The 133,089-nt window shown below is 42.7% G+C and overlaps 1 protein-coding gene across 1 annotated transcript; it reads right to left on the bottom strand.

Moving 5' to 3' along the window:
- Nucleotides 1–17,865: 17,865 nt before the first annotated feature.
- LOC149119998 (uncharacterized) lies at nt 17,866–61,486 on the bottom strand. Its single transcript, XM_089323202.1, has 4 exons — nt 61,095–61,486; nt 29,224–29,350; nt 28,887–28,979; nt 17,866–25,464 (listed from the first exon to the last, which is right to left on the bottom strand). The coding sequence occupies exons 2-4, from the start codon at nt 29,345–29,347 to the stop codon at nt 22,970–22,972; spliced, it is 2,712 nt and encodes a 903-aa protein (XP_089179328.1). The 5' UTR covers nt 29,348–29,350; nt 61,095–61,486; the 3' UTR covers nt 17,866–22,969.
- Between the last annotated feature and the right edge of the window lie 71,603 nt (nt 61,487–133,089).

A 133,089-nucleotide genomic window follows, 5' to 3' on the forward strand; every position in this document is an offset into this window, starting at 1 on the left:
ACTGCCATGGATTGGCCCTCCAGTCCTAGTGTAAAATTTGTAGCAGGAGGAAAGCAAACAAAATGCTGAAAATGTATCATTTGAAACATACTAAGTGGAAAAATCAAATATAGAAGGCAGATCAAATGAATTTTATTGTCTACAGATAAAAAAAATGAGCTGAATGCCAACAGTGGCTGTGCTCTATGATGAAAGATAATATCTGAGTAGTACTTGTGAAAATAAACTGCACCCTCTCAGGGAGGCCGGGAAAAGTGATGCTCACAGTCAAGCACGTAGATGTAATGGCTAAAACACTCCACAGAAAAAGAAAACCTTGAATTTGATCCCAAGTCCGGCTCTAAATAACTCTTTTTTTTTTTTTTTTTTTGACAGGCAGAGTGGATAGTGAGAGAGAGAGAGAGACAGAGAGAGAGAGAGAGACAGAGAGAAAGGTCTTCCTTTTGCCGTTGGTTCACCCTCCAATGGCCGCTGTGGCTGGCGCACTGTGGCCAGCACACCACGCTGATCCAATGGCAGGAGCCAGGTGCTTCTCCTGGTCTCCCATGGGGTGTAGGGCCCAAGCACTTGGGCCATCCTCCACTGCATTCCGGGCCACAGCAGAGAGCTGGACTGGAAGAGGGGCAACTGGTACAGAATTCGGCACCCCGACTGGGACTAGAATCTGGTGTGCCAGCACTGCAAGGTGGAGGATTAGCCTAGTGAGCCACAGCGCCAGCCCTAAATAACTCTTCAAACCACAAAAGAGAAAACAGGCATTTTGCATTTTTCCCCATCAGAATAGCGGCAAAATATGCAGTCATGGGAGCAGAGAGGAAGGGGAGGACTGAGAAACAATGAGCAAACCTAAATCTGTTTGTGATTTAATGGTGCTGTGACTTTGCACCTGTTCTCAAAACTGCCCATTTTAAAATAACTTTATCTTTTTATCTTCTTGTGGTGCATTGGCTTTGGGAAGTGGGTTGGCATGGGGACACAGGAAGTCACCTGGACCATTGGCCACCTTGTGGGCTGCCTTAGATGCTGGAACTGAAGGCATCAAGATCAGCAATGGGGTCCAGCTCTGAGATTAGACCCAAGAACTCTAGGGCTGGCCAAGGTATCTCAGCTTCCCAGCAGGTCCTGGAGGCTGGGGTGCCTCAGCTTGCCAGGCTCTGCCAGATTTCCCCAGGTGCCAAAGTCTGTGCTGCAGGACAGGGTGCTGATGTGTCCCTGCCCCCACTCCTGGCTTGCTCCCACCACTTGCCTCATAGCAAGCAGCCCTGGTTTCTTGAATGGATTCAATATTGTGTACATGGCAGTTTAATTTTCTGACTTTGTGTTGACTCTGAAACCAGATGCTATGGAATTATAGAGATTTACTGTATTTACCCAGAGTAACTGAAATGCTGTTTGTAAAAATTCACCTGAGTATTTATTTTAAATACGTAATTCAAGGTTTAGATGGTTTCATTTTTAGATGCTTAATTTTGGTAGCAACCACAATATTTTGACAAAACTATTTGTACAGAGTTCTTTCAACCATGAATTCATATAATATAAATTGGGTGTTGTGACTGATGTTATCATTTGCTGCTGACACTGTAAGCTCATGAAAACCGAGGAACTCAAAAGCAAAACCTGCCCAGTTCAGTAAGAGGTGGAGCTCGCTGTGCTTTTCATTCCTTTCCAGCAGATGTCTCCCAGACTTGTTTCCATTACAGAAAAGATCCCTTTTTTGCAACATTTTATGTTTTCAGGTGGGAATGCTGCTTTCATTTTATAACCACAATGCTCTTCACAAGTGCCAGTAGTGGAGGATTGAATAAATGCTGAGATCCCTTTCAATGCCAGCTCAGTAAAGTAGAATGAACAGGAAATCAGATGTCATTTAAGGAATTTTTCCCAAATGTACAAGGTTTTATATATATAATGTATTTTATTATATTTATATAATTATATTATATTTATTATATTATTAATATGTTTTGTAATATTTATTTTATTATATATATAATAAAAGAACAAGCACTTGCCAAAAACAAATACAGTGCCAATCTTAAGTGATTTGGAGTGCTAGTTTATTGTGTTTTATATCTCAGCATATCAATTATATTCTTTTGTATGCATCAAATATTACATAAGAATGTAAAATAGTCTTTACAAAAGAGAAGTAAATATAAGAAAAGTAAATATTACTAATATGCAGCAGTACATATTTATTATTTGCAAATGGTTCAAAGATTACAAGGCCCATTATTAGTAACAACACATGTGAATCATGACTTAGCAACACAGGGTGTAAAGGAAGTTACATATTTATATGAAAATACACATGCAAATGTATTCCAGTCTCTCTCAAGCACTCAGCATACACTGCTTCAGAAGCAGGAGGCATGAAGCTGTAGCAGTTTGAATATACACAGCATACTGAAATCTCTCAAGCATAAAAACTGCACCTAATTTGCCATAATAGTTTCTTTCTTCAAGTATTTGCATCTCAACTCAAGCAAAGAAAATAATGAACACCAATGATTTTCATACTATGAAAATAGAAACAGGTTAACAGTTGTAAAAATCTTGAAAAATATGGAGCTTATGAGAATGAGAAATGCATTTCATAAAGAAGGCCATAGTGGATCTATTTCATTGGGGCTGTATTTGTTTTTTTAATTTAAGATCTCTGTCTCTTTTTCTTCCCCCTTCCTCTTTGTAACTCTGCCTTTCAATTAAGTAAGTAAACCAATCTTTAAAAAAAGATGGACAGATATGGCTGCACATACCCAAAGGAATAGATACACAAAGGGAGAATGTTGGATACATGTAGTCTCCAAGTGCAGGATTTGACTGGTACTGAACAATCCGTGGTAGCATGACAGCTGCACTGCAGTTATTTTCAGATCAGTGGCAACCCTCAATTCCACAATCCAACTTGAAAAAGTTAGAATTTAAAACTCTCTTTTCCCACTCAGGGATTACCTGAGCCACATGTACTGAAAAGGAACTAAGAGGGAGGATCTTCAAGCACATATAGTCATCATTCAATTTCAAAGTCAGAGCTTTAAATGCTAAGGTTAGTCTGAAAGATATCAGGCCCTTTTAGCTTCTTAGGGAACACACACTATATCTTTATTTTTTAAGAAAGCTTTTATTTAAGAAATATAAATTTCATAGGTACAACTTTTGGAATATAGCAGTTCTTCCCCCCATACCCACCCTCCCAACCCTAGGTCATCCCACCTCCTACTGCTTCTCCCATCCCATTCATCATTAAGATTAATTTTTAATTATCTTTATATACAGAAGATCAACTTCATACTAAGTAAAGATTTTACCAGTTTGCACCCACACAGACACACAAAGTACAAAGTAATGTTTGAAGACAAGTTTTACTATTAATTCTCATAGTACAATTCATTAAGGACAGAGGTTCTACATGTGGAGCAAGTGCACAGTGACTCCTGTTGTTGATTGAACAATTGACACTCTTATTTATGATGTCAGTGATCACCTGAGGCTCTTGTCATGCGCTGCCAAGGCTACGGAAGCATTTTGAGTCCACAAACCCCGTCAGTATTTAGACAAGGTCATAAGCAAAGTGGAAGTTCTCTCCTCCCTTAAGAGAAAAGTACATCCTTCTTCGATGGCCCCTTCTTTCTACTGGGATCTCACTCACAGAGATTCTTCATGTAGATCATTTTTTGCCACAGTGTCTTTGCTTTCCATGCCTGAAATGCTCTCATTGGGTGTTCAGCAGCTCTATGTTTTTAAGAATTATAATTCTTGGGCCAGCGCTGTGGTGCAGTGGGTTAATTCCCTGGCCTGAAGCGCCGGCAGCCCATATGGGTGCCGATTCAGGTCTCGGCTGCTCCACTTCCTATCCAGCTCTCTGCTGTGGCCTGGGAAAGCAGTAGAAGATGGCCCAAGTCCTTGGGTTCCCGCACCCATTGGCAGACCAGAGGAAGCTCCTGGCTCCTGGCTTCAGATCGGCACAGCTCCAGCTGCAGTGGCCATCTAGGGGGTGAACCAGTGGATGGAAGACCTTTCTTCTCTGTTTCTCCTTCTCACTGTCTGTAACTCTAACTCTCAAATAAATAAATAAAATTTTTAAAAAATGAATTATAATTCTCTATACAAAGCTGCAAGTAAAGCTAGAACAAGCCTGTGACAACATCTGAGAACATTTGTACTATGAGGTTCCTGAGTTAAAGGGATTTAAGTAAATAGATGTGGTTGATTTCCAATGAATCTTTATTCACAAAAAGAGGTGAATCTTGTTTTTTTCAGAATATCTTGCATGCATGTTATTACCCATTTTACGGATACCAATGTGTACCACACCACATTTTTCAAGTGAAACTTCAAATAAAACTTTCAAATCTTTAATTACAAAATAAGGTTTCTTTCTGCTTTTTTCTATCATTTTTAAGTAATTCAAAATTTAAATATGATTAAGAAATTTTATATTTGACTAGGGTAGAATTACCAAGTCTTTAAGATTTTCAAACATTTTATGGTATCTACAAATCTAAGCAAGATGATAAATAGTATACATAATACATATTTGGGAATTTTGAAGAAGTCATTTTATTCTTTCACTTTAGATGTGTATCATTTAGTACCTTGATCTGCTTGTTACTCATAATTTAAAAGCTTTGAAGTATTGCCAATATAATTTGTAACTGTTATTTAAGGATTAGAAAACTCAGATAAAGTAAAATTAGATTGTGTATGATTACATCACTCAGCAATGAAGACTGTGAAAGGACTGCCTTTACGCATTGTCTCAAATATCCTTTTCCTTTACTCCTTAACTCATTCCAGTAATTTCCACTCCCCTGACCATTCAAAATTTGTTCTCTCCAGGTTGACAGTTATTTTTATAAAATTAGAGGTCATTTCTTCAATGTCATTTAATATAACCTGTCAGTAGTATTGTTCTCAACAGAAAACTCTTCTCCAAAATAGCTTCCTCATTTGTCTTCCAAAATATTTGCATCTAGGGAGTGATTTTAGCTCATTTGTCAAATGTTAGTTGGTTGTCAATGTGTGTGTTCATTTCTGGGGTTTCTATTCTGTCCCATTTGTTTACATGTCTATTTTTGTTCCAGTCCTAGGCTGGTTTGATTACAGCAGACCTCCATTATGTCTTGGAATCTGGTATTCTGATGCCTCCAGCTTCGTTTCTGCTTAAAATTGAGTAATTGGGGTCTTATTTTTTTCCATATGAACTTTAAAATCAGTTTTTTCCATAATTGTGAAGAATGTCCTTGGTATTTTGATTAGGATTGCTTTGACTCAATCAATTACTTGGGGTAGTATGAACATTTTGATGATATTACTTTTTCCGTTCTATGACCATGAGAGATTTTTCCCATTTTTATGTCTTTTGTTTCTTTAATTAAGGTTTTATAATTTTCATTGTAGAGATCTTTCACATTCTTGATTAAATTTATCCCAAGGATCTTTTTTTTTTCTACTGTGAGTGGGCCTAATCTTACAGTTCTTTCTCAGGCAGAGACTTGTTCATGTATAAGAATGACACTGGTTTTTTGTGTGTTGATCTACATCCTGAAAATTTTCTTAATTCTATCATGAGTTCTAATAGTCTCTTAGTGGAGTCTTTTGGTTCCTGTATATAAAGGATTGTATTATCTGCAAACAGGGATAATTGGAATTCCTCCTTTCCAAATTGTATCATTTTTTTTCTTAATGCCTGACTAAAACTTTCAGAAGTCTACTGAAAAAATAATAATGAAAATGGTCATCTTTGGTTCCAGACTTAGTGAAATTCCTCACAGCTTTTCCTCATTCAATATGATGCTGCCTGTGGTTTCGTCATATATTGCTTTGTGTCAATGTATGCTTCTTCTATCCCGAATTTTAAGAGTTTTTATTATGAAAGGATGTCATTTTATCAAATGGTTCTCTGCATCTATCGAGAAAATCAAATGACTTTATCTTTCATTTTATTGATTTTAAATAACATATTTATTTATTTGCATATGTTGAACTACCCCTGAATCACTTGAATAAATTCTACTTGGGGTCTTATTGATGTATTATTGATGATTTTATTTGAATCTATGTCCATTATGGATATTGGTATGTAGTTCTTATTTATTGCATCTCTGTGCTTTTGTAATTGAGCAAATTCTTGTCTCAAAGAATAGATTTGGATTGATTTTATCCCTTTCAATTGTTTTGAATAATTTAAGAATGGGGATCAGTTCTTCCTTCAAAGTTTGATAAAATTCAGCTGCTTCTGGGCTGGCTCTGGGGCATAGAATGTCAAGCGTCCACCTGCAGTTTCTGCATCCCATCTGGGTGCTGGTTCAAGCCTCAGATGCTCCATTTCCAATCCACCTTTGTTCTAATGCACCTTGGGTCCCTGCGCCCATGTGAGAGACCCAGAAGGAGTTCTGTGCTTCTGGATTTTACCTGGCCCAGCCCTGACCATTGCACCCATTTGGGGAGAGAAACAGCAGACTGAAAATCACTTTCTCTGTCTCTCTATCTCTCCCCCACCCTGTATCTCTGTCTTTTAAATAAATAAATAAATAAATATTTTAGAAATGAATTCTGTCTCTTCCATAAATGATGTTTGGAAAGTTGGATTTCCACTGCTGTAGTTCAAAATCAAACCTATGTCTTACTCCCTATACAAGAATCACAATGGATCAAGGATCTAAACCCAGTACCTGAAACCATCACATTACTGATGAACAACATAGGGGAAAGGCTATTGGCCTAAGCAGTGAATTCTTGAATAAGATAGCAGAAGCACAAGTAATAAAACAAACACCAATAGACTAATGTGATTACATCAATCTAAGAAATTGTTTCACAAAAAAGAAAATAATTAACAAAGTGAAGAGGTAATCAAAACAATGAGAGAAAATATTTGAAAACTATGCATCCAATAAAGGATTAATATCTAGAATATATAAGGAGTTCCAGAAACTCAACAACAACAAAATAATCCAGTTAAAAATGTGCCAAGGCAGGAACCAGCATTTTCAAAGGATGAAATAAAAAGGGCCAACATAGGGCCAGTACTGTGGCATAGCAGGTAAAGCCACCTCCTGCAATACCTGTATTCCATATGAGTGCTGGTTCAAGTCCTGGCTGCTCCACTTCTGATCTGGCTCTCTGCTATGGCCCAGGAAAGCAGTAGAAGATGTCCCAAGTCCTTGGGCCCCTGCACCCACATGGGAGACCCAGAAGAAGCTCCTCGCTCCTGGCTCCGGACTGGTTCAGCTCTGGCTATTGCAGCCATTTGGGGAGCAAACCAGTGGTTGGAAGCCCCCCCTTCTCTCTGTGTGTAACTCTGACTTTGAAATAAATAAATAAATCTTAAAAAAAAAAGGCCAATAGACAGATGAAAAAACTCCAGGATCACTGCCATCAGGGAAATGCAAATACAAATTACAGTGTGAGTCCCCTCACCCCAGTTAGAACAGCTGTCATTCAAAAATCAAAAATGAAAAATGCTGTCATTATCACTCATAAACATTCTGAAATAAGCATTAAAACTATCACTCACCTAGTTTTCCTATTGCTTTTCTAGTGTATCCATAATGGCCTGTTTCTTTTGATTTTTTTCTCATCTCCTCCTTTTTAAACAGAAGTGCTGTAGAGCTCAATCTTTGATATTCTTTCTAATGACTTTTACATCCTTGTTTGTACTAATGGTTTCCAAATTTGTATCTCCAGCCCAGGAACCCCTCCTTAATTTCAGATCGGTATATCACACTGCCTACTTGAGACCTCTCTTTGATTATCTATTGTGTATTTAAATCCCAACAGGTCCAAAATATTATTAATGTTATTCTTTCTCATACCTGTCCCTTAGGTAGTTTTCCCTATGTGAGTTAATGGCAACTTCTGCAGTTGCTGTGCTGAGATCCACAGTGCAATTATTTATTTATTTATTTATTTGCCAGGCAGAGTAGACAGAGAAAGAGAGACAGAGAGAGAGAGTTATAGACAGTGTGAGAGAGAGACAGAGAGAAAGGTCTCCCTTCCATTGGTTCACCCCCCAAATGGCCACTACAGCTGGCATGCAGCACTGATCCGAAGCCAGGAGCCAGGTGCTTCCTCCTGGTCTCCCATGCGGATGCAGGGCCCAAGCACTTGGGCCATCCTCCACTGCACTCCTGGGCCACAGCGAAGAGCTGGACTGGAAAAGGAGCAACCGGGACAGAATCCAGTGCCCCAACTGGGACTAGAACCTGGGCTGCCTGCGCTGCAGGCAGAGGATTAGCCTAGTGAGCCACAGCACTGGCTCACAGTGCAATTCTTGATTAATCTCTCTTTCACAACCCCTCTCTTATCTGTAAACAAATCCTATCAAGTTTACCTCAAAAATGTTTCCAGAGGCGAGAAATATCTACCTTTAGTTCACCAACAGATGCAGTCTATATTAGTAGGCTAATTGCTTTTCTTCATTGTTTTTTTAAATGAAATACTCAGTTAATTGATTTTAATACAGGAGTCTGCTACAAGTGAATGATGAAAACTGTTTATGTGATCAGGATTAAAAAAAGGTAAACTAAATTTGTCATTTTCTTTTGCAAAAATGTTAGCAGTGACAACTTTTCTGGAAATAAAATGGGACTGTATCTTCCCTGGGTCATAGCAAGAAAATATTTCACTATATCAATGACCTTGAATGCTTTACAGGTAGCTGATAATTGAATTTGTTAAGGAACCATTTCAACAGATGGTTGCTATAGAATTTTGACTGACATGGTTAAGTTCAGAGAACTTAAAACAGTTTTACTAAGAAAGGCAATAGAAAAGTTGGTGATAGTTGAGGAATGTGGAATTCTAAGAAGTTTTCTTTTAAAAATTAATCAATTACAATATGTTTTTACAGTGCTTTAAGTGATCTGGTAGAGAAGGCTGTGTTTATTCTATATACTTTTGTTTGCATGTGTAGGAGTACAAATCTTGAAACATATTTTATAAATTTACTGTGACAAAATATACATATGTTAGCAAAATTGAGACTTTAAAATGTGCATATTGTTTACTGCCCTTGTCTATACTCTTGAAGAACAGTGGTTTTCTTACTTGATATCTATTGAATTCTTTACTTAGTGGAGTTTTAAAAGCATGTCATTGTAAAAATTAAAAGAAAAATTAAGAAGAGAAGGAAGAGGGAAGATGGGAGCAAGGGCAAGAGTGAGAGTTGGTGGGAAGTATTACTATGCTCCTAAATCTGTACATATGAAATGCATGGGATTTGTTCACCTTATAAAAAATTGAAAAAGAATTCTGTTTATAACTTCAATTGCTTTATAGTTCATGGTTAGATGTGATTCTTTATTAAATGGCTCAGAAATAGAATTACTGTCATTTTTTAAATTTGGAAGGCATAGAGACAAAGAGATAGGAATGTAATGAAAGAGCTAAACTCTTCATGTCCACTCCATGAGTGCCTAAACACTTGGGGTTAGGTCAGCAGAAAAGGCACTCAATCAAGGTCTCCTAGGTGGGTAGCAAGAGCAGTTATCTGTCTCCCAGGGTCTGGATTATCAGGAAGCTTGAGCCAGGTTCTAGAGCCAGAAATGAAACCCAGGGACTCTGACATGGGATGCAGGCATCTTAACTGCTAGGTACATACCTGCTCCACAAATGAAATATTCTAGCACAACTGAACACTGAAATGCTGAACTGAAAGTTGACCTATCATAAATTTATGTGATAATAAACAGAAACACTAAGGACATTCTGAATATAATTTAGCCATTTCTTTCCCTCCCTAGGACTCCTGGAAAAGATGACATGAGGCAGCTGTGGGAATCTCTTTGGTCTAGACACTTGAAAATTAAGTTTTTTTTTTTTTTATTGGAAAGATAATACTGGGTTATGCTGCAAATTTGGGCTTTAGGTTTTGTAATTCACTTTCATGAAATTAATTTTATTTTCCATTTAGAGTTCTGATGGTTTCTTGTAGTAATAATTATTCCTTTTTATGCAGAAGTGTAAGTTTACCTACTTAGAGCTTTCAATGTAATAAATAATCCAAAGGAGATAGCTGCTGTTGAGAGCACTGCATTTCTAGTAATAATGTCTATTACTGTATGAGTGTCTCTAGAGTAGTTGCCACAGACTTGGTGTTCTTTTCCTTTTGAGAATTACCCTAACAGTTGCCTTGGAAACCCCAGGAGGCCAATGAAGTGATCCTAACCACCCCCAAACTTAGAGAAAGCAAATGAGGACATTGATTTCATCCTGGAAGGTCTTTATTGTGGTGAAGAAATAAGCATAACTCATCATACATTTTGGTTATTAACATCAGTTTTGTTTAGATAATTCTGATTTCCTAAGCTGGGAATTTGTACAACTGTTGCATGTGCATGTATATTTTGCTGCATCAAAGTGGCTGCTATATGTTATTTAGATTTGATTTTTTTATATTCTCAGAGTTATATTGTAGGATTTGTGTCTAGTAAAATCTAATTCTTGCCTACGTGCATTTGGGATTGTCTTTTTTTTTTTTTTTTTGACAGGAAGAGTGGACAGTGAGAGAGACAGAGAGAAAGCTCTTCCTTTGCCATTGGTTCACCCTCCAATGGCCACTGCTCTTAATAAAGAAATAAGAATTTTAATTACTGTTTTCTGAAGGCCAACTTCATATGTATTTAAATTTCATAGTAGCTCTGCAAAGTCGGTGTTTTATCTCTGCAGATGAGGAGACAGATGCTGAGGAGCAAGATAATTGGCTCTAAGTCTTGTGACAGACTAACATGTTGTAGGACCTGGATTGGAACCAAGACTGGTGAGTTAAGTACATGTTGTCTCTACTACTCAAATCTGAATTACACACTTCTCCATATTTCTTTTTATTGTGCCTTGTCTTCACTCAAGTTTAGCTTACCAGTCTCTCTGGTCCATCCAGCTACAGAAGCTGGGGATGTTGAAGTAGGGCTTGGGGATAGGGTATAGGCTTCAGTGCTGCTGACCAGGGTAGGGGCCAGCCAATGAATGATGATGGCTACAGTTCAGCTGGCATCTGTTTGATGGCCGACATTACCAAGAAGGCACCAGACCCTGGACAGATGCTTCATGAGGTGGAGAACATACTTCCAGCATCAAGTTGAAAAATGTGTTTCTCTTCTTGTCTCATTGGAGTCAGCCTAACTGGATTCTTTAGCTGTCTTTTCTTCCTGGGGCATCTCAGTTTCTGGGAAGCTTGTTTCTGAATTTTGGAAAGCAAGAATTTTTGGTGTGGACCATCACTCTTTCAGCTAGGGTTGGCTTTTGCTGGTTCAGAGCTTGCACTCTTGTCCAAACTCTTTTCTTCCTCAAACTGCCAGCTGCCTCCATGAAAAAAGGGAAAAAATAGCAGCACCCTAAGTTCATTTTCTTATTCATTCCATGATGCTATGTTATCTCTTTGTACTAACATAGTAAGTAGCTGAACTAATAATCTAACAAATTTTAATTGGCTAACACAAATGTGTTAGAGGAAGACCTGACCTTTTTTTTTAACTTTTATTTAATGAATATAAATTTCCAAAGTACAGCTTATGGATTATAATGGCTTCCCCCCCATAACATCCCTCCCACCTGCAACCCTCCCATCTCCCACTCCCTCTCCCCTTCCATTCACATCAAGATTCATTTTTGATTCTCTTTATATACAGAAGATCAGTTTAGCATACATTAAGTAAAGATTTCAACAGTTTGCTCCCACACAGAAACATAAAGTGAAAAATACTGTTTGAGTACGAGTTATATCATTAAATCACAATGTACAGCACACTTAGGAAAGAGATCCTACATGAGGAGTAAGTGCACAGTGACTCCTGTTGTTGACTTAACAAATTGACACTCTTGTTTATGGCCTCATTAATCACCCTAGGCTCTTGTCATGAGCTGCCAAGGCTATGGAAGCCCCCTGAGTTCACTGACTCTGATCATATTTAGACAAGGCCATGGTCAAAGTGGAAGTTCTCTCCTCCCTTCAGAGAAAGGTACCTCCTTCTTTGATGATCCGTTCTTTCCACTGGGATATCACTTGCGGAGATCTTTCATTTAGGTTTTTTTTTTCCCCCCAGAGTGTCTTGGCTTTCCATGCCTGAAATACTCTCATGGGCTTTTCAGCTGGATCTGTGTGCCTTAAGGGCTGATTCTGAGGCCAGAGCTGAATCATAAGTTGAGTAACTGGTACACAAACTGGTGCATATATGGGACGCTTGTACTCTAGGCAGAAGCTTTACCCACTATGCCACAGAGCTGGTCTCATAGTATATTTTTCAAGGATTTTTTTTGCTTTGACTTTCATTCTTTAAACAACATTTAGAAAAGAAGTTTTTGGGGCCATGCTATGGCATAGTGGGTAAAGCTGCTGCCTGTAGTGCTGGCATTCCATATGGGTATGACTTTGAGTCCTGGCTGCTCCACTTCTGATCAAGCTCACTGCTATAGCCAGGGAAAGCAGTAGAAGATGGCCCAAGTGCTTGGGTTCCTGTACCCACATGGGAAATTCAGAAGAATCTATTGGCTCCTGACTTCAGATCAGCCCAGCTCTGGTCATTGTGGCCATCAGGGGAGTGAACCAGCAGATGGAAGATCTCTCTCTCTCTGCATCTGCCACTCTGTAATTCTGCCTTTCAAATAAATAAGTCTTGAAGAAAAGAAGTTTTAGACTTTGATTAAGTGCAAATTATCCCTGTACTCAATTATAGATTTTAATTTTTTCTTGTATCTAGGAAATCTTTGCCTAACTTAAAGTAAAAAAAAAAATTTCTTCTATGATTTTTTTTTTCTGGAAGTATTGTAGTTTTCAGAACTACAGTTAGATCTGTGGCATATTTTCAATTTTGTAAATAGAAGCTATTTTATTGGAAATTAGTATCTCATTGTGCTAACACCAAGTGTTGAAAATGCTATACTTTCTCCCCTGCACTGCAATAGTGCCTCTGTAGAAAACCTGTTCACTGTTTGTGTTTGGATCTTCTATGGAACCTCTTTTGTGTTCCAGTCATCTGGCTTTCTGTATGACAGCAGCACACTTTAGATTAGTATAAATTTATAACACTTAAAAATCATCCCTTTGATTTTATTATTTTTTCAGAGTTATTTTGGCTATCCTAGATTCTTTGCATTTTCATATGCACTTATATCAGCTTGTTACTTTAAAAATAACCAGGTTGCTAAATGAAAGATCTCTGTGAGTGAGATCCCAGCAGAAAGAATGGGCCATCAAAGGAGATACCATTCTCTGAAGGGAGGAGAGAACTTCCACTATGATTATGGCCTTATCTAAATAAGACCAGAATTTGTGAACTCAAGAGGATTCCATAGCCTTGGCAGCTTGAGATAAGAGCCTTGGGTGATTACTGACATCATAAATAAGACTGTCAATTGTTAAATCAACAATGGGAATCACTGTGCACCTGCTTCCCATGTAGGATCTCTGTCCTCAATGTGTTGTACTATGTGAATTAATGGTAAAACTACTACTCAGGCTGGTGCCATGGCTCACTGGGCTGATCCTCTGCCTGTGGCACCAGCACACTGGGTTCTAGTCTCAGGTGGGGTGCCGGTTCTGTCCCAGTTGCTCCTCTTCCAGTCCAGCTCTCTGCTGTGTCCCAGGAAGGCAGTGGAGGATGCCCAGGTGCTTGGGCCCTGCACCCGCATGGGAGACCAGGAGGAAGCACCTGGCTCCTGGCTTTGGATTGCAGCAGTGCACTGGCTGTAGTGGTCATTTGGGGGGTAAACCAATGGAAGGAAGTCCTTTCTCTCTGTCTCTCTCTTTCTCACTGTCTTACTCTGCCTGTCCAAAATCAGGCAGACTTTATCGTTTTTTTTTTTTTTTAAAGATTTTATTTATTTATTTGACAGGTAGAGTTACAGACAGAGAAAAAGAGAGACAGATAGAAAGATCTTCCATCTGCTGGTCACTCCCCAGATGGCCAGAACTGGGCCAATCCAAAGCCAGGAACTTCTTTCCGAGTCTCCCACCTGGGTGCAGGGGCCCAAGGACTTGGGCCATCTTCCACTGCTTTCCCAGGCCAAAGGAGAGAGCTGGATGAGAAGTGCAGCAGCAGGGACTCAAACTGGAGCCCACATGGGATTACAGCACTGTAGGCAGAGGCTTAGGCCACTACACCACAGTGCCAGGTCCCAGACTTTATCTTGAAACTTAACTTTACTCTGACTGAAGTTATCCCATCTCACAGATATTCATCTGCATGTTCAGGCTGTTGAAACAAGATGTCGTGTAAAATGCTAATGGACCACGTGATTTGTGAGCTCATTTCCTTTAGCAATAAAATTTTTGTATGATATGTTATGCCCACTTAGATTGTCCCCAAAGACCACCAAGGGGCCTATACCATTGTAAAACACATGAGTTTTATTGCAGGTCTGGGCTTGGGCGATCAACTATCACTGATGCCATGGGTCTGGTTGAAAGTCCCAACTTCAGTGAAGGGGGTTTTTATAGGGTTTTCAGAGACAATCTATACATTCTAGCACCATTCAGCAAATCATCTCATTCCACGGGAAATTCAAAGAACATCTCATAAAATTTATTAGTGCATCCAGCGGCAGGAATGGATCTATTAAAGATGGTGGGATGGCTTTTGGGGTTGATGCCTTTTAAAATGATTGGCTAAGTATAGGGTCTGAGCCACTAGGGTATATGTGCCAAACTGCAGGGTCTCAGGATGTTATCAATTACCTTAAGTGCCTGAAAAGACACCTGAAACTTTAGGTATCTCCCTGCTATCTGATGATTGGCTGTTGCTAGGCGGGGTTTATTGCAAGGGGAGTTCATTTATTTTTTCTTTCATGAGCTTCAGGGTTCAGGGCTCTGTCAGGCCTGAGTTACAAGATGGAGGCCTATTCTAAAATAGCTGCACCTTGATCCAGGCTCAGGTTTCTCAGAGATACAACACAGTTTACTCGTACATTCACCTATTGAAGAATATCCTGTTTCAAAATTTAGTTTGATTTTTATATTATTGCTCATGTGGAAATTTGATTTCTTCAATCATTGCAGTTGGATAATGTTTGCATTTTGGATTAGTCCAGATGTATTCTTCCTCTTAGTCTTTTGAAAACTGTGTAGAATTACATTGGTTTTTCCCACTTTTTCTCTAGTTTTATTGATGTCTTCATCCTGTCACAATGAAATTGATTATGAAAACAGGCTGGTGTTCAGACATCAGGACAGACAAGTGCTTTTGGGAGCTTGGCTCAGGGGCAGTGGTGTGGCTTCTTTATGTTGACACTATCCTTGCTGACAGAGGCCATGCCATGCACTGAGCAGTGCTGTGGGGCCTGCTTGGCCATGTCTGAGATTAATTTTAGGCAGCCAAGGCATGAGCCACGTTTTGCATGGAGCTAAGGCCTCACAGCCAGCATGATTCATGTAGTAACCAGTCCTGAAGTGAGCAATCCTTTGCCAGCAACAGGAAGTCCACCAGAGGCACACTCACTGTCCTCTGTGAGACATGGGGAACTCCTGGCCACACTGCCATGGGTCCTTGCCCCTTGTAGAGACTCCAGCTCCAGGCTCCACCTCTGTCACTGTGGGACTGTCCTTGTTCTCTGCAGTGATGCTGGCAACCCAGTTTCCTGTAACAGAGAATGGGGAGCCATGCCGGGGTCATGCTGAGGTCAAGGTGGTCAAAGTCAGAGGGGCCTCTGGGTCCATGCAGGAGGTGCTGCAGATCCTCAGGCTAAGTTTTACTGATTTTCAAGTACAAATGATCTATGACCTGACCAGAGTCACTCCATTTTGTCCCTGATTGTCCTGTATTTTTTTCTAACCAGTCCCACAACTGCTAGCTACTCAAAAACTAATCTTCTGAGAGGTTTTCTGTAAGTTTATTTACATTAAGTACTGGGAAACTTGTTAATATCCCCAAGATAAGCATAATGTTGCTTGCTCTAGCTCCTGTAACAAATGCTTGGCTTTGTAATTAACTTCAACAAGATATGTTTTTGGCCTTTAGAAGCTTAACCTTGAGCTCCTTCAGGGCAGTATGATTTGGAGAGCACACGCCCCTGTGCAGCCACTGGCTTTTAGAAATAAAATACTCCATAATTAGGCCCTGAGACTTCAGCACTTATTAATATTTCTGAAATTAATAATCTGTGTGGGTTCTTGCCATGAATTCAGAGACAAATTCTGAATACTGGCTCAAATAGACCAGATGATATGCTGAGTTTTTAAGCTTTTATTCAGTGAGAGAAACACATAGGAGAGTGAGGGCTCTATCTAAAGGAGAAAGGAAAGTCTGGAAATTAAGTAGGGGCCATACCAAGCAGGGAGCAGGCCAAGAGCTGTGGACTTGTCCTGTGAGGCCCACACCATTGGGGAGGGTGAGGCAATGGTGTTCTTCCACAGGAAGCACCAGGGACAGGCTTCAGTGAACATGTCCACCTTTATTAATGACCATGTACACTTTCAAAGGGCAGGCAGAAGGGGCATAACTAATTCAGGGCAACCCTAACTCTATAGGATAGAACCAACACTGGCACCAATATGCATCTCCAATTAGCTTGAAGGTCTCATAGTTAGGGCAGCTTTCCAGGTGGGCCTGGAGCACCCCCAGCAACAGTTTACCTAATTGGCAGAAGGTGGGGGTGGGAGAAAATGTGCCTGAGGCTCCCACCTCCCACCATCAGTCAGGCTAGCCACATGGGCTAGGCAGAAAGTCTCACAGGATCACCCACATCTCCCCCCTTTGTTTTAGGGCAAGTGTGACTGCTTAGTGTGGCACAGCAACAAGCTGCAGCCCACAATAAGCTTTAAATTAAATTGAAGAATGCCTAGCATGGGGATTAAGGGCAGGGAGTGTGGGGAGCAATCCGGACTAGACTAAGTTACTCGAATTAAGACTTATTCTATGCATCTGCTCTCCCACAATATGGCGCTGGGAGAGAAGTAAACAGCTTCCGCACAGCTGCCTCCAGTTCAACTAATAAATTGTAGGACTTGCTCCTGATTGGAGAGCAGCGTACTCGGCGTGTGGGCAGCCGAGTTAGGATTGGCGGAGGAGGACTATAAAGGAGGAGAGAGACGGCATGCACCAGGAACATCTAAGGGGAACATCTAGCTGAAGGAACACCTGTGCAGCCCCCGAGAAGAGCCGGCCGGCGGTGTGCCGCTCCCCTGCGGAAGTGGGGAATGTGGCCAGGGGGAACTGCCCTTCCACGGAGGTGGAAGGGATAGTAGCCAACCCGGGAAGAACCAGCAGTAAACCCGGGGAGGGCCGAGCAGACGAAAGAACAGCGCAGGGTCCTGTGTTGCTCCTCCACGAAGAGGGGGAGCGACAGGGAGGAAAAGAAGGGCAAAGGGAAAAAGGCCAGGCCCACCATGTTTCAGGCCTTTGTAATTGGCAGGCGGTGCACAGGTATGGGAAAGCAGGGGCATGAGATCACATGGGGGCTGGGTACAGTGTGATGAAGGCATAGCCTTCCAGTTCTCAAGTCTAATGATATATGACTGCCTGCATCATCCCCCCTTCAGAGACTCCATTCCCTTAATCCTAGGGATGTTGAAGGGTGTAGAATCATCACATCTTCTATAGCTGCTTCCTGTTTATGAGGGATGTAGTGCAGGCCCTGCCTGTCCTCAGTCTGGAAGTCTCTGCCTATCTCATCTAACAAATTCTCTTTGTGAGCTGGAGCAATCTTGGTCACCACCAATGTCTGTGTCCCCTGCATGGTCAGTGACTCCCAGAAGTTGTTGAGTTCTGCAACATATAAGTTTGTAAATACATATGAGCAAAACTGGAACATGACCAATTGTAACTGGAGTACCCCTTTAAGATGAAAAGACCACATCCTACAGACTCCCAGATAGTGGGTGGTGATACATTATAAACACATTTAGCTTGAGTATAGAGAATTATATTAGAAGAACACATTAGGAGTTTTATTGTTGATAACAGAGAGAATCAAAGAGGCAGGTACACCATGCCTGCCTTCAGGCACAGCACTCTTGATGTGAGGAAAGCAAAGGCTTTACTTTTCTTTTTGCTTAAGATCTCTGGCTTACAGGAATAATCAGGCATGTCTTTTGAGTACACCTGTGAGGACTTGAGAGGTAGACATTAATCCTAATTTTACTGAGGTAGTCATGTTCAGTAGCACCTGGTAAGGTCCCTTCCATTTAAGCTGTAGCCCATCTGAAGAGGATCTTTTTATGAATGGCTTGTTCAGGGAAAGGTGCTGAAGTTGGTTTGTAGAGGGTCAGCTTTCAGAGACTGGGTCCAGGGTTTGGCATTTCAGGTTGCTATCCACACAGGCTGCAGAGTGATCTCTGGAAAGCACAAGCAAAACCTTTGCCCATCATTATGAGAGGATCAGGCCCCTTCCATTGTTGGGTGGTTGGGTCCCTCCATCAAACCAGAGGCAATTGGGTTGCACCTGTGAAAGGTCTCCAGTGTCTCACTGCTGGTGGCTCTCCAGGGGGTGAGACCTGTAAGAACTTTACGGTGAAAGGAGCAAAGTTAATACACTCATAGTGGGGGTACCGTACTCTCCCCTCTGTTTTTTAAGCATAGTCTTATGGTCCTGCATGGGAAGTTAATGCACAGTGACTCCTATGGTTAATTTCACAATTCACACTCTTTTGTGTGCTGTCAGTGATCACCCAAGGCTCTTGACATGAACTGTCTAGGCTATGGAAGCCTTCTGAATCCACAAAATCCATCAATATTTAGAGAAGGCCATAAGCAAAGTGAAAGTTCTCCCTTTGAAGAGAGTACATCCTTCTTTGATGACCACTTCTTTCCACAGGAGTCTCACCCAGGGAGACTCTCCATGTAGGCACACCTTTTTGCACAAGTGTCCTGACTTTCCATGCCTGAAATGCTCTTGTGGGCTTTTTAGCCAGACCAGAATGCCTTTAGGGATGACTCTGAGGTCATTGAGCGTTACTTAGAGCAATTGCCATTCTATGAGTCTGCTGTATGGACTGCTTCCCATGTTCAAGCATTTACTACTCTTTAATTCTGTTGATATGATCACTTTAACAGTGCCTCCTACATGATCAACTTAAAACTTAATGCAATCAAATACAGTCACTTTTAAACTTAAACATATATATATATATATATAAATATGTTAAAACTTAAGATGTCACTTTCACCATCTAGCCCAAGGGTCAGATTTGATCAAATCATAACTCCTTTAAAACTCAGTTGTTTTAAAGAATTAGAACTTAAGAGGCATTAAGAGAACATAGTAGATTACTTTAAAATAACACAGAATCTGTCCCTTTGGTTGTTGAAAAGTCAGAAATAAAACCTTAAATTTAAGGCCTGGTGCATTGAATCAAATCCCATAATTTGGAACAGTTTTAAGAGTCAGAACTAGGGAAGAAAGAATAGCACCCGCATGGGAGACCAGGAGGAAGCACCTGGCTCCTGGTTTCAGATCAGCGCAGCATGCTGGCTGCAGTGCACCAGCCGTAGTGGCCATTTGGGGGGTGAACCAATGGAAGGAAGACTTTCTCTCTGTCTCTGTCTCTCTCTCTCTCACTGCCTAACTCTGCCTGTCAAAAAAAAAAAAATCAACAAATGACAAAACTGATGAGGATGTGGAAAAGTTACGCTGGTCCACTGCTGGTGGGAATGTAAACTGATGCAAGCCACTGTGAAAAACTGTATGGAGATATCTTACAATTCTGATTATAGGCCTACCATTTGATCTAGCCATCCCACTCCATGGAATTTACCTAAACGAAATTAGCATATGCAAGAGTTATCTATAACCCCATGTTCATTGCAGCACAATTCACAATAGCTGAGATCTGGGAACAATCCAGATATCAATTGTTGACTTGATAAGAAAATTATGGTATATACACACTATGGCGTACTATGCAGTTATTAAAAAAGAAAGAAAGAAAAAGAAACCCTGTCTTTTGCAACAAGATAGATGAAGCTGGAAACCATTATACTTAGTAAAATAAACAAGTCTCCAAAAGACAGATATCCTATATTTTCCCTGATCTGAGGTAGCTAATAGAGTACCTAAAATGTAATGTATTGGAGTTAGATACACATTTTGAGATTTGATGATTGTTTAGAGTCCTTGTCTCTTCCATTGAGTAACAGTGATTTTTTTAAATTCATTTTTTTTCTTCATACTATTTGCTGACTTGTTGAACTCTTACTTAGTGTAGGGTTAACTATACAATCATTAAGTAAACTGAAAACAGATTTTGTAAAAGTTAAGTGGGAATGTGAGAGGGAAGAGGAGAAAGGGTTGGACTGTGTGTGGGAGGGAGGGTATCAGGGGAAGTGTCACTTACATTCATTAGTCTGTATATATGAAATATATCAAACTTATCTTAAATAAAATTTTAAAAGGAAGTAAATATTTAAAATTCAAAATATTTATACCAGTAACAAGGAGAATTTTAAAGGTGTTTATATATATAATATATATGTGTGTGTGTTTACTTTATGACAATATAAATGTACATATATATAATTTGTAATATAAATATATAGAGCAACCTTTTGAAATTTTTATAATGTATTTATCATCAGAAAAGAATAGCTCAGCTTTCTGTAATAATCCAGTTTCTGATCATTACAAGAATGAAGAGTAAGCCACCAAGTTGTAGCTCATAATCTCTGTTTCTCTGTGTCTCCAAGTCTACCAACCTCTAAAATTAAATAAACATACCTAATTCAGGGATAAAAATCACATTAAGATCCCACTATTTTCCCGCATAATTTTCAGGAAATATACTAGTATCTAGACACACAGTGGCAAATTTATCTATGTATAAAATATATATATGTTATATATGTTACATATATTCATATATATATATATATATATTACATTGAGGAGAAAGAATTATTACTCTTGGCTAAAATGGCCCTGAGACACTGTGTACCTCATAGTTTCCAGGGCAACTTACAGAATGTTGGGGATGATGATGATCTTACAATAAAAGTGAAATCACCATGGCCATGGTACATGACTTTTCTATGCACATATGTTTTCTCATTTTGGAGTCTCTTCATGTGAATTGATTAATGGCAGAAAAATTTTTTCACATTCATTAAATTGACATTTTACTGTATGAATTCTCTGATGTTAGTTGATGTTTAATTTCTTGTTTTTTTTTTTTTAAATATTTTTATTTATTTGACAGGTAGAGTTACAGACAGTGAGAGGGACAGAGATAAAGGTCTTCCTTCTGTTGTTTCACTCCTCAAATGGCCGCAATGGCCAGACTGCACTGATCTGAAGCCAGGAGCCAGGTGCTTCTTCCTGGTCTTCCATGTGGGTGCAGAGGCCCAAGCACTTGGGCTGTCTTCTACTGCTTTCCCAGGCCACAGTAAAGAGCTGGATTGAAGACGGGCAGCTGGGACTAGAACTGGCACCTATATGGATGCCAGCATAGGTGGAGGATCAACCTATTGCTCCATGGTGCCAGCCTGATGTTTAATTTCTGGCTATGGTTTTTTGAGATCTGTTGCACTTGAAGGATATCACCTTTTTTGAGTTGCATATTTATGCAAGCCTGAATTCTATGAAAATATACTTCCACATTCATTACACTGCTAAGAAACCCCTTGGGTGAATTTTCTGATGTATAATGCCATTTCTGACAAATGGCTTTTTGTCACACTAATAATATTTCTGAACTTCTTTTTTTAACAATTTATTTTTTTTATTTGAAAGACAGAGTTAGAGAGAGACAGAGAAGCAGAAAGAGGTCTTCCATCTGCTACTTCACTCCCCAGATGGATGCAATGGCTGGAGCTGCAGCGATCCAAAGCCAGGAGTCAGGAGCTTCTTCTGGGTCTCCCATGTGGGTGCAGGGCCATCTTCTACTGCTTTCCCAGGCCATAGCAGAGAGCTGGATCAGAAGAGGAGCAACCGGGACTAGAACCAGTGCCCACATGGTATGCCAGCATTTCAGGCCAGGGCTTTAACCTACTGTGCCACAGCGCTGGCCCCAACCTTTCTTCCTTATGGGAGTGCCTATTGTATGGGATGTAATTTCCAGCAAAAGGCTCTGTCACATGGTTATGTTGATTTTACAAAAAGTCCTTCATATTTACTATATTCTTAAGTTCTCTCCCTTGTTTGATCTACATGTTATGAGGTATTCCTTCTGACAAAAGGCTTTCCCACATTTATTACAAGATTTCCACCATGTAATAAATTCTCTGATGTTATATTGTGTGATTTTGGCAGAGTTTTCCAACATTCATTCCATTCATAAGGTTTCTCCCCCATGTGAATTCTGATGTTTTATGAGGTGTTACTTATGGATAAAGGCTTTTCCATATGCATTACACCCAAAGTGTTTTCCCCCATATGAATTAGATGATGTGCAATGAGGGCTGAATTATGGGGAAAAGCTTTCCAAGTCATTATGTCCAAAAGGTTTCTCTTCATGTGCATTTTCTGATGCATTCTGAGATGTGACTTATTGCCAAGGGCTCTTCCACAGTCATTGCATTCATGAAGTTTCTCCCTGGTGTGAATTCTCTGGTGTGATATGAGCTATGATTAATAACATATAATTTATAAAGGCTTTTCCACACTTACTAGATTCATAAGGTTTCTGCCCTGTGTGAACTGTTTTGATATGAGTATAACTTATAGAAAAAGGCTTTTCTGCAGTCATTACATTTATAAGGTTATTTCCCTGTGTGAATCCTCTGAAGAATTTGGAGTTGGAGATTAAGTTTTTCCAGTCATTACACTCATGAAATTTCAATACTGTGTGCATTCTCTGGTGCATTCAGGTTTGACTTTTGTCCAAAGGCTTTTCCAGTCATTACATTCATAAGGTTTCTGCCCTGTATGAATTCTCTGATGCATGATGAAGGTTGACTTATGGCTAAATGCTTTCCACAGTTATTACAATCGAGTTTTCTACCCTGTGTGCATTCTCTGGTGCATTCAGGTTTGACTTTTGTCCAAAGGCTTTTCCACAGTCATTACATTCATGAAGTTTCTGCCCTGTGTGAATTCTCTAATGTAATATGAGGCATGACTTGTGTCCAAAGGCTGTTCTACAGTCATTACATTTATGAGGTTTCTCCCCTGTGTGAATTTGCTGGTGTATGAGGAGGTCTGACTTTTGTCCAAAGGCTTTTCCACAGTCATTACATTTATAAGGTTTCTCCCCTGTGTGAATTTGCTGATGCATGATGAGGTTTGACTTTTGTCCAAAGGCTTTTCCACAGTCATTACATTTATAAGGTTTCTCCCCTGTATGAATTCGCTGGTGCACGATGAGGTGTGTCTTTTGTCCAAAGGCTTTTCCACAGTCATTACATTTATGAGGTTTATGAGGTTTCTCTCCTGTGTGAATTCGCTGATGTTTCCTGAGGCCTGATTTGTGTCCAAAGGCTTTTCCACAGTCATTACATTTATAAGGTTTCTCCCCTGTGTGAATTTGCTGGTGTATGATGAGGTGTGACTTTCGTCCAAAAGCTTTTCCACAGTCATTACATTCATGAGGTTTCTCCCCTGTGTGAGTTCGCTGGTGTATGAGGAGCTTTGACTTTTGTCCAAAGGTTTTTCCACAGTCATTACATTTATGAGGTTTCTCCCCTGTGTGAATTCGCTGATGCTTGATGAGGTTTGACTTTTGTGTAAAGGCTTTTCCACAGTCACTACATTCATGAGGTTTCTCCCCTGTATGAATTCGCTGGTGTATGAGGAGCTCTGACTTTTGTCCAAAGGCTTTTCCACAGTCATTACATTTATGAGGTTTCTCCCCTGTGTGAATTCGCTGATGTTTCCTGAGGCCTGACTTGTGTCCAAAGGCTTTTCCACAGTCATTACATTTATAAGGCTTCTCCCCTGTGTGAATTTGCTGGTGTATGATGAGGTGTGACTTTTGTCCAAAAGCTTTTCCACAGTCATTACATTCATGAGGTTTCTCCCCTGTGTGAATTCGCTGGTGTATGATGAGGTTTGACTTTTCTCCAAAGGCTTTTCCACAGTCATTACATTTATGAAGTTTCTCTCCTGTGTGATTTCGCCGATGTATGAGGAGGTGTGTCTTTTGTCCAAAGGCTTTTCCACAGTCATTACATTTATGAGGTTTCTCCCCTGTGTGAATTCGCTGGTGTTTCATGAGGTCTGACTTTTGTCCAAAGGCTTTTCCACAGTCATTACATTTATGAGGTTTCTCTCCTGTGTGAATTCGCTGATGTTTCCTGAGGCCTGACTTTTGTCCAAAGGCTTTTCCACAGTCATTACATTTATGAGGTTTCTCTCCTGTGTGAATTCGCTGATGTTTCCTGAGGCCTGACTTGTGTCCAAAGGCTTTTCCACAGTCATTACATTTATAAGGTTTCTCCCCTGTGTGAATTTGCTGGTGTATGATGAGGATTGACTTTCGTCCAAAAGCTTTTCCACAGTCATTACATTCATGAGGTTTCTCCCCTGTGTGAATTCGCTGATGTATGAGGAGGGATGACTTTCGTGCAAAGGCTTTTCCACAGTCATTACATTTATGAGGTTTCTCCCCTGTGTGAATTCTCTGGTGTTCTATGAGGTCTGACTTCCACAGAAAGCCTTTTCCACATTCAAGGCATTTATAAAGTTTCTCTCCTGTGTGAATTCGCTGATGGTTTATGAGGTATGACTTTTGTGTAAAGGCTTTTCCACAGTCACTACATTCATGAGGTTTCTCCCCTGTGTGAATTTGCTGATGTTTCCTGAGGACTGACTTTTGTCTAAAGGCTTTTCCACAGTCACTACACTCATGAGGTTTCTCCCCTGTGTGAATTTGCTGATGTTTCCTGAGGACTGACTTTTGTCTAAAGGCTTTTCCACAGTCATTACATTCAGAAGGTGAATTAAAACTGAGTGATTTTCCACAAGGTTTACATGTGTAAAGTTTTTCCCTTGTATTTAGTCTCTGGTTTATTGCAAGATGTGACTGGTGAATGACAGGTTCAACATACATAATGTACTTATAAAATTTCTTTCTTGTGTGAGTTTGTTGATGCATATTGAGGCTAGAATTTTCATGGATAGCTTTTTCTATTTGCGTTGCTTTTCCAAAAGTGACAGTTGACTTATTACAGTTTTCTGCCATATGAACCCTCTCAGATTTACAGAACATCTTTCTTGTGAAGACTTTTGCTTGTCCAGTGGGTCCAAATGGCTGCTTCATGATGTGAATATTGTCAAGCTGGCTAAGAGGCTCACAGAACTGGAGAGATTTTCCAGGTATCTTAGTGTTATCAAATTTCTCTCCAGCCTGTAGTTGATCAGGCCCACTTGGGGGATACACAGTGTGACATTTATTGCATTCCTCAGGCTTCAATCCTGAATAGATTCCCTTTTTAATAATCAGTGTTGGAACATGGCTTGAATTTAAACTAAGTGTTTTTCTTAATTCAATTCCCTTGAGAGCTGATGTCTTGTTATTTTTCATAAAATCCTGATTCAGATTTTTGTCCTGACTTTCCTGGTTGATCCTAATCAGGTCATCCCTTTTCATGACCACTGAAATGAGAAAAAAGCAATCATGTCACTGAATCACATGTAACTGTTTCTCCTGACATACTCATGTAAAGGGAATGAAGTTACTTGTAATCCAAGTGTCATAAGATGTTCACAAAATCAGTATGAGGTACTTATTTGTGACCATTATATGGTTTTCCTCCTTAATACATTAATATACCATGAGGTTTCCCAATGTTCAAACATGATCCTTTTTACTATGGGAATTTGTCAAGGATGGTAGAATGACTTTTGTGCTATGATGTGTGGGATGCCTGCATCTCAAAACAGTGTCGGTTTGAGCCCTGGCTACTCTGCTTTCAGTACAGCTCTCTGCCTATGTAAACTGGAAGGAACCAGATAATGGTTCATGTGCCTGGGAACCTGTGAGAAACCAGGGAAGACTAGAGGGATTCTAGAGTTTTGGCTCCAGACTAGTTAGACCTAAGTGTTGCAGGCATCTGGGAAGTGAGCTAATAGAGGACCTCTTTCTCTCTCTCTCTTCTCTCACTATCACTCTGCCTTTCACAAAGATGAAATAGCTATAAAATATTTTAAAGAATGGGCAAATATTTAATAAAAATATTCACCCACTACCTAGCAACCATTTTTTCCCTGTGCTTTTTCTCCAGTTTATTTTTATAAAAATTGTGTGCTTTTTGCTTCTCTGATATCTCAACCATAAACATGAAAAGGTTGTACTGATCATTTACTTGCAGGTGGAGAAGAGTGAAATGTGCCTGTACTTTAAGCAGGACAACATTTAAGGAGTAGGATTTGAATCTATGAGTGTCTCATGCTCAGTCTTCCTAGGTAAACATCATTTGTGGGATTTTTCAAATGAAAAACGACTTTGTCTCTACTCTATGACAGCTTCCCCAAATTCCTAAGGACACCCAACACCTTCAGCTTCTCAGAAGTACAACAGGTACAGAAAATTCCCAATATACCACTTTAGTTAAACACTCCCAATCAATTTGAAGAATTTGTTTCTGCAAACCGGAATGTGCTCATCTTCTTTGAAAAGTGTTTTCTAACACATTCTGAAATCATCAGTACTGGTTACCTCCTTTAAATTCTTTCTAGAAATATTCCTGTGTGATAATTTGAATTTCTGGAGGCTTTTGATCAGTTGCCTCCTATTTTCACTGAAAGCTTCATTTCCTATGCTTTTCTTATCTTTTTATTGGCTTATTTTCAATGATACTGAAAATAAGAGAGAAATCATACTTCAAACTCCACCCTTAAAGAAATCTGGCTACTTGACCTTGGGTCTCAAAATCTCATTATTTTCTTGGTGAGTCCAGGATCACTTATTTTCATGTTTTATGTAAGTTAATGCTTAGTTTAGGATTTCTTTTTTTCAAAGATTTACTTTATTTGAAAGCTAGAATTATAGAGAGAGAGACAGAGAGAAGTCTTCCATCTGCTGGTTCACTACCCATATGGGCACAACAACCAATGCTGGGCCAAAATGAAGTTAGGAGCCAGAGTGTCTTTCTTGTCTCCCACATGGGTACAGGGGGCCAAAGACTTGGGCCAACCTCTGCTCTTTTCTCAGGTGCATTAGCAGAGAGCTGGATTAGAAGGGGGCCAGCTGGGACTTGAACTGGCACCCATATGCAATGCTAGTGTTGCAGGCTGGAGCTTTAACACACTGCACCACAGTGTCATTCCTAGCTTCATAATTTCTGATGTCACAGCACAGAGGCTTACTCATGACCATCTTTTATTTTTAAAGATTTATTTATTTATTTATTTATTTGAAAGTCAGAGTTACACAGAGAGAGGAGAGGCAAAGAGAGAGTAAGGTCTTCCAACCAATGGTTCACTCCCCAGTTGGCCACAATGGCCAGAACTGTGCTGATCTGGAGCCAGGAGCCAGGAGCTGCTTCTGGGTCTCCCTCAGGTGCAGGGGACCAAGGACTTGGACCATCTTCTACTGCTTTCCCAGGCCATAGCCAAGAGCTAGATCAGAAGTGGAGCAACTGGGTCCCAAACTGCTGCCCATATAGGATGCTGGTGCTTCATGCTGGGGTGTTAATTCACTGTGCCACAGCGCCAGACACATGACCATCTTTTAGCATTTACTTATTTACTTACTTGAGAGTCAGAGAGACAGAATGAGAGATAAAGACAGACTGAAACAGAGGTTTGCCAACTGTAGGCTCACTCTTCAAATGTTTCCAACAGACTATAAGTTTCTTATTTATTTGAGAGGCACAGAGGAAAAAAAAGAAAGAGACTAAGAAAGAGAGAGTTCACATTTATTGATTCAGTCCTGAGCAAGTTCGATGCCTGGGCAAAATCATGAGGGGGAACGCAATCTGAGCAATGAGTTAGAAATAAGTTTCTGGGGGCTGGCATTGTGGCATAGCAGGTAAAGCCACCACCTGCAGTGCCAACATCACTTATGGGCACCAGTTTAAGTCCTAGGTGCTCCACTTCTGATCCAGCACTCTGCTATGGCCTGGGAAAGCAGTAGAAGATGGCCCAAGTCCTTGGACACCTATACTCATATGGGAGACCTGGAAGAAGCTCCTGGCTCCTAGCTTCAGATCAGTACAGCTCCAGCCATGACAGCCAATTGGGAAGTGAACCAGTGGATGGAAGACCTCTCTTTCTCTCTCTGCCTCTCCTTCTTCTCTCTCTCTGACTTTCAAATAAATAAATAAATCTTAAAAAAAACCAGAAACAGGCTGGTGTGGCAGCTCAATAGGCTAATCCTCTGCCTGCGGCACCAGCACACCAGGTTCTAGTCTCGGTCGGGGTGCTGGATTTTGTCCCAGTTGCCCCTCTTCCAGGCCAGCTCTCTGCTGTGGCCCAGGAGTGCAGTGGAGGATGGCCCAGGTCCTTGGGCCCTGCATCCGCATGGGAGACCAGGAGAAGCACCTGGCTCCTGGCTTTGGATCAGCGTGGTGTGCCAGCCACAGCACACTGGCCATGGTGGCCATTGGAGGGTGAACCAATGGCAAAAGTAAGACCTTTCTCTCTGTCTCTTTCTTTCACTGTCCACTCTGCCTGTCAAAAAAAAAAAAAAAAAAAAAAAAACAGAAAAATTAATCTTAAAAAAAATTAGTTTCTGTATGTTACCTAATTAACAAGCACTGAAGGAACTAATAAGTGCATGAAGGGAAAGGTATGAAAGTGTAGAGAAGGACAAGTTAGAATTGGGGGAATGTATCAAACCTAGATAAAAGCCTTAGTAACATCAGAAAATGACTGGATTTTTTTTTTTTTAATCAAAGAACATCTTCACTAAGAACAAAAGTTAGGAAGATACTGGTATCTCTAAATGCCTGTGTCTGATGCACAAAAGCAGCTATCATCAGGAGTAAGGCTTGAGAAAAATTCATGGAAAGAACACCAGTCAACATCTGCACACTTTCTGCCTTGGCCTCCCTGTCTCTTATGTGCAGACTGACCAGAAAGGCTCTGATTCAAGCATTCATCCACCATCCATGGCTCTTCTCCTCGCTCCAACTTGAAGATCAAGTCAGGTTTGGTAATGCAGTGCCCTATTAATGGAAACAGAGTGAGACTTTGTAAAATCACTATCTTGGATTATTTAAAGGACTACAGCTTGGTTCAGGAGCTATGCAACAAATGTTCCAATCTGAATCTTTTGTTAGATGGTAGATATTCAGATTATTCATGGACTCAATTTCTAATCCTGCCCAATATTAAACATTATAAAGTGTTCCCTTATTTGTCAAATAGCAAGAAAATGTTATCACTGGGCATGTGATGGGTGTCACTCACCCAAGGAGAACAGGCTGCTGTAGGTCTCCAGCATCACATCTCTGTACAGGATTTTCTGAGCATTGTTCATTTTCTGCCATTCCTCCCATGTAAAGTACACAGCCAGGTCTTCAAATGCTGTCATCACCTATAATAATATACTTCCAGTCAACATGTTAACTCTGTCACAAAATAAACACTGACAGTTGTGTATGGATATGAAGGAAAAAAGGAAGGATATGGTTTCACATTAGACTTGTGGAGTGTTTAGAAAGCCACACGGAGCATTCAACAGAGTCAAACCCATGATCTACTGGCTGTGAGAAATGCCCATGCTGGAGGGAAACAGGAGGTTCAAATCACAAAGGCCACATCTGTCAAGGGGAATTGCACAGCAGGCTAGAAGGGGGGCAATACTGACTCTTGACTGGGCAATGTTAAGGAGAAGTATGTAGAAGCATTGAGAAAAAAGGCAAGAAACCATCAGTGAAACTACGATGGGAATGAACAGAAAACAATTTCCAGGAAAACACCATGCATATCATTTCCAATATGTCAGAGAAAAAATATATTAAAAGACAGGGCAGACATTTAGCTTAGTGTTATTTATGATGCCACCTCAGAGTGTCTGTGATTTCCAATGCCAGCTCTAGTTTCTAGCTCCCAGATAATGCAAACCTGGGGAAGCAATGGTGATGTCACCAATGAAGGAGGCCTAGATTCCATTCCTCAATCCTGGCTTCAGTCCTGCCCCACCTGTTTGGTATGGTTATCTAGGAAGTGAATTAACGTGTCAAAGCTCTCTATCTCTCAGTCCATCAACTTTTTTCTCTATCAAGCTAATAAATATTTTTAAGTAAGAGAGAAAATACAGGTAAGACAAAGAATACAAATTAGCTTTTGCCCTTGTCTATGATTATTCTACTGATAAACAATTGAAATAACATTATACCTAATTAAAGTGAAAGCAATGGAAATACTTGCCCAAAACATTCAAATGATAAACATTTGAAATGACATTATACATAATTAAGTGAAAGCAATGGAATTATTTGCCCAAAAAGAGAACCTGGGAATGTCTGCAGTACAATCTGCATTTGTGACTCACTGAGAAAAATGCTTAGAGATTTGTTTCAGAACCTGCAATAGTCACCAGAATTGTGATCCAGCAGGCTAAGCCTCCACCATCAATGCTGGCATCCCATGTAAACAGAGGACTTGAGTCCTTGCTATTCCACTTCCAATCTAGTTCCCTGCTAACCTGATTGAAAGAACAGTGAAAATGGCCTGAGTATTTGGACCCTTCCACCAATGTGGGAGACCCATGGAGTCCCAGGCTCCTGGCTTTGGCCTGGCCCAGTCCCAGCCATTGTGGGCATTTGGTGAATGAAACAGTAGATAGAATATATCTCCTTTTGTCTCCCTGTCTCTCCCAATCTCTGCAAGTCCACCTTTCAAATAAATAATCTTAAAAAAATAAATGAGCCTCCAGTAGATTCTTTTCTCCACACATTCCTTATCCTATTCCAGAATCCAATTCAGCTTCTCAAAGGTATTAAGAACTCCATTACTCTAACAATTTGAAAACAAACTTAACTGATTTGTGTTCCAGCACTAGGTAACTCTTCCTCTTGCAGAATGCTAAGTGTTTACTTCATAGGTAGCACTAAAACACTGTTCAGTACATCATCTATGTGTAGAATGTTTCAGACATGACCCCAAAAAGGTAGCATATTGTGCTTAGTTTCAACTCAATTCATGTAACAAATATATATTTTGCTATAGCAACAGAAAGACAAGAGACCAAACTGCATTATTATAGATGACAGTAATGTTTCATAATCATGCCAAATTCATAATTCATTTCTGTATATTCTGTGATAACAAATTTTATGTTTATTTTTCTATTTTAAAATTTTGTAAAGATTTATTTATTTATTTGAAAGCCAGAGATACACAGAGAGAGGAGAGGCAGAGAGAGAGAGAGAGGTCTTCCATCTGCTGGTTCAGTCCCCAGTTGGCTGCAATGGCTGGAACTGTACCAATCTGAAGCCAGGAACTAGGAGCTTCTTCTGGGTCTCCCACATGGGTGCAGGGGCCCAAGGACCTGGGCCATCTTCCACTGCTTTCCCAGGCCATAGTAGAGAGCTGGAGCAGAAGTGGAGCAGCCGGGTCTCAAACCGGTGCCTATATGGGAAGTTGATGCTTTAGACCAGGGCATTAACCCACTGAGCCACAGAGCCAGCCCCATATTTTCCATTTTAATTAACTAGTATACTGGGACTGGCACTGTGGCTAGCAGGTAAAGCCACTGCCTTCAGTGCTGGCATCCCATATTGGTGCCAGTTCAAGTCCCAGTGGCTTCACTTCCAATCCAGCTCTATGCTATGGCCTGGGGATTCAGTAGAAGATGGCCTAAGTCCTTGGGCCCCTGAACCTATGTGGGAGACCCAGAAGAAGCTCTTCACTTCTAGCTTTGGACCAGTGCAACTTCGGCCATTGTGGCAAACTGGGGAGTGCACCAGCAGATGGAAGACTCTCTCTCTCCCCCTCTGCCTCTCTGTAACTCTGACTTTCAAATAAATAAAAAAAATCTAAAAAAATAAATAAACTAGCATTAAACACCTAAAATGAGTACTGACAAGCTGGGGAATAATTAAAAAAAAAAAAACACTTACAGGTGATATATTAATTTTCTTTCCTCTTAGAAACATGTGGAGGACCCAGAATCATACCCGGGAGAGAAGGTGAATGGCAGGAGTTCAAAGAAAACTCGGGAGGCCAACGCTGTGGCATAATGGGTAAAGCTGCTGCCTTCAGTGCCAGCATTCCATATGGGTCCTGGTTCAAGTCCTGCCTGCTCAACATACAATCTAGCTTTCTGCTATGGCCTGAGAAAGCAGTGGAACATGGTCCAAGTCCCTGGGCCACTGCACCTGCATGGGAGACCCAGAAGCTCTTGGGTCTTGGCTTTGGATCGGCTGAGCTCCGGCCTTTGCAGTAATTTGGAGGGTGAGCCAGCAGATAGAAGACTTTCTCTCTCTGCAACTCTTTCAATAAATAAATGAAATCTTAAAAAAAAAAAAAAACCCTCTGGTTTCCTTCTGCACTGAACAGTGGGGAAAAAAGGATATAATAGAATGAATAAAGAATAATAAATACATTAACCAAGAAAACATCAGCTTCACTGTGGAGGAATAAACCTCTAAAAATAGAAATACATAGGAAAATGCACCCACCTATATTAAGTGGCAGAGATTAAACAGAAGTTATCATTGGTTTAACGAAAGCATTATCTACAAATTTTGTAAAATAATAATGTAAAAGTAAAAAGAAAAGTTGAGTGTTCAAATGAATAAGGTTATCAGAGATAAACATTATGTTGTTATTAAAGTTTATACTAAAGAAAGTTAACAAATACACATAATGTATATTTAATGCAGTGCACTTTACCAGTAATGATTCCAAGTAGCACCTTTCGCTGTATTCATCCCTTCACAAAACCCTGGATTGGGGCTGGCACTGTGGCCTAGTGGGTAAAACTGCCACCTGCAGACTGGCATCCCATATAGGCACTGGTTTGATTCCCAGCTGCCCCACTTCTGATCCAGCTTTCTGCTATGGCCTGGGAAAGCAGTAGAAGATGGCCCAAGTCCTTGGGCCCCTGTACCCATGTGGAAGACCCAGAAGAATCTCCTGGACCCTGGCTTTGGATTGGCACAACTCTGGCCATTGCAGCCAACTGGGGAGTGAACCAGCAGATGGAAGAGCTCTCTATCTCTCTCTGCCTCTCCCTCTCTCTGTGTGTAACTCTTTCAAATGAATAAATAAATCTTTTTGAAAAAGACCATGAATTTCACCATTTCAATTGATTTACCCCATGAGATACCAGTAAATGTGATAGAAATAGACAATTTGTTAAAATATTTATTTATATGAAAGAGTTACACAAAGAGAGAAGGAGAGGCAGAGAAAAGAGAGAGAGAGAGAGAGAGAGAGAGAGAGAGAGAGAAGGAGGAGTAAAGAGAGGTCTTCGAACTGCAGGTTCACTCCCCAGATGGCTGCAATGGCTGGAGCTGTGTAGATCCAAAGATATGAACCAGGAGCTTCTTTCAGGTCTCCCACAAGGGAGCAGGGGCCAAAGGACTTGGGCCATCTTCTACTGTTTTTCCTGGCTGTAGCAAGAGCTGGATCAGAAGTGGAGCAGCTGAGTCATGAACTGACACCCATATGAGATGCTGGCACTGCAGGCGGTGTCTTTACTTGCTATGTCACAGAACCAGCCCCAGAAATAGACAATTTGTAAAGTATTTGCCTTCTCAGCTTTTCTTTTTCTGACAGTTATCTTCTGAAAAACCCTGGGGCCTGCCTGTTGAAGAGATAGTATGTAGGCTGGCGCCGTGGCTCACTAGGTTAATCCTCCACCCGTGGCACTGGTATTCCAGGTGACAGTCCCAGTTGGGGTGCTGGTTCTGACCCAGTTGCTCCTATTCCACTCCAGTTCTCGGCTGTGGCCTGGGAAGGCAGTGGAGGATGGCCCAAGTGCTTGGGCCCTGCACCCACATGGGAGACCAGGAGGAAGTGCCTGTCTCCTAGCTTTGGATCAGCACAGCATACTGGCCATAGCAGCCATTTGGGGGGTGAACCAATGGAAGGAAGGCATTTCTCTCTGTCTCTCTCTCTCTCACTAACTCTGCCTGTCAAAAAAAGAAAAAAAGAGATAATATATAGCCAAGATTCACCACAACCCCAGACACTTAAGTGAAGCCTCAATCAGTTCCCCAGATGACTAAACTCTCATTTCTGCTCCTGGACTGATCATAGGAACTGCCCAGCTGAGTACAGCCCATAACTCAGAGTCAGAACTGCAAATCAAATGGCTATTTGTTAAGCCATTGTGTTTTCTGATTTGTCCTACATCAAATGCTGATATATATCAGTAAGTATGGCAGAAAGTTGAATTACATGCAAACTACAATGCATACAACTTCAAAATTTCATTTCGAAGTTCCCATAAAACAGGGCCAGCATTGTCACATAGCAAGTAAACCTGCCGTCTGCAAGACAAGCACCCCATATGAGCACTGGGTCATGTTCTGGCTGTTCTGCTTTTGATCTAGCTTCCTGCTGATGGCCTGAGAAAAGCAATGGAAGATGATCCAAATATTTGGGCAAATGCTACCAATGTGGGAGATCCAGGTGAAGATCTTGGTTCCTGACCTCATTCTTTCCTGGCACTGCTCAATGCAGCCATCTGTGATGTGAACAAGCAGAAGGGAGATCTCTCTGGGTCTCTCCTCTATATACAATACTTTCAAATAATTTTTTTTAAAAAACTTAGAAAAAAGCTCCTATAAACAGAATCTTTGCCTATCAATTAGACCTTAGAGGTTTCACCTCACCCTGGTTAGAATGGCTCACATACAGAAATCTACCAACAACAGATGCTGGCGAGGATGTGGGGAAAAAGGGACACTAACCCACTGTTGGTGGGAATGCAAACTGGTCAAGCCACTATGGAAGTCAGCCTGGAGATTCCTCAGAATCCTGAATATAACCCTACCATTCAACCCAGCCATCCCACTCCTTGGAATTTACTCAAAGGAAATTAAATTGGCAAATAATAAAGATGTCTGCACCATAATGTTTATTGCAGCTCAATTCACAATAGCTAAGACCTGGAATCAACCCAAATGCCCATCAACAGTAGACTGGATAAAGAAATTATGGGACATGTACTCTATAGAATACTACACAGCAGTCAAAAACAATGAAATCTGGTCATTTGCAACAAAATGGAGGAATCTGGAAAACATCATGCTGAGTGAATTAAGCCAGTCCCAAAGGGACAAATATCATATGTTCTCCCTGATCTGTGACAACTAACCAAGCACCTAAAAGGAAGCCTGTTGAAGTGAAACAGACACTTTGAGAAACAGTGACTTGATCACCCCTTTTCCTAACTATTGATGAACAACTTAATACTTTATCCCTTTTAGTACTTTTTTGTTCTACTTAATACTTTGGTTGAACTCTTTAATTAACACACAATTATTCTTAGGTGTTTAACTTTAACTGAAAAGTGGTCCTTGTTAAATATAAAAGTGTGAATAAGAGAGGGAGGAGATGTACAATCTGGGACATGCTCAATCAGACTTGCCCCAAATGGTAGAGTTAAAAACGTGCCAGGGGATTCCAATTCAATCCCATCAAGGTGGCATGTACCAATGCCATGTCACTAGTCAAAGTGATCAATTTCAGTTCACAATTGATCATAATGATAGGATTAAGTGTCAAAGGGATCACATAAGCAAGACTAGTATCTGCTAATATTAACTGATAGAATTAAAAAGGAGAGAACTATCCAACATGGGAAGCGGGATACACAGCAGGCTCATAGAATGGCAGATGTCCTAAACAGCACTCTAGCCTCAGAATCAGCCCTTCAGGCATTTGGATCTGGCTGAAGAGCCCATGAGAGTATTTTAGGCATGAAAAACCAAGACACACTGGAAAAAAAAATTAAAAAAATAAGAAATAAAAGCCTAAATAAAAGATCCCTGTGAGTGATATCTCAATGGATAGAACAGGCCTTCAAAGAAGGAGCTACCTTTCTCTGAAGGCAGGAGAGAACTTCCACTTTGACTATGACCTTGTCTAAGTAAGATCGGAGTCGGTGAACTCAAAAGGCTTCCACAGCCTTGGCAACACATGACAAGAGCCTAGGGTGATTACTGATGCCATAAACAAGACTGTCAATAGTTAAATCAACAACAGGAGTCACCGTGCACTTACTCACCATGTAGGATTTCTGTACTTAATATGTTGTTCAATGTGAATTAATGCTATAACTAGTACTCAAACAGTACTTTACACTTTGTGTTTCTGTGTGGGTGCAAACTGTTGAAATCTTTACTTAATATATGCTAAATTGATCTTCTGTATATAGAGATAATTGAAAATGAATCTTGATGTGAATGGAATGGGAGAAGGAGCCAGAGATGGGAGGGCTGCAGGTGGGAGGGAAGTTATGGGGGGGGAAGCCATTGTAATCCAAAAGCTGTACTTTGGAAATTTATATTTATTAAATAAAAGTTAAAGAGAAAAAGAATACAGTGCGCAGAAGCATAGCCCAGGTACCAAGTATATAACAGACTAGATTTTAAAATGATGCTTGATCTTACCTATTAAAATAATTTGTGGACCATCAATGGATTATATTTTACAGTAAAATAGTAATAATTTGGTGCATTAATATGGCTGGAAAACAGGGTGAATGCCTTGTAAAGTCTTTGTGAATATTTAAAACTGCACTATCTAGAAATTCTTTACCCAAAACATCCTGAATTCATCTATCCATCACATCCAGTTATCTGTATATTTTTAACAAAGCTATATTTAAAAAAAAAAAACTGCACTTAAGTAGTGGTTTCTGACACAAATTAGGCAAGAGACAAATATTAGGGTATCATGGAGCTCCTGCTTTTACTCCTCTTCTAGTCTAAATGAGAATTGCCATGAAATTATAGACAAACTCTTAAGGATTTGAGTGATGGTCTCATGGGCCATTGACTGTTGGCCCACAGCTACTGGTCATTTTTTCTATGTATAGTGTATGAATTGTGCCTTGCAAATGCCTGTATCAGCACTTATCTGGTAATTGCCTTTCAGTGACTTCATTCTGCAAATTGAAGGACCTCAGTCTTGAACTTCAGTCTTACATAACTTCACCTCAGACCCAGAATAAAATTATTACTTAGTTCCCAGCATCATACAATGTAAACAGAAAATGAAGTTGTAGGCATCAAACAAGAATAGTATCATGAAATAGTGAATTCCCTTGTCCTTTCTAAAAATTATTGCTCCCCACAGTGGTAGCCACACACTTCTGACAGCAGGAGTTGCTGATTTTAGAATTATGCTGGAAAATTCTGTGGGGATTCCTGAGAAGAAAGTGGGAAGGCAGCATGCAACACTCAATTGTTGTTGATTGATCTTTTACAATTCATTTTCTCTCACTGATTTTAAATACACCTTTGTTTTTATTTGACAGGTAGAGTTACAGACAGAGAGAGACAGAAAGGTCTTCCTTGTGTTGGTTCACTCCCCAAATGGCCGCTGTCACCAGTGCTGCATTGATCCAAAGCCAGGAGCCAGGTGCATCTTCCTGGTCTCTCATGGGGGTGCAGGGGTCCACGCACTTGGGCCATCCTCCACTGCCTTCCCTGGCCACAGCACAGAGCTGGACTGGAAGAGGAGTAACCAGGACTAGAACCTGGTGCCCATATGGGACGCCAGTGCCACAGGTGGAGGATTAACCAAGTGAGCCATGGCACCAAACCCTAAATACACCTTCTGACCAGCATTTATAATTTCAAGCACTTAGAAATAGGAGCTCTAACACTTGATTTTACTGAATCAATAATGAAAAATATAGTCCCTAAGATATAAAGAGAGTGAGGATCACAGACTGAAACTAATTCAGGATCCTACAAGGACTAAATTTGAGGTCAAGCTTGAGCTACTTATCACTAATAGAAGCAACCAGTGTTATCTGATCAAGTTTTACTAGATGGGAATGGTATCCCATAGTTGTGCCAGTTTGTGTCCCAGTCTCTCCACTCCTGATCCAGCTCCCTGCTATTGAACCTGGGAAAATAGCAGCAAAAGATGGCCCAAGTGTGTGGGCCTCTGCCCACACCAAGTGCCAGCCCTAAGAAGTCTTAAAAACCTAAAGAAAGAAAATGTATAATATAAAGTACATTTCATCCTTTTTGTCGTCTAAAACTTATTTGTAATTATATAATTTAAAAAAGATAAAAAGACATTGATTCTTATGTCTCTTCAACATAAGACATCAACTTTTCCAGGTTCTAGATGCACTTATTCACAGATTTTCATAGAAGTAATCAGTAATGTGGCTCAAATAACAGTCTTACCCAGGGAATCCCCCTAAATTTAAACAGGGTGCTCAATACCATTTTAGAAAAGTTCCAAAATATGTATCAGAAGAAAAAAATTATTTATTTGGTACATCTCATTTTAATTATAGTATTACCTAAATTTCCAATAGTCAGTTGTACTCAAAAATTCCCACAGGTGGGAGAGATGGCCTAACACAGCAAGTAATTATTAAAATACAAATGTTAAGCTACAACTTAACTAGGGAAAATAACACTCCACAGGTCCCAAACTAAAATAATTAAGATGACATAATAAAAGGAAACTCAATGTCTTCATGCATTAAAATGTATTACATTAAACTTAATAAACAAAAAGGTGATTATTCCAGCTGTTTCCCACTTGGCAGCCCAATTTTACCTGTTGAATCTGGAAAAAAGTAAATGGCATCTCATGGTAGATTACTAAAATCTTAATGCTATATGCCATCGATTATGTCCACCATACTTCATATCTAATATTAACATATCTGATGCCTCTTAGTAGATAAATGACCTGTCTTAACTATTACAAAAGTGGCAAATGTGTTTTTGCTCAAAGCTTTTCCAACAGCTCCTCAGTCTAGTTTGCCTTCACTTTGGAAAGACACTTTTTCTAGGGTATACATGAGCATCTCATTGACTTGGCCATCAAACATAATTTTTGCAAAGAATTTAACTGTACCCAGCTTTTATCAGGAGCACAAGAATATATCACATTGATGACTTCCTCCCTTCATGAGACTATTTGACACACTTGTGAAGAACATACAATGCTAATACCTTTTAGTCCTTCCTGGGTTTTGGTGCAATGCATGTCTCATTTAAAAAATTAATTGTCATGGATGCTACAAATCAGTCCAGCTTATATGGCCCCCCTTCCAATGAAAAGTCAAATTGAATTCTGTAGGCACTATCCTTAGTGCTCTCAGTGACTTCTTCACTCGTGGAGCTCATATGCCTTCTAAATTCTCTGGATCATTTGTGATATCCACTGCTTCTCAAGGGCTATGATGCAAGGAATAACCTCTCTTGGAACCTTGCTATGTGCCAGTAAAATTAAATTAGATTTCTATTAATTGTGCTATACTGGAAAAACAGTCACCTACACACCTTGAGCCTGTGATTCTCCAAACCTTGTTATCTAGTAGGACTTTGGCCATGGATATAGAACAGTAAAACATGAGAATGGCTACTAAGGCCTCCTTAATAGATGATGGACCCAAACTTGGCATACTCCATTTGGCAAAGGGGATGGCTTCCAATGTCTGCTGTCTATGTCCAGATGCCAGGGTACAGCAGGAGGTCACTATTCTAACAATAATAAAGAAAAACCATTTAAGTTCAGCTGGACACCATTCTGCTGACTGTTGATTTCATTACTATTAATCTGGATGCCTTCACTGGTGACAATCCAGAGACCCAAAGTAGTCACAGCATTATCTGCTAACAAAAGCTTAAACCAGGAGTTATGGATTAATATCTGTTATAACACGATTCCTCAGAACCCATCTAGTCCAAACCTTGAGAGTTGGAAGCTGTTATACTTGGCCCACCCATATATAGGACGTAAATTGTGCCAGATGGGCTCTATATCCTTGTACTGCAAGGAAGATGTCATAGATATTGATGCTCCAAACTTATCCAGCTCCCTGCTAATGTGTCTGGGAAAGCAGCAAAGGCTTGCCCAAATGCTTGGGCCCCTGAACCCATGTGATATCTGGAAGAAGCTCCTATCTCATGAGATCAGCCTGGTCTAGCCCCAGTCATTGCAGCCACTTTGGAGAACAAACCAGAAGGAAGATCAGTCTCTCCCTTTCTCACTCTAACACTGCCTTTCAAATATATAAATAAATCTTTTAAAATGTAATCATTTCAATAGATTCCTCAGTGCTCAATCATGATGACTTTTACTATCTTAAGGACATTTTCATTTCTTTTTTAAAGATTTGTTTATTTGAAAGGCAGAGAGGAGGACGGTGTGCTGCAGTATGCAAAGCTGCCATCTGTTATACTGGCATCCTATATAGGCACCAGTTCAAGTCACACTTGTTCCACTTCTGATTTAGCTTCATGCTAATGGCCTGATAGAGTGGAAGATGGCCCAAGTACTTGGGCTCCTGCCACCCCCATGGGTGACTCAAAAGATGCTCCTGGTTTCAACCTGGCCCTACACCGGCCATTGGAGAAACCAGGGGTGTGAAACAGATGATGGAAGATCTCTCTCTGTCTCTCTGTCTCTCTCTCTCTCTCTCTCTGTGACTTTCAAATAAAGAAGTAAATAACTTTTAAAAGGATTTTAGAAAGGGCAGAGAAACACACAGAAAGTGGGTGAAGAGAGAGAGGAAGAGAGGTCTTGCATATGTTGGTTCACTCTCTAAATGTCTGCAACAGCTATGGCTGGACCAGGCTCTCAGGTCCCCTAATAAGTAGTAGATCTTGCATTTAGGTGAAAGGAACTTAAGAATTTGAGCCACTACCCCATGCTTCTCAGAGATATTAAGCAGGAAACTAGTTTGGAAGTGAAACACTGAAAACTTAGATTAGCACTGCAATATAGAATGTGGGCATCACATGCAATGACCAACAAATTAGAAAACCTGGAAGAAATCAAGACACATGCTAGGTAAAAAAATTGAGCCATGAAGACATATAGAAAACCTAAACAAACCAAAAACCAAAACAGATATTGAATCAGTAACAAAAACCCTCCAAAGAAAAGCCCAAGACCAGAAAGCTTCACTGCTAAATTCTACCAGACTTTTAAAAATAGAACTAATTGGCCAGCGCCGTGGCTCAATAGGCTAATCCTCTGCCTTGTGGCACCGGCACAACGGGTTCTAGTCCCAGTTGGGGTGCCGGATTCTGTCCCAGTTGCCCCTCTTCCAGGCCAGCTCTCTTCTATGGCCCGGGAGTGCAGTGGAGGATGGCCCATGTGCTTGGGCCCTGCACCCCATGGGAAACCAGAAGAGGCACCTGGCTGTCGCTCCCCCTCTTCGTGGAGGAACGACACTGAACCCTGCCTAGGCTTCATATCCTAGTCACGGCACCATTATGTCGCTCCCCCTCTTCGTGGAGGAGCAACACAGGACCCTGCGCTGTTCTTTCGTCTGCTCGGCCCTCCCCGGGTTTGCTGCTGGTTCTTCCCGGGTTGGCTACTATCCCTTCCACCTCCGTGGAAGGGCAGTTCCCCCTGGCCACATTCCCCACTTCCGCAGGGGAGCGGCACACCGCCGGCCGGCTTTCTCGGGGGCTGCACGGGTTCCCTTAGATGTTCCCCATAGATGTTCCTGGTGCATGCCGTCTCTCTCCTCCTTTACAGTCCTCCTCCGCCAATCCTAACTCGGCTGCCCACACGCCGAGTACGCTGCTCTCCAATCAGGAGCAAGTCCTACAGTTTATTGGTTGAACTGGAGGCAGCTGTGCGGAAGCTGTTTACTTCTCTCCCAGCGCCATATTGTGGGAGAGCAGATGCATAGAATAAGTCTTAATTCCAGTAACTCAGTCTAGTCCGGATTGCTCCCCACAGATCCCCCTTTCTTTTTATTTTTTGGCGTTGATATGCGCCTGTCTTCGGTGTCCCGCAGCACACACTCTGCTCTACTTGCTAGAGTTGCCACAGGCTCTTACAAGTCCTATCAATCAGGCAAACCGAATCCGGGTCCTCTCTTCGCCATGTTGTGAGGAGGTTTTTAGGCGCTGATGCGTGCCTGTGTTCGGTGCCCTGCAGCGCATGCTCTGCTCTGCCCGCAGGGGCTTACAAAACCTATCAGGCAAACCGAATCCAAGCCTTCTCATTGCCGTATTGTGGGGGAGACTTATTAGTGTTGGTTTGTGCCTATCTTCGGTGACCTGCAGCTCATGCTTTGGTCGAGCTGCTTGCTGGTGCTTACCGCCTTAAATCAGGCAGACCCAATCCAAGCCTCCTAATTGTTGCATTGTGGGGAAGCCTTACTGATGTTAATTCGTGCCTGTCTTCGGTGACCTGCGGCGCATAAGCTGCTAGCCGCCCAGGTGCTCATCGCCTCACTTAATCAGGCAGACCGAATCCAAGCTCTCTAATTGCCATGTTGTGGGGAGGCCTTTCTATTTCTCTATTTCTCTATCTCCGGGCATTCCTATTTCTCCCATTTTACTTCTATCTTCCAGCATTCCTATTTCTCTCATCTTCTAAACTTCTGTTTCTCTTATCCCTGTGGCTTCCCGGCGGCGCTCGCCCCGAGGCTGCTTCTCGGCACCTCGCCCCGCGGCAGCTTCACGGCTCTGCGCGGCTTCCCGGTGCCTCGCCCCGCCGGCGGGTTCCCGGCTCTGCGCGCACGCTCCGCGGTCTCCACGCACTTCGCGCCCGCACCACGGCCTTGCGCCAGCCTCGCGTTTCCTATCTGTTCACGCCCCGTGCTCTCTCTGCACGCGGCGGCTTCCACGAATGTTTCCGCCACTACCGGCATTCAGTTCAAGTTCCCCGGACTAACCTGGCGAATCCTGGCGGCCCACGTCTCTGCCTCTGGTTCCAGATCTTCGCCTCTTGCTCCCCGGGGTGACTTGAAGAATTCCAAGATGGCTTGGCCTGCACTCGCGGCTTCATCCTCCCTAACATTTTTCTCTACCCGGTGTGTTTCCCTAAGTTTTCTTCCAACAATATTCCTCCCTCATTTCACCTGGCCTCTCCCCACAGTCCGCATCCGAGTCTGTTTGTTCTAGCTTTCACTTTCGCTTTCGACCTTAGAGATTTCTCCCAGCTTCCCCCCGTAGTCCGTATCCGAATCTATGCCTAGGCTTTCAATAGCTTCCTCCGGCACCTCTTTCGTCCGGCTTTTCCCTAGGCTGTTTGCTAGTCTCTCTCTCTGGTATTTTCCTGCTTCTTCCCGTTTCTTCCCTCCTAAGTTTCATATCCGTCCTAGGTTTCCTATCCGAGTCACGGCACCATTATGTCGCTCCCCCTCTTTGTGGAGGAACGACACTGAACCCTGCCTAGGCTTCATATCCTAGTCACGGCACCATTATGTCGCTCCCCCTCTTCGTGGAGGAGCAACACAGGACCCTGCGCTGTTCTTTCGTCTGCTCGGCCCTCCCCGGGTTTGCTGCTGGTTCTTCCCGGGTTGGCTACTATCCCTTCCACCTCCGTGGAAGGGCAGTTCCCCCTGGCCGCATTCCCCACTTCCGCAGGGGAGCGGCACACCGCCGGCCGGCTTTCTCGGGGGCTGCACGGGTTCCCTTAGATGTTCCCCATAGATGTTCCTGGTGCATGCCGTCTCTCTCCTCCTTTACAGTCCTCCTCCGCCAATCCTAACTCGGCTGCCCACACGCCGAGTACGCTGCTCTCCAATCAGGAGCAAGTCCTACAGTTTATTGGTTGAACTGGAGGCAGCTGTGCGGAAGCTGTTTACTTCTCTCCCAGCGCCATATTGTGGGAGAGCAGATGCATAGAATAAATCTTAATTCCAGTAACAGTATAGTCCGAATTGCTCCCCACACCTGGCTCCCAGCTTCAGCATGCCAGCTGCGGCGGCCATTGGAGGGTGAACGAATGGCAAAGGAAGACCTTTCTCTCTGTCTCTCTCTCACTGTCCATGCTACCTGTCCAAAAAAAAAAAAAAAAAAAAGACTAATTCCAATTCTCCTTAAGCTATTCAAAGCAATTGAAAGAGAAGAGTATTCCCAAACTCATTCTGTTTGATAAGTGTCACCTTATTTTCTAAACCAGAAAATGATACAATAGAGAAAGAGAATTAAAGAACAATATCTCTGATAACCACAGATCCCAAAATTCTCAACAAAATACTAGCTAATAAAATCCAACAACAGATCATAAAGATAATTTACCTGGACCAAGTGGAATGTACCTATGGTATGCAGGGATAGTTCAACATATGCAAATCAATAAATGTGATATGTGACACTGGCAAACTAAAGAATAAAAACCACATGATGATCAATAGATGAAGAGAAAGTATTTGATAAAAAACAGCCTTTCATTATAAAAACCTTAAGCAAGTTGGGAATAGAAGGAACATTCCTTATCACAATCAAGGCAATATATGACAAATCTTCAACCAACATCATATTGAATGGGAAATCGTGGAAGCATTTCCACTAAGATCTGAAACCAAAGTTGCTCTCCCTCACTACTGCTGTTCAATACACTACTGACAGTTTTAGCCATGGCAATAATGCAAGAAAAAGAAATCAAAGGAAAACAAATTAGAAAGGAGAAAGTCCAATAATTTGTTTGCAGATGGCATGGTCCTAAATATTGGGAAACCAAAAGACTCCACCAAGAGATTATTGAAACTCACAAGAAAGTTTGGCAAAGTTGTAAAATATGAAATCAACACACAAAAATCAATAACCTTTATATACACAAAAATGCCATGGCTGAAAAATAACTTATCAGATCAGTGCCATTCTCGATAACCATAAAATTTTTTATTACCTTGGAATAAAATTTAGTCAAGGGTGTGAAAGATCTCTATAAGAAAAATTACAAAACATTAAAGAAAAAAAGAAAACACAAAAAAAGGAAAAATCTTTGATGTTCATAAATTGGATGAACAAATATCATCAAAATTCCCATTCTACCAATAGAAATTAGTTTTAATTTTACTTTTACTATCATTTATTTATTTGAGAAGAAGTTATAGACAGAGAGACGGAGAGACAAAAAGCGATGCCTTCTAACTGTTGGTTAATTCTCCAAATAGCTGTAATGGCTGGTGCTGGGCTGATCTGAACCCAGGAGCTAGGAGCTTCCTCCTCATCTCCTATGTGGATACAGGAGCCCAAGCACTTGGGCCATCTTCCACTGCCTTCCTAGGCCACGAGCAGAGAGCTGGATCAGAGGACCAGCTGGGACCCAAACTGGCATCCATATGAGATGCCAATGCCACAGACAGAGGCTCAAACTACTATTCCACAGTGCCAGCCCCTCAAAAGCAATTTACAGATTCAACATGATCTCAATCAAAATACCAACAACATTCAGAAGGAAGACCTTTTTCTCTCTCTCTCTCTCTGCCTATAACTCTGTCAAAATAAAAAAATAAAATAAAAAAATTTAAAAAATAAAAGAACATACAGCATCACCTGATGGTTCAGGAGCATGACAAGTAGGGCCCTGTGGTGGCCTATTACTGAATAGTTGCTCAAGAATTGATCTAAGGGTGTTTGTTGTCAGCCATTGTTTGATCATTATGTATTTCACCAAGGGGGTCATTTATATGCCATGCAAACTAGAATGAAGATTCATAATAAAACTCATGAGTGTCATAAATTTTTTATCAAAATTAACAGGTCAGTTAGGAGCTCTTAATAAATAGTTGGGGGGCTGGCACTGTGGTGCAGCAGGTTAAAGCCCTGGCCTACAGTGCTGACACACCATATGTGCTCCAGTTCAAGTCCCAGCTGCTCACTTCTGACTCAGCTCTCTGCTCTGGCCTGGGAAAGAAGTAGAAAGATGGCCCAAGTCCTTAGGCCCCTGCACACATGTGGGAGACCTGGAAGAATTTCCTGGCTCCTGGCTTCAGATCAGCACAGCTCTGGCCACTGTGGCCATTTGGGGAGTGAACTAGCGAATGGCAGAGGCCGACTCTCTTTCTGTTAGACCGAACTTGGATGGGACTCAATTATCCCAATGAGAGACTTCAATGATGCAAAAGCAAAGAGGTTTATTGTTCTAGCTTGATCTAGGGTCCACTCCAATCATCACAGTGGTCATCTGATGAGGACCCATCCCATATACTTTGTGGGGTTTATATAGAGTTTTCAGAGACATTCTACATATTATAGCACCATTCAGTAAATCATCTCATTCTGCGGGAATTTAAAGAACATCTCTTAAAATTGATTAGTAAATCCAGTGGTGGGAATAGACCTAGTAAAGGTGGTTAGATGGCTTTGGGGGTGATGCTTTTTAAAATGATTGGCTAAAGTGTAGGGTCCAAACTGCTAAGGTGTATGTTCCAAACTACAGAGTTTTGGGATGTTATCAATCGCCTTAATGGCCTAAAAAGACACCTGAAAAAGATTCAGATTCCTTTTGAAGCATTCATCAGTAGCCTCAACCAGTTTTTATTGTCCATTTAATGGCTCCAATAATTTATGGGTACATAGGGCTGATGTTGGCAAGATCCTAAAAACACCCTTTGAACCCTGCTTCAGCAAATGAAAATACAGAAAATATATATTGGAAATAAGCTTTATTAATTTACATACATGAAGAGAAGTTTTTAAAAGGCATACTATTTGGACAGATCATATTACTTTGCTGTAAAACTCTAAATCTAATGAAAGAGTCCAGAATTGTCTAGATTAGAGATTATCTTTTTGTTTTCCTTAAGGCTTATAAAACAAATACAAATGTCCTAAAGTGCTAGATTAACCTGAAAAAATTATGTTCAAAACACAATTTTTATTCATTAGAGTTTAACACTGACAGAAGGGAAAGTCATTCAGTAAAGAGGTAGAAATGCTTTCAGACTTAATATTAAGAATGTTGGTTTCCCAAATGCTTTTTCTTATCCATTCAGCTTAAGGTGAATTGGTATTTGCTGCATCAGCAGTCTGACTGCATGTCTTAGGGAATGAAAAATAGAGGTCTGTAGAGATGCCTGAAGAGTTGGTGCTTTTAAGTTAAGATTCTTCTCAGCTGCTGAGGAGTACGTTCCATCGAGTGCATAACTATGAATAATTCAGAAGATTTATAAGACTTAAGATACTCAGTTGTTAACTTTATGAATTCTGTGGGAAATTATGGACTTACTGTGTCACCTGAGTTTCCTGTGTTAAAAAATAAATACAAAGATTCTTTTTAAATAAAACTTAAAAAAAGTATAGGCTTGTATTGAACAAGGTGTATCTAAACTTCATAAAATGCTGTTATTTTAATACAAAACATACATAAGCATATGTTTTAAACATAAATAATTGATTATAAAAGCTTGTGTTTCTACTCAAATACACTTGTGAAAAGAAATTACAATTTATCCCCAAAATAATCTAGAATTTCTAACAGTATCTAACTTAAATAATGAAGGAAAACATCCTAAAACATCTTTTGTTTGTGTGAACTTAATTACAGTACCTTAAATTAGCATTCTCCATCCCAAAGGCTATTAAAAGTTTTGAAAGGGAGATAAACTCCATGAGTTTGGTAGATTTTCTGTTCTAAATTCTTCATGTACTTGGGGCTGGTGATGCGGTGCAGAGGTTAATCCTCTGCCTGTGGTGCCAGCATCCAGTATGAGTACCAGTTCTAGTCCCAGCTGCCGCTCTTCCAGTCCAGTTCTCTGCTATGGCCTGGGAAAGCAGTGGAAGATGGCCCAAGTGCTTGGGCCCCTGCACCTGCATGGGAGACCAGGAAGAAGCAGCTGGCTCCTGGCTTTAGATCCATGTAGCTCTGGCCATTGCAGCCATCTGGGGAGTGAACCAATGGAAGGAAGACCTTTCTCTCTGTCTCTCATTCTCCCTCTGTCTGTAATTCTACCCCTCAAATTAATAAATAAAATCTTAAAAAATATATTCTTTAAATATTCATATTAATTACAACCTCTTATTTTAGAAAAATGAGGGTTAATAGTTTATGACTTCTGCTAGTCTGTGATTACTACAAAGTAAAACTCTAGTCAAGGTATGAATTTGTAAATTCCTTATTGGCAATCAAATTATTATAACAAAAATTGTCATACTGAGTTAATAGTCTTTAAATAAATACAAATTAGGAGAATATTCAGCAACTTAAAAACACCTGGCGGCTGGCGCCACGGCTCACTAGGATAATCCTCCACCTTGCAGCACTGGCACACTGGGTTCTAGTCCCGGTCGGGGCACCGGATTCCGTCCCGGTTGCCCCTCTTCCAGGCCAGCTCTCTGCTGTGGCCAGGGAGTGCAGTGGAGGATGGCCCAAGTCCTTGGGCCCTGCACCCCATGGGAGACCAGGAGAAGCACCTGGCTCCTGCCATCGGATCACCATGGTGCGCCAGCTGCTGCATGCCAGCTGCGGCGGCCATTGGATGGTGAACCAATGGCAAAAGGAAGACCTTTCTCTCTGTCTCTGTCTCTCACTCATTGCCCACTCTGCCTGTCCAAAAAAAAAAAAAAAAAAAAAAAAAAAAAAAAAAAAACCACACCTGGCTATCAAAATTATTCAGATGCAGACAAGATAAGACTCCTTGTGGGGTAACCACATGCTGAATATCTGCTTTTTTATTTACATGTCACTGTCACAGGCTGAACAGCAACAGAACACAGTATGAGAATGATGAGCGCTCCTCTAATTCTAGAGACATATGTGCCTTGTCAGGACTTCATTGGCCTAGCTCATCAAAAGACTCAGGAATAAATGTTTCTGTTTTGAAGAGAATTGTGGGGCCGGTGCCATGGCACAGTAGGTTAATCTTCCACCTGTGGCACTGGCATCCCATATAGGCACTGGTTCTAGTCCCAGCTACTCCTCTTTCACTACAGCTCTCTGCTATGGCCTGGGAAAGCAGTAAAATGTGGCCCAAGTGCTTGGGCCCCTGCACCCATGGGCAACTAGGAAGAGGCACTGGCTCCTGGCATTGGATCAAGCAGCTCTGGCTGTTGTGGCCATTTGGGGAGTGAACCAGTGGATGGAAGACCTTTCTCTCTGTCTCTACCTCTCACTGTCTGTAACTCTGCCTCTCAAAGAAATAAACAAAATCCTTCAAAAAGTCTGTTAAAGTGAATTACAACCACCATTGTATGTTTTCTTTCACAACTTCAAGTGGACATAGCTCATAAAATAAAATAAATCATAGGCTGATGCCATGGCTCACTTGGCTAATCCTTCACTTGTGGCACCAGCACCCCAGGTTCTAGTCCCAGTTGGGGTGCTGGGTACTAGTCCCATTTGCTCCTCTTCCTGGGCCCAGGAGGGCAGTGGAGGGTGGCCCAAGTGCTTGGTTCTCTGCACCTGCACAGGATAACTGGAGGAAGTACTTGACTTTGGCCCTGGATCGGCAGAGCACTGGCCATAGTGGCCATTAGGGGAGTGAACCAACGGAAGGAAGACCCTTCTCTGTCTCTCTCACTGTCTATAACTCTCTCAAATATAAATAAATAAACAAATAAATAAATAAATCATTGTTTCATAAACACTAAAGCTTAGACAATTGGTACCAATGAATAGCTTCTTTCATAGTCTCTCTTTATAAATAATTAATAAACCAATTATTTTCTTCCTACTCTGCAAAGCCAGTCAATGTAATTGATTTCAAATTTAGAGTTTCCAAATCACCCAGAAATGCACAATGTTAATGCTTTTGCAGCGTTATAAGAGTATAAAATAATAGCAATTTTTAATTCTTGCACTTTTTAACATTAGAGAGTTCTAAGACATTAAATGGCATTTTTTTCTAACCCATGTAAGACTAACAATGTGCAGAAAAACATGAGGATTTTTGTTATGCAGATAAATAACTGTGCTTTGCCTAGAATCATGCTTCAACTGTGGTTATTTTTCCCCTCCACTGAAGCCAGGAAGAAGAGAGTCCTGTGAAACTAATGAAATGCCCCTGGTGTTCTTAAATGATTACTTTTTGGCAGGAACTTCCAAGGAACAACACCACAGTCATAGTGAACTTCTTCTATGGTTGGAATCTTCTCTTTGCTTCCAGGAGACTAAGAGAAGCCACCTGGAGATCTCAGGGGAAGGTCACGTGGGAATGGAGAGTCATTCATCTCCTCTGGAAGCAGTTGTGTCTGTGAAATTTTTTGCTCATAGTAAATTTGACAGGTCTCTATCCAGTGATAAAGAAGAGACTCATCATAAAAATTAGTATTACAGAAAAAAAAAATCATTGAAATCTCATTTTTTTCTGCCACAGGCAAGTGCAACAACATCTCTCACAGTAAAACAGACTGTAAAGAGTCTATCCAATATCTCTGGCTCTCCTCACATTCTAAGGCCAGACCTCGGAGAACTTCCAGCTGCCTCTTCCAGAAAGGTAAATCAATACATAAATTGTTAATAAAAAGAAAAAGGAAGTAACTTTTTTCTGTATTTCTGGATAGGATTCCTGTCTTTGAATCAGTATGTCATGATTTTTATTCATTTTTCCTTCTTTGGAATTGGGGTAGGAGTAGGCAAAAACATGCATGAAAGAAGGGGGAAAAAAGCTTAAAGTACTAGATTATAAAGTAAGAACAAATGGACAGGAAGGCTGGAGGTGAAGGGGTAAAGACTAGGTTAGGGAAAAAAAGCCAGCTTATTAAATCCTTAAAAAGAGAAAGGAAGAAAGGAGGGGGCAATAGAGAAGTATGGTTATGTTCTTCTGGAATTACCATCTTATGCAATCTGTTCTCTTTGTATTAATAAAAATAAAAATGTTTAACAACTGAAAGTTCATTCCTTTATTGCATCATTACTGCCTCATTCCAACACTCTATAAAAGCAGAAACCAAAGGCAGGCATGGGTTGCAGGGTGGAAGTGACAGTGCTAGCTTTATTTCTGTAATGTCAACCTCTGCACCCCAACTTCTGATCCAGCAAAGTTCTATACAGTACCCAGAATCAGCTTCATAAAATAAACCACTTAGGGCAAAAGCTCAGAAAAAATCAATGTCCCCATTATTCTTTGCCTATGAAGCACTCATAAAAATTAGCATGCTGCTAAAGAAAATGAGATTGTGGCCCAGCTATGTATAAAGAATGTAGGGATGTAAAGTCAGGAGGCAGTTTGGTGTTTTATGAGCACCCAAAGTGAACTGCAGATGATGGAAGGGGGTGCATTACAGAATGGGAGCTGAGTAGGCAGCACAGCCAGTAGTGACCACCAAGCCTTTAACCTGAGATTTGTGAGTATTTGTGAAGTGTACAAATGAGTTCTACCTATAACAACAGTAATTACTTTTGCCTTAGGACACAAGGCAAAGCACACTTTTTCCAATTTTTATCTGTTTTTCATTTTATTTGAAAGGTAGAGGGAGATGGAGAGGGAGAGAGATTTCTTCCATTTTCTGGTACACACCCAAATGCTCACAACAGCAGGCAATGTTCAGCCTGAAGCCAGGATCCCAGAACTCCATGCAGGCCTGGGTGAGTTCAGTTGATTCTGAGGACACACAGTCTTCAGTGACACCTGTCTTTATAAAGACACATCTCAATACAAAATAAAACTCCCTACTCAGGACTCTTGAGATCCAAGAGAAAACTCAAATATTTTCCAGATGAATGCAAAACAGAAATCTGGAGCCAACAAGTTCCCTGCCTACCTGAGAATCAGCCTGGTCACCAGGGAGATCTAGGGAAGAGGACCAAGCAAAGCCACTTGGGACCTGTGCCCAGAGTCTTATCTCTTGAGTGAGCATAAAGGCAGCATTGGGCACTGGCAGTTTTGGACCACCTTAATCCTGAAGTGGCTACACAAACTAGTCAACTCCAGTTTGGGCTGAGTTATCAGACTGGCAGTCTGGCCAAAGATTGTCACCCATTAAGGAATCTGGACACAGGAATGGCCAAAAAAGAACCATCAGGAGATGCGCACATTAGCAGTCAGAGTACTAAGTGGGTAATAAATGCACAGATCCTAGACCAAGGCAACAGGCAATGCCAACCTTCTCTTTTGTTGCAAAGTTTTCTTATTTTATCTTAAAGGCCTTGAGAAACAGATCTGTAGACATCTCATGTGTAAGACAAACATGCATCATTCCTAATTGGCCTATAAATATTAGCATTCTTGGCCTGATCAATCAGCCTCAGGAACTAGCTCAGGGAGGGGCAAGTAAAGGGAATCACTTCTGTCTCATTTCTAGGGAAGTACACTTCCTCCATGAACTGCTTCTTACAAAATATTTCTCCAATTTTCCAGGAGAAATACATCAACTCTGAAGAGGCTACTTTTTTTTTTCCATAGAGCCCAACACCTGTCTTGGGAATCACCTGTGATGCCTGGTAGATGGATAAGAAAGCCAATTGGAATCATCTACTAGAAGACAAGATACTTTACCCAAATCACTATATTTTACTCTACAGAAAAATGCAAACTGAATCACAAAGAACTCCAGTTGATCAATCCCCTGGTTTAAGCAAAGGGCATATTTGCATTACTCCAGATATGCAGGCCTCTCTTTCTGCTGTACCTTCATGTGGACTATCTGCATAGGGATACAGAGTGAGGGGGAGGCTGCAGCAGTAAAAATCATCAATGTGTCAATTATGAAACTGATTTTTAATTATCTCAAATTCAGTCATAAAAATTCTGCTCTAAGCAAGACACACATAAAGCCAAGCGCATCCCTTTCTCAACAAAAATTTAATGCTAACTGCATATTTAGGAGTGTACTATTGCATTTAATTCCAGTACTTCTCTACATCTTATTTTTTAAGATTTTATTTATTTGAGAGGTTGAATTATAGACAGTGAGAGGAAGAGACAGAGATAAAAGTCTTCCATCTGCTGGTTCATTCCCCAAATGACTATAACTGATGGAGCTGCACTGATCTGAAACCAGGAGCCAGGAGCTTCTTCTCTGTTCCTCCTTGGGTACAGGGGCCTAAGCACTTGAGCCATCTTCTACTACTTTCCCATGTGATAGCAGAGAGCTGGATCAGAAGAGGAGAATCTGGGACTAGAATGGTGCCCATATAGGATGCCAGTGCCACAGGCAGAGGATTAAACTACAAAGCCACAGTACCAGCCCCTCTACATCTTATAAGCACATCTTATCTGTAAGAAGAAAACTGAAAAGTGAGTCCAATATATCACAAATTATGTTAGAAATTATCTCTAATTTAAAAAAAAAAAAAAAAGGAAAACCCTATAATAGAAACCTGCACAAATGACCTGTGTCCTATTACTTTATCCTTTGGAATACTTTTCAAGATTTCTTCTGGCCTTCCCATCTTCCCTTGTTCCTCACACCCTTTCAATATCACTGCCTCTCTGTCCCTGCTGCTCTCTCCCTTTGGAAGCAGTCTTGTGGACTGTCAATCATTATTTCAAAATGTTTTGTAGGGAGGGCCTGAATGGCCTTCTAACATCCCTTAAATACATATTTCCATAAAACAGATGATAGAGGGGCTGGTACTGTGTCCCAGCAGGGAAAGCTGCTGCCTGCACTGCTGGCATCCCATGTGGGCGCTGCTTTGAGTCTCAGCTGCTCCATTTCTGATCCAGCTCTCTTCTAAGGTCTGGGGAAGCAGAAGATGACCCAAGACCTTGGGCCCCTGCACCCATGTGGGATAACTGGAAGAGGCTCCTGGCTCTTGGCTTCAGTTCAGGGTAGCTCCAGCCATTGCAGCCATCTGGGAGTAAACAAGAAGATGGAAGGCCTTTCTCCCTCTCTCTCTCTCTCAAATAATAATAATAATAATAATAATAAACAGACAGTAGAGCATAGTGGGAAAGCTGTTGCCTGTGATGCTGGTATTTCATGTTGTGCACGAGTTCATGTCCCAGCTGCTCTACTTCTGATCCAGCTCTCTCATGTGCCTAGGAAAGCTACAAAGTTTGCTGCCTATGCTCCTACTCCCACATGGGAAATGTGGAAGAAGATACTGGCTCCTGACTTTAATCCAGTTCCAACCCCAGGTGCTGTGGCCATTAAGGGTGTGAAACAGTGGATAAATGATTTACATCTCTCTTTCTCTCTTTGTAACTCTGCCTTTCAAATAAATGAATATTTTTAATTTTTTAAAAAATTTAACAAATGGCCCTAAATATTCTGACTCATCTTGACATGTAACAAGAGCCAAGAAAGTCACTGCTGACTTTATGTAGTGCCTCCTCAATCCATTCTATAAGGAAAAAAACATGTATTTCTTTTGCTCTCCAAGCACTCAAATCCAAAAGAAATAATACTACCCAGTACGGCTCTCTTTAAGGCTGCTCTTGCACTGAAGAAAAGTAAAGGAGCAAGGGACCCAAACCCTGTGTGGCAGGCTGGCAGTCCCCTCCTCACTCTGCATCTGAGTTTCTGGTTAGAGATGGAGACAAAGGCAACTCCAGATGCTGCAGTGGTTCACAAACAGCCTCAATCACAGACATGACTTGTGTGTGTGCATCAGAAGGAGAGCACAGAGCACTATGTAAGGGAGGAATACAATGATCAAAAAGGAAAGGATGTGAATGGACATAGCCAAGAATTTCCCCACTCTGCTGATCATGATCTCGAGGATGTCCAGGCCAGAATTCCATTTCACTTTGGAAAACCCACTCCTTGAAGTTTTCTCCTCCTAGGTGTATTCTTCTGTGAGGACTCTGTCCTCCTGTGAGAGAGGGCACCACCACAAATTGAAAACCAGTCAAAAAGCAGAGTGATGGCTTTAATTCTCAGAGGTGAATGGACAACCACATCTATGAATTCTGCATTAAAAAATAAGCTTCCTTCTGCTCTAGGAATCTGATGTAGGTTTGGGCTAAAATGAGAAACACAGAGACCAGCTGGGTCTGTTAGGTGGGAAGAAAGGAAGCTTGATTTCCAGTTGTTACTTGTAGCATGTTAGTTTTGAGAGGATTTCATTTTCCACTTCTACTTGAAGAAATGGAAAGGTAGAATCAGTGCCAGCCTAACACACAGCAGCTTTAGCCACTGATGACATCACAGCTTGCTCCCCAAAAGTGGCAGCCAAAATAAACTCAACAAATGAGAACCAAAATAAAACAGAAGAGTCTACCATAATACCAACAGTTGTTCAGCAGATATTACCCAGATCTTGACACACAAGTCACCAGGATAAAGGGTAGGGCTGGCTTTGTGGCACAGTGGATTAAACCACCACCAAATAAAATGCTGGGATCCAATATGTGTGTCCATCCTTTAAAAAAGATTTATTTATTTGAAAGTCAGAGTTTTGGGGGCCAGTGCTGTGGCACAGCTGGTTGAGATACTGGCCTGCATCCCATATGGTCCCTGGTTCAGGTCTTGGCTGCTCCACTTCCAATCCAGCTGCCTGCTAATGTGCTTGGGAAAGTGGCACAGTATGGCCCAAGTCCTTGGTCCCCTATATCCATGTGGGAAATCCAGAAGAAGCTACTGGCTCCTGGTTTCAGATCAGCTCAGATCTGGTCACTGTGGCCATTTGGGGAGTGAACCAGCAGACTAAAGACCTCTCTATCTGTCTCTATCTCTATCAGTAACTCTGTCAAATAAATAAAATAAATCTTAAAAAAATGTCAGAGTTATGGAGAGGAGGGAGAGTCAGATGGGATGGCATTGTGGACTAGCAGGTAAAGCTGCTGCCTGCAGTGCTGGCATCTGGTATAGGCACCAGTTCATGTCCTGGCTGCTCCACTTCTGATCCAGTTCTCTGCTAGTGGCCCTGGAAAAGTAGAAGATGGCCCAATACCTGGGTCCTTGACAGCCAAGTGGGAGACCTGGATGAAGCTCTTGGTGCCTGGCTTGGGCCTGGCCCAGTCTTGGCCATTGCAGCCATCTAGGAAGTAGACCAGCAGATGGAAAATCTCTTTCTCATTCTCTCCCTTTCTCTATCTCTGCCTTGTAAATAAATAAATAAATGCTAAAAAAGAGAGAGATCTTCCATCTGAGATGGCTGCCATGGCCAGGGCTGAAGCACACAGAAACCAGGAGCCAGGCACTTCATCTGGGTCTCCCACATGGGTTACAATGGCCCCAACACTTGAGTCATCTGCTGCTGCTTTTCTCAGACCATCAGCAGGGAGCTAGGTTAGAAGTGGAGCAACTGGGACATGAACGGCTGTTCATCTGGGAAGCTAGCATTGCAGATGGTAGCTTTCCCCATTGTGCCACAATGCCAGCCCCATGAGTGCCAGTTTAAGTCACAGCTGTTCCACTTCTGATCCAGCTCCCTGTAATGCAACTAGGGAAGCAGAAACAGATGGCACAAGTACTTGGGTCCTTGCACCAATGTGGGACACTGGGTTGGACTTCCAGGCTGGGCCAGCATTATTCATTGCAGTCTCTTGAGTGAACCAGCAGATGCAAGATCCCCATCCTTCTGTCTCTGCCTCTTTCTCTGTAACTCTGCTTTAAAATAAAATTTTTAAATCTTAATAAAATAGAGAGGGTGAGAGAGTAGCCACAGTAAAGCAACAGAGCAAAGCTACAGTTGTGCTGTCCCTCAGCAGCCTTCTGCCTTAAGTGGGAAGTCTCCGGCTTACAGACACTGACATAAAAGACACATTCACAACACATTCCAAAACAAGAGATGAGAGGTTTACAAGGCATATTGATTTTATGATGACTTTCATTCATTAGGTACACTGGGTTTAGATATATGCCTTTTGTGCAGCCAAGTTAACCCAGGGTCTAATTCAAAGAGACGTACTGAGGAAGATGTGCTGCCAGGGGAGAGAGCTGCAATATCCCACTGCTCTTGTAACATCATAAAGAGAAGGAAAAGAAACGGCGCCATGGCTCACTAGGCTAATCCTCCACCTTGCGGCACCGGAACACTGGGTTCTAGTCCCGGTCGGGGTGTCGGATTCTATCCCTGTTGCCCCTCTTCCAGGCCAGGTCTCTGCTGTGGCCCAGGAGTGCAGTGGAGGATGGCCCAAGTGCTTGGGCCCTGCACCCCATGGGAGACCAGAAGCACCTGCCTCCTGCCTTTGGATCAGCGTGGTGTGCCGGCCACGGTGGCCACTGGAGGGTGAAGCAATGGCAAAGGAAGACCTTTCTCTCTGTCTCTTTCTCACTGTCCACTCTGCCTGTTTAAAAAAAAAAAAGAGAGAGAGAGAGAGAGAGAAGGAAAAGGGCTACTTATGTCCATGCTTGTAAGGAGGACAGAAGCACAAACATTTCAGAAAGGGGGAGCAAATTACAAATATAGTAATTTTAGGAAAATAAAAGGAAGTAAATTTCAGAATATAATGTGGGGTAGAAACACACCATCAGCTCATCAATTCTCACAGGGATCCAGGAAAACTGCCCTGCCTACCCACAGACCAAATGTTTCAAAACACATTTTTTGATTAAATTCAGGAGATTACGGGACTCAGCACTCTGGGTGTTCAAATGCCAAATTAAGTTTTAGTTTCCACTATGGGCAGATGTAGCCAATCACTCAGATCATGAGAAAAACTTTTCCATAAGAAGGAACATGAAATATTCAGTCACACAGAATAACTGTGCTTAGTGTTCAAAGTGAACCCCAAGATAAGCACCCAGAAAACCTGTTAGGTCTTGGGGCCAGCACAGTGGTGTAGCATGTAAATATTTATTTATTTATTTAAAAGGCAGAGTTACAGAGAGGCAGAGGCACAGAGAGAGGTCTTTCATGCACTGATTCACTCCCCAAATGGCTGCAATGGCCAGAGCTGGATCTATCTGAAGTCAGGAGCCAGAAGCTTCTGTCAGATCTCCCATGCGGTGCAGAACCCAAGAACTTGGGCCATCTTCCACTGCTTTCCCAGGCCATGGCAGGAAGCTGGATCTCAAACAAGCACCCATACGGGATGCCAGCACTGTAGGTGGCAGCCTCACCTGCCATGCCACAGTGCCAGTCCTCAAAATAAACCTATTTTAAAAAGCATTTTAAATGAGGGATGGGAGAGTTTGTTTATCCAAAGCAAGGATAGCATAAGATAACTACTACACAGAAGAAGCTCCTGGCTCCTGGCTTTGGATCGGCACAGCTCCGACCACTGTAGCCAACTGGGGAGTGAACCAGCAGATGGAAGACTTCTCTCTCTCTGCCTTTCCTCTCTGTAACTCTGACTTTCAAGTAAAATAAATAAATATTTAAAAAAAAATAACTACTAGTACTCATTAACTTCAAAAATATAGAAATTTAATGAAACTCAAAATATAACCAAAATCATCATCTACTACACATTATAATCTTTATTTTGAGAGTCCTATTAGAAAAAAATTAACCCCTCCCCCATTGAAGAAATGCACATGGGACTGATATAGTAAGTTAAGCAGACCCTGGCAGTGCCAGCACCCCACATGGGCACTGGTTCAAGACCTGGCTGCTCCATTTCCAATATAGCTCCCTACTAATTCACCTGGGAAAGCAGAGGATGATGGCCCAAGTGTTTGGGCCCCTGAAATCAAGTGTGAGAACCAGAAGAAGCTTCTAGCTCCTGGGTTCACCTGGCCCAGCCCAAGTCATTGTGGCCATTTGAGGAGTGAACCAAGGGATGGAAGACCTCTCTGTGTCTCTCTGTAAATCTGCCTTTTAAGAAAATAAAATGCATTAAAAAAAACCCTATATAATGTAGTATTTTGGTGATTCCCTCATACAAGGAAAGCTCAGATAAACTGTAGAGGAATCCTCCTGGCTTCATGCAATTCAGAAGGAGGATTGCTTCTGTCACCCTGTGGTAGACATCAATGAGAGTTATTAATGGGAAGATGAATGGACACATCAGACTGCTTCCTCACATGGCACCTTTTCTTAAAGACATCACTGCTGCATTACCAGATTATGTCTCTCATGTGAAATATGTCTCTCCTAAAAATTTTAAAGAACTTGCCAGAAACTTATTGCAGAGCAGGGAATGATGTGCCAAGGACAGTGAGTTAGCCTGAGTAGTCCAGGAATCCTGTTCTTGGCTGTTTTCAAGTTCGTATTAATGTACACACAACACAGTTGCTGAGAAAGTGTCTTACAGTTGTTTCCTGGGTATGAAGCAGCTCTTCTCAGCAGAAACACATAACTGCTTGCCCACTCACAAGCACTGTGATAGGGAGTACATGCGAGAAAAGGTCAAAACACACTGGGTTTCAGAGGAAGAATGCTGTCACCCTAGCAACCTCTATCCAGGATTCCCTTTCTATTCTTACTTCCTAGGTAACCTTACTATGCTAAATGAGTTTCACAGATTAGTAATCTGGTGACAACAGGACTCTAACAGAGTCTATGAATCACTCAGTTAATCAAGTGAAAACTTCATTACACTGAAAGTTAGTCTATAGCAATAGTTTTCAGGGCCACATTTCTCTTTTTTTAAAACATGTTTATTTGAGAGGTAGAATTACAGACAGTGAGATGGATAGACAGACAGAAAGGTCTTCCTTCTGCTGGTTCACTCCCCAGGTGGTCAAAATGGCCAGAAGAGATGCACTGATCTAAAGCCAGGAGCCAGGAACTTCTTCTGGGTCTCCCACATGGGTGCAGAGGCCCAAGCACTTGGGCCATCTTCTACTGCCTTCCCAGGCCATAGCAGAGAGCTGGATCAGAGGAGCAGCTGGGACTCGAACTGGTTCCCATATGGGATGCTGGCACCACAGGCAGAGGATTAACCTACTGAGCCACAGTGCCAGCCCAAAGCCACATCTTTTACCATACTGTGTGGGCATCTCTGTGGGGGAGAGGGGCACATTTTCTCTTTGCTTCCTTACCCTCTTCACATTAACACCTTGTACAAAGGCTTCCACAGACCAGTCATTTTGAAAATCTATCACTAATATCCTCCCATGTTGAAAATGTCATGGGGTTAAACTCAGAACCCAGAATAAGAAAAGTAACTTGAAGCTGGTGTTGTGGCTGAGCGGGTAAAACTATATGGGTGCTGGTTCAAGACCTGGCTGCTCCACTTCTGATCCAGCTCTCTGCTATGGCCTGGGAAAGCAGTGGAAGATGGCCCAAGTGCTTGGTCCCCTGTACCTGTGTGGGAGACCTGGAAGAAGGTTCTGGCCTCTGGCTTCAGATCCATGCAGTTCTCGCCATTGTGACCATCTGGGGAGTGAACCAGCAGATGGGAGCTCTCTCTCTCTCTCTCTCTCTGTGTGTGTGTGTGTGTGTGTGTGTCTTTGCTTCTCTGTAACTCTGCCTTTAAAATAAATAAATAATTTTTTTTTTAAAGTAACTGGCCGACACCGTGGCTCACTTGGTTAATCCTCTGCCTGCAGTGCCGGCATCCCATATGCACACTGGATTCTGTCCCATTTGCTCCTCTTCCAGTCCAGTTCTCTACTGTGGCCCAAGTGCTTGGGCCCCTGCACCTACGTGGGAGACCAGGAGGAAGCACCTGGCTCCTGGCTTCAGATCAGCACAGTGCGCCAGCCATAGTGGCCATTTGGGGGGTGACCACCAGAAGGAAGACCTTCCTCTCTAACTCTGCCTGTCAAATTAAAAAAAAAAAGTAACTGGCCCCCTTAATTAAAACCGTATGGACTGTAAGATAATCAGCTTGGTGGAGCATTGAGTGACTGTAAAGAACTAGACAAGAAAAACTGATACTTTTCTGTATTTATGTTTTCGTAGCTCTCCACTATGAAAATGCAGATTGAAGTAGCTCATTATTAACTCACACGGTAGACTTGCATTAATTTCAGTTCACTTCTCACTTTGCAAAGGGATTAGCAGCAGGTAATAAAAGTTCACATCCCTAATAACATGAGAAGAAAGAAGGGTTGAAGACAGAAATCGAAACACAGGAAAATAAATCAGCTACATTTCCATGGCCTCAAGCTCCAGATTGAAAAAGAGTCTGTTAATTAAACACGGAGGAGCGATCAATCCACAAAGCTACTGCACAAGCTTCACGTGCTGCTGGGAAAGTCAGCCAAACACACAGCGCCCCAGCTGAAAATGTGTCCGCGGGGTCCAGCATGGGGGCCAGGAGCCAGAGCCTACTCTGATCTGCCATCTCCACCTCTCCACTGCCTCAGGCTCTGGCTGAGGGCCACTGAGCCCCGCCCAGCTGGAACTACCAGGGGATATAGCCGGAGGCCCAGCCACAAGGCATTCTCTGATCCACCCAAGTGAGAACTGGGCTTATTTAAATCTAGGGACTCCTTCCTTCAGTGTGCTCTCAACTGCCCTGCTGGTGCCGTTCCTCGTCCAGTGTACTTTAAGGAGAATTTGAGCGAGGCAGCCCATGGGACCGGCCGTGCATCGGGAGACTGGGAAGCGGTGGTGGGAGACACAACACCTGGGCCCCAGACTTGACTCGGCCGGAGAAGCTCCCAGCATCACTGAGAAGCAAGTGATCGAGGTCTGGGAGCCGCCACCCGCCACCCTCCCCTCTCCCACACACACATCTGTGCCCCTCCTGTTCTCCATACTTGCTGTGGAAACTCTCGGGAGCACGTCCCCTTCCTTCAGGACACACGGGGAGCAAAGCGGAGAGTGTGGGACAGGAGAAGTCGCTGGAACTTGGGGCCCACGGTGGCAGATGCAGAGGCACAGAAGCAGCGGGCGGCAGGTCTGGGGTGTGTGCTCCCGAACCGCCTGCAATTGCACTTGCACAGCAAGTCTCCCCAGTGAATGTGGGAGAAGGAGCAGCGCGGCCTCTCAGGGACCTCTCTGATCAGTAAAAGAACTTCTGTTCCCAGCCCCGAGCCACAGGGAAAGGCACGCATGCGCACGTTCTCCCACATGCACACGCACAGGCATTCAGAGCAGGAAACGTTAGAGCACCGGGTGACTCTGGGAAATGGAGTCCAGGCCAGGGCATTCCTAGATAGACTTACTGGCCCTCTCCTAGGGCTTCAGTGCGGGGTGGGTGGAGACAGGCTGGGAACTAGAGAGCGTTTGCTTTTGTTTACATCCCTCCTTCCCTTCCTTCCCACCCCAGATCTCAAGGGTCAGCTGCTGTTCTTCCTTTCTTGAACAAAATATTAAAAAGTGACAGCCACTGCTGCTGAGTCCCAAATCCCAGTTCCCTCACACACGCTGTTTCCCTCAGGAAAATCCCCTGCTGCTTTATTCCTGGACAGCTTCTCTCAAGTAACGAATGACAAGGATTTCAATGTAACTCTCAGCACAGGTGTACGCAGCATAGTTTAACATCTAGATTTGAGAATATGATTTTTACTTCTGTCTTTTATTTGTGGTTCTTTTCAAAGTATTTTACACCACCCTCTAATTCACCAAGTACAAAAAAAAAAAAAAAAAAGGAAGAAAAAAAGAGAACTGGATACAGGACTAACATTGCCAAGTATCTTCTAGAGTCCAGATTAACAGAGTAAATGCCTTACTTTGTATCAATTATACCTTGGGTTAATTCTGGAGACCATATTCTCAATTTACAAAGAGAAAGCTGAGGTGAAAAGAGATTAGAATTGAATTTGCCCATGGAAGTATGGTAAAAAAAAAAAAAAAAGTCTAGCTTAAAGGCCAACCAACATGAAATATTGGTTTAAGAAGTCTTTCGGGACCAGCACTGTGGCATAGTGGGCTAAGCCTCCGCCTTCAGCACCGACATTCTATATGGGGGCTAGTTCAAGTCCCTGCTGCTCCGCTTCCAATACAGCTTTCTGCTGTAGCCTGGGAAAGCAGCAGAAGATGGCCCAAATGCCTGGGACCCTGCATCCACATCAGAGACGCAGAATTTCCTGGCTCCTGGCTTTGGATCTGCTTAACTATGGCTATTGCAGCCATTTGGGGAGTGAACCAGTGCATGGAAGACTTCTCTCTCTCTTGCTCTCTCTCTCTCTCTCTCCCTCTGCCTCTCTGTAACTCTGCCTTTCAAATAAAAAAAAAATCTTCTTTTAAAAAAAGAAATATTTCTTTTATCTTGGAGCTCAGTTTCTAAAACCCCAGATTTCTCATTTCTAAAATAAAAAGTGAGGGAGAGGAAGAGTATCTACAATCCTAATCTTCACTGTAGAGAAACACATAGTATTATAACTTATCTAAAAAAGAAAGGAGGTTCAAAATTGCTATTGCTGTATGGTTATTTTTCTCATGCTTAATATCAAGATAGCATATAAATATTATGCATTCTTAGGTATATTTGTGGTGTTTGAATTTTAAGATTTTAAGTAGAAATGTAAATGGAAGCAGGATGACATGGAGTTCTGTTTGTGATTACTTCTGTCAATTATAATTCATGGGATTAGAATTGCTGGATTAGGAATGCTTAAATGTATCCATTCATTTCACACTAATGTTTATTATGTCAGGTGATATTCTTTGTGTAGACTGCTTTTTCTTGCAGATTGAAAATTCAGGAGGGCAAGAAACATGTTTGCTTTGACATTGAAACTCAGCATCTTGATAGAGTCATTCTTTTAGTTCAATGAATAAATGAGGCTATAAAAATTAAAAAAATACAATTTCTGATCCCCAATAACTACCTAGTTGAAGAGATAATGAAATAGATATCTATTTGATAACACACACAATTAGATGAATGTATAATTTGTTGCTCAGAGACAACTTTGATAATAAAAGAGACATATTCATAATGACACAGGGTTGAAATGTATAAACAGAAACCATCGAGGACCAAGCAGGTTAAATGTTCACCCTAGCTTTGTAAGGCATTCCATTCATTATTTAGTAAGCATTTACTGAGCATTCTTTTGTGTGGTGTGTTGAAAGAACTACCAGCCACATGATTTTCCTAGATATTGGAGTAAGAGAACCTGAGCAATCAGAAAAATGTTTGGATGAACTAAGAGGCTTTACACAAAGGTAAGAAAAACAAAAAGCAGAGAGGTCAATTAAAAAGTATATCAAAGGTAATTTAGTAGGACCTGAACCAAGGTATGGTGGTAGTGGGAATGAAGAAGAGGCAACAGATTACAGGGAGATCCAAAAGGCAGAAACAACAGGATTTCAATGGTAGATGAAGGCAGGAGGGAACTCGTGTGTAAATCTTCATTTGGATTTTATTATTTAATGGATAAGGAGTTCTCAGTACATTCATGTTCATCAGTAATTAAAGGCTACCTCCAACTGACATAAACTTCCCCTAAATCCAAGACACAATCTCATGGGTAGCTACTATCTATAAGCCTTATGTTGATCATCAAGCCAAATATTTTTCACTGCTACAATCTACAATGGTCCTCATTATGATGCAGTTACTTAGAAACTAAAAGACATAATCCATTTCTATAAGAAAGGTCTAAATAAAAAAGTAAAATTCAGGGGCTGACGCTGTGGTGCAGCAGGTTAACACCCAGGCCTGAAGTACCGGCATCCCATATGGGCCCCTGTTCAAGACCTGGCTGCTCCACTTTCAATCCAGCTCTCTGCTATGGCCTGGGAAAGCAGTAGAGGATACTTGGTCCCCTGCACCCACATGGGAGACCTGGAGGAAGCTCCTGGCTGCTGGCTTTGAATCAGCACACTTCTGGCAATTGTGGCCAATTGGAGAGTGAACCATCAGATAGAAGACCTCTCTCTCTCTCTCTCTCTCTCTGCCTCCCCTCTCTCTGTGTAACTCTGATTTTGAAATAAATAAGCTAATAAATATTTTTAAAAAGGAGTAGTAATGCTCAATATTTATAAAAAGGCCAGCACCGTGGCTCAATAGGCTAATCCTCCAACTTGTGGCGCCGGCACATCGGATTCTAGTCCCGGTCGCGGCGCCAGATTCTGTCCTGGTTGCCCCTCTTCCAGGCCAGCTCTCTGCTGTAGCCTGGGAGTGCAGTGGAGGATGGCCCAAGTGCCTGGGCCCTGCACCCCATGGGAGACCATGAGAAGCACCTGGCTCCTGCCTTCGGATCAGTGCAGTGCGCCGGCCGAAGCACGCTGGCCTCCGCGGCCATGGGAGGGTTTAACCAATGGTAAAAGGAAGACCTTTCTCTCTATCTCTCTCTCTCACTGTCCACTCTGCCTGTCAAAAAAAAAATTTATAAAAAAAAAGTTAAGTTAAAAAACCCACAAAATCATATATTTCAAAGCTAAATTTGGAATACCTCACTAATTCACAATTTATAGATTCATCAACCTTAGGTAACTAAAGCACAATTAAGCAGGAAAGAAGTAAAAAAAATTCCTTGGGGAGGGGCCAGCACTATGGCATTGTGGGTAAAGCTGCCACCTGCAGTGTGGCATCCCATATGGGCATCGGTTCAAGTCCTGGCTGCTCCACTTCTGATCCAGCTCTCTGCTATGGCCTGGGAAAGCAGTAGAAGATGACCCAAGGCCTTGGGCCCCTGCACCCATGTGGGAAACCTGGAAGAGGCTCCTGGCTCCTGGCTTCAGATTGACACAGCTCCGACCATAGCAGCCAATTGGGAATGAACCAACGGATGGAGGACCTTTCCCTCTCTTCCTCTCCTTCTCTCTCTGTGTAACTATTTCAAATAAATAAATAAATCTTTAAAAAAACAATTTCCTGGAACAGCCAAAATGCACATTATAAAGTCCAAGTAAGGTGTCTAGCCACTGGCTCACCATCATGACTCATAAAAACTCACTGTCCTGGCTATTCTGATATGAGTGGATGGACACAAAGCAGAAAAGAAAGCAATAGGTTTGAGCAGTGAATAAATGGAAAGGGCTCCAACAACAATGCTGCAGAGCTCTGTGGCTCCTAACTGAATGGGATATGCAGGCAGGCATCTCCTTAATTCCTGCGATGTCCTCAGTTGTCATAGGACCATAGAACTGAGCACAAGAATCGGAGCTTCCAAGGCCAACATCCACAATTCACTTAGTGATAGTGGAGCTCTGTAGCTTCGCTTCATGAGTACAACTAAACCTCCACACTTGATATGTCATCCTGTTAGGATCCACTGGAACTGGAGAGTGTATGGGGTCAGAGGGAGTAGAGGAGCATGGTGTGTGGGTCTCATGGTGGTGGTAGCTGTGCAGAGGGAGGGGTGGAGGAGGAGAAGAGCAAGAGCCCCTAGCACTGTGGGAACGAGGAGCAAAGGAGGAAGGGAGACAGGGGTGACTTGTCTGCATTATGCCTGGTACTCTCCTGGGTATGATTGATGCAATACGAATACTGTGAATATCATGATTACCCTAAAGGTGATTTCAGTCCTGGTGGACAAATGACAAGGACATAGATAATTAAAAACAATGTGACAAAAGTTGTGGGTGCAGAATACAGTCACCTACATCATTTGTGGATGCCATGCCCATCAGGTAGGAACCCACCAGGTTAAGGTCAGATCTCAGGCTGGCATTGTGGTGTAGAGGGTAAAGCTACCCCCAACAGTGCCAGCATCCCATATGGGCACTGGTTCAATTCCCAGCTGCTCCACTTCTGATCCAGAACTCTGCGGTGGACTGGGAAAGCAGATGGCACAAGCCCTTGGGCCCCTGCACCCTCATGGGAAGACCTGGAGGAATCTCCTGGCTCCTGGGTTCTGAGCAGTGCAGCTCCAGCTATTCCAGCCACCAACTGTGAAGTGAACCAGTGTATGGAAGACCTCTTCTCTCTCTGCCTCTCCTTCTATCTCTGTGTAACTCTGACTTTCAAATAAATAAATAAATCTTTTTTTAAAAAAGAGTCAGATCTCAGAGGTAGCAGAGCCCAGAAATGACACCGTTGTATGAAATGAAAATAGGCAGATGGTAGGTAGAAGCTTGGTAACTAAAGCTGGGATCAGCACATGGATCTTGACTGGCAGGCTGTCAAACCAATCATCAACTTGGACTAGGCTGGGATCTCCCAACTTGTATCCTAGTGCCCATGTCTTGGCAGAGAGGCATAACCAAGAAAGAGAAAATCATCTCTGGCCTTGGCTGAGGGGACTGTGGGAGCTCCCCACATTTGAAGCCAGAATCTTTTTAACCCTGAGATTCCCTCTTTCATAGGAAGGCTCATTCCTGACCTTGTCTTCTTAGCATAAACCTCTCAAGCCACCAGACCTCTGTTAGCCCCACATCACCGGGCACATGTGAATGTGAATGGCTGAATGAAGAGAATCTTGAGGTATCATGTAAATGGAAGACTCATGAATCTATTCTCACCTTATGGGTGTACTTGAAGGTGAGAAAACTGAGGCAGGGGACTTTGGTCATGTTCAACCATAGAGTCCTCCTTACAAAGCAAAAAAAAAAAAAAAAAAAAAAAAAGAAAGAAAGAAAACAAAACAAAACACAGAAAATCCTGTTCACACTTCAGAAGTGCCCAGCCATCCACCCCTGAGTACATGCTCCTGGAACAATGACAAATCCCCTAAGACCAGAGTTGGGCAGGCACTGTCTTGACAGTGTAGAAAACAGTTGGGGAGGAAAGGCCCTGCCCCTCTAGAGCCCATTGGTTAAAGGATCCAGCAAAAGACTCAGAGGCTTGCCACATCACACATCTGCCCACAGAATAGGATGGTCACAGATGTGCTGTGAGCTGTGGCCTCGTGGTACTGGCTGCAGCTGTTGACACATCAGGGATGACTGGTGGCAGTGGTTTGAGCTAATCCTGCCTCTGGCCAGCATTGCAGTATGCATGGAGCAAGTCTGCTCCTGGAGTGCCTGATGAGGCCAAGGGATGTGTGTAGACCTACAGGCAGAGGAAGTATGCAGCACTGGCCTCAAGGTTGGAAAGTTGCCATAGCAACAATATTTTCAGAAGGTGATGTGGCAGGGGTAGCCCTGCAAGGCAGGGTGGACTCCTGACTACATGTCCATCCCCTTATGCTGCTCTGAACTTAGAGGAGCCTGAATTGAGTACAACAAGCTGGGTGGGTGATATTGAGAGACCACCAGATGAGATTCTGGTTAATGTATGCAGGTTATGGGTCATAATGACAACTTGATGTGCAATGTTGGGTGCTGTCCCATGTGTTTACTCACATGCCTGATATGAATGAGGGTCAGACAGAGGGAGAGTGGGCAATGGGATTTTCTTTTCTTTCTTCCTTCCTTCCTTCCTTCCTTCCTTCCTCCCTCCCTCCCTCCCTCCCTCCCTCCCTCCCTCCCTCCCTCCCTTTCTTTCTTTCTTTCTTTCTTTCTTTCTTTCTTTCTTTCTTTCTTTTTTGACAGGCAGAGTGGGCAGTGAGAGAGAGACAGAGAGAAAGGTCTTCCTTTTGCTGTTGATTCACCCTTCAATGGCCACCGCGGCCAGCGCGCTGTGGCCGGCACACCACGCTGATCCGATGGCAGGAGCCAGGTGCTTCTCCTGGTCTCCCATGGGGTGCAGGGCCCAAGCACTTAGGCCATCCTCCACTGCACTCCCAGGCCACAGCAGAGAGCTGGCCTGGAAGAGGGGCAACCGGGACAGAATCCGGTGCCCAGACCGGGACTAGAATCCAGTGTGCCAGCGCCACAAGGCGGAGGATTAGCCTAGTGAGCTATGGCACCGCCCGCGCCATGGGATTTTCAAGAAGAACCTATGAGCAAGTGAAGCAGGCTGATTTCTTGCCTGGGGCTACTAGAGAAGAAGAAAGGTTTGCAGGCTAGAAAATGAGCAAAGACAGGAAACACAGCATCTCCTTTGCCCCTTCCCCAAGATGCACACCCAAGGTTAGCAATTGCCTTCCTCTTAAATCTGAATTGGTGCCAGTAACGATGTTGGAACTTGTGAATAAAGGGCCTAATGTGGCTAATATTCTGCTTATCTTTCCTACACATGGCCGAACAAATGATATTTGCTTAAAACAAATATAGGCATGCACATAGCTTGAGACTTGACTGAGAGTTCTTGCAAAATGTAAGTACTCCTTGCTGACTTGAAAGATGCTAAATGTGTGGCTCCATATTGGGATTGGGAGTTCTGTCATTAGAGCTGGATTTTGCCATTGGTGATGCACATCATTTTCTCAACTAGGTCTCTGACAACTCCTATGGCATTCACCCTTGCTAGACATTTCCTCAGGTTCCCAGCTGAAAGGCAGCCAAACATGAATCCCATTATCTAAAGACTGGCATCTGTGGTCTCTTTGCGTGAGACCCTCAGCTGTCCGGCTGGAAGAGCAACAGCATCTCTCCACAAGAAACACTGGAGACAGGCCTGATGAGCCTGTCTGTTTTTTAGCAATCAGGCTCAGAATTTATAGGGGAAGAGGGGAAGAAAAAACCTTGGGTGGCAACAGCAAGTCTATAGAGCAGAAGGGGCAACATGCCAAAAGACCTCCAACTAATTGACTTCTAGGTCACTTAGCACACATAGGCCCCTGGGCTCCTTTGTGCAACCAGCCCATGTCTGGGAGTTGCTTATCAGCTCTCTGTTTATGAACCACAAAAGCATAGCCACAAGGCTTCCAACAGGAAGAGGGGATGGAGGAAATGGGCCTGGAGCTCCTGCCACTTGCCAGCAGCCAGGCTGTGGGGTCCCTCCTGGGAGGCATAGCGCACCATGCCCTCTCAACCTCCTGCATGGGCAGGGCAGGCAGTCCCATGGGATCACCCACAGAAATCTATCCGAACTGCAAAAGATTGTGATTGGCTAAATTTTATTATAGAATTTATATCAGAAATTTCCCACCAAAGTCTGCTTTATTCTGACTTTGTCAAACACAGTGATGGAGAAAGGACAAAAATCCTTATGTCCATGTTGATCTCTCACCTACACAAAAAGCAGTCCCCTGTTTCTCTGACTTGCTAATACAGCCTCTCCCCCCCACCCCGCCTTGACCAGCCTTGCTCTGCCTCAACTTTTGGACACAACACTATGTGAAAACTCTGCTATCAGCCTGAGATCTCCCCCACTCCTCCCAAGCTGTCTCCCTCTATCTCAGTGCTCAGCCTCAGAGCCCAGCCTCAGCCCAAACCCCTCCCAGCTCACACTGTGACCTCAAAGGACCTTTAAATCTAGCCCAAGCTCTTCTCTATCTCAGCAGCCCTGCTTTAGCTCAGACCTCCAAGCTCCTTCCCAGCACTTTGTGCTATATAAAGCACCAGTCTGTAAGACAGAGGGTTCTCTCTTTGCTGTGTTTGCTGGGAACTCTCTGCCACGCATTCACCTTGGAGTGAATCAACCTTCTGAATAAACCTGGTCTGCCTGTGGCTCCATGCTCTGTCTCCTCTTTCTTGGCACACAGCTTGTCTTGTTTTGTGGACTTGTGCATGGAGATTTAAGATTACTACCCCAATCCCTGACCATTTGAAAGCTAATTTATAGACATGGACTTGGCATGTGGCTCCATTAATGTGTGTCTGTGGTCTTAGAAGTTCTTTTGGCTGCTTTTATTGGGAGGTGACTGTCAGGAAATAAACTGCTAGGAAGAGATTGATGAGATTTCCTTTGAATTCTGTGGTGCTTCACTGAAACTTGGAACACTTTGGTGATCTAAGATGAAAAGCTCATTAACAATTCTTGCTCAAAGATGCTAAAAATAATCAGCTATCTAGATCATAGACCTTGGATAAATGTTCTCTCCAACTTGAAATTTCTTCTTTTCTTTTCTTTTCTTTTCTTTTCTTTTCTTTTCTTTTCTTTTCTTTGTTATTTGACAGGTAGAGTTACAGACAGTGAGAGAGAGAGAGAGAGAGAGACAGAGAGAAAGGTGTTCCTTCTGTTGGTTCACTCCCCAAATGGCCACAATGGCTGGAGCTGCACCAATCTGCAGCCAGGAGCCAGGTGCTTCTTCCTGGTCTCCCATGCAGGTTCAGGGGCCCAACCACTTGGGTCATCCTCCACTGCCCTCCTGGGCCACAGCAGAGCTGGACTGGGAGGGGAGCAGCTGGGACTAGAACCTGGTGCCCATAGGGGATGCCAGCACCGCAGACAGAGCATTAACCAAGTGAAATTTCTAGAGAAGACTTCACCTAAATGTTTTCAGCATTGATGTTTTCAGAAAGGAAATACAAAGAGCTACCCTTTTCCTTTGACTTAGCTGAACTTAGTTGTGGGAAGGAAGGGGAATGTGGAACCCAGTGACTGGTGATGTCTGGAGACCTAAGCTCCTAATGGCTACTTCCATGATTTCCTACAGCTTTTAAATCTGAGTGAAATCAGGTGAGAAACTCTAGTGTGCAAGCAAAGCACTCTGACAATCAATATGTGGTACACAGTAGAGACTAGGGTACCTGAGGAGTCAAATAGTCATTTTTCAACATGGTGATTGCCTTAGAGCCATGAGCTTCAGCCCCCTGGGTGTAAGAAATTCCCAATTTTTGGTCCCCCAAATCCAGAGAGGATTCCGTACAGCTCATGACAAGAGAAGTTTTGACCAAACATGTGAAGCCCTTTTTGCATTCTTGATAGGATTTCTCAGGATCAAGGTTCTAAGCATTTTGACCTTGAGATTTCTAGCTGGACCCTTGGATATGTCAATGGATAATTTTGTATTTTCTAAAAACACTTGAAATCAGTTTAGCAGAAAATATTCTTAAATACAGATCTTAGGCTACTTTAGACACTAATTTCCAGAATGCTGCAGGAAAGAAAAAAACTAAATATCCCATTAAACTGCTAGTAGAGGGGCCAGTGCTGTGGCACAGTGGGTTAAAGCCCTGGCTTGACACTCCAGCATTCCATATGGGCACCAGTTTGAGTCCTGGGAGCTCCACTGTTGATCCAGCTCCCTATTCATGTTCCTGAGAAAGCAACAGAGGATGGCTCAGGTCCTCGGGCCTCTACATCCACATGGGAGACCCAGAAGAAGCTCCTGGATCCTAGCTTCAGATTAGCTCAGCTCCAACTGTTTCAGCCACTTGGGGAGTGAACCAGCAAATGCAAGTGCTCTCTCTCTCTCTGTGTCTCTGTCTCTCTCTGTAACTGTCTTTCAAATACACAGAATTAGTTACATGAGATTGAATTAATCATATTTATGGATTTCTATGCTTTTATTTAAATGTTTTTGGTTCTGCATTTCAGTGTTTCATCTAGATTCAGGAAGATTTCTACAATTTCTATTGGTTACTATACTTTAGTATAGTTTTATAAATAGATGGAAATGTTTACCTTTCCACCTACTTAATTCCTCTAAAATGCAAAACTTTTTTGGTTTCTTGTGGCAACGTTATTGTATGAGCTCAGTAAGAATCCATTATCAGGGCCGGCACTGTGGCATAGCAAGCAAAGTCGCTACCTGCAGTGCTGGCATCCCATATGGGCAATGATTCAGGTCCCGACTGCTCCACTTCTGATCTGGCTCTCTGCTATGGCCTGGGAAAGCAATGGAAGATGGCTCAAGCCCTTGGGCCCCTGCACCAGTGTGGGAGAACCAGAAGAAGCTCGTGGCTTCAGATCAGCCCAGCTCTGGCCATTGTGGCCATTTGGAAGAGTGAACAAGCAGATGGAAGACATCTTTCTCCCCTCTTGCCTCTGCCTCTTTGTAATTCTGGCTTTCAAGTAAAAATGAATAAATTTAAAAAAAGAAGAATCTATTATCATCATACCACAATATCCTTGAAAACGTTAGCATATACAAAAATTATGCACAGAATATCTGGCATCATGAACTCCTACCCTTGCAATTAGTGAATAGAGTTTTCACTTCTTGGTGAACCCCAAAACTTGAAAATACCAGATATTGCTGGTAAAAAAGAAAATATAAGCCTGTCTTGGATTCAATTTTTAACTTTCAGAATTTTTGGATCAGACATTATACATATTTAATGTAAGTAGTTAGCACACTGTAATACTCCTTCTTTCAGATCACAACTCTGTTCATTGTTTTTGTTTTATTTCAAAGATTTAGTTTTTCATTTATTTGAAAGGCAGAATTACAGACAAAGAGGGAGAGACAGAGAAAGAGAGGTCTTCCATCCATGGTATACTCCACAAATGGCTGCAATAGATGGAATGGGGCAAGGCTGAAGCCAGGAATCAGGAACTTCATCTGAGTCTTCCCCATGGGTGACAGGGGTCCAAGCACTTATGTCATCTTCTACTGCTTTCCCAGGTCCATTAGCATGGAGCCAAATAAGAAGTGACTCAAATTGGCACTCGTATGGGATGTAGGCATCAAAGATGGCAGCTGAACCACTGGGCCACAATACCAGCCCATGTTCATGGGCCTGAAAACTTTCACTGAGGTTAATAAGCATTTCCTGTGTACTTATATGATGTTAATTATGGTATTCTGCTATTCGCTTGTAACCTTGTTCATTGTTTTCACATATAACTTCTGTATAGCTTATATGCATAGATGTAACTCAATTTGTTATCATCTTGTTGGTTTTGTTAAACACTTTTATTTTGAACTTTGGGCCTATTGAATGGCATACTTCTGCAGAAGTACAATTCCCAGCAAAATAATCCTGGCTAGGTACTTCAGGGCAACGACTTCTGTATACAGAACAGATAGATCTAAGTTTAGCAATGGACTACAGATAAAGTTAGCCTGATGACCACTCCTAAATCTTCCTTGTTAATCAAATGTGACTAAAAACATATTTACACTGACTTCTTCTCATCAAATGTTTCTATCTTGACATGGGTCTGCATGAAAAACCAGGTCAAATACAACTTTGCAACAAGAGACAGATGGAACATGATTGATCAGCTGTGATTTCAGAACTAGATCTTCATCATAAGGAAGAAACAAAAGTCAAGATGTAGTGAGTCACTGGTGTGAACTCTAAAGCAAATTAGATAAAGCAAAGAAGTTATAAAGATTTTTAATGAATGATGGATAGTAACTGGCACAAAAAGACTCTGCTAGAACTACAATCTCTAGAGTGCCCTCCCATTTTGAAAAAGAGATGAGAACTAGATATGATACTTAATATTCTCACACCTAATGCTACATCTATATGCTATTTAAAATGATTGTCATTCTATGAGTCTGCTGTGTGGACTGCTTCCCAACTCAACATGTCTTAGAATGCAATGTCTGGCCTCATTCTAAGTCCTTTTTTATTTTTGCTAAATATTTATTTATTTATTTGAAAGATAGCCTTACAAAGAGAGAGAGGGAGAGACACAGAGATCTTCCATCTGCTGGTTCACTCCCCAAATTGCTGCAACAGCCAGAGACGGGCCCACCCAAGTCAAGAGCCAAGAGCTTCTTCCAGGTCTCCCAAGTGGTTGCAGGAGCCCAGGACTTGGGCCATCCTCTGCTCATTTCCCAGGTGCATTATCAAAGATGGATCAGAAGTGGAGCATCTGGGACTCAAACCCATGTCCGTATGATGCTGCCAAGGCAGGCGGTGGCTTTATCCTCTACACTAAAGTGGAAGCCCCATGCACACAAAGTCTTAATCAGTGACTCTTCCTGGCTTTAAACTGAAAGTTTTCAGGCAGAAAAATCACTAATTTCTCTGGTTTCATTTGAGGTACAGAAATAAAAAGCATGTTGCTTTTATTACTGCTGTAGAATGGTGATGCACCTGCAAGATAAAGCTATGCAGAAACTGGCTGTGTAAACCTTCTATTTATGCAGAAGATCACTACAGCTAAACCCAGAACTAGGGAGTTTTTTCTTAAAGAAACACCTACAGCAGCTGCTGTTGTGGTGTAACAGGTAAAATGCCAACTATGACTCTAGCATCCTATATGAGTACTGATTTTAGTCTTGGCTGCTGCACTTCCAATCCAACACTTTGCTAATGGCCTTTCAAAACCAGTGGAAGATGACCCAAGTACTTGTGCCCTGGCTGCCCAGGCTGGAGACCATGAAGAAGCTCCTGACTCCTGGATTTGGCATGATTAAGCCCTGGCTGATGCCACCATCTGGGGAAGTGAAACAGCAGGTGGAAGATCTCTCCCTCTCTCTCTCCCTGTTAATTAATAAGTAAGCAAATAAAGAAATTAAAGAAATGCCTACAACCTCCTCTCTTTTCATCCTTAAAATACCCTCACATTACCTCATAAATTTCATGAAGCACTCTAGGCTCTCAATGTTATCTGGATAATTTCTCTTCAAATGCAAAAAGAATTGGTTGACTTTTCCAAACACTTTGTATTGAAGAGACTACTTATTTTTCTTCATCTGTTCTAGACACCGTAAAAGTCAATTAACTGGCCAGCTCCGCAGCTCAATAGACTAATGCTCTGCCTGTGGCAACAGCACACTGGGTTCTAGTCCCGATCAGGGTGCTGGATTCTGTCCCAGTTGCTCCTCTTCCAGTCCAGCTCTCTGCTGTGTCCCAGGAAGGCAGTGGAGGATGGCCCAAGTGCTTGGGCCCTGCATCCACATGGGAGACCAGGAGAAGCACCTGGCTTCAGATCAACGCGGTGCGCTGGCCGCAGCGGCCATTGGAGTGTGAACCAATAGAAGGAAGACCTTTCTCTCTGTCCACTCTGCCTGTCCAAAAAAAAAAAAAAAGTCAATTGACTATGGGTTAATGACTTGTTCTCTATTCTGCCCCATTGCTTAATGTATGTGCTTTAATGCCAGTGATATGCTATTTTGATTACTATAGCTTTGTAAAATATATTAAGTAGTGTGACCATTCCAGCTTTCTTCTTTTACTTCAATATTGACTTGACTATTCATTATCCTTCACAGTTCTGTACAATTCTGGGGACTTTAAAATATTTTGTTAAAGAGGGGCTGGTTGGCACTGTGGTTTAGTGGGTAAAACCACCACCTGCAGTACCAGCATCCCATTAGCGTGCCAGTTCAAGTACCGACTACTCCACTTATGATTCAGCTCTCTGCTATGGTCTAGGATAGCAGTGGAAGATGGCCCAAGTCCTTGGAGACCTGGAAGAAATCCTGCTTCTTGGCTTTGGATTAGCACCCTGCCACAGCCTTTGTGGCCATCTGTGGAGTGAACCAGTGGATGGAACACTTGATTCTCTGTCTCTGTCTCTCTGCAATTCTTTCAAATAAATAAATCTTTTAAAAAGTTTTGTTAAAGAATAGCATTGAAACTTTGCAATTGCACTGAGTCTGTATATTGCTTTGGATAGTAAGAATATCCTAATACTATTCTAACTTATGAACTTGAGTAATGTTTCAATTATTTCTGTTGTATTCAATTTCTTCACCAACATTTTAAAATATTCAGCATTCAGGTAATTATCTTCCTAGATTAAATTCACTCATATATATTTATTTTTTTCTGCTAGAATTTGTTTTTCAAAAAAATGGTTCTTAGGTTATATAAATTCTCTTAATTTTGTATTCTATAACAGCTGCAAAGAAAAAAAGCATCTGGCAAAACAAACCCAGATTCATTATTTAAAAATTTCAAGAGAGAGGGCCAGGGGCTGATGCTGTGGTGCAGCAGATTAAAGCCCTGGCCTAAAGCGGCAGCATCCCATATGGGTGCCAGTTCTAGAACCAGCTGCTCCACTTCCAATCCAGCTCTCTGTTGATGGCCTGGGAAAGCAGTAGAAGATGGCCCAAGTCCTTGGGCCCCTGCACCCAAGTGAGGACCTGGAAGAAGCTCCTGGCTGTTGCGGCCATCTGGGGAGTGAACCATTGGATGGAAGACCTCTCTCTCTCTCTCTCTCTCTCTCTCTCGCCATCTGGGGAGTGAACCACTGGATGGAAGACCTCTTTCTCTGTTTCTCTCTCCCTCTTTCTCTCTCTCTCTCTGCCTCTCTTCTCTCTGTGTAACTCTATTAAATAAATAAATCTTTAAAAAAGAGAGAGAGAGAGAGAGACAAGGCCAGTGTTGCAGTACAGATGGTTAGGCCACTGTCTACAGCACCAGCATCCCACATGGTCACTGATTCAAGTCCCAGCTGCTCCACTTCTGATCCAGGTCTCTGCTACTGTGCCAGGGAAAGCAGCAGTGGATGGCCCAACTGCTTGCACCTATGTTGGAGACTTGGATGAAGCTCCTGGCTCCTGGCTTTGACCTGGCCCATCCCTGCCATCAGTTGGGCATTCATTTGGGGAGTTGAACTAGTGAATGGAAGATCTCTGCCTCTGCTCTCTCTTTGTAACTCTGACTTTCAAATACTAAATAAATCTTTTAAAAAAAGAAATGCATCTCAATAAAATAAAGGCCATAAATGACAAGCTCACAGCTAACACCACAGTCAACAGTGAAAATTTGAAAACTTTTCCTCTTAGGCAGACATCGTGGAATACTGGGTAAAGTCACCATCTAATGCCAACCTCTCATATGGCATTGTTTGTGTCCCAGATGCTCCACTTCTGATGAAACTCCCTTTTAATGACCAGGAAATGTCAAAAGAACATTCTCCAAATGCTTGGGCCCTTGTAACCCATGTGAGCCCCAAAAGAAGCCCCTGTCTTTCGGCTGGCCCAAGGCTGGCCATTGCAGCCATCAGGAATGAACCAGAGCATGGAAGATTTCTCTCTGTCTCTCCTGACTCCTTGAAAATATAAACATTTCCAGGGCCAGCGCTTGGTGCAGTGGATTAAGCCCTGGCCTGAAGTGTCGGCATCCCATATGGGTACTGGTTCTAGTCCAGCTGTTTCTCTTCTGATCCAACTCTGCTGTGGCCTGAGAAAGCAGTAGAAGATGGCCCAAGTCTTTGGGCCCCTGCACCCATGTGGGAGACCTGGAGGAAGCTCCTGGCTCCTGGCCTCTGATGGCATAGCTCTAGCTGTTGCAGCCATCTGGGGAGTGAACCAGCAGATGGAAGACCCCTCTATCTCTCTCTGCCTTTCCTCTTTCTGTGTAACTCTAACTTTGAAATAAATAAATAAATCTTAAAAAAAGAAAAGAAAAACATTTCCTATAACAACAAAGAATACAAGGATGTCTACTCTCATCACCTCAATTGTGTATAGGACTGAAACATCTAGTGGGAGCAATTAGTGAGAAAAAGAAATAAAACTGGACCTTAGCTATTTAGAAAACCCTAATGATTCCATGAGAGGCTATTCATTGTCCTGAATTGTGCAGCATGTCAAGCCATTGTTTGTGCTGCCAGCATTCCCTAACAGAGCCCCAGCTCTAATCCCAGCTACTTTGCTTCTGATCCAGTTTCTTGCTAATATGCCTGGGAAAGCAGCAGAGGATGGTCCAAGCCTTATGTGCCTGTTACCCAATGTAAGAGACAATGATGGCTGCTGGCTTCAGCCTGCCAAAGATCTGCCTGTTGTAGCCATTCAAGAAATAAACTGTCATTCTTACTCTCTCTCCCCATCTGTCTCTGCCTATCTCAGAGTCTCCTGCTTTTAAGACAAATAGGGACCAGCACTGTGGCAGAGGAGGTTAAGTGGCCTCCTGTAATAACAGCATCTCATAGGGATACCAGTGTGGGTTCCATCTGATCAACTTCCATTCCAGTTCTCAGGTAATACACCTGGGTCCAAGGTTCAAGTGCCTGGGCCCCTGCAACCACATGGGAGACCTGGAAAGAAGCTCCTGGCTCCTGGCTTTGGCCTGTCCCAGCCCTGGTTATTGCAGAAGTGAACCAGCAGATGGAAAAACTGATTCTCTCTCTCTTTCTCTGTAACTGCCTTTCAAGTAAATAAATATTATAGCAAGCAAACATAGCAAATAAATATTTTTCAAGATTTCTTTCATTTATTTGAAAGGCAGAGTTACAGGGAGATAGAGAGATCTTTGATCTTGGTTCACTGCCCACATGTCTACAGTGGCATGGCTGGGGAGCCAGAAACATAGGTTGCAGAGGCCCAAGCACCTGAACCATCTTTCCCTGATTTTCCAGTGCATTAGCAAGAAGCTGGATAGGAAGTAGAAGAGCCAGGACTCTAATCAGTGCACACGTGGTATAGCGGAATGGCATGTGGTTGCTGGACTAAAATAGATAGATCTTTAAAAAGGAAAATTTAAAAAACTATTAAATCCAAAAATGCATTCCATAAAGTTGCAGGATACAGAATCAACCAGGTTGTAGTAATTGTGCTACATCAAAAATGTTTGAAGCAATGTAGATTTATCTTGGAGAAGGACAGACTGAAAGATTAATACCAACCGGCGCCGCAGCTCAATAGGCTAATCCTCCACCTGCGGCACCGGTACACCAGGTTCTAGTCCTGGTCAGGGTACCGGATTCTGTCCCAGTTGCCCCTCTTCCAGGCCAGCTCTCTGCTGTGGCCTGGGAGTGCAGTGGAGGATGGCCCAAGTGCTTGGGCCCTGCACCCCATGGGAGACCAGGAGAAGCACCTGGCTCCTGCCATTGGATCAGCGCGGTGCACCGGCCACAGTGCACCAGCTGCAGCGGCCATTGGAGGGTGAACCAATGGTAAAAGGAAGACCTTTCTCTCTGTCTCTCTCTCTCACTGTCCACTTTACCTATAAAAAAAATTAATGCCTTGCTAGTGAATAAATGTGGAATCTGATGTCACAGAGTAAAAGATGTAAGCATTGTGAATGTGTATTGTTTCCTAGGCTGCCATAAAATCATGACAAAATAGGTGACTTAAAACAACTAAAATGGGATAGGCATATAAAAATGTGGAATAAATATATATTCTTTTTCTGTTCTTGAGGCCGGAAATCTGATATCAGGGTGTCGGCAGGGCCATGTTCCTTCTAATGGCTCTAGAGAAGAATGCCTCCTTGCCTTTACCTAGCTTTTGATGATTGCCTGCAATCATTGACATTCAGTGGCTGGAAGCTGTATCTCTCTAATTTCTGCCCCTGTTGTCATGACATCTCCTTTCTCTGTATCTTTATATGGCTTTCTTTTTTTAATATTTTATTTTTTTGACAGGTAGAGTTACAGACAGTGAGAAGCAGAGACAGAGAGAAAGATCTTCCATCTGCTGGTTGACTCCCCAAATGGTGGCAACAGCTGGAGCTGGGCTGATCCAAAGCCATGAGTCAGGAGCTTCCTCCAAGTCTCCCACATGGGTGCAGGGGCCCAAGGACTTGGGCCATCTTCTACTGCTTTCCCAGGCCATCAGCAGAGAGCTGGATTGGAAGAGGAGCAGCCAGGACTAGAACTGGTGCCCATATGGGATGCCGGTGCCACAGGTGGAGATTAAACTTCTGTGCCACAGCACTGGCCCCTGTGTGATCTGCTTATAAAAACAATACATATTGGGGGCCAGCACTGTGGTGTAGCAGGTAGGGCTTCCACCTGCAGTGCCAGTATCCCTTATGAGCACCACTTTGAGTGCCAGCTGCTCCACTTTTGATCCAGCTCTCTGCTGTGGCCTGGGAAATCAGTAGAAAATGACCCAAGTCCTTGGGCCCCTGCCCCCACATGGGAGACCTGGAAGAAGCTCTTGGCTCCTGGTTTTGGATTGGCACAGCTCCGGCCATTGCAGCCAATTGGCGAGGGAACCAGTGGATGGAAGATCTCTCTCTCTCTGCCTCTCCTTCTCTCTCTCTGTGTAACTCTGACTTTCAAATAAATAAATAAATAAATGTTCAAAAGCAAAAAAAGTAGAGAATGAGATTTTGACAAAACATAAAATGTCTTTTCCTCATTTAATAATCAGAAATGTAAAATATTCTCTTGTAGTCTGTTTATTTTAACAAGCTGCTCAACCAGATAACTTGGAAATCAAACCTGATGATAAAGTACTAAAATTTAATTAGAAATTAGAATAATGTTGTTTCCAAAGGCTTGGACTCTGTCCCAAGTGTGGGGAGTGGGTCCCTGTGGGGAGCAGGGCCCATCTCCTGCAACATGGTGAAATAAGTACTGAGACGACCAAGACTAGACTGGACTACTGAGACTATTGAGACTAACTCTATGCGCCTGATCTCCCACCATATGGCGCTCTGAGGAAGTAAACAAATCTTACACAGCTGCTTCGTCAATTAGCTGATTCCTGATCCAACCTCTGATTGGAGGAGAACAGCATGCTCAGTGCGTGGGCAGCAGAGCACGGATTGGTGGAAGAGGACTATAAAGGCAAGATAGAAGCAGCATGGAGGGATTCGCTTATGCGCCACAGACATCTCACAAAATGCACCGAAAGAATAACAAGAATGCGGACACACACCAAGTGGAATGCGGTTAGAATGCAGTTAGCACAGGAGCAAACTTGAGCACACAACGCAGAGTCATTCGCTTAAACAACAGTGTCCAGTCTGGTGTAGCTCCCCCCACCCCCATGAGCCCGCTGGAGAGCGACAAGTGGTTTCGTGACTCAGATACAGATGGGGGGAAAAAGCCACGGGGAGCGAGAGACAAAAAGCCGCCGGCGAAAAATAGAGAGAAATAAGAAAGCTGGAGAAAGGAAAATAAGAAAAAGCCGCAGGAAGAAAACCGCAGGGAGAGAAAGAAAGCTGAGGGGAAAAAAGCTGCGGGGGGGATAAGAGAGCCGGGAAATAGAAAAAAAAAATAAGAAAGTCTCCCCACAACATGGCGATGAGAGGGCTTGGATTCGGACTGCCTAGGGTGATAAGCACCTGTGGGCAACTCTAGCAGAGCAGAGTATGTGCCGCGGGGCACCGAAGACAGGCGTGTATGAACACCACAAAGAATAAAAAGAAGGGGGAGCTGTGGGGAGCAGGGCCCTGTGGGGAGCAGGGCCCATCTCCCCACAGCAGGTGCCAATTAAAATAATGAGGACATGGTTTTGGAGAGAATAAAACAGAGCAGTTAATCCTTTGCAAACGAGGACACAGAAGTCTATCAAATCTCAATGATAGTTACCAAATAATCAGGCCCTTGCTGCTTGCTGCTCAGATGGTCAATTCATCAGAGTGTTGGTAAAAGGAAAGGGTTAATTTAAAAAATCCAGTACTCTTGGGGGAAAGAGATCCCCCAATCCAAAGTGAGCTCTTTCCCAACAAGCCAACAGGACAGTTGCAGAGTGAGGTTGGAAATAGAACAATGAGTCTATTTGATTAACAATTATGCAGATTTTCATGCTTTGTTCTGATGAGGGTCCTACCTTGGCAGAGGAGTGTAGCATGGATCCCTCAGCTGGCAGTTCTTGATACGGAGCTCAACATCAGTTGGGAGAGCTCAACATCAGTTGGGAGGAGACTTTCTGTAGCTGGGTCAAAAGTCTGCCATTCCAAATCATCCCCTTTCAGTGGACTCCTAAAATTCTTATGAAAACAATATTCACAAGACTAGGGTTAGAGTAGATGCCTTCAGGAAGGTAAAATGTGGGAAGGGAAGGTGCCTTTATTATGGCTAATAATTCCTCACTGTCAAGTTTTCTGATCCATATGTATGGAATAGGCTACTTTCTGCTGAATGAAAGTAATGTAGGGGAATTTTTGGAATGGAAAATTGACATTGTTTTGACCCTTGCTTTCTCCCTTTGAAGAGAGATAAAAGCAAGAACATTTGTTTAGCTTCTGGCTCATACATTCATTTGTAAAGTTTCTGTAACATAGTGACTTTAAACCCTAAGTAAATTCCCAATAACATTATTAGAATGTTAGTCCTCATTTAAAATTCCTCCTAAAATAGACCTGGTTCCAGATGGTATCCAGGAAATGAATTTGAAAGCCAGTCTCTACCTCCTTGGGAAAGGGGAGCCACACAGGTAGTTTCCGCATGTTTTACCTTGCAGGTGCCTTATCATTTCACAGTAATAATAAAAGCAACAACATATTAACATTACTCTACCTAAACAGCAAATCATAAAACTGTTGGCAGCTTTCACTAAGAATTTTTAACCTCAAGTAAGTAAAGCCATTGACTAGGGCTCAGTTTGTAGGTCAGACATAGTATTAAACTGGATGGGCATGTTAGCTAGGAAAATGATCCCAGAGCTATTGGGATTTTATACACAATATCTTGTTTTGATGGGGGCACAAATTTCTTCTTTGGATGGCCATGAGGGTGTTTCAAGCCATTTGGCTTTGGGGGATTGCCTTCCTCAGTAGGGAAATTTAAGCTCAGTTATCTCTCCTTCACCATCCAATAGGCACCTGCATAATAAGAAAAAGCATAGTTCCTACCACTTTCTCTCTATATAACCCTGCTATTTAAATAAAGAAAATCAATCTTTTAAAAAAAATGAATTCCAGATCCAAATTTCTAAAGGGGATGTCAATCACATACAGGCTTGCTGGACTATAGTGTTCCAAGCATCCATGCACATGTCCCTCGGAAGGCTTTAGAAGAAAGGTGGCTGACACTCATCATTTTTAGATTAATGAGCAGGTCGTGTGACTGTGAGCTGGGAACCTCCCTGTTGTTTATGAGGTTGCAATGGTGAGATGGGCTGTCTAAGAGTGAACTGCTCTGCCTCTCCATAGTACATCATCAGTGGCTGTTATTCTTACATGCATTAGGCAGTCTTGGCTAGCAATGTCCAGATTTTTAAATATTTAAATTTTTAAATTTGAGTCAGTATTCTGAGTCCTAGTTCTTGCTTCTTGATTACCAAGAATTCCAAAACCTATCTCAGATCTGAAAACCCCAGTATGGGTGCTGTATATAGATTCTAGCATAATGTGAGAGTATAAGATGAGAGAACTCCAAACATTGTATTTAGTTAGCATACCTTAGAAATAGTGGCAGTCTGTAGAGGTTGCAAATCTACCTACCAGGGTGGTGAGACATTTAAGGGATTTTAATAATTCTCCAAAAATTATTAAAAGGAAAAACAGCAACATGATAAAGGCTGGCTTCCCATGAGTCCTAACCCTATTCATCTTCCTGCACTATACACCCTCACCCATCCGTGATCCATACCCACCCTACATAGCTTGTCTGGGCCGCAGCTGACAGAAATTTGATGGGGAGCTGATGACAAATGACCTAAACAGCATATTGATATAGGAATCACCCCGTAAGAACTTTGGATCTAGCTGAAAAGCCCATGACATCATTTCAGTCACGAAAAGCTAAGACACTGTGGAAAAAAAAAAAAAAAAACACTACATGAAGAATCTCTGTGAGTTAGACCTCAGTGGAAAGAAGGGGCCATCAAAGGAGGTACCTTTCTCTGAAGGGAGAAGAGAACTTCCACTTTGCTTATGGCCCTGTCTGAATACCGACAGTTTGTGGACTCAAAAAGCTTCCACAGCCTTGGCAGCACATGAGAAGAGCCTCAGGTGATCACTGACTTCATAATTAAGAGTGTCAATTGTTAAATCAACAACAGGAGTCACTGTGCACTTGCTTACCATGTAGGACCTCTGTCCTTAATGAATTGTACTATGAGAATTAATGGTAAAACTTGTCATCTTCAAAAGTACTTTATACATTGTGTGTCTGTGTACGAGCAAACTGTTGAAATCTTTACTTAGTGTAGAGTTGGTCTTTGGTATATAAAGATAATTAAAAATGAATCTTTATGAAGAATGGGATAGGAGAGGGAGTAGAAGGTGGGACAGGGAGAAGTGGGGGTGGGAGGGTGGGTATGGGAGGAAGAACTGCTGTATTCCTAAAACTGTATCCATGAAATTTGTATTCATTAAGTAAATGCTTTATAAAAGGAAAGGAGAGGAGAGGAGAGGAGAGGAGAGGAGAGGAGAGGAGAGGGGAGGGGAGGGGAGGGGAGGAAAGAAAAGAGCCAAGAATGGGACAAATATCCCTAAAGCTCCTGCATTTTCTAAATTGACAAGGACTCCTCACTGTCTCCTTGGGCATCAACAGCCACAGACACAGTTGCTGGATGGTTTAAGGGATTTAAATGATTACTCCATCGCATTTACCAGATCTCTCACAAAATCTCTACTATAGGAAATCCACTTAACAGGGGCTGATGCTGTGGCATATTGGGTAAAGCAGCCACCTGCAGTGCCAGCATCACATTTGGGTGCCAGTTAGGGCCACCCCCTGCTGCTTCAGTTGTGATCCAGCTCTCTGCTGTGGCCTGGGAGAAGAGTGGAGGATGGCTCAGGTGCTTGGGGCTGCATCCAGGGTGGAGGGAGTCTGGGAGGAATCTCCTGACTCCTAGATTCAGATCAGCCCAGCTCTTGCCATTGCAGCTACCTGGGAAGTGAACCAGTGGATGGAGGACCTCTCTCTCTCTCTCTCTCTCTCTCTCTCTCTGCCTCTGCTTCTCTGTAACTCTGCCTTTCAAATAAAATAAACATTTTTAAAAATCCACTTAACAGCCAACTTCTCTTAAATTTAACACACATACAGGACATGCAGTATTACAATAGAACACCACTTTCTTCTTAGTAAGAAGAAAGTAAGTAAGTAAGTAAGCCACAATGCAACTCAAGGTGATTTTGGATGGAAATTAAATTGAACCACTCGTATTTCACCAAATGAATACTCTTCCAAATTGGTGTGTGTGAACCTCTGGATCTCCTCACATCCGGAGCTGAAGAGGCAGCTCGCTACTCTGCATGGAGCAGGTAGTGGCACAAGCCAACCTTCAGAGCTGTCCCTGAGCTGTAACCCCACTGTCTGTGTGAGTGTGTGTGTGTGCATGGGCCCAGTGTGTGCAAACCTCTGGATCTCCTCGCATGTGGAGCTGAAGCACCAGCTCCCTAGCCCCCTTGCTAAGTGACACAAGGTGACTACAAGATGCTCCAGCCAAGATGCCGCCTCACCACCTTGTCTGGAGTCCCTATCAGCCTACTGCCAGAGTAGACCACACAGGCAGACCAGGCCTCTGAGCAGGGGACCTCTCCAACTTCTCTTCACCTTCCACTGCAGTTTAGTTCACAGGTTCCAGAGCAAAGAAACAACCTGATATGTGTTAAATATCCTCCAGGAACAAATCTGAGTGAAACCTACATTTGTTCTCAGGAAAATAGACTTTTCTTCACCTTCTACTGTGGTTTAGTTCACAGGTTCCAGTGCAAATATGGAATAGGAAATAATCATCAGGAACATGAACATAAAACTCACTTGCTGGGACTGGCATTGTGGTACAGCACATTAAACTATCACTTATGATGCCTGCATCTCCTATCAGAGTGCCAACTTGAATCCTAGCTGTGCTCTTTCTGATCCAATCTCCTAACTGTGCCTAGGAATTAGCAGATAATGGCCTGATTACTTGACTCCTTGCCACCCACATGAAATACTCAGATGAGGTTCCTGACTCCTGGCTTCAGTCTGGCTCAGGCCCAACTGTTGCAGCCATTTAGGGGAGGGAACCAGTGAATGGAAATCTCTCTCTCTCTCTTTATTCCTCCCCTATGTGTGTGTATCTCCTTCCCTCTCACTCTGCCTTTCAGCAAAATAAATAAATCTCTAAAAAATCTCCCTTCAGGATCAAGCATCTGGGGGTTACTACACTTTAGGAGGAAATGGATTGATTTGTTCAGAGTACTCAAAGCAGCTTCTGTATATATCTCAGTTCTTTCTCTGTCCACACTTATAGCACTTATGACAGCATCAGTGTGAGTTTTCATTCATTTTCTCATATGTAGTGTGTGACCTATTACAAAGCAACCTTCCTGATTGTATGTCTTTTGCTTCTCCATCCCAAATACTTAGAATAGTGTCTTGTGCCTGACACGTGAAGATCATTTGTTGAATGAACAAACTGAACTATTTACTAAATGTTAATGAAGGAGCTTATGTTCAATCAGTCCATTTATAAAATAAAGCTCAGCTGACTATGAAATGTTTATATTGTATATAAAATATATATGAATTTGCTATCTGCCTTTGAACTCGGTCATGAGCATCAGTATCCTTGTCTCCTTAATTGTTGTGGGCAGTAAGAAGACTTCTGTCTGCTCTGTTTAAAGATCCCCATGGTTCTCAGTGTTCAGAGAGCTTTTCTGCTGGTGACCTTCCATGTCCACCTGGTTTCTCTTTGTACCAAGCCTGGACTTGAGGATTGTGATTGTGGCTATGGATCCCAGTTCAAAACTCAAAATGTACCCACTGAAATATTTTCTGATTTCCTCTTCAATCCAATGGCTGTTTGACACAGTGTGGATCGACATCCACATACGTGTGACTTTTCCCATTTTTCTGGAATTGATTTCTATTTTAATTCCATTGGAGTCATGAAAGCAATGATATGACTCCAATTTTCTAAAAATTGTTGACACATATTTTCTGAAATAACAGATGATCCCACCTGGAGAATTGTTGACAGCTGTTGAGAAGAACACATGTTCTGCTGTCAGGTAGAATGCTCTCTGTCTAACTGTTAGGAAAAGTTGATTTATAATATTGCTCAAATCTACCACTCTTGAAAGTGGAGTAGTAATACATTCTGTTTGTTCCATTGCTGTTTATCCCTTCAGAGCTGTCAACATTTGCTTATATATTCTGGTGTTCTGAGGTTGCGTATGCATGTTGTTCAACCTCAAAAAGTACACAGAGGAACACTCAAGAATATCAATAATAATATAGGAACAAAATGAGGAATTCAAAAAACACATAGAACAATGAAGAAGAATCAATCAATTTTCAAGATGTAGAAAATGGTGAATAAAAAGAAATAAAAATAAATAGAAAAGTTCTACTCCAAAGAAACACACAATAGAAAAAACATTTTGTTATGTAGAAATGGGATTGGACTTGCATGATCCTCAAACTCTGATGCTTTTCCCTGGCACAAGTCCATGTCTTCTACTGAGAGCATCATCCAATGATTTCTTCAGAGTGATCCATCCCACCTGTCAGTGCAAGTGTTAAGTTGTTGCTCCCCCATTCGCGGAGGAACGACACTAGACCCTGTGCTGTTTTTTGTCTGCTCGGCCCTTCCTGGGTTTGCTGCTGGTCCTTCCCAGGTTGGCTGCCGACCCCTCCACCTCCGTGGAGGGGCGGCTCCCTCTGCCACTTTCCCCGCTTCCGCGGAGGAGCGGCACACCACTGGCCGGCTCTCTCGGGGGCTGCTCAGGTGTTCCTTCAGATGTTCCTGGTGCATGTTGTCTCTCTCCTTCTTTATAGTCCTCTTCCACCAATCCCAACTCTGCTACCCACACGCCGAGAATACTGCTCTCCTCCAATCAGGAGCAGGATCAGCTCCTGCAGCTTATCAGACTGATGAGGCAGCTGCGTAGTTGTTTGCTCCCTCAGCACCATATTGTGGGACAGCAGATGCATAGAATAAGTCTTAATTCCAGTAATTTAGTCTAGTCTCAGTTGCTCCCCACATTAAGTGACCATAAAACTAGCTCCTGCTGCAGGGGCAAGGGTCATGCTTGTTCTTCCTGCTGTGGCAGTGTTGGTGCATGAGGAGTTGGGGCTCAGGTGTGCACATTTTGAGGGAATGCACAGGCCCCAGGATTTAGCCCTGGCTGTGGACACAACACCTCTCTGTTCAGCACAAGGTACACCTGCTTCCACCTAGTGTAAGATGCCCAGGGATGACCAAATTATGTCTCCCCCAAACACTGCCAGAAGGCAGGGAACCCAGGCCACACCCACACTGAACACGGCTTCTGCACTCTGTCATCAGTGTCTTTAGTGAGAGAGGATGGCATCGGATTCCTATTTCAAAAAAAAAATTGATGACATAAAACTCAACAAAATGGAATCAGGAAAGTTATTGTGAAAATGGGCAAATATAAGAGATTGTACAAAATTAGTAAGTATTAACTGCACTTCTGAGAAAATATGTTAATTTTTATGAGATGTGTATTTGGCCACTTTTTTCATATCCACTCTTTTTTTTTTTTCAAAAAGATCTGTGTTATTTATTTGAAAGGCAGAGTTAGAGAAAGACAGGTCGAGACAGAGAGAAATTTCAATTGGTTGGTTCACTCCCCAAATGTCCACAATGGGCCAAGCCGGGCCAATCTGAATGCAGGAGCCAGGAGTTTCTTCCAGGTCCCCAATGTGGGTGCAGATATCCAAGTATTTGGGCCATCATCTACTGCTTTTCCAGGCACATTTGCAGAAAGTTGGATGGGAAGTGGAGCACCCAGGACTTGAACCGGCACCCTTGTTGGATGCTGACATTACAGGCCAGGGTTTTAACCTGCTGTGCCACAGGTCTAGCTCCTATTTGACTGCTTTTAAAATGTACTATTATTGTGGTTCTGAGAAAACAAAATATAGCTGATGAATTTTATCATCTTAAGCATTTTGAAGTGTATAGTCGAGTAGTGTTGAGGATATGCACATTGTTGTGGGACGAATATTCGGAACTGTTTTTCCTTATGAGACTGAAACTCTCTACCCATTGAAGGAAAGTTTTTACAATTCCACCACCACCAACTCCCAGTAACTGCCATTCTACTTGCCATTGCCCAGACTATGGAGTCTTTAGGAGGTATGGTGATATTTCAGGGTCACATAACTGAGAGGGTAGAGGGAACCCTCTTGGAACTCAGTTTGTCTGCAAAGCTGGGTCCTGATTGTACCCAGGCACTCCCTGGGGTTTTCAGATTGAGCTATGTGTCATAAATGTGTGTGATTATTGACATGGCATGAGGCAGATGGAGGATGAGTCTTTGGAGAGGTCCTTTCTGCTGAGGAATCCCAGGAAAGAGAATCCCAAGAAATGAAATCAATTTCTTGATGAAAGTCTACAATAGAACCTGGAACTCAGGGTGTCTAAGCTTTCTTTGCTGAAGCCCCATTGGAGAAAGCCATCTGTTCTGCTCTTCTGTCCTGACTTTCTAGGGGCCCAGACTCAAGAAATCTAGGATGTGAATACTTTATAACTTTGCAGATATTGACTCAACTCTTGCTTTTGATACCTCAGGCATTTGGGCAGGAAGGACTCCATGGTGACATGGGTTGTCCCTAAGAAGGAAACTCTAGGCAAGGTCACCACGCTGATCCTACTTGGGCATTGCAACACTACTTCCCCTTTTGTGGGTATTTTTGGGAGCTTCATGTAGGCTGTCCTGTCCCATGTAGGAACAATTTATTGGAAGAGTTAAAATCTGGGTTAGCCTGTTAGGTCTATCTCTAGGTCATGGCAGGCAGAATGGGTAGAGGAATGTTGTGCTGGCACTCATCTTTTATGTGAATCCCAAGCTAGAGAAATGTTCAGACAGAAATCTGTGCTTGACCTTGCTAACAGAAAGTTACCTGGAACAGAAACAGTATTGAAAGCCAGATGACATTATGATACCTATAGACCTGGCTTTAGAACCACCGCAGGAAGTTGAAAATGTACTTAATAGTCATACACTTCTCCCTGGGTGATGGGCAATTTCACCACACTGACAATGAAGCCCAATGCTGATTCACCTTGGGTGCAAGTACAGAGGGATCTTCATAACTGTGCAGAGGGATCTTCATAACCATGGCCAGTAATGGCCAACGCGACCTCCTGCTCCTGTTCTTTAGAAACAAACAAACAAAAAACCCAGGTGCATAATTTGTTGAAGATATATATTTTCAGCTACATGCACAGTGTCAGTGGTAATGTAAAATGATGCAACCACCACAGAAAACAGTATGAGTGTTCTTCATTACATTGAAAATAAAATTTTTATATGATCTGATAATCTCAGTTCTTATTAAATATCTAAAAGCATTGAAAGTTCAATATAAATAAAGTATTAGCACTGTTTGCCACAGCATAATTCACTGTAGCCAAGACTTTTAGTGTGGCCTGCACTCACAGTGCAAAGTTATGCAGGCACAGAGAAAAGAAAATCCTGTGCCATGGATGAACAGTAAGGTTATTTTCCTAAGTGAAATTAACCACAAGTATCAGTCCCCAAAGACAAATAATGTAAGAATCCAACATATTAAGTATTTAAAATATTCAGAGGGGTCAGCGCTGTAGTGCAGTGGTTTAAAGCCCCACCTGCAGTGTCGGCAATCCATATGGGTGCCTCTTCAATTCCTGGCTACTCCACTTCTGACCCAGCTCTCTGTTATGGCCTGGAAAAGCAGTAGAAGATGGCCCAAGTCTTTAGGCTCCTGCACCTCTGTGGGAGATCTGGAAGAAGCTCATGGCTCCTGGCTTCAGATTGGCTCAGCTCTGGCCGTTGTGGTCATTTGGGGAGTGAACCAGTGGATGGAAGATCTTTCTCTGGCTCTACCTATCTCTGTAACTCTTTCAATTAAATAAATCTATTTTAAAAAATAGAATACGAGGATCCAGCACTGTGGCTCAGCAGGTTAACACCCTGGCCTGAAGCGTCGGCATCCCATATGGGCATCAGTTCTAGTCCCGGCTGCTCCCCTTTTGATACAACTCTCTGCTATGGCCTGGAAAAGCAGTAGAAGATGGCTCAAGCCCTTGTGCCCCTGTACCCATGTGGGAGATTCAGAGTAAGCTCCTGGCTTTTGGCTTTGGGCTGATGCAGTTCTGGCCATTGCAGCCAAATGGGGGGTGAACCATCAGATAGAAGACCTCTCTTTCTCTTTTCCTCTCTTCTCTCTGCGTAACTCTGACTTTCAAATAAAATAAATAAATCTTTAAAAAAAATAGAATATGAGAAGCATAAATTAGAAGGGTAGTTATGGATGGTAGAAAAGGTATGCTATTCAGTAGAAATAGAATTTTTAGATGAAAACAATCCTAGAAATCTGGTGTGTGTGTGTGTGTGTGTGTGTGTACACACATGTATACATCACTTACCTTACAGTGACAACTGCCCTTGTGAGATACAGTACTCAAGCCCTCTTCTACCTGACCTTGTATAAGAAAAGGGCTCCCTCTATTGGTCTTTGGTCACTCTTCAGGTGTTTGTTGAGTAGGGCTGGTGGCAGGCTATTCCCAAGTGAGTAGAGAGTCTTGACTGGTGTCATCTAGGAATGTTGGGAAAGACTGCAATACCATATCTCTTTTCTCTCCCAAGCTTGGTCTCCTTAGTTACCACACTGTATTTGGGTGACAATGCAGGAAGATACACCAGTCTCTGCTGAATTTATGACAATGCAATTGCAATTGAATCCTATGAATGGATCTTCCTTTATAAGAAAATGGGCAGCCTCTCATCTTGGCCTGAGACTTCTAAATGCATCCAACAATATTATTTCCAGTTTTATTTATTTTATTTTATTTTTTAAAGATTTACTGAATTATTTGAAAGTCAAAGTTACACAGAGAAAGGAGAGGCAGAGAGAGAGAGAGAGAGAGAGAGAGAGAGAAAGAGAGAGGTCTTCCATCTGATGGTTCACACCCAATTGGCTGCAATTGCCAGAATTGTGCTGATCCAAAGCCAGGAGCCAGGAGCTTTCTCTGGGTCTCCCACATGGGCACAGGGGCACAAGGACTTGGGCCATCTTCTACAGCTTTCCCAGGCCATAGCAGAGAGCTGAATCAGAAGTGGAGCAGCCAGGTCTTGAACTGGCACCCATATGGAATGTCGGTGTTTCAGGCCAGGGCATTAACCCCCTGTGCCACAGTGCAGGTCCCTCCAGTTTTATTTTGGTAGGACCCTTGTCCAGGTATATCAGGCCAGAGAATAATCAATAATGTCTTTCCTGCCAGCGCTGTGGCTCACTAGGTTAATCCTCCACCTGTGGTGCTAGTACTCCGGGTTCTAGTCCCGTTTGGGGCACCGGATTCTGTCTCAATTGCTCCTCTTCCAGTCCAGCTCTCTGCTGTGGCCCAGGAAGGCAGTTGAAGATGGCCCAAGTGCTTGGGCTCTGAACCTGCATGGGAGACCAGGAGGAAGAACCTAACTCTTGGCTTCGGATCACTGCAGTGTGCTGGCCATAGCGTCCATTTTGGGGGGTGAACCAATGGAAGGAAGACCTTTCTATCTGTCTCTCTCTCTCTCACTGTCTATAACTCTCTCTGTCTAACTCTGTCTGGCAAAAAAATAAATAAATAATAGGTTGGTTCCAGGTCTTAGCTATTGTGAATTGAGCTGCAGTAAACATTAGGGTGCAGATCGCTTTTTTGTTTGCCAATTTAAATTCCTTTGGGTAAATTCCAAGGAGTGGGATGGCTGGGTCGAACGGTAGGGTTATCTTCAGGTTTCTGAGGAATCTCCAGACTGACTTCCATAGTGGCTTGACCAGTTTGCATTCCCACCAACAGTGGGTTAGTGTCCCTTTTTCCCCACATCCTCGCCAGCACCTGTTGTTGGTAGATTTCTGTATGTGAGCCATTCTAACGGGGTGAGATGAAACCTCATTGTGGTTTTGATTTGCATTTTCCTGATTGCTAGTGACCTTGAACATTTTTTCATGTGCCTGTTGGCCATTTGGATTTCCTCTTTTGAAAAATGTCTATTGAGGTCCTTGGCCCATCTCTTAAGTGGGTTGTTTGTTTTGTTGTTGTGGAGTTTCTTGATCTCTTTGTAGATTATGGTTATTAACCCTTTATCGGTTGCATAGTTTGCAAATATTTTTCCCATTCTGTCAGTTGTCTCTTCACTTTCCTGACTGTTTCTTTTGCAGTACTGAAACTTCTCAATTTGATGCAATCCCAATAGTTGATTTTGGCTTTGACTGCCTGTGCCTCCCAGGTCTTTTCCAGAAACTCTTTGCCTGTTCCAATACCTTGAAGGGTTTCTCCAATGTTCTCTAATAACTTGATGGTGTCAGGTCATAGATTTAGGTCTTTAATCCATGTTGAGTGGATTTTTGTGTAAGGTGAAAGGTAGGGGTCTTGCTTCATGATTCTGCACGTGGAAATCCAGTTTTCCCAGCACCATTTATTGAATAGACTGTCCTTGCTCCAGGAATTGGTTTTGTATCCTTGATCAAATATAAGTTGGCTGTAGATGTTTGGGTTGGTTTCTGATATTTCAATTCTGTTCCATTGGTCTATCCAACTATTTCTGTACTGGTACCATGCTGTTTTGATTGCAACTGCCTTGTAGTATGTCCTGAAATCTAGTATTGTGATGCCTCCGGCTTTGTTTTTGTTGTACAAGATTGCTTTAGCTATTCGAGGTCTCTTCTGCTGGAACCAACCTAAATGCCCATCAATGGTAGACTGGATAAAGAAATTATGGGATATGTACTCTTCAGAATACTATACCGCAGTAAGAAACAACGAAATCCAGTCATTTGCAACAAAATGGAGGAATCTGGAACACATCATGCTGAGTGAAATAAGCCAGTCCCAAAGGGACAAATACCATATGTTCTCCCTGATCGGTGACAACTGACTGAACACCAAAAAGGAAACCTGTTGAAGTGAAATGGACACTATGGGAAACGGTGACTTGATCAGCATAGCCCTGACTGTTAATGAACAACTTAATACATTATCCCTCTTAGTAGTTTTTTTTGTCTGTTCTACTTAATATGACTAGTTTAATTCTGTAATTAATACACAGTTATTCTTAAGTGTTGAAATTTAACTGAAATGTGATCCCTGTTAAACATAAGAGTGGGAATAAGAGAGGAAAGAGATGTACAATTTGGGACATGCTCAAGCTGACTTGCCCCAAAGGGTAGAGTTAGAAACATACCAGGGGACTCCAATTTAATCCCATCAAGGTGGCATGTACCAATGCCATCTCACTAGTCCAAGTGATCAATTTCAGTTCACAATTGATCATATTGAAAGGACTAAGAGTTAAAGGGAGCACATAAACAAGTCTAGTACCTGCTAATACTAACCGATAGAATAAATAAAGGGGAGAGTGATCCAACATGGGAAGCGAGATACTCAGCAGACTCATAGAATGGCGGATGTCCTAAACAGCACTCTGGCCTCAGAATCAGCCCTAAAGGCATTTGGATCTGGCTGAAAAGCCCATGAGAGTATTTCAGGCATGGAAAGCCAAGAAACTCTGGCAAAAAAAAAAAAAAAAAAAAAAAAAAAAAAAAAAAAACACCTAAATGGAAGATCTCTGTGAGTGAGATCCCAGTGGAAAGAACAAGTCTTCAAAGAAGGAGGTACCTTTCTCTGAAGGGAGGAGAGAACCTCCACTTTTACTATGACCTTGTCTAAACAAGATAAGAGTCGGAGAACTCAAGGGGCTTCCATAGCCTTGGAAACTCATGACTGGTGCATAGGGAGATTGCTGATGCCATAAACAGGAGTGTCAATTTGTAAAGTCAACAACAGGAGTCACTGTGCACTTACTCCTCATGTAGGATCTCTGTCCTTAATGTGCTGTACATTGAGACTTAATGCTATAATGAGTACTCAAGCAGTATATTTCACTTTGTGTTTCTATGGGGGTGCAAACTGTTGAAATCTTTACTTAATGTATACTAAACTGATCTTCTGTTAAAAAAAAAAAAAGAAATTATCAATTCCCAACTTGACTCTCACTGGGATTAAGCATGACGATAGGTCTGATCTGATTTCATCATCATTTAAAAAATCATCTTTTATTTTTTTCACTTTATGTTTCTGTGTGAGAGCAAACTGTTGAAATCTTTACTTAATGTATGCTAAACTGATCTTCTGTATATAAAGAGAATTGAAAATGAATCCTCATGTGAATGGAAGGGGAGAGGGAGTGGGAAAGGGGAGGGTTGCGGGTGGGAGGCATGTTATGGGGGGGAAGCCATTGTAATCCATAAACTGTACTTTGGAAATTTATATTCATTAAATAAAAGTAAAAAAATAATAAAATAAAAATAAATAAATAAAATAATGTCTTTCCAACATTTACATTAACATTTCTTTCTCCATGAAAGATTTTCCTAGAGAGAAGCAACATGAAAGACTTGATATTTCTCTTCTATATCATGGAGTTGCTAAGGAAATAATTCCCTCATTAACCATTGGAGTGACCAAAGTGAATTTACATGAATGGTGAACACAGGAGATAGAGCTGAGTGAAGGCAGAAGTTCACAGTGCAGTGGGGAGACAGACACTCCTGCAGTGAGCTCAATCAGTACTAGAGGTACTGGGAGAGGTTGAGCAGCATTGAGTGAGAGATAAATGAGAGGGTTGGATAGAAGAGCAAGAGGGAGTTATTCATTTGTGGTCACCATTTTATACTTAAAAAATTTTCTGGGATACACTGTAATATTTGCATAAATTATTTTTTTCTCTTTCAATATTTTATTTATATTTTCAGTTTCCATTCAATGATAATCAATTCCATAAAAAGTTGAGTTACTATGAATCAAAGCACAGTTACAAAACACATATATATGAGAGTATTTCAGGCATGGAAAGCCAAGACACTCTGGGAAAAAAAAAAAAAACCTAAATGAAAGATCTCCATGAGTGAGATCCCAGTGGAAAGAATGGGTCATCAAAGAAGGAGGTACCTTTCTCTGAAGGGAGGAGAGAACTTCCACTTTGACCATGGCCTTGTCTAAATATGATCAGAGTCAGTGAACTCAGGGGTCTTCCAAAGCCTTGGCAGCTCATGACAAGAGCCTAGGGTGATTACTGATGCCATAAACAAGAGTGTCAATTTGTTAAGTCAACAACAGGAGTCACTGTGAACTTACTCCTCATGTAGGATCTTTGTCCTTAGTGTGCTGTACATTGAGATTTAATGCTATAACTCGTACTCAAACAGTATTTTTCACTTTATGTTTCTGTGTGGGAGCAAACTGTTGAAATCTTTACTTAATGTATGCTAAACTGATCTTCTGTATATAAAGAGAATCAAAAATGAATCTTGATGTGAATGGAAGGGGAGAGGGAGTGGGAAAGGGGAGGGACGTTATGGGGGGGAAGCCATTGTAATCCATAAACTGTACTTTGGAAATTTATATTCATTAAATAAAAGTTCAAAAAAAAACACATATATAATCCAAAATAGAAGAACAGTATTTAGATATAAAGCAAAGTCATGTTCATTCACACACAGAGTGGACTCAGATCTGGTCAACCTGGTTGCTCATAGGAAGGTTTGTAAAGATGGTCAAATGTGACTGTGAAGAATAAGATTTCTGCCAAAGCAAAGACATTTTCTTCCTACTACACAGCGTGTAGCTGCAGGGACTAAGTATAGTTTATGGTCCACTAAGAAGAAGAGCACTGAGCCTTGTGGGAATGTTGGCTTCCCAAAGACATGCAGCAGCTGCCCTAGACTTGTTTATCTAATATGTCTTGCTAAACATGTTCCAGAGAAACCTTGGAGTTAGATGAGCACATGCATGAGCTGTACAATACGCTGTTGTAATCATTATCAATAAAGAAAACACCCCGGGTTAGTCTGGCAGCACTTTGCAGAGGAATTGTTTCCATGTCCTGTCTCTCCTGTCTCTCCTTTCACTTGCACACTCATCTCTTCAAGATCCTGGTGAGTCATAAAGATGGGGAATCCCATACCTGGTGTAATGGAAACATAAAGTTGGGCTGCTTTATCTCCTTTAGAAAGAGGGACACTTTTTTTTTTTAATTTCACAGGTAGAGTTATAGACAGTGAGAGAGAGAGAAATGTCTTCCATCCATTGGTTCACTCCCCAGATGGCCACTACAGCTGGCACTGCACCGATCCATAGCCAAGAGCCAGGTGCTTCCTCCTAGTCTCCCATGTGGGTGCAGGGGCCCAAGTACTTGGGCCATCCTCCACTGCCTTCCCTGGCCACAGCAGAGAGCTGGACTGGAAGAGAGGCAACTGGGACTAGCTCCTGGTGCTCATATTGGATGCCGCTGCTGCAGGCAGAGGAGTAGCCAAGTGAGCCATGGTGCTGGCCCGAAGAGGGACACTCTTTACCAAAAAGTAATTGGATGCTTGCTGTAAAAAATTAATAGTTGCTATCCTTGGAATCCTGATGAAGGCACTTTAAAAATAATTGATTGTTGGGTCAGCACTGTGGTCTAATTGGTAAAAGCCACCACCTGCAGTGGTGGGCACTGGTTAAAGTCCTGGTTGCTCCACTTCTGATCCAGCTCTCTGCTATGGCCTGCTATGGCAGTAAGAAGATGGCCCAAGTCCTTGGGCCCCTGCACCTGTGTGGGAGACCCAGAAGAAGCTCCTGGATCCTGGCTTCAGATTGGTACAGTGCTGGCCATTGCAGCCATTTGAGGAGTCAACCAGTGGATGGAAGAACTCTTTCTCTCTCATCTCTCCTCTCTCTGTGTAACTCTGACTTTCAAATAAATAAATAAATCTTAAAAGTGTCCAAAACCCAAAACGCATATCACTGTACTAATCAGAGCTGCTCTGTTCTCTCAGTTTAAACTGAACAATGGTTCCGCTGAGGAACTAATATAATAATAATAAGGAAAGGGAGAGGATGTCCAGCTTTGCATTCTTTGAATACATACAGGGTAGGGTGAGTGCACTGGTTTGAATTGATGCAGGGACTAGCATGTGATTCAATAGGTCAAGCTGCTCTTCTGACATTGGCATCTCATACTGGAGTGCAGCTTTGAGTCCTGGCAACTCCTCTTCCATTCTAGATTTTTGCTAGTCTGTGGAGAAGGCAGTGAATAATGGCCCAACCATTTCTATCAACCATATGGAAAACCTGGATGAAGCTCCTGGCTCCTGTCTTTCATCTAATTCAGTCCTGATGTGGTGGGCATTGTGCAGTAAGCCAACAGATGAGTGATTTCTGCTGCTTGTCTTTCTCAGTCTCTTTCAAATAAAAAAACTAAATTAAAAATGAAGGAGTGGCCATTTGACATAGTGGTGTGACCACTGCTTGGGATGCCTGCATCCCATGTCAGAGAGCCTGGGCAAAGTCCCAGCTCTGCTTCTGACTCCAGCTTCATGTTGGTGTGCATTCTGAGAGACGGTGATGAGGGTTAAAGGAGTTGAGTCTGTGCCACCCTTGTAGAGACCCAGATTGTGTTTCAGGTTGCTGGTTTGGGCTTGGTCCTGCCCCAGCTGTGGCATAAAGTTGGGGAGTGAACCAACAGATTTGAGACATATCCACATATTTTCTTTTCAGTACAAAAATAAAATAATTATTTTTAAAGATCAAGAGAGTTCTCAAAAGCTTTAAAATAAAAAGATCAAGCTGTTTCAAAACTATCACAAATGTATTCAGAACAGGAAACACATTATGAATATTATTGTATTATTTCTGCAGTCTCCATACAGGCATGTAGATGCTTAGAGGGGGTCCAGTTTTATAACGTTGGCCTAATGGGAATTGGGTAAGGTTTAGCCTTTATAGTATTTAATGCTGTCCCTGTTTTACTAACATGATGTGGATATTGTCATCTTACAATTTGGTCATTTTAAGAGTAGTTAATTTTGAAATTATTTCAAACTTACAGAAATACCATGAGTGAGTCCCATTCATTGAGAATGCCCAGTTAGTATCCTTTTAGCACTTTTGCCCCTGATCCAAGATGTTTCTGCTAACTATAGGGTGGTCCCCTGATAAATAGCATATGAACCCCAATTTAAGAAACCAACATTAATCCAACACAACCCAATCCACAGAACTATCACATCTTTTTCCAACCATGTTAAAATATCATTTCTCCCACTGTGATTCAATGTTATTTTTCTGGAATTCTAATATGAAATTCTAATATGAAAACCCTTAATAGATATCAAGAGCAGAGATGACTCAAGCTGGGTCCCTCCAGTGTTCCTTTCTGAGAAAATGTGGGCCCTGTATTCTCATCAGAAGCACCATGGTTCTATGCTGGGCTCTGCTCAGTCTCCCATTTGTGCTATGATGGATGCTATCAACTTGGTACTTAGTGAATTTCTTCCAGATTGATTCACATGCAACCTTTTAAGTATTTATTTATCCATTTTGAGTGCAGAATTATAATGAGTGATCTATATCTATATCTATGTCTACATCTATATCTTTTAAAAGGATTTATTTATTTATTTGAGAGAAAGAGAGGCAGTGAGAGAGATAGGTCTCCCATCTCCTGGTTAACTCCCCAATTGGCCGCAACAGCCAGAGCTGCATCAATCCACAGCCAGGAGCCAAGAGCTTCTTCTGGGTATCCCATACAGGTGCTGGTTCATGTCTCAGCTGCTCCACTTCCAATCCAGCTCTGTGCTAATGACCTGGGAAAGCAGTGGATGGTGGCCCAAGTGCTTGGACCCCTGTACCCATGTGTGAAGAAACTCATGGTTCCTGGCTTTGAGTTGGTCCAGCTCTGGCCATTGTGTCCATTTGGGGAGTGAACTAGCAAATGGAAGACCTCTCTCTTGGTCTTTCCCCTTGTCTATCTATGACTGCTTGTCAAATAAATAAGTAAATATTTTAAAAAATTAGACAAAGTAACATTTATCTGTGTAATTTCTGTTCTATAAGTAAATCAGAAATTAGAGACTAAGCATAATTGGTTTTCAAATTTCCTATAAATCAAAAATTTACCTCTTGCAGTAGCATGCAGTAAAATTTACTTTTTCAAAGAGGAAGAAGTTTAATAAGAGCCTTCAAAGAACTTTCTATGATGAGCCAAATTCACTGTTGCCAGAAAAAAATTTGTAAATTTTAGGAAGGCTGATTAGAAAAAATCAGATATGCCTTCTCCTAGCCACATGACTTTGTGAGATTAAGAAAGTGCTTTGGCCGGTGCCATGGCTCAATAGGCTAATCCTCCACCTGCGGCGCTGGTACACCAGGTTGTAGTCCTGGATGGAGCGCCGGATTCTGTCCCAATTGCGGGAGCAGTGGCCATTGGGGGTTGAACCAATGGAAAAGGAAGACCTTTCTCTCTCTGTCTCTCTCTCACTATCCACTCTGCCTGTAGGAAAAAAAAAAAAAGAGAGTGCTTTGTTTCAACTTTTTCCTATTGATGAATACTGTCACTTGAAATTTTTTCTTTAAAACTAAATACTAATTACCAGTAATCAATCATCCAAATAAGTACATGATAATATACATTAATTATTTTTTATTCAGCACATCATAGTGACAAATGTAGAGTAGTAGCACATTTATAGTCTGTTCTGGACTCTATTAAAATATTTATTTATGAGAGAGAGAGAGACCTTCCATCTGCTGGTTCACTCCCCAAATGACTGGGCCATGCCAAAACCAGGAGCATGGAACTCCAACGGTTCTTCCATAAAAGTGGGAAGTGCCAAAGTATTTCAGCAATGTTCTGCTGCTTTCCTACACACATTAGTAGTGAACTGGATCAGAACTGGGACTGGAACCTGAGTTCATCTGGGGTGCCAGCATTGTGAGCAGCTGCTTAATCTGCACCAAATGCTGGCCCCTGTTCTTGATTCTTAAAGGAAGGACACAGTAATGTCTAGCTGAAGAGAGATATGTACCAGACTTGAGTTTTACTATGGACAGATGACAGACACTGTAGATTTAGCTGAGTTTATGCCCAAGGGGTAGGACTCATTTAAGTTTCTTTTTTTAAAGATATGTTTTATTTACTTGAAAGACAGAGTTACAGAGAGAGCCAGAGCCAGAGCCAGAGCGAGAGCGAGAGTGAGAGCGAGAGAGAGAGATGATGTCTTCCATTCCACTGGTTCTCTCCCCAGTGACTGCAATGGCCAGAGCTGAACTGATCCAAGCCAGGAGCCAGGAGCTTCTTCCAGGTGTCCCATGTAGGTTAGGGGCCCAAGGACCTGGGCCATCTTCCACTGCTTTCCCAGGCCATAGCAGAGAGCTGGATCAGAAAAGGAGCAGGCAAGACTTGAACTGGTGCCCATAAAGGATGCTGGTGCTGCAGGCTAGGGCTTTAATCCACTGCACCATAGCACTGCCCCCATTTGGGTCTTCTAACAAATCCTGGTGTTAGCTTGACTTGTAAATAGAGACAATTAATAAATTGCACAATAACCTTGGTAAATAATAGAGATATCTTTTGTTTATTTAGAAGGAGACTTTTAAAAGTAATTTTATAAAGAATATAAGGAGGGACTAGCATTTAAGCCACCATTTGTGAGAATGAAATCCTATATGGGTGCCAGTTCAAGTTCTGGCTGCTACACTTCTGCTATAGCTCCTTGATGATGGCCTGAGGAAACATCAGAGAATTGGCCAAGTGCTTGGGCTCCTTCACCATGTGGCAGGCATGGAAGAAGTTCCTGGCTTTGACCTAACCCAACCCCTGTCTTTGTAGCCATTTGGGGAATGAACCAGATGATGGAAGATCTGTCTTTCTCTCTTCTCCGTAACTTTGACTTTCAAATACACAAATAAGTCTTTCATAAAAAGAATATAAATGAAAATCAACTCTTTAGAAATAGGTGATTTTAGGAGCTCATCAATGTGGCTGAGGAGGTTATATCCTATCTGCAATGCTGGCATCTCATATGGGTACCTGTTCAGGTCCTGATGCTCCACTTCCTATCCAGCTCCCAGCTAATGGCCTGGGAAAGCAGCTGAAATGACCCACATGATTGGGTCTCTGCCATCTACATGGAAGACCAGGAGGAAGCTTCTTTCTCCTGGCTTTGGTTTTACCCAGCTCTGGCCATTGCAGCCATCTGGGGAGTGAAGCAGCAGATGGAAAGTCTCTGACTCTGTTTCTCCATCCTTACAAATCTGCCTTTCAAATGAGTGCAATATATCTTTAAAAAGAGAAAAAATAGGTGATTTTATCCAATGTTAAAATGAATTCTTTAATGTTTCTTCAAAGGTCCTGTATTCTTCTGTATTGTAGGAAATAGCTGAAAATATTTAAATCCATTTTGATAAAGATTTTTAAAATTTATTTGAAAGAATTATAGAGATAGCTATAGAGATAGAGATATAGAGAAATATAGAGAAAGAGAGGGAGAGAGAGGTAGAGAGAGAAAGAGAGAGATGTTGGTTCCATTTGTTGGTTGACATCCCAAATGGCCACAATGGCCAGGGCTGCGCTGATCCAAATCCAGAAGCCAGGAGCTCCTTCTGGGCTGCCCACATAGGTGCAGGACCCCAAATACTTGAACCATCTGGGACTTGAACTGGTGGCCATATGGGATGCCAGCACCATAGTCGCTGGCTTTACCCACTATTTTCACAGTGCTGGGCCTCAATTTTATTTTAAAAATAATAAAAAAATAAGTTGCATATTTTACTTACAATCAAATAGATTAAAAATAGGTACATTTGTTTTGGGAATCTCTAACATTTTCAATCATTATACCAATTTAAAAGTCTTAGTACATCAGCTTGAACAGATACGGAGGTCCAGGTTGGGTAGATTTTTCTCTTCTGTGGAATTTACATACATTCTATCATCCTAATGATTTTTAGTTCTTTAGCAATGCTTTATATAAAAGCACTCAAAATTTCATGGTTATAAAATTAAATGATGATGTGTATTGTCCATGAACCTTTTGAAATACCTTCTTATAAAATATAGGGGCTGGCACTGTGGCATAGCGAGTAAAGCCACTGCCTGCAGTGCCAGCACCCCGTATGGGCACTGGTTTGAGACTTGGCTGCTCCACTTCTGATCCAGTTCTCTGCTATGGCCTGGGAAAGCAGTAGAAGATGGCCCAGGTCCTTGGGCCCCTATACCCATGGGGAAACCCAGAGGAAAATCCTGGCTCCTGGCTTCAGATCAGCTCAGCTCTGGCCATTGCAGACATTTGAGGAGTGAAGCAGCAAATGGAAGACCTCTTTCTCTCTCTCTCTGCCTCTCTTTCTCTCTGTGTGTAACTCTTTCAAATTAAATCTTGAAAGGGACAAAGGAAGGAAAGAAGGAGGGAAGGAAGGAAGGAAGGAAGGAAGGAAGGAAGGAAGGAAGGAAGGAAACAGAAGAATCTGAAATGAATGAATAAATGAAAGGAAGGGAGGGAGGGAGGGAGGGAGGGAGGAAGGAAGGAAGGAAGGAAGGAAGGAAGGAAGGAAACAGAAGAATCTGAAATGAATGAATAAATGAAAGGAAGGGAGGGAGGGAGGAAAGAAGGAAGACAGAAAAGGAAAGAAAGAAAGCAGAAGGGGTGAAGGGGTAACAAGAACCTGAAATGACTGAGGCTTATGTCCTTGTTCCATCAGTCCCAACTCTGAGTATAGATAAGGACATGGGGTACCAGTTTCTTTCTGGCTACTTCTTGCTGATATGAACCATTGACATGGAGTGAGTATCTGTACTCTGGATTGGATTGATTGAAGAGCAGTCTGGGGTTTTTCCGGCATAATTGCTGGGGATTTAGTAGTCATATGCTCCTGTAAAGACTTTTGAAATATGTTAATTATACATGGTAATAATGGAAGCATTATGACTATGAGGATAAAAGGAGAAATTAGAAACATTGCCCATGGTGGGAAAGATGGCCAAAATGAGGAGAACAAAGAGGGATATAGGAGAGCAAAAGAGTCCTGCCAGTTAATGTGAAGACAGATGTATGCCTGAGTGCTCCTGTTTGTTTAGTGTGTACATGCAGTCAAGGAGCTGTGGGGTAGTTAGTCTGGCCTGCTTCTGGTCCTGGGGCCCCTCATTTCCTGGCTGGCCTGGGAGGAGAGCTGGCCTGAATAGATTAGTTTTAATAGGTGACATCTCTAAAAGAAATTTAGAGCTCTGCCTGCAATGTTACTGATCCTAGGTCATCCCTTCAACCATGCTGGTTACTTTGGAAGTTGGGAAGAGTGAAGGGCTTTTTCAGTTTAGGGAGGGCCAACAGGGTCTGCAGCTCTGACCCAGGAGTCCTTCAACCTCCAGGGCAGTTCCATTTCCAGTAGTGTCGCTCTTGGTAGAGTTGTCAGGCACCTTCAGGAGCCATCTTCTAGCATGACTGCTGCTTGCCCAATGCCCAGATTGCTCATATTGCCAATCAGTGCCATTTGAGGTAGATCGGCTTTGTTGGGTCTCCTTGGTGGAAGACTCCTATGTAAGGCAGCCATTATAATTGGCCTGCCATCTATCCTTACATTGCTCCTGTACATTGGCTGCCTAAATAACTCCTCTTCCTCCTAGTCTCTGTTAAAGTGGACTACGGAGGCAGCCTTTGGGAAGGTCAGCCAAGGGGGTGCTCAATCCCATCCCTAATCCTTGGTGGCCAGAGCTACAAATCTATAGTCACAGGCATGTTATCACAGTGTTTTTCAGGGCTGGTACTGTGGCACAGCAGGTTAAAGCCCCAGCATGCAGTGCTGGCTCACCATACGGATGCCAGTTCAAGTCCCAGATGCTTCACTTTTGATCCAGCTCCCTGCTAATGCACCTGGGAAAGCAGCAGAGGATGGCACAATTCCTTGGGCCCCTGAATCCATGTGGGAGAACTAGGAAGAAGCTCCTGGCTCCTGACTTTGGAATAGTTCTGCTCATGTGGCTGTTTGCAGAGTGAACCAGCAGATGGGAGACTTCTCTCTCTCTTTGTAATTCTTTCAGATAAATAAAATAAAAATAAACCTTTAGAATAAATAAAAATAAAAAAAGAAAGATTATGCCCATAAGGAAAGGTATGTCCCTCTAGGTAAGATCAAACATTAAGACCATCTTATCTAAATTGTCATGCATTTTGAAGTAATTATTAAGACCCTCTCTCCCTTAGTTTGGTTTGAAAAGGAAGGTTTCAAATGTTTACTGTACAAAAAGTCTTTCAGAACCTTGAAGAGGACACATTTTAAACATAGAGCCCACAATGTTTCAATTTCCATGAGCAGTAAATCTGATTTTTAGTACAAAATGTGAATGATGAAAGACTTTAAATAGGTAAAATTGTAAATGGTTAAATTTATAAACTCATTAAATAAAAAGAAGAGGTGATTGCCTACTCCAGACAGTATTTTCGAAAGCATCTGCAAGATTTTATAAAACATTTATCTCTTTTAGGCCTCTAGGACCTTTTCATGAAGATAACCATCATGACTGATAGCAACACAACAAGATGATAGGACTTTTGTAGCATTTGGACATTTGTATTGATAGCATTTTACATCATCATAACATTTAGTACCATTTCACATCTTGACACTACCTTTAATATCACCCAATTAGCCTAATTAGTGGATGTCTCTACAAGATGAAAGAAATATCCTTTGACATTTCCAGGGGCCCAACTGGAAATATCAAAGTCCAAAGAATTTGGAACTTTATTTTTGAATGCCTGCAAAGATGCCAAGAAGGCTTAAAATGTCTGGTAGAAATAGGATCCCTTAACATCTTAATGTAATATAGGCCAGACTTGATCATTGTTCAAAAGTGATCCCTCAAATGCTTTAAAATGAGCATATAATTAAACCACAACTCTTATTAATAATGACTCAGGTGTTTTTTAAACAATTGATCTCTTTGGTCTTTCTCTAAAATGGATAAGTAAAACCTTAAATGAGTTAGCACACAGAATCATCTCATAATTTGAAGCAATTTTAACAGAGAAATAGAGAAGAAAAGAGAGCTTACTGGAGTTGGTAGAAAACTGACAGTCACCAATTAAACAAAAAAACTATTAAAAGGAGATGCTTTTAATCTATTTCAGAATTAGCAATTAAGACTATCACCAAATAGTTCTGCTGATTTCCTTGAGTTACATTTTGAATTGATCCTTTAAAAATCTCCAAATCAAGACATTTTCTAAATAAAAGAATATAGCAAATTTCAACCTTAATCTCAAGCAGTCTTGAATAATTTTTCATATATGAACATTTGTAAAAATATATTTAACAAATTTAAATTATTTTATAGACTGTAAATCAGAGATTACAAAATAGGGGCCAGCACTGTGGTGTAGTGGGTTAAAGTCCCAGCCTGTGGCACCAGCATCCCATATGGGTGATGGTTCAAGTCCCGGCTGCTCCACTTCTGATCTTGCTCTCTGTTATGGCCTGGGAAAGCAGTAGAAGATGGCCCACGTCCTTGGGCCCCTGCACCCATGGAGACCTGTAAAAAGCTCCTGGTTCCTGGCTTGGGATCAGATCAGATCAGCTCTGGCCATTGCTGTCATTTGGGGAGTAAACCAGTGGAATGGGCAATCTCTCTCTCTGGCTGTACCTCTCTCTGTAACTCTTTCAACTAAATAAAATAATTCTTTAAATAATCTTCCTAGATTCAAGACAGAAATTCCTTCAAACCCAATATCCAGTTGAATTTTACAACTGAACCAAAATTTCATGCACGAGATCGTTATTTACCAAAGACATCTTTTTGGATTTTAAACTGAATTTGAGCCTAGTTTTTCATCCAGAAAACACCTTGGGCTAATAATGTCTGGTCAACCATCAGCTACTTGGAACTGTCTGAAACAACTACATCTTCAGGCAGCTCCAGGACCCCAAGGTTGACTGTGCCCAGTGGCCAGGGTGCCACAGACGAGTTACTCACTAGTGGTTGTTCAACATCACATTCAATTTCATGAAGGAGGACATTCATCAGAGCAGATGGGCACCTTCTTGTTGAAGAGATTCCCAATGAGGACAATGTAATAGGTGACAGAATGAAGTGCTAGTGTGGAGAGAGAGTTATGCCTGGAAATAGTAATGAACCCAGTGAGCCAGTTGGTTCGAGCATTATTCCACATAGGTTGGGAGAGCTATCTCCCAGGGTAATGTTTCCATGGGAGGGGCCCTTTATTTCCTTTCCGCCCCTTGTGTGGAACATTGCTGGATAGAGGGCTTCATGGGTGTGGAATTCCTGAAATCCTACCAGGACTTTACAAAGGACTTGGTGGCCCACTTGGTGGAGGCCATGAGAAATTCCAAGGTGGCCAGGTTAAAATAACAGGCAAGACTTTGTCTCCATGAAATATTAGCGAAGAGATTTTGGCTGCCGCTAGACAAGGCAGGGGAAAAGATAGAAGAAGGCTAGGCATGGGGCATTCTTTCAAGTGAAGTTGCTCAGGACTTGCCACAGTTCTTGAGATTTCTTTGCCAGCACTGCCAAATATATCACTGGAGATGGCTGGAACAGAGATGTTTGTCTTCATGTGAGAGAGAATCTAGATGTGATATAGAGTAGCAGTGTGAGATGTGGCTGCATTATGTTAGGTTTTAGGATTTTAGGACTCATAGAAGGATAGGAAGTAGCTAGTTAAAGAAATCTTTATGGGCCACTGCTGTGGCATAGGGAATAAAGCCTCCACCTGCAGTGCCAGCATCCCAGGTGGGTACTGGTTCGTGTCCTGGCTGCTTCACTTCCAATCCAGCTGTCTGCTATGGCCTGGGAAAGGAGCAGAAGATGGCCCAAGTCCTTGGGTCCCTGAATCCATGTGGGAGACCAGGAAGAGGTTCCTGGCTTCTGGCTTCTGATCAGCAGAGCTCTGGCCATTGCGGCCATTTGGGGAGTAAACCAATGGAAGGAAGACCTTTCTCTGTCTCTCCCTCTCTCTGTCTGTAATTATAACTCTCATGTTGGGGTCTCAAGCCCGATGCTAGCCCCTGACCAGCAGGGGCAGCACAAGCCCTCCCCATAAAGGCGAACGGGAAGGGTAAGGTCGACAGGTGAACATACCACAAGCACCCATGAGTTCTGTCAAAGCAGGAACCACTTTATTGAGGAAGTGTGCAGGCTTATAAAGCTTACAAAAGACATGCACAGTAGGGGAGCCAATCAGTGAAAAGGTCATGCAGGCATGGGTGGACCACACACAGGGGCACCTTAAGCAAAGTATAGAGATCATGCACTGTGCACGTGTCTGGAACTAAACAGACCTATCCCTGCCAGTGGTCTGATGATCATATGTAGCTTAATGGCAGCAGCCACAGACACACCCCTCAAACATCCACCAGGCACCATATTGGGATGGAGATTTTAGGCAATGCCCAATACTCTCAAATAAAATAAGTAAAATCTTTTTTTTTCTTTTTTGAGAGGCAGAGTTAGACAGTGAGAGAGAGAGACACAGAGATGGGTCTTCCTTCTGTTGGTTCACCCCCCTAAATGGCCACTACAGCTGGTGCGCTGTGCTGATCTGAAGCCATGAGCCAGGTGTTTCCTCCTGGACTCCCATGCAGTTGCAGGGCCCAAGCTCTTGGGCCATCCTCCACTGCCTTCCCAGGCCACAGCAGAGAGCTGGACTGGAAGAGGAGCAACTGGGACAGAACAAATGCCCCATCAGGGACTAGAAACCCGGGGTGCCAGTGCTGTAGGCAGAGGATTAGCCAAGTGAGCCATGGCACTGGCCAATAAATAAAATCTTGAAAAAAAGAAAAAAAAGAGGCAGGCTAGAGGGGAATTGAGATTTAGAACCCATTAATTAAGCAAAATATGGCCTGAGGGAAGAAGGTCCTTTCACAGAAAAGAGTCACCCCAACTGAGAACCTAAGTTCTGAGTTCTCTAAGAGGAGACCACGAGAATCCCCAAGCTCGGACTGGTATCCCAGTTTTAAGCTGTTACAGATAAACATTTCCCCCAAGAGCAGGAAACTGACTAAACATGCCAGGCCCTAAGAGGGGCATGAACTGGCCCAACCAAATACCCCAGGCCCTAAAGGGAGGAAGAAGCCTCATGAGCATCGCCCCAATATGCTTGAGGTGGCAGAGACCTCTCTTACCAAGCCAGTGGGTTGAGAATTAGGTTCGCTGTGGCCTGCAGTGATGAGATCTGGCAAAAGCTCTGTGAATGCATTGAGAAATGAGAAAGTGCAAGCAGATGAGAAAGTGATCTGGAGAGCATCTCTCAGGGCCATCTGAGTCAGAAGGGAAAAGGACATGGTGGTGTTAGAGTCAACCACCCGAAAAACATCACCAAGAGACACGTCTCTTATGCAAACAGCACGGGGAAGTTTTATTGATTATCCAGCATGCTGGGGCTGTCTGATCATCATGCGCAGAGCAGCCCCGAATAACCAAAGGTTAGGGTTTATAAAGGCAAAAACCGCAAAACCGAGAAGGGGAAGAGAATACACGGTTGTTAAGCGGTTGCTAAAGTCTTACAATCAGCAATTATGATCTTAAGACATAGACAAATCACATCTTCATTATTAGCCCAGGTAACCCAGGTGTAAACTTTCTACTTTTAAGCTTGAGCAATCATGGTAGGGGGTTTTTGTGTGTTGCCAAGGGTGATGTAGTGCACTGCTATTGTCCGGCTATTTGAGATCATAGTTTCGGACCAGAGTCTCATGGTGGGGGGGTTGCTTTCCCAGAATGCAGTCTCAAGTGCTCCAAAATGGAGTCCCTACTGTCAAGGTGCTACTTCACTCTGTCTTATTTTCACAGCTGCACCAGGAAGGTTTAAACCTGTAAGCTTAAGCTTAACTTTTTACACCTGCACATATACAATTTTAACTCTTCAGTGGGAAAGAGAAGGTGGGGGGGCAGAGACAGTAAAAAGGGAAAAGAGTTCAGAAAGGAGAAGAAAGTCTGGAGAAAAGTTAACATGCACAGCTCTTACCAAAAGATATGGGAGTGGCTGATTGGGGCCAGTTGCCATTCCCTCACTCCCCCCTCACATGGCACACCACACATAAGGAGATGATACGAACTCACAGTCAGACTGAATTTATTCAAAGAAAATGAACTTGCAGAAGTTGACCAGCTGCCAATGTGCACAAAGACCAAACATGTGGCTGAAGTCCCAGACACCAGCAACCAGGGCCTTATTATATCTTAGGTGGGTTAGGGTAGAGGTGGGGAATAGTAGGTGGAGATGAGCTTCTCCATATAGGTTTTCCAAGTTTTTCAAGGGCTTCCAAACCTGGAGAAGAATGTACGGGGTGAGGTGGGAACAATATAGGATGTGAGACTGAACTGGTCTCTTGAAAGAAGGCAGGGGTAACAAGAACCTAAAATGACTGATGCTTATGTTCTTGTCCCATCATAAGCCAGAGCCAAGAGCCTGGAACTCCATCTGAGTTCCCACACGGATGGCAGAGACACAAGCACTTGGGCTGCTTTCCCAGGTGCATTAGTGTTGTGGGCTAGCTTAGGCTCAAACTTCAATTTCATGCTCTTGCCTTTTACTTAAAGAAGAATTCTAAGTTCAGGCACAAATACAACATGCAGCATGATGAGGCTTATTGATAGTGAGAATACATAGGAATAAATAGTCTTTATTAAAGCAGAGTGTGGCAGGAAGGGGAAAGACAGACTCCCATACCAGGCTCTTCTGTATGCACGAGGGGAGAGAGAGCAAGCATGCAGTCCCCTTCACCAAGCTTCTTATGAGCTTCCAAAAGGGCAGTGTTTACAGAGTCTGCTTGACATGTGGGTGATAGGATTACCTGCGGGTGGAGGAGGTATGGCTTTCAGCTCATGAACTATCTATCTACCTTAGTTTTTCCACATCATGAGCAGGGAGCTGGATTGGAAGTGGAGCAGCTGAGACTGCAACCAACACGCAGGTGGGATTGCTTGCATGTAGAGGTGGCTTAACCCATAGTGCCACAACACTGGCCCTGATATGGACATATCATTAACTAAAGTCTTTCTCATTTTCAATTCCTCAGTTATTACATAATATACTTTTTCTGTCTTAGTAACCACAAATTATCATTTTAAAATCAAAGTCTAGACATTTTAATTATAAAAATAATACATGGGGTGGCATTGTGATTCTGCAGATTGAGCTGTTGCTTAGAATACCAGTATCCCATAACAGAAAGCCTGATATGAGTCCTGCCTGCTCTTCTGTTCCAGCTCCCTGATAATCCAGTTTCCTGGTAATGCACCTGGAAGGACAGACAGTGACCCAAGTGCCTAGATCCCTGTTGCTGTGGATTTGTTTTTGAGAGGAAGAGCGTGGTGGGGGGAAGAGGTGCAGAGTCACCACACAGACCCCGGGAGTCGGTGAAAGCAGGCCTGAGGCAAGCAGTTGCTACAGCTGCTTATATAGTAAGGCAGCCAATCCAGTCAAGGGGCGGTCTATGCCCTAACCAATCACAGCCTGTTGCCAGGCAGTTTCCAAAGCCATCCTATCACAGCCTGTTGCCAGCCAGGCTCTGTTGCCAGGCAGTTTCTGAAACCATCCAATCACAGCCTGTTGTCAGTCAGGCTCTGTTGTCATGTGGTTTCTGAAGCCATCCAATCACGGCCTGTTGCCAGGCAGTTTCTGTTGCCAGTGGCCATCTTGGCATGACCTTCTCGTTCCACCACATTGATCCCTATCACCTATGTGGGAGACCCAGATGGGGTTCCTGGTCTCTGGCTTTATCCTAGCCCACCCTAGATATTGAAGCCCTTTCTGGAAGAAAACAGTAGATGGAAGCTCTCTCTCTCCCTCACTCCCTCAACTTCTCCCTCTCTCTCTCCCTCTCTACCTTTAAAAGTACATCTTCATAACAACACACATATTAGCTATTAAAGACTGCAGAAGAGTATAAAATGAAAGCATGACTCCCTGCATTCTATATTAGTCATATTTCCCAGAACAAACTACTCTTAACTATTTCCTACATTATCTTCTGAGATTTCTATATGCATATATACAAGAGTACTTTAAAGTATCATGAAAATGTAACCAAATGATTAAGTCTAATTTGCTGTAATTAATTTCTTTTTAAATTTTTATTTTTATTTATTTGAAAAGCAGAGGCTGGCGCTGCGGCTCACTAGGCTAATCCTCTGCCTAGCGGCGCTGGCACACCGGGTTCTAGTCCCGGTTGGGGCACCCGATTCTGTCCCGGTTGCCCCTCTTCCAGGCCAGCTCTCTGCTGTGGCCAGGGAGTGCAGTGGAGGATGGCCCAGGTGCTTGGGCCCTGCACCCCATGGGAGACCAGGAAAAGCACCTGGCTCCTGGCTCCTGCCATCGGATCAGCATGGTGTGCCGGCCGCGGCGGCCATTGGAGGGTGAACCAATGGCAAAGGAAGACCTTTGTCTCTGTCTCTCTTTCTCACTGTCCACTCTGCCTGTCAAAAATAAAAAAAAAAAAGAAAAGCAGAGTTACAGAGAGGCAGAGACAGAGAGAGTGAGAGTGAAAGCGAGGTCTTCCATCTGTTGGTTCACTCCCCAGATGGCCACAATGGCTGGAGCTGAGCAGATCCAAAGCCAGGAGCTTCTTCAGGTCTCCCATATGGGCACAAGGGTCCAAGGACTTGGGCCATCTTCCACTGCTTTCCCGGGTCATAGCAGAGAGCTGGATCAGAAGTGGAGCAGCTGGGACTTAAACAAGTGCCCAATGGGCACAGCAGGTGACAGCTTTACCTGCTGCACCACAATGTCGGCCCTTGTAACTAATTCCAAAGTCCATGCATACAAGAAGGTTTCAAAACCATTTGTGTAGTGTGTATTATGAAAAGAGGTGAATGAATTACAAGTTTTGCACCAAAATAATGTCATCTTTAATTCTATTTCTCATGAACTTTTTGAAGTGCCTTCATAAAGATATTTGTGCAGAGGGCTGGCATTGTGGCATAAATGGGTTAACCCACCACCTTTAATGCTGACATCACTTATGGGCACTAGTTTGTGTCCCAGCTGCTCCACTTCTGATCCAAATCCCTGTTTATGTGCCTGGGAAAGCAGTGAAAGATGACCTGGTGGAAGCTCTTGGCTCCTGGCCCCTGGCCCCTGGCTCCTGGCTCTTGGATTTGGCCTGGCTCAGCCCCAGCCATTGCAGCCACTTGGGGGAGCAAATCAGCAGATTCACAGGGAGAGATGGAACAGCTCTCCTTGCCTGTCTCTCTGCCTTCTGAATGAAATGACAATGAGTAAACAGCACTTTATAAAGAGAGACATATGCATGTGTCCTTTTTTTTACAAAGGGGCATTTTTTCTGTACCTTGTTTTTTTTTTTAAGATTTATTTATTTATTTGCAATTCAGAGTTACATAGAGAGAGGAGAGGCGAAGAGAGAGAGAGAGGTCTTCCATCCGATGGTTCACTCCCCAGATGGCAGCAACGGCCGGAGCTGCGCTGATCCCAAGCCAGGAGCCAGGAGCTTCTTACAGGTCCTCCACATGGGTGCAGAGGCCCAAGGAGTGGGGCCATCCTCTACTGCTTTCCCAGGCCATAGCAGAGAGCTGGATTGGAAGTGGAACAGCTGGATCTCGAACCAGCGCCCATATGGGATGCTAGCGCTTCAGGCCAGGGCGTTAACCCACTGCACCACAGGGCCAGCCCCTGTACCTTGTTTTACATAAGTACTCTGTCCCTACACCATTTTTCAGACCTATTACATATTTAGTATTTGACTGTACAGATATAGCATAATGCATTTTACCACTTCTCTGTCAATATACATTTAGGTTGCTTCTGATTTATTCCCATCTTCAACAATACTACAAAGACCTGACTTGGTCTTTATGTATTTGACCAAATATATGTTAGATAAATTTTCAGTTGAATCCTAGCAAAGGACATTTACATTTAAAGAACTTTGATCTGCTAAATTATCCTCCAAAGAGAGTACTGTGTTATTCTCCTGCCAATATGAGTGCAAGGGCCTGTTTCCCCACACCTTCCAAAAGTGTGTGTGATCAGAGTCAAAATCCCTTCCGATGCTTCCAATTTCCCATTTCTTCTGCTCTCTGTCTTCAACTTTTCTTTCCCTCTTTTTAGGTCTCTGATCACACTTGGCTTTTGCCAAACTAATCTGTGAATATGTTCTGCAATTATTTCCTCTCTACTTACCTTCTACACTGCCTTCTCTCACCCTCCAACCTCACTTTTCCTGCTCACAAACTTCCCTGATAGTTTCCCTGCTGCTCAGCCCAACTGAACAGAAAGCAGGTGCTCGCTCTTTCCCTGGTCTCCCAACCTGCCATCCTCTTCAACCAACAGAGAATGTTATGGGAATAATTTCATAGGAAATAACACTGCCTGTGGTGCTGGCATCTAATATAAATTTCTTCTATAGGAGTATGGTTTTGCATTTAATTACACCCATTCTCTACTGCTTATAAACATTATCATAAGAAAAAACAGAAATGAGAGTTAACTATATCAGAAATTATGTCAGAAATTAACTCTGAATTTTAAAAAGCTATAATATACATGGTTAATTTTGGCAATCTGCACAAATGACCTGTGTCCTATTACTTTTTGCTTTTGAGTACTTCCCAACCTCTCTATTGACCTCCACCTCCTCCCTCCTCCTTCACTCCTACTCCCTTTCTACACCACTGCCCCCTTTGCCCCTGAAGCTCTCTCCCTTTGGAAGCAGTCTTGTAGACTGACATTCAATCATGTGAGAAATGTACTTATTTCAAAATGGTTCTGTAGGACAGGCCTGAATGGTATCTGATGGCAATCAACTGGCCTTCTAATAACCCTTAAATATGTTTCCAGCATACATGGGGCCAATATTGAGGCATAATATGTAAAGCCACTGCCTGTGACACTGACATCCCACATGGGCTGTGGTTCATGTCACAGCTACCCTACTTCTCATCCAGCTCCCTGGTAATGTGCCTGAGAAAGTATCAGAGGATAGCCCAAGTGCTTGTGTCCCTGCTTCTTCATGGGAGATGTGGATGAATCTCCTGGCTCCTGCTTTGATCCAATCCAGCGTTCGCTGTTGTAGCCACTGAGGATGTGAATCAGTGGATGGAAGATTGATATCTGTGTGTGTGTGTGTGTGTGTGTGTTTATCTTTTCCTCTAACTCTGCCTCTCAAATAAATAAATTTCTTTTTTTTTTAACAGAGTGAACAGTGAGAGAGAGAGACAGAGAGAAGGGTCTTCCTTTTGCTGTTGGTTCACCCTCCAATGGCCGCTGTAGCTGGCATGCTGTGGTCGGTGCATCACACTGATCCGAAGGCAGGAGCCAGGTGCTTCTCCTGGTCTCCCATGGGGTGCAGGGCCCAAGGACTTGGGCCATCCTCCACTGCACTCCCTGGCCACAGCAGAGAGCTGGCCTGAAAGAGGGGCAACTGGGACAGAATCTGGCACCCTGAACAGGACTAGAACCCAGTGTGCTGGTGCTGCTAGGCGGAGGATTAGCCTGTTGAGCTGTGGCACCGGCCACAGATAAATAAATTTCTCTTAAAAAGTTTTAGAAAGGGGTCCACACTATGGTGCAGCTAGTTGAAAACATCCCTTGTAACACTGGCATCCCATATAGGTACCAGTCCTGGTGGCTCCATTTCACATCCAGCTCCTTGCCAATGGTCTGGGATCAAGTACTTGGGTCCCTACACCCAAGTAGGAGATCTGGCCCCTGGCCCCTGGCTCCTGGCTCCTGGCCCCTGGCTCCTGGCTCCTGGCCTCAGTCTAGCACAGCAGAGGCTGTTGTGGCTATTTGGGGAGAGAACCAGAAGATGAAGATCTCTCTCTTAGAATAAAAAAAAAGAGGGGTTAGCACTGTGGCGCAGTAGGTTAATCCTCCACCTTCTGCACTGGCATCACATATGGGCACTGCTTCTAGTCCCGGTTGCTCCTCTTCCAATCCAGCTCTCTGCTGTGGCCTGGGAAAGTAGTAGAAGATAGCCCAAGTCCTTGGGCCCATGCACCCATGTGGGAGATCCAGGAGAAGCTCCTGGCCCCTGGCTTCAGATCAGCAAAGCTCCGAACATTGCAGCCAACTGGGGAGTGACCCAGCAGATGAAAGACCTTTCTCTCTATCTCTCTCTCTGCTGATAACTCTACCTCTCAAATAAACAAAAAAATCTTTTAAAAAAATAGAAAAAAGATTAAAATTAAGGAGAACAAATAAAAAAAGTCCCTCTCTCATTCTGCATTTCTGTTTAAAGAAACTGACCACAAATATTCTGACTCAATTTGACATGCGATGGAGCCAATAAAGCTACTGCTGACTTTGTCTAGTGCCTCCTCAATCCCTTTCTGCAGAAAAAACAATTCCTCTTGCTTTCCAAGCACCCAAAGCCAAAATGACCAGTGCTACCCAGTTTAACTCTGTTAAGGCTGCTCCAGCATTGAAGGAAAGAAGGAGGAAGGGACACAAATGCATGGTGCTGTAGATCATAGTTTCAGACCAGAATCTCATGGTTGGGGGGTGGGTGCTTTCTCAAGATGGGAGTCTCAGGTGGTGAAGCAAGTAAAGCTGCCTCCTGCAGTGCTGGCATCCCATGTGGGTGCTGGTTTGAGTCCCAGCTGCTCCACTTCGGACCCAGCTCTCTGCTATGGTCTGAGAAAGCAGTAGAAGATGGCCCAAGTCCTTGGTTCCCTGCACTCATGTGGGAGACCCAGAAGAAACTCCTGGCTCCTGACTTCAGATGGGCACAGCTCCAGCCATTACAACCAGTTGGGGAGTGAACCAGCAGATGAAAGACCTCTCTCTCTCTCTCTCTCTCCTTCTCTCTGTGTAATTCTGACTTTCAAATAAATAAATCTTTAAAAAAAATGAGAGAGAGGAAGAGTACCCACAGCAATAATCTACACTGTAGAGAACATAGGATTATAACTTGTCTAAAATGGAAGGCAATTCAAAATTGCTATTATTCCATGGTCATTTTCATTTTTTCTTATGTTTAATATCAAGATAGCATATATATATATATTATATATATATGCAATCTTAGGTAAACATTTTTAAAATGTTTAAGTAGAAATGCAAATGGATAACTGGATGACATGGAGTTCTATGTTTATGATTGCTTCTGTCAGTTCTAGTTCATGGGATTAGAGCTGTTGCTGGATTAGGAATGCTTAAATATTTATCCATTGACTTCACACTAGTATTTACTGTCAGGCAATATTCTTTGGGTACATTGCTCTTTCTTGCCAAATTGAAATTTAAATGGGGACAAGAAACATATTTGCCTTGAAATTAACTCAGCATCTGGACAGAGTAAGTCTCTTAGTTCAGTGAATAAATGAGGATATAGAAACAAGCAAATAAGAGTTGTGACCCCCAAGAACTGCCTAGTAGAGGAGACAAGGAAATAGAAATCTATTTGGAGACTGTCACAATTAGGGTTGAAGTGTATAAACAGGAACCATCCAGGCCAACAGGTCAAATGATCACCCTTGCTATGGAAGGCATTCCATTCATTTATTTAATAAGTGTTTATTGAGCAATCTTCTGTGTTGTGTGTGGAAAGAACTACCAGCCACTTGATTTCCCTAGGAATTGAAGTAAGAGACACTGAAGTACCAGATACAGGCAGGGAGACTGGGCTGAATCACAAAAGGCTTTGCACACAAAGGTAAGGAAAATAAAAGACAGGGGGTAAATTAGTCTATTAAAGATAATTTAGTAGGATCCATGCAGAGGTACTGTGGCAGTGAGAATGAAGAAAAGGCAAATATTACATTGAGATCTACCTGTAGAATCAATGGGAGTTCAATGCTTAATATGGTGGATGAAGGCAGGTAGAAACTCATGTGTAAATCTTAATTTGGATTTTATTTTTAAAGGACAAGATGTTCTCACCACATTAATGTTCATCAGTAACAAAAGGCTACCTCCAATCAACTTAAAAAGTTTGCATAAATCTGGAATGCAATCTCATGGGTAAATGATATGTATAAGCCCTATATAAATCATCAAGCCTATCATGTTAACTGCTACCAAATACAATGGTCCTCACTATGATGCAGTTACTTAGAAATTAAAAAACATGGGGTCAGCACTGTAGTGTAGTGGGTAAAGCCTCTACCTGCAGCGCCAGCATCCCATATGTGAACCAGTTTAAGTCCCAGCTTCTCCACTTCTGATCCAGCTCTCTGCTGTGACCTGGGAAAGCAGTAGAAGATGGCCCAAGTCCTTGAGCCCCTGCACCCACATTGGAGATCCAGAAGAAGCTCCTGACTCCTAGCTTCAGATCAGCTTAGCTCTAGCCATTGCAGCCATCTGGGGAGTGAACCAGCACATCAAAGATATTCTCTCTCTTTTCTCTCTCTCTTTCTCTCTCTCTCTCTCTCTCTCCCCCCCTCTGAAGTTCTGCCTTTCAAATAAGTAAATAAAATCTAAAAAATGCTGATGAGAAACTATTTTTAAAGAAAAGAAACTAGAAGACATAATCAGTGGCTATACAAACAACCTAAATAAAAATGAAATTCAAAATCTCACAAAATTACATAATTCATAGTTGAATTTGGAATACCTCACTAAGTCACAGTTCATGCATCCAGCAATCTCAGGTACTCAAAGTACAATGAGCAGGACATAAGTAAAAACGTTCCCAGAATAGTCAAAATATGCATTATAAAGTCCAAGTGAGGTGTCCTGCCACTGGCTCAGCATCATGGCTCTTAAACTGGTTCCTAAACTGGCTCCTCTGGCAGGCGTGAGTGGGCACAAAGAGAAGAAGAAAGCAGTCGGTGTGAACTGTGACTAAGTGGAAAGGGCTCCAAGAACAGTGATGCAGAGCTCTGTGGCCCCTAGCTGGATGTAATGTGCAGGCAGGCATTTTGATTTCTGGGAGACTACCATGCTCTGAGTTGTCATGGGGCCATCAGAACTGAGCAGAATCAACACATTCCAGGCCAACATCTACAATTCATCTAGTGATAATGGAGCACAGGAGCTTGGCTTTATGGGTACAACTAAGCCTCACTCCCTTGCTATATCTTTGTTTGGAGCCACTGGAACTGGAGAGCACATGCGGTCAGAGGGGGTAGAGGAGCATGGTGTGTGGGGGTCTAAATGTGGCAGCAGTGTGCAGAGGGAGGTGTGGAGGAGGAGGAGAGAACCAAGAGCATATAACACTAGGGGCATAAGGATCAGAGGAGGAAGGGAGACAGGATGACTTGTCTGCATTATGCCTGGTACTCTCCTGGGTATAATTGATACAACATGAATGATGTGAATATAGTGCTTACCCTAAAGACACTTCAGTCCTGGGGGACAGGTGACAAGGACATAGACAATTACAAAACAGTGTGATAAAAGGTGTAGGTGCACAACAGAATCACCTACATCATTTGTGGATTTCATGTCCATGTCAGGTAAGAACAACTGGGCTAAGGTCAAATCTCAGAGGGATGAGAGCCCAGAAATGACACAGTTGTCTGAAAAGAAAATAGGCAGGTGATAGGCAGATGCTTGGTAACTGAAGCTGGGGCCAGAGCATGGATCCTGACTGACTGGAGGCTGTCAAACTGTCATTAACCTGTACCAGGCTGAGATATCCTGGCTTCTATCCTGGTGCTCATGTCTGTAGAGAGGCATAACAAGAAAGAGAAACTCACCTCTGGCTGTGGTTGACCAAAGGGACTGTGGGAGGTCCTCCATTTGAGGCCAGAATTGTTTTACCCTGAGGTTTCCTCATTCATGGGAAGGCTCTTTTTTCTTTTCTTTTCTTTTTCCTTTCCTTTCCTTTCCTTTCCTTTCCCTTTCCCTTTCCCTTTTCCTTTTCCTTTTCCTTTTGACAGGCAGAGTTAGACAGAGAGAGACACAGAGAAAGGTCTTCCTTCCATTGGTTCAACCCCCCAAATGGCCGCTATAGCTGGTGTGCTGTGCCAATCCAAAGCCAGGAGCCAGGTACTTCCTCCTGGCCTCCCATGCGGGTGCAGGACCCAAGCACTTGGGCCATCCTCCACTGCACTCCTGGGCCACAACAGAGAGCTGGACTGGAAGAGGAGCAGCCAAGACAGAATCCGGTGCCCCAACTGGGGCTAGAACTTGGAGTACCGGAGCCGCAGGTGGATATTTTCTTTTTTGCATTAAACTCTCCTGCCACCAGATCTCCCACATACCCACAGAGGGCAGATGATAATGACTTATTGAATGAACAGAATCTTGAGGTGTCAACTAAATAGAAGACTCATGAGTCAATACTCACCTTATGGGTGTACTGCAATATGAGAAAATTGAGGCAGGGGATTTTGGTCACACTCAACCTAAGAGTCCTTAAAAATCAAAATAAATAAGAGCTGGTACTGTGGTACAGCGGGTTAAAGCTCTGGGCTGAAGCACTGGCATCCCATATGGGCACTGGTTCGAGTCCTGGCTGCTCCTCTTCTGATCCAGCTCTCTGCTATGGCCTGGGATAGCAGTAGAAGAAGGGCAAAGTTTTTGGGCTCCTGCACCCAAGGGGGAGACCTGGAAGAAGCTCTTGGCTCCTGGCTTCAGATCAGTGCAGCTCCAGCTGGTGCAGCACCAGCTGGTACAACTCCAGCCATTGAGGCCATCTGGGGAGTGAAACATTAGATGGAAGACCTCTCTCTCTGTTTCTACCTCTCTCTGTAACTCTGTCTTTCAAATAAATTAAATATTTTTTTAAAAAAGCAAAATAAATAAATAAATAAATAAATAATCCCTTTCACAGCTCAGAAGTACCCAGCTGCCAACCTCCATAGTATATGCTTCCAAAAAAAATGACAAATCCCCTAAGACTAGAGGTGGGCAAGCACTATCTTTGCACTTTCAAAACCACGTGAGGAGAAAAAGCCCCACCCCACTAGAACCCATTTGTCCAGGATATAGCAGAAGCCTCAGAGGCTGGCCTCACTGCACATTTGCCAACAGGGTAGGCAGGGCCCAGAAGGCGTGAAGATATTTGTGGCCTCATGGTGCTGGCTCCAGCTGTTGACACACAAAGAATGGGTGATAGGCAGGCATTTGAGCTAGCCCTGCATCTGCCTGGTCAGCACTTTAGTACGCATGGACCAAATCTGCATCTGGAGTGCCTGCTGAGGCCAGGGGATACATGGGGACCTACAGCCAAAGGAAGTTTGAAGCACCAGCTTCAAGGTTGGAGAGTTGCCATAGCAACAACACTTTTAGGGGTTGATGTGACAGGGACAGCCCTGGGAAGGTGAGCTGGTCTCCTGACCCCATGTCTTTCCCTTTATGCTCCTCTGACCTACAACGTGAATGAGGCTCTGACAGAGGGAGAGTGGGGCATGGGATTTGCAAGGCAGACAGATGAGCAAGTGAAGCAATCTGACTTCTTACCTGGCACAACTAGAGAAGAGGAGAGATTTGCAGGCTAGAAACAGAGCAGAGAGACAGCAAAATAATACATCCCTGTTGCCCCTTCCCCAAGACGCACAATTGACCTCTTCTTAAATCAGAATTGATGGTAGTAGTGATGTTGGAAATTGTGAGTGAAGGGCCCAATGTGGCTAATTTTCTGTTTGTCTTTCCTGTAAAAGGTATAGCAAGTGATATCTACTTAAAACATACACATAGCTTGAGCCTGACTGAGAGTTCTTGCAAAATATAAGTACACCTTGTGAACTTGAAAGATGCTGACTGTGTGGCCCCTCACTGGGGATTTGGAGTTCTGTAATTAGAGCTGGATTTTGTCACCGGTGGTGCACACTGTTGTCTCTACTAGAGTCCATGGCCACTCTTGTGGCATTTACCCTGGTTGGACATTTCCTCAGATTCCCAGCTGAAAGGCACCAAACATGAATGCCTTTAGCTAAAGAGTGAAATCTATCTGAACTGCAGCAGATTGTGATTGGATAGATTTTTATTGTAGAATTACTACCGGAAATCGCCTTCATCAAAGCATGCTTTGTTCTGACTTTATCATACACAGTGATGGAGCAAGGACAAAAGCCTTGGATCCATGATGACCTCTTACATAGCAACAAGCAGGCCCCTGTTTTTCTGCCTTGCCAATACAGCTCCACCCTACTTTAACCAGGCCTGTCCTGCCTTGACTTTTGGACACATTGCTATCAGAAGACTCCTGCTGTCTGCCCAAGATCTCTCTCACTCCTCTCAAGCTATCTATCCATACCGCAGCAGCTAAGCCTCACAGTCCAGCCTCAGCCTGAACCTCTCCCAGTTCACGCTGTGATCTCAAGTGACCCTGAAATCTAGCCCAAACTCTCCCTCTTTCTCATCAACCCAGCTGTAGCTCACATCCCCAAGCCCTTTCAGTCCACTTTGTTCTACATAAACCACTGTTCTGTAAGGCAGGGGGTCTTCTCACTGCTGTATGCTCACTGGCAACTCTCTCCCATGTACTCACCCATGCATAGTCCTATATGAGGTCTAGAGCACTCTAGGGAGCGATACAGGAGACATCAAGTCTCTGCAGCTGCATGACATGTTGATTAGGCTTATAAGCTCAGAGTAGGGAAACTCAAGTGTGGCCCACTGGATACAATCTGATAACACAGTAGTAGTAAAAATGGTAAAATAGTATTCATTGAGTAATTATATGCTAGACATGGCTAGTAGTGTTTTAAAATGTGTTGTCCCATTTCATTTTGCTTAAGCACAAGATACTATTATTATCATCATTTTCCAAGTGAAGAAGAATGGAGATTACCCAAGATGCTATTGCTAAGCAGTGGCAAAGCCAGAATTCAAACCTGGAAGCATTTCTTAATGATGATGGTTACTTTTTGGTTGGATTTGTCAGAGTCTGGTTGATTATACACACTCCATATACCATCTACACATTCCAGAAGGTTTTTCTTTCTTTTTTTCTTTTAATTTTTTGACAGGTAGAGTGGACAGTGAGAGAAAGAGACAGAGAGAAAGGTCTTCCTTTTCCATTAGTTCACCCTCCAATGGCCACTGTGGCTGGCTCACCACACTGATCTGAAGCCAGGAGCCAGGTGCTTCTCCTGGTCTCCCATGCGGGTGCAGGGCCCAAGCACTTTGACCATCCTCCACTGCACTCCTGGGCCACAGCAGAGAGCTGGACTGGAAGAGGAGCAACCTGGACAAAATCCAGTGCCCCGACCAGGACTAGAACCTGGTGTGCCGGCACTGCCAGCGGAGCATTAGCCTATTGAACCATGGCGCTGGCCCAGAAGGTTTTTCTTAAAAAAAGATTTATTTATCTTATTTGGAAGGCAGAGTTAGAGAGCACTTAGACCATCCTTCACAGCATTCCCAGGCATATCAGTAGGGAGCTGGACCACAAGTGAAGCAGCTTAGACTCAAACCAAAGCCCATAGGGATGCCAAAGCTGCATGCAATGGCTTTACCTGCTATGCTACAGTGCTGGGCCAAAATTAAGACTTTCAAAAGTCCTTATATATGACCTAAGTTACAGAGAGGCAGAGGCAGTGAGCGAGGTCTTCCATCTGCTGGTTCACTCCAGATGAATGGCCAGAGCTGTGCCAATCTGAAACCAGGAGCCAGGAGCTTCTTTTGGGTCTCCTACACAAGTGCAGGGGCCCAAGGATTTGGACCATCTTCTACTGCTTTCCCAGGCCACAGCAGAGAGCTGGATCTGAAGCAGAGCAGCTGGGACTTGAACCAGCACCCAATATGGGGTGCTGGCACGGCAGGCAGTAGCTTTACCTGCTAAGCCACAATGCCAGACCCAAATGTTCTTAATTACAGGTTTTTGACAAATTTTGATAAAAATTTTCAGAACTCCGAGGGAAAGAAAAAAAACTTTAAAAAAAGCACTAAGGGGCTGGCGCTGTGGCACCGTGGGTTAATGCCATGGCCTGAAGTGCCAGCACCCCATATGGGCACTGGTTCTAGTCCCAGTTGCTCCACTTCCAATCCAGCTCTCTGCTGTGGCCTGTGGATGCAGTAGAAGATGGCCCAAGTCCTTGGGACCCTGCACCCATGTGGGACACCTGGAAGAAGCTCCTGGCTCCTGGCTTCAGATCAGGGCAGTTCCAGCTGTTGTGGCCAATTGGGGAGTAAACCATCGGATGGAAGACCTCTCTCTCTCTCTCTCTGCCTCTCCTCTCTCTGTGTAACTCTGACTTTCAAATAAATAAATAAATCTTTGTTTAAAAAAGCACTAAAATTCTAAAGGAGAGCAATGAAGAATTAGTTATAAGAATGAATAAATCAAACAAATTTATGGATTCATGTTTTTATTTAAAATATTGTTGGTTCTGTATTTGAATGTTTTACCTAAGTTCTGGAATATTTCTGTACTTTCTATTGTTATTAAGCTTTGATATACTTTTGTATATTTTTTGTATATACATTTTCTCTAATTAATTCATCTAAAATATAAAACTTGTAGGAGGATTTTTGGTTTCTTATTACATTGTGATTGTGTGAGTTCAGTAAGAATTTGTACTCATGACATCATGTTATAACTGAGAATATTAGCATATCACAAATTAAGCACAGAACACATGGCTTCAAGTGTCCTTAGACTTTCAGTGAGTGAATAGAAGTTGTCACTTCTTAGTAGGCCTCCCAAACATCAAAACATTAGATACCGAAGTCAAAAAAGAAAATATAAGGGGCTGGCACTGCAGCAGAGTGGGTGAAGATGCCACTTGTGATGCCAGCATCCCATTTGGATACCAGTTAAAGTCCTGTCTGTTCAATTCTGGTCCAACTCTCTGCTAAGACACCTGGGAAAGCAGTGGAATATGGTCCAAATCCTGCACCCATGTGGGAAACCCAGAAGAAGCTCCTGGCTCCTGGCTTCAGACTGGCACAGCCCTGATCATTGTAACCAATAGGAGAGTGATTTAGCAGTTAGAAGACCTCTCTCTCTCTCTCTCTCTCTCTCTCTCTCTCTTTATAAGTCTACCTTTCAAATAAACAAAAATATGTAAAAAAGAAAATATAATTCCTTTTTGGATTGGAATTTTATCTTGGAGAGATTCTGAATCATCACTCATTATATATGTTTAATGCAAATAAAAAATAGATTATAATGCACTTGCTTTTTAATTGCAAATTTGTTCATTGTTTTTAGATTTCCTGATTTTAAAAGTTTTATGGGGGGCTGGTGCAATGGCATAGTGGGTAAAGCTATTGCCTACAGTGCTAGCATCCCATGCAGGCACCGGTTCAAGTCTCAGCAGCTCCACTTTTGATCCAGCTCTCTGCTATGGCCTGGGAAAGCAGTGGAAGATGGCCCCTGTGCTTGGGCCCCTGCAACAACAGGGGAGAACTGGAAGAAGCTCCAAGGCTCCTGGCTTTGGATTGGCCCACGTCTGGCTGTTACAATTATTTGGGGAGTGAACTACTGGATAGAAGACTTTCTCTCTGCCCTTGCCTCTATGTAACTCTGCTTTTCAAATAAATAAATAAATCCTTTTTTAAAAAATGTTTTATGGGGCTTATTAGTGTATGATTAATCAACATTTCTAGTTTCCTTATATAATGTCAATTATAGTATAATATTCTGCTATTACCTTTTAACTCTGTTCATTGTTTAGGATGACAACTCAATTTGTTATCTTCTTTGGTTTGTTTACATATTTTTCTTTTTTAAAAGATTTATTTATTTGTTGGTGTGTCTGAGTTACATAGAGAGAGAAGGAGAGGCAGAGAGAGCGAGCAAGGTCTTCCATCCACAGGTTCACTCCCCAGTTGGCTGTAATGGCTGGAGCTGTGCCAATCCAAATCCAGGAACCAGGAGATTCTTCCAGGTCTCCCACGTGGGTGCAGGGTCCCAAGGACGTGGGCCATCTTCTGCATCTTCCCAGGCCATAGCAAAGAACTGGATCAGAAGTGAAGCAGCCAGGACATGAACCAGTGCCTATATGAGATGCCAGCATTGCAGGCAGCACCTTTACCCACTACTCCACAGGGCCAGCATTGTTATATATTTTCTTTTGATCTTTGTGCCTCTTGCCTGGCAGAATTTTTCAGAAGTATAATTCCCAGCATAGTACTCCTGGCCTGGCACTTTGAGATAGTGAATTCTGGCTACATAACAGATATAGCTAAGTTTATGAATGGATGGCAAGTAAAGTTAGCCTGAAGACCACTCCTTCTAAACCCTCATTGTTGCTCAAAGTTGGCTAAAAATGTGCTCACACTGACCGCTTCTCATCAAATGTTTCTCTCTTAATGGGTCTGGATCAAAAACCAGGTCAAATAAAACCTGGAAAAATTGGAACATGATCAGCTGCATTTTCAGAAATGGATTTGGTTCACAAGGAGGAAACAAAAATCAAGATGCAATGAGTCATTAGTGTCAATCCTAAATCAGATTAGATGAAGCAGGGTGGTTATAAAGGGAGGGTTTTTTAATGAATTATTGTTTGATAGTAACTATAACAGAACATTCTGTCAGAACTATATCCTCTGGAGAGGGCTTCCATTTTGAAGGGGAGATGCTAACTTGATGTGATACTTAGTGTTCTCATACCTAATGCTAGAAATTTTGTACAGCACCCGCAGTGAACTTCTGAGGAAGTTCTTTGACATTGTTGTTCCTGAAAATCTGGGATTAGGATGCAGGTACTAATTCAAACTTTGGAAAAATAAAATTGCTAATGCTGTAAGATTGATCTGGGCATTGCCATGTGAGGCTGGCTGATATGTCTCAGAATAACAGTCACTGGTGTACTGCAGGACACAGAGTAGCTCACTTTTGGCCAACCCAGCACAATACACACAACTCACTTTGTGTGCTTCCAGTTCTGGAGCAAAGGTTACTGGCTCATTTTGGGCTATTTGGAAGATATTAAGACATACTATTTGATAACCAAAATGTTACTCTGAAGCTATAATATTTTTTTTTGACAGGCAGTTAGTGAGAGACAGAGAGAAAGGTCTTCTTCATGTTGGTTCATCCCCCAAACGGGTGCCATGGCAGGCACACTGCACCCATCCAAAGCCAGGAGCCAGGTGCTTCCTTCTGGTCTCCCATGCGGGTGCAGGGCACAAGCACCTGGGCCATCCTCTACTGCCTTCCTGGGCCACAGCAGAGAGCTGGACTGGAAGAGAGGCAACTGGGACAGAACCAGTGCCCCAACCAGGACTAGAACCCTGAGTGCTGGTGTCACAGTAGGAAGATTAGTCCAGTGAGCCATGGCACTGGCCTGAAGCTATAATGTTTAATCCAGTCACCTTGCCACGAGACCCCTCTGGGGCGCATATATGTGAATAATTTTATGATATTGAACAGCTGGATCTGAGCAATGTCCCTTTAGCAGAGGGGGTAACACCCATTCCATGCCCTAGAAAGCCCATGGGTCTGGCCTTGCTAAGGCAACTGCAAATGGGACTTGAAATTCAATAAACCTGTAGCAGGCTAAATCTTTTTAAAAAAGATTTATTTACTTATTTATTTGAGAAGCAGAGAGAGAGAGAGATCGTCCATCCATTGTTTCACTCCCCAAATGGCCACAGTGGTTGGAGCTGGGCCAATCCAAATCAGGAGCCAGGAACTTCTTCCGGGTATCCCGAGCAGGTACAGGGCCCCAGGACTTGGGCATCTTCTACTGCTTTCCCAGGCCATAGTAGAGAGCTGAATTGGAAGTGGAGTAGCTGCAATGTGAACCAGTGCCCATATGGGATGCTAGCATTGTGGGCAGTGGCTTTACCTGCTATGCCACAGTACCAGCATCCCATATGGGCACTGGTTCAAGTCCTAGCTGCTCCACTTCTAATCCACTCTCTGCCATTGCCTGGGAGGAGAGTGGAAGATGGCCCAAGTACATGGGCTCCTACGCCTGTGTGAGAGACCTGGAAGAAGCTCCAAGGCTCCTGGCTTTGAATTGGCTCAGCTTCTGCCATTGAAGCCATCTGGGCAGAGAACCAGCAGATGGAAGACTTCTCTCTGCCTCTGCCTCTCTGTAACTCTGCCTTTCAAATAAATAAATAAATCTAAAAAAAAAAGCTGCCAGAAACTGGCTGTGCAATCCTTCTCATAATGCAGAGGATCTCTACAGCTAAACCCGAGACTAGAAACTTTATCTGAAGCAATGCCTACAGGGGCTGGTGTTGTAGTGTACCAGGTAAAACTGCCAACTTCTACTCAGTATCCCATATGGATGCTGGTTAGAGTCACAGCTGCTCCACTTCTGATCCAGCTCCCTGCTAATGGCCTTGCAAAAGCAGCAGAAGGTGACTCAAGTACTTGTTCCCCTACTGAAGAGTTAAAATTGTATATGTGCAGGTGTAAAAAGTTAAGCTTAAGCTTACAGGTTTAAACCTTCCTGGTACAGCTGTGAAAATAAGACAGAGTGAAGTAGCACCTTGACAGTAGGGACTCCATTTTGGAGCACTTGAGACTGCATTCTGGGAAAGCAACCCCCCCCCCCACACCATGAGATTGGTCTAAAACTATGATCTCAAATAGTCGGACAATAGCAGTGCACTACATCACCCTTGGCAACGCACAAAAACCCCCTAGCATGATTGCTCAAGCTTAAAAGTAAAAAGGTTGCACCTGGGTTACCTGGGCTAATAATAAAGATGTGATTTGTCTGTGTCTTACATTAATGTCAAGTCATAATTGCTAATTGTAATATTGTAACTGGTATTGTCAAGATTATGATAAATGTTAATTTCACTTAGGTTTTAGGTTATGTTGACCCCAGTAACCATATACTCTCTTTTGATTTTATGTACTCTCTTTTGATTTTAGCAACTGTGTATAGCAACCGTGCATAGCAACCATGTATTCCCCCCTTCCCAATTTTGCGGTTTTTGCCTTTATAAACCCTAACCTTTGGTTATTCGGGGCTGCTCTGTTCATGTATGATCAGACAGCCCCAGCATGCTGGATAATCAATAAATATTTAACCCTTTGCTGGTTACATGAGAGAAAAGTCTCTTGGAGTCATTCCTCGGGCGGTGGGCTTTTTCAGACTCTAACACTACCACTCATGTGGAACACCCTGAAGAAGCTCCTAGCTTTGTCATGATCAATCCCTGGATTATGCAACCATCTGAGAAGTGAACGAGCAATGGAAAATCTCTGTCTCTCTTTCTTTCTCTGTTAACTTGACTATTAAGTAAATAAATAACTAATAAAATAAATACATAAAACTTTGTCTCCTTTCATTCTTACAATATGCTGGTCAGACAGTCATTGTTCCTTTTCCTTGAGGTTTCAGGAATAATAATAGGGGCAATTGAGACAAAACTTCTATAATACAAAATCAGGGCTCAGCCTCTTGTCTGTGTCTCTTAGCCCAAAATTTCCTTGCCTATACAATATCAAAAAAATTTGGGACCAATGCTATGGCATGGTAGGCTAAGCCTCTACCTGCAGTGCCAGCATCTCATATGGGTGATGGTTCTAGTCCCAGCTGCTCCACTTTTGATCCAGCTCCCTGCTAATGGCTTTGGAAAGCAACAGAAGATGGCCCATGTCTTTAGGCCTCTGCATCCATGTGGAAAGAATTTCCTGGCACCTGGCTTCAGATCAGCTCAGCTCTGTCCATTGTGGCCATTTAGGGAGTGAACCAACAGATGGAAGACCTCTCCCTCTCTCTCCCTGCTTGTCTGTAAACTCTGCCTCGGAAATAAATAAATAAATCTTTTTTTAAAAAAAGGGAGTGATACAGCTGGCCTCACAAGCTAGTAATCACTGGACAAAAGAAGTCATTTGTTTCTGCAATAGATAAAACCCTGCTAGCCAAAATTGTCTGGAAAGGATTATTTAGGGGAGTTTCAGATCCAGGTAAGAAAAATCCAAGTCTGGGAAGTAAATAACTATCACTTACATGTAAACCCCAGGCCAACTGAAGCCCACCGGGACATCATAAAAATTCCCTAAAGAACATGTCATTGCCAACAATAAAAGGAAGATCACAAGCACCACTGAACAATCGGAAACTTGGCCAAAGCTCAACAATCACCTGTCAGCCCCCATTTTAATCTATAAAAACCTTTACTTCTAACTTCTCAGGAAGCCCTGAAATTAAGCAAAAGTTCTCATCTTACTTTGGACTTTGCCATAAATACCTCAATCTACCACCACTCAATGTCAGTGATTGGCTTACTGTGTGTTGTGCAAGCACATATAGGTTAGGGGGTTCTTTTTGTTTTATTTTTTGTTTCTGTTTTAAAGATTTATTTATTTCTTTGAGACTCAGAATTACACAGAGAGAGGAGAGGCAGAGAGAGAGAGAGAGAAAGAGAGAGAGGTCTTCCATCTGCTGGTTCACTCTTTAATTGGCTGCAATGGCTGAAGCTGCACTGATCTGAAAACAGGAGCTTCTTCTGGGTCTCCCATGTGGGTGCAGAGGCCCAAGGAACTAGGCCATTTTCCACTGCTTTCCCAGGCCAAAGCAGAGAGCTGGATCAGAAGTGGAGCATCTGGGACTCAAAGTGGTGCCCATATAGTATGCCAGCACTGCAGGCAGTGATTTTTATCTGGTATGCCATGGGGCAGGTCCTGGTTAGTGGGTTCTATAACAACATTGCTAATGAGTTTGGGGGAATTGTTGTGCAATAGGAGCAGTGATGGGACTTGAACTCAGGCATGCTGACATAGAATGTAGGCATCTCAAGCAGTGCTCCAATCACTATGCTAAATCCCATTCCCCTAGTTTGTTAAATTAACTTTCTATTTGAATGCCAGAGAGACTAAGACAGCAGAGATGATCCATCTGATGTTTCACTCCCCAAATGCCTAGAATAGCTAGGGCTAAGTGAGACCAAAGCCAAAATCCAAGAACTCATTCCAGGTCTCTGTCATGGTTGGCATGGATCTGAGTGGCTTAGCCTCCAAGGGTGAACATTAGCAAGATGATGAAATTAGGAGAAGAGCCAGGACTCTGTCCTAGGCACTCTTGTAGCTGATGTGGGTGTCCCAAGTGACAGCTTAATTGTTGTGCCAACTTCCAGCCCAGCTAACTTTGTTGAGATATTTTCCCTCACAAGTCTCTTTCTCTACTTAGAAGAGGGAAAACTGATTTTTCTTTGACAAAAATTGTCAATTAAACAGGGATTCTCACAAACATAAATGAGATACACTCAGTATTATTTTAAATATATTATTTCAAAGTTTGCTTTTTATAAATTCAGGAAAGTAAGAAGATAATAGATTGTGGTTTGGGTACAAATAATATATCTAAACCGAGCATAACATGAATTTTAACACCTCTGCTTTTGAAGACATTTACAACTACTTTGAAGTTGTGTAGAAGAGAATGATATAGAATTAATGAAAACATGAATGCAGGAGGTCAGATTCTTCTTTTCCCCTCAGGCTTCAATGCAGGACCACCAAGTCTGTATTTCAATGTTCTGATATATTATGTATATTTTCACACTGTTTTTGTCTGCCACTCTCAGAATCTATGTTGGGATTTCTTCCCCAAGCCCTCCTGAATCTGTAGAAATATCACAGCATGATATAGCTCCATCCCATTAAAACACTCAATAATGGATACATGACTCTTCCTTAAACTTTATAGGAAGAAACACAGAATAACTCACCTGGAAGCATTTCAGAAAATGAGATAAACATTCAGGGAAAAAGCATTTGGCATGGTAGTGAAAAGACCCACATTCCATGTTATGGTACCTGGGTTCAAGTCCCAGTACTGATTCTGATCCAGCTTCCTGTTCATACACAGCCAGGTGAGCAGCAAGCTCAATAGTTATCTCTCTGTTACCAGCGTGGTGGATTCAGAATAAGATTCTGGCTTCTGACTGCCCTGGCCGGTCCCAGCAGATGCAAAGACAATCTCTCTCCCTCTGTCTCTCTCTATGGGTGTGTGTGTCCCTCAGTCTCTTAATCAGTATCTCTCTTTTCAAATGAATTTTTTTTAAAGATTTGCTTATTTGAAAGGGAGAGTTACAGAGAAGAGGCAGAGAGAGTTTGAGAGAGAAGTCTTCCATCCACTGGTTCGCTTCCCAGATGACTGCAACAGCTGGAGCCACACCAATCTGAAGCCAGAAGCCAGAACCTATTCCAGGTCTCCCACACCGTTGCAGGGACCTAAGGACTTGGGCCATGTTCTACTGCCTTCCCAGGCCATAGCAGAAAGCTGGATTGAAACTTGAGCAGCCAGAACACAAACCGATGCCTATACTGGATGCTGGCACTGCAAGTGGTGGCTTTACCGGTAACACTATGCCACAGTGCTGCCCCATGAAATGTTTTCTAAAAATGAGAAACATCATGGACAAGAAAATATTTTCTCCTAAGCCATCAGGTTCATGTTCAGCATCTTTACCTACATGTGGAAACTGCCCAAGTCTTCCAGAAGCTGCAATCATATCTTAGCTCAGTCTTGAGGGAAAAATGCTCTTGTTTTCCTGCAGGTGCTGTGCATACATCACTGGGAGTAGCAAGCCTGTGCTTGACTCCTCCAGGGTGAGTTTTGGTGCAAAGCTCACTGTTTAGCGGTGGCTTGCTGCCCCCTGCTGGCCCTCTGGTGGAACTAATAAAGTGTTTGGCAGATACTGACAAATTGTTTACAAACTTTCAAGACCCTACATAATGATGAATAGCAAAGTTAAAGTGGTCACAACTTCCCATTTTATAAAGCTATAGGAATGGAGAGACTGAGCCTCCTCTAATCTCAGCTTCAACTGTATCCCATTACCTTTTTTATGTGCATTTCACTTCCAATCATTTCACAATATTTTCTATTGTCCTTTGTGATTTGTTTCTGTAGCTCCTAGGAGTGTGTTCCTATTTTCCACATATTGTGCACTTCTCAAATGTTCTTCTGTTACTGATATTCCAGGTGAATCTACTGTGGTCATAGGATGTCCTTTTTTAATTTTATTCTTTTAATTTTATTTAGGTTCTTTTGTGATCTAGCAAAAGGTCTCCTGCAGACAATGTTCTGTGACTACTTGAACAGAATGTGTATTCTTTTGTTCAAGTACATGGTCAAGTTGCTTTATCCTTTCCAATATATTGCAAACCTGTTCTGTCCATTATTAAGTGACACATTTCTGTCTCCTAATATTAATTTTTTAAGAATTATTATATCTAATACTGTACTAGAGAGAGAGGCTGATTTTCTTTCAAAATTGCTACAAAGCTGGCCAGTGTTGTGGCGCAGTAGGCAAAACCAATGCCTGCAGTGGCAGCATCCCATACAGATCCTGGATTGAGTCCTGGCTGTTTCAGTTCTGATTCAGCTCTCTGCTATGGCCTAGGAAAACAGTGGAACATGGCCCAAGTCCTTGGGCCCCTGCAACTACTCCAGCTATTTTGGCAATCTGGGGAGTGAACTAGTGGATGGATGACCTCTCTCTCTCTCTCTCTTTGTTTGACTCTCTGTAACTCTTTCACACAAATAAATAAATCTTTTGAAAAGGTGAGTTCGCCAGGAGCTGGATCACTAGAACTGCCAGGACTAGAACGAGTGCCACAATTGGTGGCTTTACTCTCTATGCCACAGTCCCCCTTCCTAATACTAGTCTTCACCATTCTTTTCTCTGATTTTTGTCATTTTTTTTCATTTAATGTTGGGCTTCTTTGTTAGATACATGCATATCTAGAATTAATCTTATCCAGGTTGATTGACCCTTTTATTACTCTAAAATGTCATTTATCTGTAGTACCTTTATTTTAGAGTTTATTCTCTTATTAGAATAGTCAGCAAGTACATACATCTCTTTTATAATTACCTTACATTGCATATCCATATTTCATGCTTTAACCTCTAATACTTTTGTATTAGAAGCACCACTGTTCTGATGCTTAAGGTTCATTTGCTCCATGATTCTGGCTTTTTCATTTTATCTTAAAGATTTATTTTATTTTGAAAGACAGATACAGCAATCATGAAGGGAGCACAGTCCAGAGTAGGCAAAGCAGCCCCTGGTACAAATCACCCCTGTGAGCTGTCTTGCTGCTTCCTGAATATTTCTTTGAATCAGAAATAACCTGAGCA

Source organism: Oryctolagus cuniculus, chromosome 21 (assembly GCF_051225735.1).
Source record: "Oryctolagus cuniculus isolate XC-2025 breed Fujian yellow rabbit chromosome 21, ASM5122573v1, whole genome shotgun sequence".
NCBI classification, from domain to species: domain Eukaryota; kingdom Metazoa; phylum Chordata; class Mammalia; order Lagomorpha; family Leporidae; genus Oryctolagus; species Oryctolagus cuniculus.

What these genes read in the sequence shown, in the direction of transcription:
- LOC149119998 (XM_089323202.1), bottom strand. Translation starts at nt 29,347, where the DNA reads ATGACAGCATTTGAAGACCTGGCTGTGTACTTTACATGGGAGGAATGG. An exon ending in CAGCAGCCTGTTCTCCTTGG is followed by an intron (nt 28,980 to 29,223) that starts GTGAGTGACACC and finishes TTCCATTAATAG; the next exon opens with GGCACTGCATTACCAAACCT. An exon ending in CTTGAATCAGAGCCTTTCTG is followed by an intron (nt 25,465 to 28,886) that starts GTCAGTCTGCAC and finishes TTCTCATTTCAG; the next exon opens with TGGTCATGAAAAGGGATGAC.